We start from the raw sequence: 143,324 nt of genomic DNA, 5'->3' as shown, positions 1-143,324 counted from the left end.
ACTAAAATTGCCCAGAATATCATCTGGCTCCAGGTATCAACCCTGGATGACATCTTCACATCCTGCTGTCTGAAGTCGTCACACAGCATCCTGAGAGACTCTTCCCATCCTGCTTATAACTTTTTTGAACTGTTACCGTCTGGCAGAAGATATAAAACAATTAAGACTCAGCCCACATGTTTCCTGAATAGTTTTTATCCCAGAGCTATAACTGCACTTAATAATGAGCTTGAAGACCACCAGTAGTGAACATTCAGACAGTGTGACAGCCTGCGGTGTAGATATTTGTATTCTTAGTGGGGGATTTTTAGTGGGTGGGGAGTGTTTGGGGATTTTTTATGTGCGCATTGGTTCTGGTCTCTGGGTGTATGTGTGAATTCCGTTGTATGGGTATACTATGTATATACTTACAATGACAATACAGTGGTGCCCCGCAAGACGATGTTAATTCGTTCCATTGAAATTGCTGTCTTGTGAAAAGCTTGTCTTGCGAAAAGCGTTTCCCCATTGGAATGCACTGAAATCCATTTAATGAGTTCCAATGGGGAAAAATCGTCGTCGTTCTGTGAAAATCGCCCATAGGGAAGCCATTTTACGAAGCACCAATCAGCTGTTAAAATTGTTGTCTTGCGAAAAACAGTCTGCGAAGCACGGACCCAAACATTGTCCAGTGAAAATCGCTCATAGGAAACACTGTTTTGCGAAGTGCTATAGCGCTTGCAAAAACTCATCGTCATGCGGATTCACCGTTTTGCAGCGTCATTGTCTCGTGGGGCACCACTGTAAATTTGATTTGAGTTGTAAAAATAGAAGGGCCAGTCTTAGTGGTCTAATTTCAAACACATCCAACTGCAGGCCCCTTATTTCTCTTCAGTCCTCTGCCTCCCCAATCAACATCTTTGATCCCAACATCCAGCAGGAAGGTCTGAAAAGCCGCCCCCCCCCCCCCGGCACAAGCCACTCACACTCTTTCTTCACCGCCAACCGTCACAATACACTCCGAATATCCTCTGGGTTTGAAAGAAGCCAGCATTGCCTCCCCACCCTGTTGGGGCGAAGTGAGGGGGATATTGCTACACTCTCTGACAATCTCCCGTACCAAGGGCTCTCTCATCATTTGCTCGCGCAAGTAGGCAGGGTCGAGCCCAGACACCCAGACGGCCGACATCGCGTCCTTCATGTGGACCTGGTGGGAGGGAGGGAGACGGGAGAAAGAACAAGATCACAAAAAACATATCAGAACACAGCTTTGGAGGAAGGCTCACTTCCAAGAATCCGTGCTGCCCTGGCAATGGAAAGGGAGAAATAAGGGGAAGAAAAGATTGCAGTGGTACCTCGACTTAAGAACGTCCCTAGTTGCGAACATTTCGACTTACGAACGGCTCCATTTGCAAAAATTGGCATTGACTTGCGAATGGAGCCTCAACCTGTGAACGAAAAAAGGCAGGGGGAAAGGGCAGGAAATTCAAATTTCACACCCTTTTCCCCTGCCTTTTTGCCTCTGGAGGTCTCCAAGGGCTCCCTCCCCCCGACATCGAAGCCCTTGGAGACCTCCGAAGGCAAAAAAGCAGGGAGAAAGGGCGGGAAATTCAAATTTCCCACCCTTTCCCCCTGCCTTTTTGCCTTTTTTCTTCCCTTGGAACGCATTGATCGGTTTTCAATGCATTCCTATGGGAATTGGTACTTCGACTTAAGAACTTTTCGACTTAAGAACGCAGTCCCAATACGGATTAAGTTCTTAAGTCGATGTACCACTGTGCTAATTGAATCTCTTAAACAAATGAACGAATGTCTGTGTTGCGCCGGAAAGGGGAGCGGGGAAGACATTCGGTCGCTAAGACCCAGACACAGTTTGGAAAAATTCCTTCTGAGATGAAACCTCCCAGGATTCCCTCACACCAGCGCTGTCGTGCAGTTGTGGTCCAAAAAAAAAAAAAAAAAAAAAAAAAAAATCCACCACCCAGTAACAAATGTCTCAAGCTCCCACAAGGACACACTTGGTGGAAAATGCATAGGGATTTTAAAAACAAAGGAAAAAGTGGGAAGGCTGGAGTACGGTCAGCCTCCTACGGAGCCTTCCGTGGAGTGGCAAGTCCCACCAGTGTAGGAAATGGGAACTTCTGTAACTTGCGCACGCACCACCATTGCACACAAGGCTCTGTCAAAGGAGAAGACCTGGCTACTCCTTTTGCAACAGCAATAGTTGCACAAATAGATTACCATGTTTCCCTAAAAATAAGACAGGGTCTCATATTAATTTTTGCTCAAAAAAAAAACAAAAAACACTAGGACTTATTTTCAAGGAATGTTTTATTTGACAGTCATGTCATCTTCTTCTGGTGACTGCCCAAGGGTGGAGGGCGGGGTTTCCCTTAACTGGGGCTTATTTTCGAGGTAGGGCTTATTTTGGGGGAAACAGGGTAATTAATTTGGTGCTTCTATATACCGCTGGTTTAGTGCAAAGCATAACTTTAAGCGGTTTACAGCAACACAATGGAACAGTGACCCAACCACCCAACCTTAAATGTCTGAAAGAAAACAAGAGATGCAAGCCAAAAAATAATGGCGACACTGGGAACAGACACAGAATAACTTGAGAGGATGCTTTTGAATTCCTCTTGAAACAGGAATCTTTAGCATCCTCTTAAAGGATTGGGGGGGGGGGTACATGACTTTCCAAATACTGCAATTCAGTGTTAATGAACTGATGAAACTTTTTGCTCTGTATGGTACCCATCTGTATTTCTGGCCTGCAAGAGAGTTAAAAATAGCAGCTGAACCCTCAAAAGCCAGAGGAAAAATTAAATAGGAAGTCAGGACAGAGCTGGAGAATTTTCTCCACATTCTTCCCAGATTTACACAATTTTCTTTTATTAATTTATCCAAACCAGAATTGTGTAAATAAATAAGACATGCAATTATAGAAAAGCATGCCTATCTGCTAAACTTGATCAACTATTATATGCTGCTTAAGCAGTTTTTCTTAGTGTCAAACCTGGACAGTTTGGGCAAATATTAACCTTTTCAGTTTGGCATTGCTCACACCATGGCTCAACACTTATAAGCAACGCCTGCCCCAAATGCAGGTTGCTTCAAGTACCCAAAGATGATAAAAAGTCAATTCTTGATGAGATTGCCCGTACTGTATTTTCAAACTCCATACCTTTCTTAAATCAGGATCGTGGGAGATCCACCTAACCACGGCGTCAAACACGTGCTTTTCATTCCCGACATTCAGCTTCTCCAAAGAGAGCACTTCTTTCAGCTTCTGAAGACTCAGTTCCAGAAACTCCTCTGTGTTGCTGACGTCCCGGAAGTGCGTCTCCAGGTATTCAGAGGCAAGGTAGTGCACGTGGTGCAAGCGATAGAGCAGGGCAAAGTCCCGGATGCCGATACAGTTCTCGGCAGCAATGCAACCCTCCAGGAACTCGCAACACAGCGCCTTGAGGTCTGTCATCAGCAACAGATCAGCAGTTTGCACAACATCTTGGATTGTGTCTTCACTTAGTCTGATCTGAAAGAACAGGGTGTTTTGGGGGGGAGGGGAAGGACAAGAATAATTAGAGCAGTGGTAAAGGCTGCCAAAAGCAACATTCAAGACAGGGTCAAGCGTCCTCTTGAGCCACCTTTCTTGGCCATGCACGAACGTGCAGGGAACGGTGGTCCAGAATGGTCTCCTCCCCAAGCCCGTTAGCGGACTGTGCCATAGTTACACTCAAAGGCTCTCTTGTTCCTCCTCCCCAGGTGTGCCTTTGTTCCTAGTGGCATTACGTCGACATACACATCACTTCTGCTATGACGCAACGGGCAACATCAGGCAGGAAATGCCTTCAGTCCTCCAATGCCGGCAAAAATGTGGACCTTCCAAGATGGTCACACAGCGATTCCCAGCTGTCTTAACCAAGGATGTGGAATTGTGGGTGTTGGCAGTCCAACACCTGGAGAGCCACACGCCGTACCTCCCTGGATTATGGGTCTCGTCTCCCAGAATTTGCTGCCACAAATACGCTGATGGATATAAGGATTCAGGTTGGGGGGGGGGACGACAAACGAAACCAAACCCAAACCACGATCTGAGTTTTATTCCTATTCCAGTGAGAATTCCTAATGCTTTGGAGGCTAGGTTGATGATATGGATATAATGGACAATTAAGATCTTCTGGTGAAAGAAGAGTCCATTTCCTCCTAATGGGGCCAAACTGCTGACAAGCAGAGTAAGTAACTTCTGCTTGGCTGCATTACAATTGCTGAAAATGATTTTTTGGGGGGGTCCCAATACAATACAGTGTCGGAAACAAAAAAATCACTGAAGAACAAAAGGCAATAAAATTTTGAGGGGTGGGGGAAAGGAAGGTCCTGTTTTTTTTTAACTGTGAAAAAAACCTCATAAACTTCATATAAGAAATAACTGAAATAGGAGGAGATTTTTTATAAATGTTCCAATGAGAATGACACAGAACACCTCCATCACAGATTTAGCTCTATATGGCCTGATTCGGAGGGGAATGAAATGTCCGACCTGGTTATGTGAGGGTTAAGAGGGGATCATTGGGGAATATATCCATTTAGAGAATTTACTAAAGGGCCAGAGAGAAATTGACCAGGTTCCCTGGTGCATCAGAATCTCCCTTCTATCCATTCTTTTTGTAAGAGACATAGAGGGGCAAATGATGACTACAATTCTAAATATACACAGAGAGGGTAGGATGAACTTTATCAATACAAACCTGGCCACTGAAGATGTAGTTTACTATCTCTTTCATAGTGTCAACAGGTATGCCTTTAAGTTCAATTTTATATGTGGACCCATCACCCTTTGGAGGATTATAGTTAAGTTTTGTTCTGAAATCAGAAGAGAGGATTGACTTTTAAAAGCAACGAAAATAAGAATATACCAACTCTTTAGCTTTCTACATGATCTGTCACCTATATAACCATTACTCACATATCATTGGTTGTCTGAACATCCTCTGCCAATTTCCGCTGGCATCTGACCTGTCTTCAGGCCCAGTGGGGAATAAACTCCCAACCTCTGGCTCCACAGACAGATACCTAAACCACTGACCGATCCAGCAGTTTGTATCCTATGATGCGAAACTGTTATTTTGCCATCGGTCTTGTCTTCCTTATTTGTAAGGATCATTTGGTGCTTTCATAGTGGATTTCATAATATAGGTTTCTTTATATTTTTTGCTGTACATCACCCAGAGTAGCAACATTGCTAGATTGCTGCTATATAAATCGAATGAATGAATGAATGAATGAATGAATGAATGAATGAATGAATGAATGAATGAATGAATGAATGAATGAATGAATAAGCATCAACACATGAAGAGAAAACTGCTGGGGCTTTGTTTTTGTTATCATTCTGGACTGCATTTTAAATATTTCACAAACTCTGTTTACAAGCCAGAGTAACTGTTTGCAAGAAAAATCAATTGAAGTGGCTGTAATCCCAAAACAATACATCAAGAGGTATTTGTCAACAAAGATCCATGTCTGGAACAGGGTCTGATGTGTATTGTACTACGAAATAACAAGATAGCTAGAATCAGGATGAAATATACCTATCCAGCAAAGTCTGAATTGAACAGTTTTAATGTACACAATAACTGTTTCCAACATAATTTCATCCATCCATCAAATTTACATATAGGCTGAGGTCCTAGAGACAGTTTTGTCTTGCTAGCCGCTGTGGGAAAGGAATGTTGAACAAGGTGGACCTTGGTTTGACCCACCAAGCAGTTCTAATCACTACGTAACTTTTGAAATCAAGTTGCAGTGCCATCTGATCAGAACAAGGTATCTGCCAGAACCTGTAGCAAGCCTTTGTAGTTCTCGTATTCCAGCTAAGCCACTTCCTGTCTGAACAGGCTCGTGAACAGTACCCTGAATAAGTTTCCTGAGCCACATGGAAATAGCTTTGTCCAGAAAGGACACAGCAGGAATAGCTACAGGAGACAAGCTTATTATTAAGGATTTCTCTCTTATGAACAATCCATTTTTAAAATGGCTGCTTTTGAAAAAGGCTTCCCCAGGCTTCAAATATTAGTCTAGGGTGCAAATTGCTTGGCTGACAAGTAAGGAACTCACCAAACCTTCCTTGCAAAGAGGGAAGTATGTTATTGAGACTCTTCAACAACATGGCTCAGGAGAACACATTTATGCAGAGACAAAATAAAGAGTTAACTACAAGGAAAAGAAATGGATCATGACGCGTTAGTCAGACTCAACACCCATGCAACTTTGCAATGTTCCAGCTACGGCTGAATAGCACAAAACCGGGTGTGTGCTGGGGCATGCAGGAGATGTAAATAAGTCATATTGTTACGTACAAAACTTGCATTTCCCCGTCGGGGTTGGGTCCTTACCAAACAGGAAATGCAAAAATGATAATGAAGAGAAAGTGCTCATGTTGTCAGATGTGCAAATCTACATAAACCTCAAGGGAACATTACCTGAGTCAGCATAAAGTGTTCACTTAAGTATCTGTGAAGATTCTCAGTCCTCCAGGTGAGGTTATCTGGAAGCTAAATCATGGCAACCAGCCTCCTTTCTTATTAGGCTGAAACGTTTCGCTCCCCATCCGAGGACTGTTGGCAGACACCACGTTGGCTTCACCTCCCCTTGGTCTGAACTGGCTTGTTAGATGGACAAAGGACAGAGGGTGAGCGATACGTGGAGGCTCTATCATCCGGGCTCTCCTACCAACTCTCGTCAGACTAAAGAAGCTGCTTGGATGACTAGGGAAACATTTCAACCTAATAAGAAAGAGGTCCAGTGGCCATGACTCACCTTCCAGATGTTCTCTTAAGATTCTTGAAAAGAATAAGTGAGCTTTTAAAAGTAAACATATAATCAAATATAAAAAGACCTGGAATCAAAACCCAAGACTCTATGGGGCACAGACAGGACCTGTTTAGGTGGTACATTTTCTTCACTGTAGGGGAAGAATTGTTTAATAATCTTAGACGTTTACATGTTTACTGTGTTTTTTGTAAAGTTTACGACCGAACTACACAGCAGACTCATGTCCTTTAATGTGGTTTTGCACCTATTCTAAGTAACACAGAGGGTAGGTGTGCAACTGAAACCGCAAAATGAACATCCAGACGGAAAAAAATATATGCTAATACTATTCTCTTTTGCCAGACTCTCTACCTCTCAAAGTCTGATCCACCTCTCTCTCTCTCTCTCTCTCTGTGTGTTTGTGTGTGTGTAGTACTCTCCTCCAATGTTGATAACAAAAACTGGAATATATACAGCACTTACTTCCTTAGTTTCACACAACGAAAACTGTATGATTAAATTTATTTATTAAAAATATTTTACCTTGCCTTTCTCCTTAAAAAGGACCCAAGGCAGATTATATCATTGAAAGACAGTTATAAAGCTAAAAACAATAAGTATACAGATACTTAAAAAGAACAAACAGATACCATTCTGAGAATTTTTTTTTAAAAAAAGTAGTACTAAAAACCCAGTAAAGCACAACCATGTATCTAAAAATCACACTCAGATAGCCAGTCCTTGAGGGAAAGCTTGCCTGAAGAGAGAGGTCTTTGCCTGCTTGTGGAAGGATAGTAAAGATGGGGCCAGCTGGGCCTCCGGTGGGAGAGAGTTCCAAAGTCTGGAAGCTGCAACAAGCTGTAAATTACAACAACTTATATACACTGCAATCTGCCACCAGAAAGCCACAACTTTCTAAATATTACCCTCTCCACCACAATTTTACCATTCCCACCCATTCAGATTTTCTTATTTCTAGATCCATCACCTAGAAATGAGCCCAGACTGCAGACCCCCATGGAAGACATTCGATCTCATGGCAGAGAGCTTCCTGTACAAAACAGGCATTTATGTCCTGAATTTTATATAACACGACACTCAGGTTACCTAACCTTTTATCACCCTTTGAAATTTACTATAACTTTACTAATTTTAGATACCTTGCAATGGTAGGAGGACCCCAGCAGAACATTTAGATAAGGATACACATTTTGAAAGAATCCTGCACAGTATAATACTCCGTATTAATTCCCCCCATTTTTAGGAATGGATTTAGTAGACACATATTTAAAAACAAAAAAAATGTGAGACTATCACATACCCCTGGTTTCACTCAATGGGCAAGGCAACAATCTACACATTTCTTGGCTGCTAAAATGTTGATGCTGTCTTTGGTCCAAATCAACTTTGTGCCAGGCCACCACCACATAAGCTTATTTATACCCTAGTTAAATACTTCCTCAAAATTTGTGAGATGCCAGAGAATTTTTTCCCCTCACGTTAAGCCCAACGGAGTCTTCGGCACTAATTGTGCTGTATAAATGAACACATCGTTTTATTAAATAAATTGCTGCTAGCCGGTTTATAATGCCCCTTGTTTTTATAAGTCTAAAAACAGTCTTCGGTCACTTTGTTTTAGTGAAATGGTTCTAGAGGTCCTTACGTGTCGCATCATCACACAGAAACACAATGCAACAATCCCATCCCCCAGAAAGAAACAAGGCTTTGTTTTCCCTACCGTTCCATCTTCCAGATCACACCCTCACCCTTCGGCTATGTGCATGAAATATATGAGCGTTCACCGCACCCTGCTGCGGAGTGCCAATTTTCTGACTTTTTTGCTTACCTGTTCTTTTTTAGGCACTCCATGTAAAATGAGGAAATCAAAGGGACGGAACAAATACTTGCAACATCACTGAACTTAATCCCATCTCTCCACCCCAAAGAAGCGACAATGACTCTCCAGTTTGCCTACTACCCCATCTTCCTTCCCCAAAACGCACTGCAGAACTGTGACCGGCAAGTCTAAGCATCATGTTGCTTGGATCACACTGCAGAGATCTATGAATTGCCAATGGCTTGTTTCTGGGTTATGCATCCCAATTCGATTGGAAGAAATAAACCAGCATCCCAGGTCCAAACATCAAGAGGAACTGGGGAGAATCCTACAGTACTTTAAAATACTGCCCATGGGACAGACAGACACACACACAGAGGAAATGGAGCAAGCTGTTTCTGCAATTTTCTGGCTGTCTGCCTTACACTCAGGTGCACAACCAAATGTGTGACCTGTGTATGTTGAAATTAGTCAGCCAGAATGACCACAAATGGCAATTATGCAAATATGGACTTACACTGCACAAACCTCGCAATAAGCTGATCATCATCTATTTCTATTTAGCTTTATCCACAAAGTGAAAAGGATATATGTGCCTCATTGGGACCTGTGGTGTAAATACCAAGTTGCTTACATCACACTGCTTAGACCTCTGAATGTGCATCACTCTGCTCGTGGTACACGAGGATAAGCATGTGATCTTAGCTTCCTGTTGCGTACCAATGTGGCCATTCAAAGCTTTGACGTTTACACTCGCACAAGATGTTTTGCTATAATACAGCAAGACCAAAGTATCCTCAGGGGATCAATTCCAAGCCTGCTCCCCTGGCAGATGCAAAACAAAAAACAAAGCAACAACAACAAAATGGGTATAGAAATGCTATATAGAGCTCTGGGTTCCCTCTACTGACCATCTCTGGTAATACACCCTGGAAACACACATCTCTGTTTTTTTTTTTAATATTTTCAGGAAGCTGATAAGTGAAACCACGGGCACTAATCCTGCAGTCCTACTGTGTCTGCAAGCTGATGGACGGCTTGAAACATCCTAGCCAGGTTTATAGCCATAGAGTCATAATGTCAATTCTTCTCCACATGCACAGAAAATCTTGACTAAATAAGTATACATTCCACTTTGCACCTGTACATCAACTGGCCAAAATTTGTGACCTATCTGTGAACAGAGAGGTGGTAAAGCTTTAATATGCTCTAATATTAATCCTGTGATTTAACAGATAAAAGCCAAGCTAATGTTGACACAGCTGGCTATGTTTCAATGGGAAATCTAGTTCTCAATTACAGTCCTGTAAATCTTCCACCTATTCATGGTACTGTCCAGACTAGCAGTACAGGGAGTTGCGGTTGTTAGATCTTTTCTTAAGCAGCATCCAGTCTCTTAGAGGTATGTCTCTTTGGTTACGGTACATGTATGTATAATGATAATTCATGGTTATCTTACAGCATCTACTGAAGGGCCATTTCTCTTTAAAATTCTGTTTTTAAATGAAAACAACTCACATGCTTACTATAATGACCTGTTCTTGCTGTTGTGTTGCTTTGTGCCGTTATATGTCGCCTCTGACTTAATGGCACATAACAAACTCAAACCTGTGGCTTCTTTTGGGGAGTCCATCCATTTTGTATTTGGTTTTCCTCTTTTCCTGCTGCCTTTCATTTTTCCCAGCATTCATGTCTTTTCCAGAATTCTGCCTTCGCATGGTGTGTCCAAAGTAGGACAGCCTCAGTTTCAACATTTTTGCCTCGAGGGAAAGTTCAGGCTTCACTTGTTTGTCTTCCTGGCTGTTCAGGGCATCCACAAAGCTCTCCTCTGGCACCATATTTCAAACGAATCTATTTTTTCCCCCTGTCAGCTTTCTTAACAGGCCAGTTTTCACACCCATACATGGTGACTAGAAATACCAGTGTGGATGATCTTGACTTCCCATTACTTCAGAATGACTCAGTCTGCAAAGCCACGCTGACTGTGCATAGGTAGCAAAAACGAATTTTTTAAAAAAATCTGAAAAGAGCACCCAAGATTTTTAGCTATACAGCTTACCATGGTGTCTAACAGAATAACCACTGCCTCACATTCACTTTCAAAGAACTGTTCTTTGTCTTAGACAAAGGGATTTAAAGTTGGATTAAACTATTCCAGGCTCAGAAATGTCATCCAAAATATCAGCCACAACAAACTGTTCCAACAGCTCCACCACTTGTCTTTATCCTAATTTTCTTTACGGCTCAGCCAAATACATCCATAAAACTATACACAGCAGTGTTCTGGAATCCAACATGAAAGTGACGTTTCGCATTAAGTAGATGGAGCATGGGAAAGCCAAGGGAAACCTTTCGCGCAGAGAGTCCCCCCCGTTCACTCTTCTCCATACACTGGCAAGAGAAGGACTAACCAAGATTAATATTTGTTTCCCTTACTCTCTGGATTGCGCTTATGCACTGTTTGTAGTTATGGTTTATGATAAACAGCAGCCCACTGCTAACCAGCCCACTGCAAAAGAAAGAGATATTAGACTGAGAAAAAAACAGAAGAGGCCCTGACAGACATATTAAAGGTTAAGACACCTGTTAAATGTTGAGCAGAGAAATTTATTTTCCAAAGTCAGAACAGGGCAGATGTAAGAGGGCATTTACACCACATTAGGACCAGACTGATCTTTCCTCATTTAAATTATTGCTGAAAAAAGCAATTTGTGGCTGAAGAACGGCTGCAGAGTGTTTGTTCTGGCAGGGCTGGAGAAATCCCGTGAAGCTGCTTTCACATCACCATCATCTTTATCTTCTTCTGTATCTTAGATCTGAAGAGCTGGAAGGGACCCTTTTGGATCAACTGAGTCCTGCGTCTGCCAAGGAGGCCCAGTGGGGGAATCGAACTCCCAGCCTCTGACAGCCAGAGACCTAAACCACTGAAGAAGAAGCTGATTCAGCCTTTCAGGGGCCCAAAGCCAAGAGTCTGAAGCCATTTCTTCACTGAACACAGAGGGGCAGAAACAGGACGAGAGAAGGGCTTTGCAGGAGGTCATGGAGCATAGACTTTACACCAGTGGTCCCCAACCTTGGGCCTCCAGATATTCTTGGATTTCAACTCCCAGAAATCCTGGCCAGCAGAGGTGGCGGTGAAGGCTTCTGGGAGTGGTCCTCCAAGAACATCTGGAGGCCTAAGATTGGTAACCACTGCCTTACACCATCTCAACCATTACTGGCTACACTGATCACCCACCGTTTTCAGGCAGTGGTCTTTTCCAGCCATAACTGCATTGTCAATAGCAATTATCAGCCTTTGTCCAAAGGTACACTTTCCAGGGTTGTTTTTGGAAGAATTTAATATTATAGTACAGATATACTCTAGGCAAGGCTTTAGGAATTCCTGCAGTGTGCAGCTGCGACTTGTTATCAGGCAATTTCGTCTGGTTCCAGCCTCTCCCTTTCTTAATTAGACATGTGGGCTAAGAGTCATGTCGCATCCATCGGCGTCTCCATCTCCCCATACTATCCACGGCACATTACGCATACTAGCAAGCTGCTCTATATAGATTGTATCTTCGGGAAGACCAATGTCATTAAATACAATCCTGATGTTCCTGATGGGGTTGATACCTAGAATGACGACCATTCAAAAATGCCCTACTTAATGCCAGATTAGGCGCTGCTTCCTCGTGTCAGACCAGAATGCAATCCCCATTTAAATTTCCTTACAGCTTAGCAACATCCAGAAAATATGATCTTTTCTGATCCAGCTCAACTTAAGCTCTAGTTCATCGAGTGTGAAAACCAAATCCTCAACTTGAAAACCCAAGTTGAATCAGTAATTAGCATGACCCACAACTTCTTTTGATACCCAGTGTGGTTTAATGGGATACAGCGAGGGACAATGATGCAGAAGGCTTGAGTTCAAATCCAGGCTCAACTATGGGAGGGTGTGGAACTGGTAAAGCAACTCCTTAAATATCTCAATTGCCTTGAAAGCCTTATTAGGGTTGCTGTAAGTCAGTTTTGTCTTGAAAGCACATAAGATAACAAGCATCTTCTTTTAGACTAGGGATGATATCTTTTTTCTCTGCTACAGATAAGGTGAAAATGATAAAGGAATTCAAAGTGGAAAAAAGATATTCTCAACAATTTAGGTGATGACTTTGTAATAAATCATCAAAGGAGTTAAGTACCTGCTAGGGCAAAAGACTATCTGAATTTTTTTTAAAGCACTCTCCCCCACCCACCGGCAAATCAAACCTTTTTATTATCCTGATCCATCTGATGCTAAAAATATTTTTTAATGCTTAGAACATTAAAACCATAAACACACACATACTTTTATTCACTCAAAGTGACCTATGTGGTTGCCGATCCATCGAATTCTCAGCATGACTCCACATTATCCACAGAAAGTGATTCAATTACAGATTTCATCTTACTCATGACTAATGCTCTGGGCCAGATCTGTAAACAAATGGCCACACCTTGTTCCTTTTAGGGATGATAATAATGATAATGATAATAACAATGATACGCATTGTGTCAATGGAAAATTAAGAAATTCATTATTCCACCAAAACATGTTATTAACTAGCCAAAGCTAAAGGTGAATAAAGACCACTTGTCAACGCTGGTATATTGACCAAAAACAAGAAAACACTGTGATACCTTAAGGATTAACTGCTATATTATAATGTGAGCTTTCGTGGATCTGGCTCACAATTCATGTTTTCTGGATTTATACTGATTAAAGTAAACATGCTGAGATGCATGGATAGATCAACAAACAGATGGCTAGACAGACAGATTGATAGCCGGATGGATGAGGGATGGCTAGACAGAGAGAAAGAAACAGGTCATAAACAATGCCAATTCATTTCTTTGTTTCTGAACCTGTTATGTCTATTAAAGGTAGGAACACGAGCAATAAAAAAATTCCAGTATTTCTCAACATTGCAAGTCACAGGCTGCACAAGAGAAGACAGTGATGTTTGGGGCTACAGAAGACCTCTGAATTATGTTTAAGCCTGACATTAGCCCATTTCAAAGTCTGGGTATCCATGTGTGTAATCAGCATTGTAAAAACTGACATCAAAGGAGCTAGCAGCAAAGCTAAAACCATTTTAAAGATGGTGTTTTGGTGTTGAAAAAAATCTAAACCAATAAAAATGGATAATGACAAGCCTACAAATCCTGATGGGATCATAAAGCACTCAAACAACACCTGTCAGACAAAGATGCTACTACCTACCTGCTGTGCCGGCTTGGGCAGAGTCTAGGTTTTTTCCCCTGCCAGTGTATCATAATGGCTGGCTACAGGCTTTCTCCTGTTTGCAGTAAAATGAGATTAATGTGATTTTAAGGAACTCAACCAACTAAAGGACACGAAAAACAAGGGTGGAGGGTGTCTCAATCTGGCAATCCTTTGGGATCGGCCTGTTCTTCTTCAGCCTTGTTTTGTGTCCTGCGAAAACACACCTGGGGCTTTGTGTTCATCTGTCCCCTTTAAAAAAAAATCAACTGTCTTTGCATTGTTTGAGAAATCTGTGCCAAAGTGGAAAACAGAACAGTCAGGACAGGGCAGGACAGCAGAGAGGAAACAAAGGGAGAGAGCAGCAACTAATGGGGATGAACAAGAAACAGGCAAATTCACGAAAGCAGTGAACAGAAAGGAAACACTGGGATTCAACCAAAGGCTGCCAATAATTGTCTGTGCCCTTCATAGAGACCGTTCTAAATTACTGTTTTCCCAAAAATAAGACCTAACCTGAAAGTAAGCCCTAGTAGAATTTATCAGGATGCTCATAATATAAGCCCTACCCCCCAAAATAAGTCCCAGTGAAGTGAAACCTTGCCCTCCTCCCTTGTGCAGCAACCAGAAGATAACATGACTGTATTTGAATCAATGTAAATGGTTGTGCATGAACAAAATAAAACATCCCCTGAAAATAAGCCCTAATGTGTTTTTGGAGCAAAAATTAATATTAGACCTTGTCTTATTTGTATTAAACGACATGCTTGCATAAATGCTGGTACTGTGCCATACCAACAGGTAGCCAATCCAGTTCCAAAGAATGAATGAACAGATCTGCCAAAAAAATAAAAATAAAGTCTTGGCACACAAGACTTCTCCTACACAATGAGACCCAACTAGAAATCTCAAGTCTACTGTAAATTCACCTGTTAGCCCCAATGTGAGCAGACACAAGGGCTGGGTTAGAAAACTCCTACTGATTTTGTGGGTCTGCTTTGATTTGGACTAGCCACCAGATTGATGACAAAATCCCTCAATCTTAAAGATGGGGTCTGTGCGTTTGTGCAATTCACCCATGCTAAGCTGAAGGGGCTACGTACAGGAAAAATGCCTCACTGATCAGAGAAAAGACTTAATAAGCATAACGGAACAAAACCTTTGAGTTCACAGTTAGTATACAATCAGTTGCTAACAACAAGTCTCCATGATCTTATGCAAGTTGTGAATATCTGGCAGGTGACAGACAGAAAGTTCTGGGCGAAGTCTGACCTGCCCAAAGATTTAGTTACATCCCAGTTAGATTACTGTAACACGCTCTATGCGGGGTTGCCTTTGGAAAGTGCTCAGAAACTTTGATGGGTGCAAAACGTTGCAGCCAGATTGTTAACTGGGGCTGGTTATAGGGGTCACATAACTCCCTTCACAGCAGCTCTGTGGGCTGCCAATCCAGTAGAGCCAGGCATTAATTCTGGCCAGAATTCATAGTGCTGCTTTTAACCTAAATGGCTTGGGTCCAACCTGCCTTAAAAAACTGTGTCTCCCTCTATAAGCCTGTCCAGGTGTTAAGAATATCAGAGGAGGCCTTTTTCTCATCCCACCACCCACACAGGAGCATTTGGTGAGGACACGGGAGAGGGTCTCCTCGGTGGTTGCTCCCAGACTCTGGAACTCCCTCCCACAGGAAGCGAGGCTGGCCCCATCTTTGCTGTCCTGCAAACAGACCAAGACGTTTCTCTTTAGGCAGGCTTTTCCTTAGTGATTTTCTCCCCTCTAGGACAACTTTTTTGGGGGGCCACAGTGCTCTTAACAGCTCTTCCTAGGTTCCAGGGTCCCTGCCAGACAAGGATACAACATGAACAGATGAATACAAAAGCAGAATAGAAAAATCAGTAGTGCTGCTAGTGACAATAACGATGGTGGTGGTGGTGATAACACTTCCGGTTTTGCAAACAGGTCATCTCGCCCGCAACATTTTAAGGACTCAATCCCTAATTCTGAACCTTGACCTTTACGCCTGACCCAAAGCAGCCCAATGCTGAGAAACAACAACAACAGTACCAGCATTAACATTGACACTAGTGTATCAATACAACAATGCTTGGAAAGGTGGAAGGCAGCAGGAAAAGAGGAAGGACCCAACGTGAGATGGACTGATTCCCTAAAGGAAGCCATAGGCTTGAGTCTACAAGAGCTGAGCAGAGCGACTGAGGAGAGGACTGGCTGGAGATCCCTCGTTCATAGGGTTTCGCTGTGAGTTGGAGGCGACTCGACAACAGCACAACCGCCACCACCACCACAGATCACACTAGTAAGCCTATTTCCCTTTAAAGGGAATTTCAAAGAGAAATGCCCCTTCGGAAGATGCTAGAAGAGGACCGTCTACCTGTGACCTGGGCAAAATGCGGCCCTCCAGGTGTTGCTGAACTGCAAATCCCAACACTCCTCACTACTGGCTGCGTGGGCTAGGACTGCTGGGAGCTGTAGTTCAGCAACATCTGGAGGACCGCATTTTGCCCAAGAGATGTGCCTCTAAAGAGTTTGGCCGCTGCTATTTAGTTTTATAAGAAGAAAAAAAGGGGGAGCCTTGGTGACTTACTAGAGACTTCCAGTCCAGGCAGAAGATTTGCAGCCCCGTAATTGGAAGGGGAGGGGGAGAAAAAATCTCGCATCGAAACCCCGCTCGGCGGTGTCAACCTTAGCTTGGCTTTTGTCTATTAAACCACAAGGCTCATATCGAACACCGTCCGTGAATCATCCTTCTCTGCACCCATGGACTATAACCCAAACAAAAGAGATTATTTGGGAGACCACTCCTTCCTGGAGACGCCTCGGTGGCCTACGGGAATTTGTTCCTTTCAAAAATAAAAGTCTTTGCAAACCTATTGTTTTAGATTTCCTTGCCTCTTGAGACTTCCAGGAGGTCATTCACTGGAAACACAGGATTCCTCTTAATAGTAGTAGTAGTAGTAGTAGTAGTAGTAGTAGTAGTAGTAGTAGTAATAATAATAATAATAATAAAGGCAATTCCATCTTGTTTTTCCAAGGGCAGGGGCCGCCTCCTCTTCAGACTCTCGGTTCTTATTAGCTTTAGGTATTACTGCTTATTGCCCTTTTGAGGCGGCCAACCACCCCCACCCCCAATGCCTTGCAGCTGGAAAGGCAGCCTCTCAAGGAAGGGGGACCCGCCTGGGCTCCTTCAACAGGAGAAAGGAGGACTAAACCCCTCAGAAAAATCAAAGACAGAGGGAAGGAAGGCGCTGCCCAGACCCCCCCCCCTTACCAAGGGGTCCTGTTTGGCGCGCCCTCTGCACATGCTCAGGGGACCCCACGCCCACCAAAAGCCTCCCTCCCCCTTTCTTTTTTTACCTAATGTAAGGGCTGGCGGCGGCCAGGATGTTCGTCTGGACGGGGATCTCCTCGCCGTCGACCACCAGGTGGGCGTCGCAGAAGAAGCCCTCCTGGTGGAAGGAGCGGAGGGTCCGCAGGAGCCGCGCCGGGTGTTGCGGGTCCGACACGACGCTGCCCGACGCCCGGGTCGCCATGGCGCCGTCTCTGGGCCTCGCCGCGGCCCGGCTTCCTTGCCTTTCCCCCAACCCCGTGACGCGCATGCGCCGCCGCCGACGCCACTCCTCGCAAAAGCCCGCCCTCTTCGCCCAGCCGGGAGGGTAATAGGTCCCTCCTCAGCCACGCCTCCTCCCACTGGGTGACGTCATCTCTCGCTCCGCCTGGAGGAGGGAGGAGGAAGCGGAAGCCTGGGGAGTTAGGCCAAGCCGGAAGTGGGAGGAAGGCGTTTCCGGTCGGCCTTTCCGCCCTTAGCTCGGGAAAACGAGAGGGGAGCCTGAAGCCGGCTGGGGGAATTCTGGGACTTGTAGTTTAAAAAAAGAGTTGTAAAAGAGAGAGAGTTGTCATCTGACATCACGTTCTGGGAGTTGGAAGAATAATAAAGTAAAAATAAAGTAAAAAACCAACTGGGATTTTTAGCCCAAGAGAAGGGAGTTGTTGTCCAAAATATGTAAATAAATAATATTTTGGCAAGAACTGTAATTGAAAAAAGTAAATTTCCCAAGCCCTGTCTAATTGTCAAGCTGGTTCCTGGCTGCCCTAACGAACAGGAAATAACTAGGAGAAAGGAAGGAGATGAAAAGTAAATAGCACTGTGAAATGCACTCGGCAACACACCCTTAAGGCATAGGGAGTAAACATTAAGTCCATATTTATTAAAGTGAAATGAAAGTACTAAATTAGGAATTGTCTTTCCTGTTTTAAGAAAGATCTAAACAAACCGGAAGAGTCGCCTTTAGGACAAGCCTGAAGAAAACAGGCTACATGGCTTGGCTGGAGCAGGCTGGTGTGGGCACATAATCCACTGGGGCATCCAATTAAAATCCATCTGCCTGGAAGTCAGCAAGGCGTAAGGTAGAGGCAATTAGCCCCTAAGTCCCCACAAGACACAACATATGCTTTTGTTATCTGCAACAAACTGTTTGGATTTGAGCCTCATTCTCAGTGAAATGCCATCCTTACATTTAGGCAGCATCCATTTCAGACCGACGAAACGTTCCGGTTTTTGAGCGATAAGCCTCAAAAATCCCACAGCCTTCATGTTAAAAAGTAAATAGATACAGAGCTTCTCTGTCCAGCTGCAACATGGGTGGTGGTGATGAGATGCTTTGTGGTTTGATCCCCTCGGAGATAAGGAAGACTGTGGTTCACTGTTCCTGTGGCGAGGCACAGATCCAAGGACAAGCCTGCTAAGCCTTGTACGATCTATGGCCTGGGTTTAGGGAGCTTCCCTTCCACCCTTACTTCCTTTTCTCAGAACTGAAGGGACCCTATAGATCTTCAAGTCCAGACTTTGTCAAGAAGGCACAGTGGATTTGTTCTCTAACTATAGAGCCATAGGTTGGGAGTTTGATTCCCCACTGGGCCTCCTTGACAGAGGCTGAAATTCAAGATCCGTGGGGTCCCTTCCAGCTCTTTGTTGTTGTTTAGTCGTTTAGTCATGTCCGACTCTTCGCGACCCCATGGACCAGAGCACACCAGGCCCTCCTGTCTTCCACTGCCTCTCAGAGTTGGGTCAAATTCATGTTGGTCGCTTCAATGACACTGTCCAGCCATCTCGTCCTCTGTCATCCCCTTCTCCTCTTGCCCTCACACTTTCCTAACATCATGGTCTATTCCAGGGAGTCTTCTCTTCTCATGAGGTGGCCGAAGTATTGGAGCCTCAGCTTCAGGATCTGTCCTTCCAGCTCTTTAGTTCTGAGATATTACTATTTCCTTTTCCCACTTACCTTACCTCTTCATTCTACTTTTTTTTCTTTGGAGTAGTTAGGATCTCAGCAGTGACATTGCTTCGGTCAAGTCTGAGTTCTTTTTTTGCAACCATCTTCTACCTCGTGCAGGGTTCTGGAGGACTTCCTGAAAATGGCCTAGTTGGTTTTGGTCCCTACTCCCAGATTTTTCCTTCTTTTGTTTGATAACACTTCATGTTGCGTCCTCGTATCAACAAGACTCAGGTGAATCTCCTGCTCTCATGAATTCCAAGAGCTTTTGAACTTCCACCTCCCAGAATCCCCCAGACAGCATGGTGGTGGTTGGCTTTAGGGCAGCCGTGCCGTCTTGTGAGTTTCCATGTTTCTGAGAACAAGAAGGAAGGAAATCTAGTTTCTCCCTTTTTCTTTTGTAACGCATATGTTCGCTCCAACTTTCTCTCTTAAGAATGTGTTGAACTTTTCTGTCGTCTTCTTGACACATCCAAGGCTCTGCCATGGAAACCTGAGTTTGTGCCTGGGCTTCCAAATATTGTCCCACCATCATCCTCCCCAGCCAAGCTATAATTCCTCACCTCCATCTTCTTTGGCTCTCCTGCTATTCAACTCACCAAGGATCGTCCTGCTGCTTTAGACTTTATCCAATCTTTTCTTTCTGTTACTATGTGTGCTAAAATAAAATTAAAACGTGCATTCTCTGTGTATGTGTTGTTGGCTACCTTGACCTAATTTTGAACTTTGTTCAAGAAGATCCTAGGTTTTCTCTTTGTCATCTGACTATGCATTTACAGGTGGGGGGGTTCATTTCAGAAGTGAATAAAGAGTGGCTCAGCAACTTTTATGCTGGGTAGGTCAATCATCAACTGGAGGACCATAGGGTGCCCTTTGCACTGTGCAAGCCATGTTGGTTACATTACACTTGTTTTTGATACAGAAATACCCCCGTGTAAGGAAAACTTCATGCATGAAGTTACTCACAATTAAGGGCAATTATCTGTTTGGGTCAGAGGATAGAAGTAAGCCTTCCTTTCTTATTTATGTAAGTTAAGGGAAGGATCCTGCATCCTAATTTAACAGCTGGCTCCAGTGCTGTTATTGCAGTTAATAAAGTTGGAGTAAACCAGGTCATCCAACCAGGAGCATCAGCCGGCTTTGGCCTGCTCCACAAAAACACACACCCTTTTCTATTGTTTGCCTACATGGAGTCAAGACTAAATGCTCTAGGTGACTTTGGCCCAATTACTCTCCCCCCACCCGGATTTCTCTTAGGTTGACCTACCTTCCAGGGTTATTGGGTATACTACCTTGAGATTACTGGACAAAAGGTGGAATACCAATGTGAAAAATAAATACAGTATGTATGTTTGTATCAGGCCCATTATGAACTCACAGGATGCTCAGCTGCTACTTAGGTCTCCCGGGCGCTAGTATGGCAGATCATTCAGAGGTTCCCTATCCAAACTTCCTGCGTAGCGTGTCTAGATCTGAGAGCTGTCCTTCTGATGCATCGCACTAACTGTGAGCATTGTGGGAAATTCACAAGGTTGCACCAAGCTTCCTCGGATTTGCTTACGACATCGTTGCTTCGGTAAGAGAAATTAAGAAGACTCCCACTACGAAAGGCTCTTGCACCAGAGTGAATTATGGTGAACCATTTCCACCTCCTCAGCTCCATTTTAAGGCTACAGGTGGCATGTGAAGTTCCCACATCTTGGGGTGCCAATTGCAGTCTCAAGCATTTGCTCTTTTTCTCCATCTCTGCCGGTGGGAGACGAGTCTCTGGGCGAGAAACCAGGAGGAAGAGGTAGCTAGACATCTGGAGATTAGAGAGATGTCTTTGAAATCTGGGTGCTCCTTTGCACTCATTCCCAGCTGGTGCCAAAAGACACTGGCTTAACATGAAGGTGTGCTTGTGTTCTGGGGTTTTGTTGCTTCAAATGACACCAGGATCAAGCGCAGCCATGCACCATCTCACTCCCTGACTGCCTCTCCTTATACTTTTGGGTGATTTAGGGCAAAAAAAATATGTTTTTCAAGCCCTGCAGAATGCACACCTCACCTTCTGGAGTTTATCAACATAGCTGGAGAGATACCATCACGTGCATCATGGCGAGGTTCGAGTCACTTTTGCTTTGCAACATTTTTCAAATGGAAACACATTCATCCAAGTCTAGGTGGGTGCAAAGTCTCTCTCTAGGCTAAGCCATTCATGGTGTGGCATCTTAATTGCCATCTTGAAATTCACCAAGTTCCCTGCAAGGGCACAATTAGGTTGGGTTTCTCTCTGCGAGAGGGCCCAAAGAGTTTCCAAATTGCCGATTCATCTGTTACACAGACAGGGTGTGTTTTAGCTAAAGAACTAGATAACCTGGCTGTTCAGGTTGGCTTAAGCTGCACCAGTGTAAATGTGGCAGTTAGATCACATGGTTTTGTCAAGAGAACAGAAGAAGAAACTGCTACTCCTGAGCAACCCCATTCCCATTAAAGACATGTCACAGATTTCGTGTTTCTAGCTGAATGGGCTTCGCCCCAGAAGCATGTACAGATGCAGCAAAAAGAACAAACACAGTTATTGCGGTATGAAGATTTGCAGGGGCCTAATGGTATAATGAAGGGACGTGGTGGCGCTGCGGGCTAAACTGCAGAAGCCTGTGCTGCAGGGTCAGAAGACCAGCAGTCGTAAGATCGAATCCACGCGACGGAGTGAGCGCCCGTCGCTTGTCCCAGCTCCCACCAACCTAGCGGTTCGAAAGCGTGCAAATGCAAGTAGATAAATAGGGACCACCTCGGTGGGAAGGTAACAGCATTCCGTGTCTAAGTCGCACTGGCCAGGTGACCACGGAAGATCGTCTTCGGACAAAAAAGCTGGCTCTATGGCTTGGAAACGGGGATGAGCACTGCCCCCTAGAGTCGAACACGACTGGACAAAAATTGTCAAGGGGAACCTTTACCTTTTACCTTTAATGGTATAATGACTGACAGGAAAGTTACTTTTAGAGCTGCTGTTCCCAGAATCCTTAGCCAACAAAAGCTACAGACCATGATGGTTATGTTGCAGAGTTTTGAATTTTGGTAAAGTCCTCTAGCTGTGCAGCTGAAGTGCAGGGATTCCCAGAGCAGAATAGATTCAAGTTCCCACAGAGCAGTCCACCCCTTTTACTCGTCCTCCAGCACTTACCATCCCAATAACTCACAGAGACCTTGATAGTAGAAAGAACACCAACTAGCATGGCTGAAGATTGGAAAGAGAAAGTTTGTTTTAATCAAAAATATTATGTGAAATATGACACCATGCTTTGTTCGAAATGAAATTTAATTGTTCTTGTACACAGAGAGAACAACACCTGGCTTATTTTTCATTTTCTTTCTTTTTTTAAAGATTTGTGTTAGTGATACTTAAACATCAGGTCAAAAAAATTATTAGCACCATGATTTGGCATTTCACTTTGGTTACTGAAGGGTCAAACTAGATGTTAAGGGAAATGTGCATTCCCTGGGGAAAAAAAAATCCTGTTCTTTCTCCCACAATCAAATTTGCAACATATGTTTAGCTTCCCATGACCAAACACAAAACAAAGCTCACTGGAATGCAAGACACATAGGAGAGAAAAGATTGTGTGAAGAAACAGACCTCTTTTACCACTTCAGGGAGCACTGTTTATAAATATGAATTAAGTGCCTAGTCTAGTTTGACCCTGAACTGAGAAAATAAAGCACCCTGGTAATTAGTTGACATTGGAACTCAAGCTAATTACAGTTCTGACAAACCCTGATTATAGAGGGTTCGGCTTGTTTGTTTCTGCTTTGGATTATGAACAGTCTTGATGAACATAATGAAGATTATATAAAAAGTAGGCAAATGCAATTCATGTTACACATCACCTTGTAAACACACTTGCACAAGCAGGGAATAGTCACATGTTCTTTGCAGAGATGCAGATAACTAGCAAAACACTGGAGCAACTGCCCTTGGCTCACACCGCATGAAGAAAAGGAATTAAGATGCTAACCTCAGTTGCACGCAAATAAATTTTCTAAGTAGTGCTTTGAAACTATTAGGCAACACTTCATAAAAGTCAGGATAGAACATGGTAACACTGGAGGCTGTGTTGAACTCAAGCAAAATGAATGACATCTACAGTATCCCCCCAAAGCACAAACCATTCTATGTCCCTTGATGAAACCTTGCTTTGGGACGGTGTCTAGATAGATGCCAGCCACCAGGCCGCCCATAAACATTTGGAAAAGATTGCTGCTACACATTTACTGGAACTGTTTGGGAAGCCCAAAGGAGGTTTTATATCTCAACAGACAAGGGCATCAAGGTGAGGGCTTGATCACACGAGTCAAAAGAACACTGATTATACTGATTTGGCTCTTATTTAGATCATTTCCTATTTTTCCACTCACATGACGCGCAGTCAACATCAATCTATTTTCCCTGGCAAGCAGTTTATTTCCCCCCTTGCCAGGAGGGTTGCTTTAAATCGTACCAATCATGTCATTCCTCATTGTTTGAGCATGTGTGAACCTTGCTGTCAATTTATTTCCTTTGTGAAGTGATTGGGTTTCTGGTTGCTGTGGCCACTTCATGGCCACTGTGCTTGTACTCTTTAAAAAATTTAAAGAAATATCAGCAAATTGCTAGTAGCAGCCATTGCTACTCGTGTAAAACAATATGAATACATTGCTTGGAAGGAAACCGCTCGAATGAAACAGTCTTTCCCCTTTGCTTGTGAGTGAAAGAGGGTTTGAAAAAGAGACATTTCCTGCTTTGGATTGTAAGGAAATGAGTAAGCATGAATGCCTACTTTCTCTTTTTTAAAACCCTGCTCTTCATGATACACCTCCTCCTCCTGATACTGCGCAAAAGTGAAAAAAAAAAAGCCAAGAACTGAGAGGGAGAGATATGTAGGGAAATAAGGGAAAGGGGGTGAGTGAGTAAAGGAGGGAAGGGAAAATGGGAGGAGGACAGCAGGTTCGTCCTGCTCTATTGCACTATTGATATATCACTTTTGTTATTTTTAAAAAAAGGACAAGAGGGGGTAATTGCCCCAAGAAACAGTAGAGAAAATGAACTGATACAAAATAAAAGAGCAGTGCACCCTGCTGTAATGGTTCAAATAGAAAGAAATGAATCAATGCAACAAAAAACAATGTGACTACTTTTGCTGATCTATCTATCGATCGATCTGTCGATCTATCTATCAATCAATCTATCGATCTATCTGTCAGTCAGTCAGTCTGTCTGTCTGTCATGACCGCTGGAAAAAGTATTGGTCCAAGAGAGATATGAAAAGAATCAGTATAATTGGGGTTCCTTTCTCACATATGATTGAGCCCTGAGATGGCTTCCAAACAGATCAGCACAAGAAACATATTCATTGGCTTTAAAGGCACCAGCACTGAGAGCGGTCAGCTTCAGAACTATCTATATCCTTGTGGGCTAAATCCAAATCTAATTCCAAAGTAGACACATGGAACTGAACAGGTATTCTTACTCAACACAAACATTAAGTCCCATTTATTTCAATGAGTCTACTGTCGTTTGCACTACAACTAGATAAGGAGGGGATTTTTGTATTTCTTGGATGACAAAGCCCATAATTCCCCATTGTTGTTCTATCTGACTTGCAGACACCTATATGTGACTCACCTAGGGGGAAAAAGCCTAAACGGGAAGGCTTTTAAGGCCTAGCTCCATTTAAGCTTCTTCTTCCTGCCATGCTGCTAGCTGGGAGCTTTCTTTTTTGACAGGAAACTGAGCAGAGCTAGGCCTAGCTAAACCTCAAAGCTTGCTACTTCAGGCCTTTTCTCCCAGGTGAGCCACAATTAGGTGTTTGTTAAGTAGGACTCCCAAAATGAGGAATTATGGGTTTTGTAGCCCAAGAAATCCAACTCCCATCTGGAATACTTAGCGACTCAAGTGTGTGGCGTTGGTAATACATACAACATTCTCCTTAGTGCCATAGTGCAAAAATAGCTATGGACTCTGTCTACCCTTCATTTTGTAGCACCAAACAGTAAGTGCTAAGGTTTCACATATATAGAGATCACTGTGCCAGCACAGTGCCCAGAACTGGGCCATTTATATTGGTTGAAATACATAGGTATATCTGGCGAGGACTGGCGTATAAACAAATTCTTCGCAAGCAGCTTCATCCATGTCCTTTGTTTTACAAGACAGAACATTCCTTTAATCTTCGTCTTTGTCCAGGTCTACCTCATGCTCTAGTGGCAAGTCCTTCTCACGTATGAAGATCCCGTGTAAATCCAGGTGGAGTTCCACATTGACGGTCGCCCGTGCTATTTCCGTGAATGTTTTGGCATCCAAAATCAGCAGGAAAGGCAGCTTCTGAGGGTCCGACGTCACAATAGTTGACAAAATGATTCCTGAAATGACATTAAAAACAGTATTTTGTAAGTGCAGGGATAAACCTCTTCTGTCTGACAGCTGATCTGCAGTTTCTCTGAGGAAAGTTATCACAGATTGACATGAGACTTCCTAACAGACTTGTAGGAAGTCTCATGTCAGTCTATTCAGAACTGTAGTGTTCAATCAATTGTTTGGATTAATCATTTTTTAAAAATTCTGATTGACTAAAATAATGGATAGCAAAAGCCTATATCTCACAGCCATAAATACTCCACTCCCAAGCCAACTACACCAGAGCACAGAGTGCTGTCCTCTGAAGATGCCGGCCACAGAGACTGGGGGAACGTTAGGAAGAACAACCTTCAGAACACGGCCAAAAAACCCGAAAAACCCACAACAACCAAAAGAATGGATAGCTCAGTCGCTTAGGTAGCTGGCTATGGAGCCAGAGATTGGAAGTTTGATTCCTCACTGTGCCTCCTTGACAGGGGCTGGATTTGATAATCGATAGAGTTTTAAGATTACTGCTTTCTTTAAGATTATTGAATGCTTATCTTCAGTCAGATAGCAAATTAATTTTTCAATTCATTTTTTAAAAAAATTACGCATGCCTACAGAAACTGTAACATCTCAAAGCTGCTTATTTTCTTTTCCCGTTATTACAGGATGCTTGTAAGACAGCCTTTCCAAACCTGGCATCCTCCAGATGTGCTGATTGACAATGCCCATTGGCCCAACCAAGATTGCTGTTGATGAGGCTAATGGGAATTCACGTATTTAGCAAAAGGGGGCATCTGGACAGCACCAGGCTGGAGAAGGCAACTCTAAAACAAAGTCTGAATATGGTACCTCCTTGAACTGCGACTCTGAAGAATTCCCAAGCTAGCAGAGAAGTGGCAGTCCAAGAGCATGAATTTTCAATGATACGGTACATGTTACCTCGGAGCAGCCTTGTGCTCTAAGGTCACTTTTCCACTCTCCGATATGCCTCAAGTATGCATCCAAAACAATACACCGTTTCTGCTTCTAAATATTGCTTTGACCTAGATATTAATTGGTAGAACAATTACTTGTGTAAAAAAAATCATTATTGCATTAAAATGTCTGAGTGTAGATAGATGGCTAGATGCAGACCCATGTAATTCATTGGTTCAAAGTCCTTGGAGCCAGGAGTTTGAATCTCCACCTCTCTCTCCTGGGATTGGGGCCAGCCAAGATTGTCCAGAAATGGCAAAAACTTCACAGTCCCTGAGTGCTAGAAGAAAACGGAAGCAATAAACTGCTTCCGAGTACTGTTGTTGTTGTTTAGTCATTAAGTCATGTCCGACTCTTTGTGACCTCATGAAAAATGAGTACTGTACTGTATACCTAATCTGGTAGGTCATAATAATTATTGACAGACCGATCTGTTGATGAAAAAATTGTATGATCAAGGCATTGAAACATGTGACTGTGTGTACATGGATGGCACTACAAAAGCAATGGGCTGAATCCAATCGTTACTTCCAATTAAGAGCCCTCAGTCTTTGGAATCAAAGGGATTTATTCGCCATCCAGCAACTGATTCAGTGGTTCCGCTCTATGTGGGGCAAGCAACATCGTTCTAAAAATTTATGCACTTAGCAAGAGGAAAAAATAACAAAAGCACAGCTTTTGGCATATAAACCTAACACCTTCTCACTCGTCCTCTTTCCAACTTGCTTACATGACAAGAGATTCTGTTGCGAGGTGGGGACAAGATAAACCCACATCCACCGCCCGGATCTCTTTGGAAAAAAGGTGGGGACGCAGATGTGATAAGTAAGGGAAACTGGTCTGGGTGACAAAGGAAAGTGACATGTGTCAATAAGTGTAGGCGCCGATGATGGCAATCAAGTCAGCAACACTGGGAGGAACAAGTGTATGTGCATGTATGCTAATTGCATGCTTAAACAGGTATGCACCCAGATTGTGAACAAAGACATTTGGGAACATATTCTGAAGCAACACACCATGGCCTAAATGCATCATATGCAGACACCCAAGGTTTCAGGCTCATCTGTTTGTTTACATGCACCACCACCTGTATTTGTTTCCTATTGAGTAAACCCTGTAGACAAACTAGTAAAGAGGTGTTGGGTTGCACTGTAAATCTTTGGCAAATTAACCAATAAACCCATGAGTTTTTAAATTATCAGTAGCGGTAGTAATCATTCACCGTATCATGATGCCCCAACGGCAGCTTCCATTTTTGTTAATCAACAACAGAGAGAGTAGCCCAACAGATTAGATGCGTAGGCACAACCAACAGGGATATTATCATCCAGATGTTTTGACTCCAAATCCCAGAATTCTCCCAGCATTCCCAAAACAGACTTCAGGGAGTTCTACAGAGGCACACCTGCAGACCCTCTGAAACATCTGTATTTTGCCCGCTTGGAGCATGCTCTGTCTCAGAAGCTCCGCACCTCCCTCTTGACCAACAGGAAGTAGATCTTCATGTCTCAGGCTTAATTTTCCTGTTGTTAAGGAGCAAAAATGGAAGTGACTGTGGGGCTTTCTGGTCATCATCGTTCTTTGGGAGTTCTCCACTATAGAGCCTGAAACACAACTCCCAGAAAGGACCATGGCAGATTCCATTTTTGCTAATCAACAACAGGGAGAGTAGCCCAAGATCTGTAGGCTTATGTCCTGTTGTTAGAGGAGACAATGGCGCCTTCAGGTCAGGCCAGCTCTGGGTGATGTCATCAGCCTTAGGTGGTGTAAAGTGTCATAATAGGATTTCAGCCTCTCTCTCTTGTGTGAGCTGCCCTTTAACACTGGGGGAGACTTTAATAAGCTTCCAAGAGTCCAATTAATTCTGTCATGTAGTCTGAAAAGTATAGTTACTGTAAGAAGAGAAGTAAAATTTGAAGATGGCTTTTCCCCTCCTCCATTAAGGCTGTCTAGGAACATCTAAAATTAAACAGGAACTTATCTCACCATTCTGTCAACATACTAAATAGCATGCATACTGAGGTTCTGCTAATTTGCAAGCATTTATATTTACATGCAAATACTCAATTAATCAATGAATTTAAAACACCGATATTAAGGGATTTGGTGTGTGGTCGGTTGAGAGGCCTAACCAGACACATTTTGCGTCTTACTCCTACACACAATTCTTCCAGAGGCTGATGTAACTTCTCAGGATGGTGTTGATTGTGCTGACTCTGAGTCTTTATTTAGATAAAAAGAAGCTCCAATCTGCAGGCTTTTATCAAAGCATTTTAAGACGAGGTCTTTGATGATAAGCCCTCCAACAGGGACGCATTAAACATCCATTAAGTATGTAGGTGTGTGAAAGCTAAATATAGCTTTCTTTGGTTTTCTTGGCCACAAAATATGCACGGATCCTGCAAAGCAAGGTCAGAGCTCCTTCAGAGTGATGATTTCTGCTGAAGGAGCTCAATTTGAAATTTGAACCAAATATTATGCAAACTCTGCAGGACACCGGCTTTCACGCATTAGTTGTGTGTGTGTGTGTGCGCGCGCGTGTGCGTGCATGTATTGTACTTATATCCTCCCTGTCTCGTGGTGATGGCAAAGAACGCATAACAAAACATTCAACTTAAAATGGCAGATAAGAGTACTAGAACAGACATCATAGTCACAAAAATGATATAACGCACCAAAACCTCCACAGATAGGGACCGCACATCAATTAAAAACTTGCAAATACTCGGAACATCTCCCAGTTGGGGAAGATGGACCTAAAGGCCTGTTTGAAAAGCACGGTGGTAGCCATTTCGAATCAAGTCAGCAAAGCTTTAACCACCCCACATGCAAAGCCTGCTTCCTAACTCAAGCAGGTATGCACCCTAGATCATAAACAGAGATATTTGGGGTGTCTTCTCAAACAAGATGCTCTGGCCTAAATGCATCCTTAATAGATCTGCAAAGCTTGACACCTCCAGGCCAAATCCGATTGCCAATTCACACTTGCATCAAGGAAGTGGCATAAAATCATGTTAGCATATTGCTGCTCGGTAATAAGATATTGGATGTGCTCTGGGACCCAGCCAGCAGTTCATTAAGGAGCAGCAATTTGATACCATGAATTATGCAATTTCCTTTAAAGAACTGTGAACTGGCCATAGACTTCTAGCTGTAACCTCGTCAATTGGCAGGGTGGCCCTATGCCCACTTTCTGAAGGATCATAGAATAATTGAGCTGGGAGGGGACTATTTATTTATTTATTTGATTTATTTATTTGATTTATATCCTGCCCATCTGATAAATCTATAACACTCTAAGGCTATCAAGTCCAACCCCCCTGCTCAACGCTCAGAGTAACATTCTTCATTTGAGTAAACAGACCCTTAGAATGCAGTGTAAAACTTTTATGGGTTATTATGTGGACCAATGAGCTGAAATTGGAAATACCCCACCAGGTCCAGATGTCCTTCCTTCTGAGATCACTCTGCCATTTTTGAAGCCTGATGTAACTTGTGGCAGAATCTGGGGACACAGATTTGGCCTCCAAGCCTGTCAAGGTTGTGTTCCTTTGGATAAGGGCCAGCACGGAACACTCAGTCCAAAGATATAGATAACAAGGTGTTTTTAACATCTGAAAGGGCCGTCTTCAAGGTTCCTGGTCTGTTTCCCTACAATGCTTTGAGACATGGTCACGAAGCCAGGGGCTCATGACAGCAGTGGGACAACACCCCCAAATTTTTGCCTCTTCACCCTCAGTCCACAAGAGGCCCCAGCCACGAAATCATTAGAACAAGCAATGTTCCTGCACGTGATCGTTGGGAGGCAAGGAAAGCTGGAGAAAGTTGGAGCAAGTCTGAAGCTGGGTGACAGGGCTGGGGTAGAGCCAACAGTGAAGGAATGGGAAATGTAGTCACAATGACCTGGAGGACCATCACCGTCCACTCCTATTGCATAGAATACAGATATGGGAGATGAGACATTTTTACTCTTTGATATACAACTCCCAGAAAAACCCATACAACTGGCTTTTAGCTCAGAAGCAAAGCATCTAACGATTTTTCAGAATTTCTGATAGGTAGACTCCTCTCTCTTTTTAATTCATTTCTCTTCTCTGCCACTTCCCTTTTCATGTGACAGAAGGGAACCTGAAGAAAGCCTGCTAAGCTGAGAGAACAGAAGGATAAAAACAGCCTTCTTTCTCAGAGTCTAATTCCATGCGGACAATGTGTAGAATTCTTTTCTTTTCTTTTCTTTTTTTTTTTTGAATCTGATAAAACTTGAGTAACAAGACAAAATGCCCAGGATTTCAGGTTCCTATCAGTCAAAAGGATAAGGGGACGACAGAGGATGAGATGGCTGGACAGTGTCTGCGAAGCAACCAACATGAAATTGACACAACTACGGGAGGCAGTGGAAGACAGGAGGGCCTGGCGTGCTCTGGTCCATGGGGTCACGAAGAGTTGGACATGACTAAACGACTAAACGACGAACGACAATGATCATGCTTTAGAACAATGGCAGCCGGTTAATGGCAGTTTCAGGGGGGGGGTGAATCTGGATTTTGGTCTGCACTTGGCAAGAGTTACTGGACGTGCTGAACCTTTTTGGGAGAGGAGGGGAGGGTTCAGCATCTTGCATAGTTCACGTAGAGTGCAGACTAAAACCGACACCGCTTCACACCCTGTTTGCAGTCGGCGTTAGAAGCCTCCCAAACCTGTTTGGCCAGAGACAACGTCAGGATAATAAATGGCATCTCACATCTTAGTAAACACTGCCTCTATTATTCCTGATTTTGACTCTCTTAAAAACTGTTGTCTGCCTCCATCCTTGGTGGAAACTGAGCTTCTTACAGCTCTGCAGCTTTCTCTCCGTAATTTTAAATATGAGTTTTAGTTGTGACTAATGAAAACTCTTTTAATGGGGCTTCGGCATTACTGGTCGGATAGCGCACTGAGAGTGTTACTACATTGTCAAATGCCATGGGATTTACTCTGCTTATAAAATGGGCAAATTTGAAGTATTTTTCACTGACTGCATGGTGCAAAGAATTAAATTGGTCCAGCACCTTTTTTGAATGAACTTTTCCCTGTGTGGTTAGTTGTGATAAGTTTTTGTAATGAAAGGGTGTGTGTCTTTAGGTGATGTTTTCGAGATGTAGGCAGTTAGGGTGTGATGTTCGGGACTGGACGGGGGGCAACATGCAAAAGCAAAGCACTGTGTTTATGGTTTGCAGTCAGGCTACTACATTTCTGAAAAAACTTTTCTATAGAAAAACAACATGAAAATGTACTTACCATTCTAATAGCACAGAACATCAAAAGTTTGAACAGCAGTTTTGCAAAATACATCATGATTCACAACTCAGAATGACACCATAGTGGAATACCACTTCCTATCACTCATCAGTTACTCCTTTCTCTTGCTTTCTAATAATGCATGTAAAAATTCCTCATTTCTGTTGACAGTTAAAAAACCCTTCAGTTTCTTAATGTACATCCCAGGAGAAGAGCCAGCCTGTGCAACCTTGGACACGTGGTACAGTTCCAGGGCTCCCCAGAACAACAAAATAACAATAATATGGTAAACTGAGTACTTTATACTTTAGAACAAAACCTTCAAAAGTGTTGCTGTAAGTCAGAATGTTGATAGCACATTCCTATCCTTATCATTATTATCATGAGTACCACTAGCTTTAATGGAGTCCTAAATTTTTGCCCAACTCCCCAGGACCCTCGTATCTCTTACCATCATCCTCTTCCTTGGCATTCGGGCTAGGAACAAAGACAGGTTCAGCCGGCCAACAATGCTCTTCTTCCCAGTGAAGTCTCTGCTTCGTCACGATGTCAAATTTCACTACCTAGAGATGCAAAGATGGGGAAGATTAAACCCATTAAACAATAAACAAAGAAACCAACCAACTAAATAAACAACACCTTTTGATTAGGAAGGAAGGAAGGAAGGAAGGAAGGAAGGAAGGAAGGAAGGAAGGAAGGAAGGAAGGAAGGAAGGAAGGAAGGAGCTGATGATTGAAGGAAAGAAGGACCTGATGATTGAAGGAAGGAAGGAAGGAAGGAAGGAAGGAAGGAAGGAAGGAAGGAAGGAAGGAAGGAAGGAAGGAAGGAAGGAAGGAAGGAAGGAGCTGATGATTGAAGGAAAGAAGGACCTGATGATGGATGGAAGGAAGGAAGGAAGGAAGGAAGGAAGGAAGGAAGGAAGGAAGGAAGGAAGGAAGGAAGGAAGGAAGGAAGGAAGGAAGGATGGATGGATGGATGGATGGATGGATGGATGGATGGATGGATGGATGGATGGATGGATGGATGGATGGATGGATGGATGGCAATACAGTTGCATCCTGGACCACTTGTGGCATGATCCAGTTTGAGTCCTCTTCCAGCAACTACACAATGTACAGGAAATAGCAAAACAGCCCTAACCTGCTCCATGCCCAATCCAGACCTTTCTGGCCCAGCAGTGGGGGTGCTCTGTTTTTGTACCTGGGATGGAGCAATGGGGACCAAATTGTGTGTGCACAGAACTGTCACTTTAAAGAACCTCATACCCGGTGAAGCGACCCTTTCCAGTGTGATCCAAGACCAACCCCAGACCACGGTCTTATTGCACCCAAAATTCCTAAGCTCTGATTGAAAATATGTGGAACACTATTCGGCTAGTGTGAGAGAGCTGAACCGTATCACGCCAATTCTCTGGTTTGCTTGGACTGGTAAGCAATCCACTTCTGTGGCAGGCTTGAGGTCCTGGTTCTATTGTAGAAACCCCTAAATGGTTTGGGGCTTGCTACTTCCCCGAGCGACTTCTGCCAAGTTTGACTGCCCATCTGAACGGATCCGCACGGACCTCACGCCTGCAGGAGTTAACTCCCGGAGAAGCCCAGAAGTAACCAGAGACCGGGTCTTCTCTGCGATGCCACTGTTTCTATGGAATGCCCTCCGAAAGAAACGATGGCAAGCGCCCTCCCACTGCATATTGAGAAAGCTCCTTAAAACAGAATTATTCAGAGAAGCTTTTGGGGAGAATCTCCCCCAACAGCTGGGATATTGGAGGAAGGGAGGAATGAATACGGCAGTATTACAGTGTGTTTCGGAAATTGTTTCATCACCTGTTTTAGGTTATGATTTACATTTGGGATAGTTCATTGTTTACATTATTGTATCCTATAGATTTAATTTGTTGTGCACCACCCAGAGTGGCAATTTGTTAGAAGGGCGGTGGACAAATTGAATAAATAAATTAAACAAATAAATTGATGCAGGAGCACACAGAAGCATTCCCTGCTCACTAAGAGGCTGGCGGGAGATCTTCTCATGCAAACGGTGGGTCAGAGGAAAGACAGCACTCGATTTAAATGGATTTTCAGTGTCTTTCACTAAAATGCTGAGGTGGCATGCAATGGTGTAAATCAGCATCAGGCAAAGAGGGATTGCACCATAGCGGGAAGCGAGGGTGTACCTGTGTGGGAACAGGGCTCCATTTCACCTCTGCGGCAAAAATGTATCGGTATTTCTTCCCATTGTAGTCATAGTTGATGCGAGGCAGTTCCATCCCTGTGAGAGGAGGAGAACCAAGTTGTGCTCATAAATAACAAAGGCAGAAGAAACAGACGGGCAGAAAGAGTGCAGCGGGGAGGACTCGTACAGCGGCTGTGCCTGCTATGGAGTTCCTCTGACCTCGATGGGAGTTGGTCATGATTTTAGAGCTGTGCTCATATCTAAAGCCACGCTCCCATGCCACGGGGTGGGCATTTTCCCCGGGTCACTAAAGCACAAGGGATCCCCATGGAACTCACCAAGGGCTTCCCCATTAATGAAGCTCTTGCTACTGTTACACCTGTACCAATAGATAGGTTCTTATCATGTGCTATCAAGTCAGAACTGAGAGAGACCCTTAAGAGGGCCTTCATAGTAAGTGGGCTATTTCAATTGTTTTACCAGTTTCACTCCTTCAGTGAGTCTTCATGGCTGAGTGGGGATTCGAACCCTTGAGTCTGGAGTCCTAGTCTGTCACTCTGTCCAATGCAATGCACTAAAGGTAAAGGTTCCCCTTGACATTGAGTCCAGTCGTGTCTGACTCTAGGGCACGGTGCTCATCCCCGTCTCCAAGCCGTAGAGCCAGCGTTTGTCCGAAGACAGTTTCCGTGGTCACGTGGCCAGCGCGACTAGACACGGAACATCATTACCTTCCCACCAAGATGGTACCTATTTATCTACTCGCATTCTTACATGCTTTCGAACTGCTAGGTTGGCAGGAGCTGGGACAAAGCGACGGGAGCTCCCTCCGTTGTGTGGATTCAATCTTACGACGGCTGGTCTTCTGACCTTGCTTCACAGAAGCCTCTGCAGTTTAACCCGAAGTGCCAACACGTCCCCCCATGCAATGCACTGGGTCTCTCTGTAATAACTATCATGTGCCATTATGGTGACCCTTCCCAGGGTTTTCCAAGGAGAGAGTACCCAGAAGTAGTTCACCATGCCCTTCTTACTGGGGCATCTTGGGACTATTCAGTTTGCCCAAGGTCACACAGGCTGGCTCTTTCCCCAGGAGCCAAAGGCTGGGAGTTCAGTTTCCCACTCTGGGCCTCCTTGATAGAGGCTGGACTTGACGATCCACAGGGTCCAGCTCTGTAGCTCTAAGATGATGACGACGACACCATTTTGTTTGTAGAGCTATGACCTGAGATGGCCGATGCTCAAGAAAAGCCAACCGGCCTCTCCGCTCGATGCACCAGAGATGGTCTCTTACCTTCACATAAGATTTCAGGCTGACAGTAGATGCAGCCGTCTTTTTCCTTCACAGCGGTCGCCGTTGTTGATGGGAGTCGGACCAAATTCGAGCCCACTTCAGTGTCCTAGGAGACAAAACATCCCGGAAAATAAATAGGGTTCCAAGAGAACATATCCAAAGCTGAATGCAACATTGAAAAAGATGCTTTTAACAACATGACGCAGTTAACGACATCATGAGTTAATTTCAAAGGAGAAGGTCGATTGGCTGAAGCGACAGTAAATTCAAGCTATCTGGGTATTCAGTTGAACATTTTAGGGGAAAATGGGAAATGACTCTGTTTCCTAAGACCAGAAAGCAGGGACCAGCTGTGTGCGGCTTGTCAGAAATGGCTGGATTTTGACTGCCTGCACTCTTCACCATAGGCTGTGTTGGGGAGGATCTATTGGAAGCAGTGACATCTGGAGGGCTACGTTTTGCCCAAAAGGGTGTGGGGGAAAAATAATTTTAAAAACCATACTGATCAATAATGCCTTCTGGTGTTTTCCACTTGAAATTGCAGGTCTGATTGGCCAAAAATGGGTAGACGACAAGGGAAATTACTGATGAAGTCCCAGCCATTAATCTTGAGTTGATCATCATCATCATCATCATCATCATCATCATCATCATCATCACCACCACCAAGTCCCTTTCCAAAGTTTTGCAGGTCGGGAATATTCAGAAGTGGTTTTACCCTTCCCTTCCTCTAGGGGGCATCCTGGGGACTGTGCAGCTCGACCAAGGCCACCCAGGCTGGCTCTTCTCCCGAGAGGCACAGTAGTGGGGAATCAAACTCCCAACCTCTGGCTCTGCCGTTGGGTACCTAACGCACTGAGTATAAAGATATTTCTAAATTGTAGGGCAGAGTCATGTCTCAGCCATTCCAGAGGCTGCCACTTGCAGGATGGTATTGATGGGCAAAAAGAATTCTTCCTTGCAAAACAGACACAATAAATTTCCAACTGACCGAATCTTGGTTGAGAAAAGGTCTTCAAATCACGTGGGCATCACATGGCACCTGATGTATCTGTGAAGATCCTCAGCCCTCCAGGTGAAGCTATCTGGAAGTTGAGTCATGGCCACTGGACCTCTTTCTTATTAGGTTGAAACGTTTCCCTAGTCATCCAAGCAGCTTCTTCAGTCTGAGGAGAGTTGGTAGGAGAGCCCGGATGATGGAGCCTCCACGTTTCACTCTCCCCCTGTCCTTTGTCCATCTAACGAGCCAGTTCAGACCAAGGGGAAGTGAAGCCAACCTGGTGTCTACCAACAATCCTCGGATGGGGAGCGAAACGTTTCAGCCTAATAAGAAAGAAGTCCAGTGGCCATGATTCAGCTTCCAGATGACACCTGGTGGTTGATCCTGTAAACCAGAGAACCTCCGATTCAGGTCCGGAGGCCTTTGGGTGTGTACATTCATGCATGCCTGTTTGTGTGCGCTGTGTACACCTTTTTATCAGCCAAAACCTTCGCGTCTCACAGGAACATTTCCCCCCTAATCTCAAGAGTGCTTTCCCCTTCAGGGCGTGAGGGACGTCCTCCCATCTCACATGCCTTCCAAGGAGGCAGGAGCTCCCTCACTCGCCTTGGGTCCTTTTGAGGAGAAAGGCGGGGGTAGGCACCCTGTTTCCCTGAAAATAAGACTAACCTGGAAATAAGTCCTGGTAGGATTTTTCAGGATGCTCGTTATATAAGCCCTACCCCAAAAATAAGCCCCAGTGAAGTGAAATCCCGCCCTCCACCCTTGTGCAGCAACCAGAAGATGATGACATGATTGCATTTGAGTAGGTAGGTAGGTAGGTAGGTAGGTAGGTAGGTAGGTAGGTAGGTAGGTAGGTAGGTAGGTAGGTAGGTAGGTAGGTAGGTCGGTCGGTCGGTCGGTCGGTCGGTCGGTCGGTCGGTCGGTCGGTCGGTCGGTCGGTCGGTCGGTCGGTCAGTCGGTCAGTCGGTAGGTCGGTCGGTAGGTCGGTCGGTCGGTCGCCTGACTAGACTGACTTAGGTGCTGCCTGGCTTCCGGAACCCAATTTCTGTCTCTCCACACACCTCCAAGGTGTTAACTAAAATCCAGAACAGGAGCCATCCTGCAGTCTGAGCATCCTGCAGGGTGTTTAGAAAACCTTGCTTCACTCCTTTTCCACAACCCAACTCTCAGTGTGTGTGTGTGTGTGTGTGTGTCTGTCTGTCTGTCTGTCTGTAGTGTCCTGGAACGGATTATCGTCATTAAGCGAGGCACCACTGTACCGCTTCTGGACTCCCTAGACAAAACATGGCCTTCGATGTGCCTTCGTTTCTAGACAGCAACTGCTTCATATTGAGTTAGACCACTGGGTCCATCTAGCCTGATACTACCAACTCTGTCTGGCTTTTCATGGTTTTAGGGTAGGACCTTTTGACTTTGCTTCCCCGATGAAACCCTGGCGCTGCTTTGCTTCCAGAATAAAATGAGACAGGGTGCACATGCGACTGGGTGTAGGCAATGAGTACTTGGGTCCTAAATTAGTTACCTTGTCACACTGCAGAGGAAGCACAAACCTCTTGCAGGTTGGGATGGAAGTGAGCTTCATGTTGTCCTCAAAGTTACTATTCAAGTTCTTGAGATAGAACATTTGGTAGAGGCTGTTGTCGGTGTAGGAGATGATGTCTAAAACCACGTGGTTGTCCTCCTCGTAAGCATTCACGTGATGGAAGAGGACCAACGCGTCTGTGTAATACTTGGTAGGGAGGACTTTTTTGGTCCTTTTGTCAATGAGGTGGATCCAGGTCTGCAAAATGGGAAAGCAAGACTTGGTTAGGAGGAGTCCAGAAACAGGGGTGGCTCATTCTTTTATAAGACCGCCAAAACCTCATGAATAGGTGCTAGTTTTTGAGCCCCGCAGGGCTCTTCATCCTGCCAGGCTTGACAGAGCTGGAAAAGGAGCAGAAGAAACAGGACAGTTTCCAACCTGATAGTTAGATGGAGGGGCCAATCCCTCTTGTTTACGACCTGTCAGGATACCTCTGTCTTCACAGCAGGTGGCTTTTGTTAGTTAGGAGTACTAATTACTACAACAACAACAACAACAACAACAACAAAATCTCCGGTTGATCTGTCATTTGCATTTCCCCTCAGAATGACGTACTTTGCAAGGTTCTTGTCGTGAGGAAAAACTTAGGATGGAGAGATCAATGTGCACTGCCTTGAGTGCATAGAGGAAAGACATACATGAGAGAAATAGTTATAAAAAAAAATCCCAAAAATGTCCTAAGGGAATTTTTGTTTTACTTACAATGTCATCTATGAATGGGCCATGTACAGTGGTGCCTTGCAAGACAAATGCCTCGCAGGAAAAAAAACTCGCAAGACAAATGGTTTTGGCAATGGGGGTCGATGACTCACAAGATGAATGTTCCTATGGCCGTGCTTCGCAAGACGAATGTTTTCCATTTTTTGTTCCTGCCTCATGTTTGCTGATTTTTAAATGTTTTTCTATGATGTTTAAAAACTTAAAGTTTTTTGATTGAAATTTTAAAAATCTGCACAATATGTATGGCTTTAAAGAGCATTTAATAAAACCTTCGTAAACCAAATTTGACTTTGTTCTGACTTTTTTTTGCCCATAGGAACGCATTAATTAGATTTCAAGGCATTCCTATGGGAAAATGCGTTTTGCAAGATGAATTTTTCTCAAGACAACTTTAACCGTATCAAGGTAAATTTACAGGCCTGAGCAGAATAAAGTATATTAATGAGCAGCCCTAATGAACAGATGTGTAGAAACTGAGTCACGATGACTCAGCAGTGCTGACTCATGAATGATGCAACACATAATGTGATTGGACACAAGCAGATGTATATATGTATATATATGTGAAACTGTACAGTTGATGTATCTTCCTGCTTTGTGATGAATGCTACCTGTTATGCTGCCAGACTGAACTGCTGTAAATATCTTGTAAATACACGTTGGTGGTGGAGAAGCTGCTGGTGTATGCGTGAGTTATTCTGGACTAATCAATATGCTGCTAAATCTGCTGTTTTTCCACATTTTCGCGCTAACAAACCGTGGAATGAATTAAATTCGTCTTGTGAGGCACCACTGTATAGGCATATTACCACAGTAATAATAGATAGTATATCTGCATAGTTTAGGAGAGAAATGCCCATGCCCGATTTAATCAATGTGTGTTGGAGAAAATTCTCAGGAGAGAAGGAGTTGTATATACCTTGTCGTCTTTCTGGAAGACGAGGCAGGAGGCCCAGCTCACCCCTCGGATGTAGGCCGTCGCCATCTTGAGTATATCCAGTTTGAACGGCTGCTCTACGAAAAGGACGTAATTTTCCGACACACCAAAGCTGTGATAATAGCTTGGGTTCAAGAGGGAACGGGAGGGGATGGTACACATGACTTCCAGATATTTCAGGCAGGTCTTCTTCTTCTTCTTTTCACTTTCTAAATAAAAACAAAAACGAACCCCACAAAAATGTGCTGCCTTTTGGATTCCAGTTCCCTACACCATCCTTTCTGAATTTGATGCCCTCTAGATTATGAAGTGCAATTATCATTATCGCCTCTTCACCAGGGTGGACAGTTATCAAAAACAATGTTGTTGCAGCATAAAATACAACAGGACCCCTGGATCTACAAGATCAGTGTCTCCAGATTCACTTATCCACGGTCTGAACATATTAAAATAAAAAATGACAGAAAAGGCAGCAAGCAAAGGATGGATGGCTGTTAGCGAGGAATAGAGGTAGGCAACCCTTTCAATGCTTCTGGTTCTTAAAGATCCGTGCAACGAGGCCCCTGCTCAGCTATTGTTGTATCCAGGATCTTCGACACAGTCAAATCGCTGCCTGCCTGATTCCAGTTTTTCTAAATAAATAAATCAGCAAGTAAGTCAATTCTACTCATACATAGGCTCTATACATGAGCAAAAACTCAATTTCACAGAATTTTTTTCTTATGTGTAGAGCCTTCGTACGGGCAGAGACCAGTGGAGGTTGATGGTTCTAAATTTGTGGAAGCAGTTAATTGGCTTTAGGTTTTAACTGGAATCATGCAGGAGCTGTCCCAGGTCCTGATTCTACTTCAGGGGGCCAAGGTCAGCACCTTGGAAAGCTCCGTTAAAGTGAGACTAAGACCTGGAATGGATTCTCTCTTACTGGAAAAATGGAGTCCCCATTTTTGAGGCAGTCACCTGCCTCCACTTGCAGGAACACACTGCTGCTTGCGTGGGGAAACCAACAAGGGATGTAGGGTAGCTGTTCCGTTCTAGCCCTGGTTACAGTAACTGCGGAATCAGACTAAGGCAATTTTGTGCAAAACCATCCTACAATTTTGTGCAAAACCATCTTACAATTTTGTGCAAAACCATCTTACAATTTTGTGCAAAACCATCCTACAATTTTGTGCAAAACCATCTTACAATTTTGTGCAAAACCATATTACAATTTTGTGCAAAACCATCTTACAATTTTGTGCGAAATCATTCTCACCAACTTGAGAACTCCTGGCAACAGCACCCATGTCTCGCCTCCTTGCAGGCTGAGGAAGAGAACGTGGCAATCGCTCGTTCACTTGGGTCAAGAGCAAAAGAAGGAAACGACTTCTAATTCCCTAGTGCCTCTTCTTACCTGGTGCCGAAGGTGGAATTTTAAAGATCACATATTTTGTCTTCCCTTTGTCCACGATGGAAGTGCCCATGTTGAGAATATTCCCGGCACTGTCATAATGGGGATGGGATGTTGTCAAGTTGATGGCAAAGTATTTTGAGTAGTCGACCTAGCACATGACAACACAGAAGACAAAAAAAAAAGTGTTGTGAAGGAAAACAGGAAATGGGAAGGTGGGACCTTGAGGTTGATAGTCAAGAATTGAGGAGTGGAATGCAGACTGGCCAGTAGAAACATGAGACATCTTGGTTGCTGGATGCCCAACTACGGTGAGATGTACTAGGTTTCCCTCTAGGTTACAAGACTTATCCCTAAATATACATCCGCACACATGTCTTTGCATATGCAACCTTCATGCAAGTCTTTCCTTCTTGTGTAGTGACATGTTTCCACTTATTTGATCAAAAGAAAAGGAAAAGAAAAAAGACAAACACATGGTGGCACCTTAAAGACCATCTATTATATTTTAATGTGAGCTTTCGTGAATCAAATCCACTTCCTCAGATGTGAGAGTGTAATTACATGGCAAAATTTTCTACATTTACATTCTACATGGCATCAAAATATAGAGACTATGGTTGGTTGGTTAGTACAGTGGTACCTCGCAAGATGACGATCCCGCTAAACAACGAATCCGCATAACAATGACTTTTTGCAATCGCTATAGTGATTTGCAAAACAGTCATTCCAACGGGGGATTTTCGCTTATCGATGATTTGGTCCATGCTTTGCAAACCATTTGTTCGCAAGATGACGATTTTTACAGCTGATCGTCGGCTTCGCAAAATGGCTGCCCTGTGTTTTCCGGACCCATGCTTTGCAGGACAGCCATTTTTACAGCTGATCGGCGCTCGCAAAATGGCTTCCCTATGGGCGATCTTCACTGGAAGACGAGGTATTTCCCCATTGGAACACATTAAACGGGTTTCAATGCATTCCAATGGGGAAATGGATTTTGCATGACAATGATTTCGCTAAACAGCGATTTCAAAGGGACAGATTATCGTTGCCATGCGGGGCACCACTGTAGATGTAAGTTGCAAATTGTGTGGTACTTCCCACCAGATAATGATTTCTATTTGGTAATGAGATCTTTTCATTGAAGCTTTGTACTGAGAAAGGGTGTGTGAACCCCTGCCATAGAATAACAATAGCAGAAACATGATTGTTAATTATCCATGGCCAAAATTAAGAAGGCTGGCATTTTACACCTGGTAATGATTTTCAAGACCCCTGTTTGATATTCAGTTTTGTTCTAGGAGGTTTTGTACACAGTAACAATGGTCAGTGAATCACCTCAGACAATAAATGACAGCAAGAACACCCCTGCCTCACAGGAAAGCCATTTACCTGTTCAGGTATATTGTTTTACCCATTCCACCATTCCACCACCCACTTCTTAGCAGTTTCTCCTATGATGCGCACCAGCGGTTTTTAAAAAACCCTTCTACCCTCTAGATGTATTTGACCACCGTTCCCATCACACCCGCTAGGGTGGATAGCTGGGGATGATGAGAACTGTGCTTCAAGCAGCCTGAGGCGGACAGGCTGAGGAGAAGCGGATGTGTACGCCAGAGGCCACCAATTTACCTTCTCCAGCGTCTCCAGAGTCCGCGGATTGATCTTTCGAATGAAATTGACCTCACTGGTAGCATAGTAATCATCACCATTTTTCATGATATTGATGAGGCAGTTGTCTGTGAACTCAGGTATTGTGTGGGAGAGATAACAGAAAGCCCTGTGACGGGGAAGAGAGAGAAATCATCTTTTCTTTCAGCATTTCTAGTCCGAACTGTGACCAAGCCAGTTTGCTTGGTGACTAGATGTTGGGTCATACAGACGTATATGTTAGTTGACTAGGCAATACTAGACAATGCACAGCTGAATGTGTGAACAAAGCCGGTTGAATATACAGTACCATGTAACCTGCAGTGAGAAGTGGTCTCAATGGCATTTGCTCCGTGATATGTCCTTCACACATGCAACCAGGTTAAAATTCTCAAGTGATGAGACAACACGAGCCAAGCAGATCAACAAGCTATCTCTCCTGTGCTGTTAGTAGAATGAGTCAGTACCTGTTTGCTCTCAAGTTTTGAAATGTTGAACCTTCTAATGTTGGGTCGCTACCAAGATGACACCTGCAAGCCAGCGCTTCCAAAGCTAAATTTCCCAAGTCCTATCTTAAAAAGTTGTAGGGAAACAATGAGATAATGGATGAAAGCACTAAATCCAATGCTAGGCCTACCTAGAGCAGACCATGAAATGAACAGGGCTTGTTAACAATGGCTAACTTAAGTTCCAAGATTGGAGGAGTTAATTTTTGGACGAACACACCCAGAATCCAACACTAAGAACTGGAGATTTGGAAGGTTATAATTCCAAGCCTCTTTTCCAAATTCTGTTTTGCATCTCACTGATTTTGGTGTTTCTACTCTAAGTAGGACTAATGTCCACCTAATATGCAATGTACTCTTTGCCAATGCTGGATTTGGTTTCCGGTGCCCCCTTTGTAATGATGCAATTCCAGGGTCTTGACCAGAAGAGGTTCCCCCCCTCCACCCCACAACCTGATCCATTTTTAACCAGACGTGAACATTTCTGTGTCCAAAGCACTTGCTCTACGTGTAAGATGAAATTCTTCCCTGGGAGGCCACTTACCAAAGGAAAAGAAGGCATAGAGCGGGGTGAGGGATCTGTGGCCCACCAGAGGCTTGGGGACTATCATTCCCATCAGCTACAACCAGCATGGCCAATAGGTGGGACAATGGGACTTGTAGTTTAGTGCAGTGGTTCCCAACCTTGCGTCTCCAGATGTTTGGACTACAACTCCCAGAAGCCTTCACCACCACCTCTGCTGGCCGGGATTTCTGGGAGCTGAAGCCCAAGAACATCTGAAGGCCCAAGGTTGTGGACCACTGGTCTAATAGCATCTAGGAGGGGCACAGATTCTCACTTGAATAGGGCCTGGAAAATCGTTCAAGCTCACTTTCAGGTTCTCATTTTCATGCGCAATCTGAAAAACACAGAGTTTTCTGGAGCATTTTTGGAAGGCACTTTTGTCTGTACATTGGAAAGGCCCAGACTGTCCAGAGCATGTTTCCTCCCCACCCCCATTCTCCAAGCACTTTATGCTCCTTTTTGCATGCACAGATGCAGCAGCGTGCATTTTCCGCATGCATTATCTTGCAAACTGCACTGCAGGCTTCAAGGAAGTACTGATTTCAAGTTTCCTGTTCAGCTTGGTGTTGGTAAAAATTTTTTTGGGATGCATGCCTTGGATTGGGGGGGGGCACATCACTCTCTTTGCCTCTTCCCAGTACAGGGGAAGCCTCTTGTATAGGACAAGGCACTCACAGGGCAAGCAGAAAGCGTTCATGTTACTAGTAAGCAGGAATGGCAAGAGTCGCTTACTTGGCGAATATGTTCTTACACGGATCAGGGTAAGCCATCGTCCCAAATTCTGACACCACAATCCTGTTTGCTTCAATGTTACACTTGTAGGTGTCACTGCGGAGGTATTTGCTTCGATAGAAAACCTCACCTGATAAGATAAGACAAGAGTTAGTCATTAGCAAATCACAAGCACATACGGACGAACAGTGTACGTGTTCTGTAAGTGGAATAACATCATCATTTCAGGATAAACAAGAGGAGGACTTTGGCATCAGCAGGCATGTGGAAAGGAATTCCTTTGGGATGCCGATCTGAGACTGGGCTGGGAGGCAGAGGGGCAGAATCGGCCCTGCTGTAAGGTAGAGGGAGCCACCCGCTTCGGTCAGCAACGGCAGTCCTGTAAGTATTTCTCCTGAACTGGAATTCCCCTCCAGATGCCAAACTTCTTAACTTAGAACCGGTCTGTTCTTTCCCCCTAAACCGGCTCAGTGCTGCCATCCAACGATGCCAAACTCCTCTCACATTTCCCCATCTGCTTCATAAAAAAGGGGAAGGAATTGTGTGTAAAGCGGAAGCATGGGAGGAACACAAACACAGCTGTCACTTGGGCAGAAATGACATGTTCACAATAATCCAGAGAGGAGGTGTTTACAGTGGGTTAGGGGTAAACCAGCCTTAAATCAGCTGCTGTACATTTCCTCAAGTTTCAGCGCATTCTTCTTTGGCTCTAATTTTTTTTTTTAAAGACCATGTTTATCTGCAAATGAGGATGTGCCGTTTAACTACAAGGTTTTTTTTTTAAGGAATCACACATTGGCATGCATGAAGTGGGAAAGGGGGGGGGGAAATGAGGATACAATGGTGGCCAAGGAAGAGAAAGGGGGATGATGAATAGAAGGGTGGACAGATGGCTGAGAGTAAAAATAATAAAAACAGAGAGAGACAGACTGTTCTGTACTGCCCCAAACTATGGAGTATCTGTAAAATCCAACCAGAACAAAACTGGATTGGACATCATTTTAAACTGCAGTATGGTTCGACATCACATGACAATTTATTTATTTATTGCAACGTTACACCAATCTCCCTTGGAGAGTTTACCCCATGGGAGGCCTCTGAGAAGACTGACATAGGGATGTCCTTTTAAAGTTGGAAGCCTAAACAGAGTAGGTCCCACTGAATACAAGGGGACATACTTCTGAGTCAATGGGAACAGGATTGCACTTGATCAGAAACAAGCCAACTCCACTTCACTGGTTGCCTAGTAAATGGACAGTTAGTAGGGCAAGTCACTGAAAACTTTTAGAGGAAGAAAAGCAAGAGGCAGAATGACTAATAATGAGCAAGGAAATCCCGCATGAAAGAAAAAGGCCAGCTCTCCCAGAGACACAGACACTATCCAGACAGGAAAAAGAACCAGGTAGAAGCGCCCCTGAGGAATTTGAAACAAATCAAGAACTATTCTCCAGGCATTAAAAGCAGTGTGAAAGAATGGGCTGGAAATGTCTGGATAAGGAGGAAGAGAAAATATTACCCGGGCGATTTGCTAGAACTTGGAAACATTACCTTTTTTTTTAAGTACAGCTCCCAGAATTCCATAGCTAGCCCTGTGGGCTAGGGGATTCTGGGAGTGGTAGTCCACAATATAACATTGCTAAACTCTGGCACATAGCGCCTAGGGTCATCTCAGGTCATTTGCTTTCGGGATCATCTATTGGGGTCACTACGATGAATAGGCTGCAATGAAACTTGCTTCACATGCTACTATGCCACAGTGACCTAATTTCGGGCTCAGCTTCCAATGCAAATCTTGCAGAATGGCAGACTTTGTCAGTGAAGGAAACCTTGTGTTTCAGCTGCTGGTTGCCCCCAGACACCCTCCTTATCTGACGTTTTTGTGGATGTTTCCTTTCTCTTGCCAGTACAACAAAATCGAACTGTGGGGAAAAGGATCCACAGGGAGACCAGTCTGATATTTAAAAGGAAACCATCCCCCAAACTGGCGGGAAGAATTAACAGTTACTTTGGCATTTAAACAGTTGGATTCCTCTGATCAACTTTACAAACACTGCCCAATTTTTAGTAAGCCACCAAAGTTTAGAAGTGTGGCTTTTTCTTTTTTGGACGATCACTCCCAGAATTCCGCCAGCCAGTAGTTTTAGAAGCTGTTCTAAAACCGAGGAGAAAAGTGGCTAAAGTCACATTCAAAGGACAACTTAAAAAAAAACAAAAACCAAGAACACACACAATAATTTAGATGACAGTTCCCTCTTGATAAAGATGCTGGAAGAATTCAAGGGGTACCCCAATTAAAAAAATGGTAAAAAAGAAAATGAAAGGCAGTCTTTGAACCACTGAAGTATTTTCAAAAGCATTTTTTTAAAAAAAATGCAAAAATGATGGATTGTTTTTCATTTAGCAAAACAGGAATGATTTCACATCAGTCATGTCTGAAATTGTCATGGATTAAACTGAGGATCCTGCCTTATTCTTGTCTTCTTGTCTTGCATTCTGGGCTAAATCCAATTATTATTCCCCCTTAGCTAATTAAATCAGCAAGAACTCGAGGAACGCCTGACTTATCAAGTCAATGAGTTCAGTGTATCTCCTCGAGTGGTATTTAGACCAAAGCATCCAGTCCTGAGCATCCTAATATCTCTGGGGAAAATCTACACAGACAGGAGGACAGGAATCACCATCTTCTCTTGTCCACAAGTGCTTGTGGCAAAATAACACTATTCGCTTTTCAAGATGCCATGAAGACTCGCTTGTTGTGTGTTGTCGTGTTGCATTGACCCTACGGTGGCCCTATTGGGACTTTCAAGGAATGTGAGATATTTAAGCAGGGATCTGATCCCATGCCTTTCGAGTCTAAGCCCATCGCTCTGTCCACTACACCTCCCCGCCTCTCCACTACACAGACTGACCACCTCTTGTCAGAATGCACTGTTGTTCATTTCATGTTGTCTGTCTCCATCCGGTGGCAAGCAGAGGCATATCTGCCTTTGTTGAGCCCAAAGAAACTGCTTAACTGACATGGTTAATGGCAGAGCTCTGTGTTTTTAGGAATCTGGTGAAGGTTGGGAGTTCGATTCCTTGCAGTGCCTCCTGGGGAGTAGAGGTAGCCTGGGGCCAGCTGCACAGTTGTCCCAGGGCACCCCCAGAAGAAGAAGGGAATGGGAAATTATTTCTGAGTCTTCTCTACTTGCAAAACACTGAAAAAGGTTGCCCTAAGTCAGAACTGACTTGACAGCACACAGTCACTATGCTCAGAAATGTCACTTTTGGGGACTACAACTCCCAGAATCCCCCAGGTAGCCTGGAGAGGAGTCACCCCTTGTCTACCTAAGAGCAGATACATCCTTCCTTGAATTGCAATGATAGTTGCCATTAAAGAGACACATGGCTCACTTCTTCCGATAATAATGACAACGTGCCATCAAGTCAGCTCTGACGTTGACGACCAATATTCCCTCTAAGCTGTGCTGGTGCGCGACTGCACAGTGCTGTGCCCCTGTAGCCAGTGTAGCTGCCAGTGTGGTTCCAGTCACAGCTGGAAAACTGTGTGCACAATTCCAGCACTGGTGGAAAATTAGAGGGAATGTTGATCGCAATCCTTTCCAGGGTTGTCTAAGGAGACCATATCTAGAAGTGTTGACCTTTCCTTTCTCCTGGGTGCACCCTGGGACTATGCAGCTTGCCCAAGGCCACCCAGGCTGGCTCTTCTCCCAAGAAACACAGTGGGACTTTGAACTCCCAGTGTCTGGCCCCACAGCCAGATAATTCTTCCGTAACGTGTCTCTAATCTGATGGTTGATGAACTGCCGGTACGCCTTGGGCTGTTTCTAAAGTCTGGTTAGGCCTCCCTCCCAGCCGAGCCGGAGACTGATCTTGCAAAGGTCTTTGGCCATCGCTTGAGGTCGGAGACACAAGCCTACCGTTTTTGATCGTAAAGCTGTGCAGCAGAGCCAGGCCGTCGAACCAGTGGTTGTATTTGCTTTCCCCGACGGTGTGCATGCCCGGACCATTGCGCAGAAGGATGCCCTCCATCCAGCTGGGGATCTCGCCTGAGGAAAGGGACAGGAAAACACATCAGGAGGGAGATTTACTGTGGCATCAGTGAGCTCTGGAAAAGCTCCCCGGGGGAATCCTGGCATGGAGCCCTTCCTTCCTGTCTTGGCGAGGGGCTTAACTTTCGTCCCAGGGCAGCCATTTCTCAGAGGGAGGCAAAATATCTTTGAATCCCAGCTATATTTGGGGGCGCAGGGAGGAAAGGAACAGGGCTTAGGACAAATGTGGGAGCATCAGATGTCTAAACCTTTCATGGGAGCAGTTGCTTTTTTATAAATCCCTTGTCACTCATGTTCCAGTAACCATGCCAGACCGAGAGAGTTACACAACTCACTGAACCAGGGAGCAAAGCAGAATTTCCGAGAACAATATCCCCAGCCCGTCAGTCATAAAAGGTCAGAAGGAAAAGCCAGCATCCAAAGGCTGTGAAATTAACTCTTTGAGCCCAAGAGAGCATCTCCTCAAGTAGTACTGCTGTCACTCAAACCACGTTGTAAACTGCCTTTGAAATGGAGTGACAGGCGGCTGTTCTGCAGGGGGGGGGAACCACACACACACACACAAATCCCCATAGGGCTGACCTCTTCTTGGGATTTTGCTATTAGCAGGGCCGGGCGTAACATTAGGCAGAATGAGCCAACTGCCTTAGCTGGCTTCTGCTGGGAGACAAACGGGCCAGCCCTCAAGTGGTTCTTCTTGAGCTCATGAAGGGTGGCCCCGTTTTGGAAGTCAGACCAGAGTTTCTTCCACCTGGCCCCTAAACCAGCCTGCCCCCTGAGGTGCTGTGGACTGTCCGGTCACCTTCTGCTGAAAGAGATGAGGAAGGGGCCACCATCCTGTCCTTTACCTCAAGCAAGTATGGCTGATCGGAGAGATGGCCCTTCCTGCCGGAACGGCATGAGCTCACCAGGATCGTTCACAGATCTCTTAATAAAAGATGCTGGAGATTTCTGCTGCAACTAAAGGGGGTCCCACTTCTGGGTAGGGTTGGGTGGGCATGTTCCTGCTAAGCATCACGGGTCAAGTATCAGTTGCACTCAGACCACACAAGGGACAAGGGCTGGGTGGCCAACTCGATGCGGTTGGCGCCGTCTCTGGTGATCCTGCTCTCCACTTCCCCGGCCTCCGTAGGCATCCGCTGCTATCGCCACCTGCAGATTCCTGCATTTTCTGCCACTGCGCTCTTGTACTTTGAACTGATTTATAGACTTCGGCCAGGAACCTATTCATTACTTCCAGGTAGAGCTTTGTTGTTGTTCTTAAATGCTGTCAAGCTGCCTCCAACTTCAGTCACCTGTATGAATGAGTGTCCCATTCTCAACCAGCCCCGCTCAGCAACCTGCAAGTCTGAAGGGCTTCATTCACGGAGCCCATCTATCTTGTAGCTGATCTTCCTCTTTTCCTGCTGCCTTCAACTTTTCCAACCATTATTGAAGTTTCAAATGATCCTTGCTTCCTTAAGAGGTGCCCAAAGTAGGAAAGTCTTAGCCTTTTTCTTGCTTCCAGAAAAATAAAAATCAGGCTTGCTTTGATCTAGGACCCACTTGTCTGTCCTTCTGGCTGTCCAGGGTACCCACAAAGCTGTCACACAGGCAAGGAATCCATTGCTGAATGGCAAATCAATACCTAACATGCATCTCATTGAGTAAACAAGCCTACTCTAGTTAGGAGCTGTGGTGGAAGGCTGGCCTTAATTTACTCTTGTTCTGTCCACATTAATGTCACGATGGTGTTTTGTTTCTTCAGGTGAGTCCCCCCCCTCTTCTTTTGCTATCTATTTTTTTAATTGTATTTGCATTTGAGACAGAAAGATTAGATCCAGAGGTGCAAAAAGGAAACAACCCTCTATTTCAGGGATGGTGGGGCAAGGGGGGGGGGTCTGGACATTTCTCTTCCTCCCCTAGGCTTGGGGAGGGCAAAATGTGGCATGTGGGTCACGTATAGATCTCAAAGGATTGAGGGCAGCCCTTTCTCCTCCCCAGGACCTACAGCCACTGCTGGTTTTGAAAAAAAAAAAATTCTCCTAGGGATCAAGCCGCTGAAGCGTTGGGGGAAACATAGTGAAAGGGCCTTACTGACCCCAGAGGAGTGCAATGCAACTTTCTGAATAATTTTCCCCCCTAAATCAGGGGACAGCTTGGGGTCAGACATGGAAAGCAGGAATGGATGGCCCTCCAAGGTCTGGGGGTGGGTGGGCATCGGTGCCCCTAAATCCCACAACCACCCTTTCGAATCACTCACTGCCCCTGAAAAGTTAGGAGGCCTCTCTCACATGGGGAAGTTCTAGGGCTCACCATTCCGAATCCCACAGCAGCTACTGTGAGATCCTGCTTTTGCGCTTCCATTTCACCTATGGGAGTTGACACATGGCCTTTATTTGCAGCCGGCATCAATGTCTGCTCGATGTGTGTTCTGCGTATTTCCACTGGTATTTTTCCCCCTCTCTCTTCCTTCCATAACCAGAGGCAATATTTTTTTATTATCCAACGATTCTTTGAGCCAAGAAAACCATTGTCTTAATAGTTAATCCAAATCTACCTCCCCTCTTACAAGAGCAACAGGTTTTATTATAAAATGACTTGGCATAATCCAGTATAAATGTCTTATGAAACTCCACTATTCAACAAATCACGTTATGCAAAAACGTACGCTAGGTAAACCTAGATAAAGTCCCAATAAGCATTACATTGGATAATTGTCTTTCATAAGTCAAATGTCTTTCATAAGACATTTATCCAACATAATACTTATTGGGACTTTATCTAGCATGCATTTTTGCATAACATGATTTGATAAAGACTGGAGTGATTCTGGAAGTGTTTCTGTGTATGTGTGCAAGAGAAAGAGAGTGTCTTTTTTGTTTTCAAAGGAGTATCTGAGAAAACAAACACCGAAGTGGATTGTCAACCCATGAAATATCTCACTGAAATACATTTCAGCTGGTTTGGCATGGTATTTATGGCTTTTAAAAAAAGATCAACTTGCTCATGACATCGATGTTCCATGTTGGAATTGCAAACACCCATTCCTTTCCATGTAGACTCCTATGTTTAGGACATCATGTGCTTTAGCATGTGGTTTCCCCCATCCTGAGAAGGGCACCACGTGCTCTTCCTCAGAGCTGGGGGGAAATGGGTCTGTCCTGAAGATGATAATAATAATAATGGAACTGCAGAACTTGAAGGGATGCTAGGGACCACCAGCCCCTGTTTAGAGGCCCAGTGGGGGAATCAAACTCCCATCGTCTGGCTCCACGCCTAAGCCACTGAGCTATCCAGCACCGATACTGCAGTGACCTCTCACTGCTGGTTCTGCTGGCTAACACCGATAGGAGCTGCTGCCCATCTAGAGAGCAACTGGCTCCTCACGTCTGCCCCAGAGAGAAGGGCATGCTCAGGTCTGGATCCAGACATGCTGGAGCTCCAAGCTATGTCTGCACTGGGAGATCTGGTAGAGTTACTTGAGGAAAGTATATCATTCGAACAATGATGTAAAACTTGAGTCCTTTCCCTCTCCAGTTGCTTAGCCCTCATCCTCTGAGGCTTGGAGTTACAGTTTCCTTATACCTCAGCCTGGCACTGGACATACTCGTTTGTGCCTGGGGATCTGGGACCACAGAGGGCTAAACCAGCTGCCTGTCCTACAAGGCCATGGAGGGTTGGCCAACTTGACCTCATCCATAGCAGCCACTGGGCGTTTGCTCTCCTCGCCCTACCGAAAAGAAATCCCACAGCAAACACAGCTTTGCTCCGTCACCCAAAGGAACAAAAGTTACTGATCGATATTCGGGCAGGAGGAACAGGGAAGAGAGCTTGTCCTCCCGTTCTGGCTTTAGACAACCAATCTGGCTCCTTCGTCTTTCCACGGCCCTTCCCTTCCATCTCTAACCCTCTTCCGGTTCTACAGGGCTGGACTAGCTTCATTTTTTTTCTGAGCTGCTTTGATGGACAACACACAACCCTATTGAGAAGTAGAATAAAAACAATAAATAAACATGGAGAGCTGGCTGGGTAGCTCAGTGGTTCAGGTCTCTGGCTGTGGAGCCAGAAGTTGGGGGTTCGATTTCCCCCAACTGGGCCTCCTTGGAGAAGAACCGGCCTGGGTAGCCTTGGGCCAGCTGCAACGTCCTGGGATGCCCCCAGAAGGAGGGAGGAGTTTCTGCCAAAAGGGTCAATGTAAGCTAGATCAACTTGACACAATTATGATTAGAATGGTCACTTTGGGGAACTACAACTCCCAGAATTCTCCAGGCAGCCTGTCTAGCTAGTAGCTACCACTAATCCTTCTGGGAATTGCAACAATATTTTATTTATTTATTTATTTATTACTTCAATTGATACATTACTGCATTAGGGCGGAACCGCTATTCTAGGCGGTTTATCGAAGATTAAAAACAAAACATCACAGCAGAACACTAAACTAGGATACAAAATGACAATACTGTGGCAAGAGCATTAAGAAAAGAGAGAAAGGAACCAGTGGAACCAACAGACTATCACAGAAAAGCCTTTCCAGAGGTGAAATGCTCAGCTGGAGTCAGATTGGAAAGCCTTTCCAGGCAGAGAATACTCAGAAGTGGTTTACCCTTCCCTTCCTCTAGGGGCGCTGTGGGACTCTGCCGCTGGCCCAAGGCCACCCAGGCTGGCTCTTCTCCTCCCTGGAGGTCCGGTGGGGATTTGAACTCTGAGCCTCTGGCTAAATCACAGGAGTAGAATTCTATTTCGAATCAAATCATTTATCATGCGCTGAAGTTAAATTCTGTTTCAAAACTCTGGGAATGAATGAATGAATGAATGAATGAATGAATGAATGAATGAATGAATAAATAAATGAATAAATGAATGAATAAATAAATAAATAAATAAATAAATAAATAAATAAATAAATAAATAAATAAATAAATGTCACGGCCATTCCGCAGCGTGGAAGGCAAGCAGCTAACCCACTGAGCTATTAAATAAACTTAGAGATATAATTGGACTGGGCCCCTGGTATGATTTGCAAGGATGAGTCTAAATCTAAAAAAATAAAGCAGGGCGGGGGGGGGAGCTAACAAAGCAAGCAAGCAGCAACAACATTCAAGAGGGCCCCCTTTTCCTGTAGATCTGCTCCTCGTTTCGAGGGGGACAAAAAAAAGAGGAGAGAGAGAGAGAGAAAAAAGGGTAAATAAAAGGACAAGTGGCTGGCGTTGAACCTTGGGCTTGAAGGAGGTGAAAAAGAAAAAGAAATAACAGTCATAAAGAAGGAAGCGCTAAAGGGAACCCTAAATAGGAACGGCGATTAAAACTGAAAATATGATCGGGGAAAAGAGGGGGGGGGGAGAAGAGACGCACCAAATCGTTCTTCTTAACTTGCCTTGGGCCGTTACACTTTTAAAAAAACGGGAGGAAAAAAGTTACAAAACTCTTGACAGTGTCTTGGACTCTCTTGCAAACTGTTCCGAGGTGCGGGGGGGGGAGGAAAGGGGGAGATCGGGATCCCAGGCCGTTCCGGACGTTTCCCCCCCTACTACAACTCCTATCAGCCCCAGCCTGGTACGGTGAGCGGCACGGCTGATGGGACTTGTTGCTTCCCGTATCTGGGGCCGTGGAGCGGGGGTGAAAGACAAGGAGAGGAAAGAGCCCCTTCCGATCCAGACAGGGGCCCCCGCAGTGCCCGGGGTCTACTCGGAAGCCAGCGCCGCCGAGAAACCCCCCTCCCCAAAGGAGCCTCTGCGGGCGCCCTCCAGGGCTGGAAGAGCGCCCACCTTTGGGCAAGGGAGCCAACCTTCCCCCCCCCCCCGCGGGGGCTCGGCGGGACCTCCTCGCGAGTCAGCCACCGCTTCTTCGCCTCCCCCCTTTTTTCCCTCTCCAGATCGTGGCTTCTTCCAGCGAGGAGGAAGAAGAGGAAGTCTTCCTCTGTGTCTTTTTTTGGGGGGGGGAGAGAAGAGAAACCCCCCCCTCCCTTGAAATGCTGCGATCCCTCCGAGGCTCGCCTTACCCCGCACTTCTGCCTTGATGGGCTCCGGGTGCTCCTCCTTGTTGCGGCTGAAGAGCGACTCCACCGTCCCCACCGGCTCGGCCGCCATCCTTCCAGCCTGCCTGCCTGCCTGCCCGCCGCCGTTCCTCCGGCTTTATCTTCCTCCCGGGGGGAGGTCGAAGTCCGCCTCCGGTCAGCTGCGGGCGGTTGAAGGTTGGCGGGCGGGGATTAATCCTGCCTGTCGGCTCAGCATCTTTTCCCTCCGCTTTCAGCACTTTCTCCGGCTCCTTAATCCCTGGGGCATTTCCAGAAGGCTTGGTCCCTAGGCAGAGCTGGGAAGGAACTCCTTTACAAGCGCGTAACTACTTTCGGAGATCGAGTAACGCCACAGTAACTTTTACGATAGAGGTTAATTATCTCCGTTGTTTTTCAGGGTCTCCCTTGTCTGGTTCAATCAGAAGCAGCCACAATGGAGGTGGCAGCCAAGAAATCGTAAGGCTTGAGATTCAAAAGGGCAGCCCTGAAGGAACTAGAAAAGATCGTCAGGTGTCAGGATGTGTCCCTGGAGACCGAGATCATCCACACTCATGTATTTCCAATCACCGTGTATGGGTGTGAAAGCTGGAGAGTGAAGAAAGCTGGCAAGGGGGGAAATGATGGATTCGGTTGAAACGTGGTGCTGGAGAAGAGCTTGGGCTGGCAGAAGGATGGAAAAGTGTGTCCTGGAACTGATCAAACCTGGACCATCTCTGGAAGTGGAAATGAGGAAACCGAGGTTGTCCTACTTTTGGCACATCATGACAAGGCGGGATCTTCTGGAAAGGACAATAATGGTGGGGAAGGTGGAAAGCAGCAGGAAAAAAGGGAAAACACAATATGAGAGGGACAGACTCCCTATAAGGAAGCCACAGGCTTGACTCTGCAGGAGCTGAGGTGGGACAGGACAATTCGGAGATGGCTCCTTCCTGAGGGCCCCACAGGTCGGAAGCAACTGGATGGCACATGAACAACAACAATAACAATAACAATAATAGGAGCCTCGTGGCGCAGTGCTTAAAACGCTGTACTGCAGCTAAAACTGTGCTCACGACCTGGGGTTCAAATCCCAGGTAGCCGGCTCAAGGTTGACTCAGCCTTCCATCCTTCCGAGGTCGGTAAATTGAGTACCCAGCTTGCTGGGGGGGCAATGTGTAGCCTGTATAATTAAAAAATTGTAAACCGCCCGGAGAGTGCTTGGAGCGCTATGGGGCGGTATATAAGTCCAATAAATAAATAAATAAATAAATAAATAAATAAATAAATAAATAAATAAATAAATAAATAAATAAATAAATAAATAAATAACAACAAGAAGAAGCCTCTGCTCTTGGTCTGGCCTTATTTGGACAGGAGATGATGCTTGGTCCATGTGGTGAGGTTTGGCTCGGGGACAAGAATCTTTGAGGGATCCGGTTTGTGGCCTGCAAGCTCCCTTGCCTCAACGTTGGCTTTTTACAGAAAAAGAAAAAGGAAAGAAGGGTTAAAGAAAGTCAGGGAGAAAGAAGCAAGGAAGCAGGGAAGGATGGATCGGAGGGTCATTGAGTTGGAAGAGGCCTCTCAGGCTATCCAAGGAAGGAAAAAAGAAAAATGGTTGGTTGAAATACCAAATAGTGGAACGAAGGAGACCCTTCGCTCTCCTGACCAGACATAATCAACATGACAAATACAGTTTTCGTTTCTTAGGTGAGACTAATTCCCTTTGATCCTCCCATTCGTGGGTTAAGGAAACATTGCCACTTTTCCCATTATCTGTATCCTCTCCGGATCAGGATTCTCACCAACAGGAGGAAGTGGAGTTGTCCAAGAAAGCTCACATAAAACAACAACAATTAGTCTTTTAAGGCGCTGCAATGGTTTTGTCTTCTTTATTTTTCACCTTTTGTGTTTTGCCGAATATGCCTTATGTCCATAGACTGGGATAAAAGCATAGAAGCTAATAAATAAATAACTGAGGAGGATTGGCTTCCTCCATGGGGAGAGAAACTCCTGTTTGGGGGCAGACTCTGCATCCAAGCAAGAACTTGGATTGTCAAGTTTTCTGATCTCCCTGCCGCAGGAGGACTTATCCTGCACCCTCTAGACTCGACTGATGTCTTGCAGTTCCTCTGTAGCCTCCCAAGGTTCTCCGGAAGGTCATGGCGACTTCCTCATGGGCAACACCATCACTGGACACCTCCCTGGGTTCGGTGCAAACTCTTTATTCCGTTCAAAAAAAGGTTGAAGCCCATCTTCTGAGCTTTAGATATTAACTCTCAGAAATGGAAGCCTAACATTGGGGGGGGGGGGGGTTCCAACTTTTTTGCTTTTAAGGGCTCCTGCCCTGCCTCTCCTCCCCAAAAACTGGAATGTTTCCGAGGGGCTTCTCAGAAAATTAATTTGGCTCTCGAGCTGAAAGAGGTTCCTCCCCGCCCACCCAACATTGAGAGAGTCAAGCACCACCTTCTCTGTATCCAACAAGAACCGGCTGAGGCTGAGTCCACCCCCTTTCTCCAAATGCCAAATCCGTGGTCAGCAAGACCATCTGCTCTCATCCATCCCCATCGCCCCAGCCTTCGTCTGTCCTGGACGAAGGCATTCCCTCTTGGCCTGGACTTAATTTTTGGACTACAAGGCCCCATCATCCCCAAGCCAAGACAGCTGGAGGCACTGTTTCCCATGAAAGAAAAAAGGAGGGAGAAGATTTGTTGTTTCTTTCCAACGTTGGACTTGATCCCACTGCCCCCGAGCCCTCGCTGTTCTCCTTTAAGAAATGTGATTTCAATTTTAGCACATGCACGCCACGTGCATACAAGGACCTCTCTACCAGGGCAGTGAGATTTTCTGCTTCCCTGGCAGGGACCTGCTTCTTTTGGGGCAGATGTGGTTCATTGGATTCTACTCCATCCAGGTGAAAGTCTGTTCCTTGAAAAAACAACAAAAACAAAAAACCAAACCCAAAGTAACAGGGTTGCCAAAAGAAAAAGCCAGTGCAGGCCCAGTCATCCGATCCCCTGCCCCGTTGCCCGCCTCACTTGCATGCTGTCTTGCTCGCCCCCGCCTCCTCACTCGTCCTCTGGCCCCCATGCTCTTCCACTTTCACCCCTTTCCCTCTTATCCACCGTTCCCTCCCTCTCTGACATTCCCAGCTCCCCTTCCCGTCGGACCCACCAGTGAAACGGAGGTGGTGGCGGCTATCAAAGAGGAGGAGGGGGGGAAGCATGGGGAGGACATGAGGAGAAACACAGAAGTTCTGGATTCAGGATAAAGTCCATGTGTAGGGAAAAAATTCCTCCGCTTGTTTATTTTGCTAATTTCACGGCAGACACTTAATATATATACCTATTAAATAGCCAGCAGTTCCCCATTCTCACATCTTGGATATAACGAGTTACAGTGGTGCCTCGACTTACGAACGTCTCGACATACGAGCATTTCGAGTTACGACCAGAATTCAGGAACCAATTAAGTTAGTAATTCGACACACTACTGTAGTATTGAAATTGTAATTTTCAGATGTAAATAGTGGATGGAACACAACACCGAGAAGCTCCCGCCAGCAGGATAATAGGAGTTGTAGTCCAGGACCGTTGGAGGGCACAGGATTGATGCCTACTCTGCTCTGCATAGGGCACGTGGCCAGTCTCCTGTTTCATACACAGATCATTCAGATGTGGTCGCTTTGTTTCCAGGCTGTCTCCTGCTTTCAGTAGTTGATCAGTGGTATTGCTGGACTGGATGATGTGGCTAAAGAGTCACTCGGTGCGTGCTTTAGAGTCACAGCTCTACGCTTGGGGAGATTCGCCATGACCATAAAAAAAAGATCACAAGCTCCACACGTTAGCCTCGAAATAGGGGTTTCAAGAGGACAGGCCTCCTCGGGTGGTCGCCCTCCGGTTGTTCCCCGTTGCCGTTCCTATCTCTTGTGGCCGTTGCTGGGTGAGCTTGGAGATGTTCCTTTTCTTGGACTACAACACCCAGAAGCCCCAGCCAGCATGATAACAGGAGTTGTAGTCCTGTACCTTTGGAGGGCACTGGGTTGCTGTCTGCTATTCCAAGAGAAGACAGTATAAGGGTGGCTGTTTGGAATAGGGACAGAGAGAGGTAGTGAACTGCAAGAAAACTCCATTTAGGACTCATATCATTTGGGAAAGGATAAAAAACAGACAAACACAACAAAGATTTTTTTGCACAGTTAATTTTATTTTTGACCTATAGGATTGCCCTAATGGGTGGTCTCTGCCGGATGCCCAGAGGAAGGCGAAAAACCTCCAGGACCTCCGGCCAAATTGCCCTGGAGGAAAATTCCTTCCCGACCCCAAATGTGGCGATCAGTGTTACCCTGGGCATATCAGCAAAGACCATAAACCACCACCCGGCCGCTGGCACAACATCCAGAGACTCCCTCAGCAACAGCCCTGCTGGTTTGAGCGTCTGAGAGCTGGAACACAGGAAAAGCTCCGTATTACCTGAAAGATTAATAAACGTCTTCTGAAATGCCATCACATCCCATCATTCAAACCTAAAAAAAATGACAAAGAAGTTCAAAGATTGAATCTAGAAGTTGAGAAATTTACAACATCCTCCCAGAATCCAGCATCCACCTTAGAAGGAGGAGGTGGAGATTTGAGTTCCAGAATGTCATTATTCTGACTGGATGCCAAACCATCATGGTATTTTATAAAACCGTTGGAAAAAAAAAAGAATTAATAACCTGTTCCTTCCTTCAAGGTGATTGAAATGGTGCAGAAATTTCAGCCCAATTTTTAATTCGTATTCCAGATTCTCTGAAGGCGATGAGATAAAGGTCTTCTAGAAGTCTAACTTGAAAAGAAGTTCATCAATTGAAACTAGAACTTACAGTAGTACATAGGACTTAGTACTTTAGTATATCTGGGAATCGTGCATTAACCATGGAAGTAGAATTTCAAGATTTGAGACCCAAAATGTAAGAATTCTAGCTCCAACAGAATTACTTAAGATGATTAATTATTTGAGACACAGAGGAAATATATTGAATTATTTACCTGTTCATTCATTCAAAGTAACTGAAATGGTACAAAAATTTCAGCCCCGTTTTTATTTGGGGAACAAGCGGTATTTTTCTTACCTAATAAGAAGAGTGAGTGAATTACCCCAAGATGATGCAGAAACTCTAATAGATGGTGCTGAGAAGACATAGCAGGTCTCTTTCACTTTTAGAAATCATTCGATGCTTGCTGTCCATTTCAATCATCATGCTTCGAAGACGAAAATGATGGCTTGATGGTCTGCTGGATAATCTGGGGTACAAGAGGTATTTTTCTTACCTGATAAGAGTGAGTGACTTACCCCAAGATGATGCAGAAACTCTAATAGATTGTGCTCAGAAGACATAGCAGGTCGCTTTCACTTTCAGAAATCAATCGATCTTTGCTGTCAGCTTAAATCATGATGCTCCGAAGACGAAAACGATGGCTTAATGGTCTGCTGGATCATTTGGGGTACAAGAGGAATTTTTCTTACCTGATAAAAGTGAGTGATTTACCCCAAGATGATGCAGAAACTCTAATAGATTGTGCTCAGAAGACATAGCAGGTCCCTTTCACTTTCAGAAATCATTCAATGTTTGCTGTCAGCTTCAATCATCATGCTCCGAGGACGAAAATGATGGCTTGATGGTCTGCTGGATAATCTGGGGTACAAGAGGTATTTTTCTTACCTGATAAGAGTGACTTACCCCAAGATGATGCAGAAACTCTAATAGATTGTGCTCAGAAGACATAGCAGGTCCCTTTCACTTTCAGAAATCATTGGATGTTTGCTTTCAGCTTCAATCATCATGCTCCGAGGACGAAAATGATGGCTTGATGGTCTGCTGGATCATTTGGGGTACAAGAGGTATTTTTCTTACCTGATAAGAGTGACTTACCCCAAGATGATGCAGAAACTCTAATAGATTGTGCTCAGAAGACATAGCAGGTCCCTTTCACTTTCAGAAATCATTCAATGTTTGCTGTCAGCTTCAATCATCATGCTCCGAGGACGAAAATGATGGCTTGATGGTCTGCTGGATCATTTGGGGTACAAGAGGTATTTTTCTTACCTGGTAAGAGTGACTTACCCCAAGATGATGCAGAAACTCTAATAGATTGTGCTCAGAAGACATAGCAGGTCCCTTTCACTTTCAGAAATCATTGGATGTTTGCTTTCAGCTTCAATCATCATGCTCCGAAGACGAAAATGATGGCTTGATGGTCTGCTGGGTAATCTGGGGTACAAGAGGTATTTTTCTTACCTGATAAGAGTGACTTACCCCAAGATGATGCAGAAACTCTAACAGATGGTGCTGAGAAGACATAGCAGGTCCCTTTCACTTTCAGAAATCATTCAATGTTTGCTGTCAGCTTCAATCATCATGCTCCAAAGACGAAAATGATGGCTTGATGGTCTGCTGGATAATCTGGGGTACAAGAGGTATTTTTCTTACCTGATAAGAGTGACTTACCCCAAGATGATGCAGAAACTATAATAGATTGTGCTCAGAAGACATAGCAGGTCCCTTTCACTTTCAGAAATCATTGGATGTTTGCTTTCAGCTTCAATCATCATGCTCCGAAGACGAAAATGATGGCTTGATGGTCTGCTGGATAATCTGGGGTACAAGAGGTATTTTTCTTACCTGATAAGAGTGACTTACCCCAAGATGATGCAGAAACTCTAACAGATGGTGCTGAGAAGACATAGCAGGTCCCTTTCACTTTCAGAAATCATTCAATGTTTGCTGTCAGCTTCAATCATCATGCTCCCAAGACGAAAATGATGGCTTTATGGTCTGCTGGATAATCTAGGGTACAAGAGGTATTTTTCTTACCTGATAAGAGTGACTTACCCCAAGATGATGCAGAAACTCTAATAGATCGTGCTCAGAAGACATAGCAGGTCCCTTTCACTTTTAGAAATCATTCGATGTTTGCTGTCAGCTTCAATCATCATGCTCCGAGGACGAAAATGATGGCTTGATGGTCTGCTGGATAATCTGGGGTACAAGAGGTATTTTTCTTACCTGATAAGAGTGACTTACCCCAAGATGATGCAGAAACTCTAATAGATCGTGCTCAGAAGACATAGCAGATCCCTTTCACTTTCAGAAATCATTCAATGTTTATTGTCAGCTTCAATCATGATGCTCCAAAGACGAAAATGATGGCTTGATTTTCTGCTGGATAATTTGGGGTTCAAGAGGTAATTTTCTTACCTGATAAGAGTGAGTGACTTACCCCAAGATGATGCAGAAACTCTAATAGATTGTGCTCAGAAGACATAGCAGGTCCCTTTCGCTTTTAGAAATCATTCGATCTTTGCTGTCAGCTTCAATCATCATGCTCCGAAGACGAAAATGATGGCTTGATGGACTGCTGGATAATTTGGGGAACAAGAATTATTTTTCTTACCTGATAAGATTGAGTGACCTACCCCAAGATGATGCACAAACTTTAATACATCCCCCAAAAATGGACCAGTAAGCTTTGCTGCCCTGGCCCCACCCACAACAATGAGTGCATCATAACTGCTGACCTCAGGAGGCATCACGATCACTGCATTGTGATGATGGAGGGGGCATCGCTTAGGGGGACATTACTGGAAAAGGATAGTCCTTTCCCCAAAAGGACCATGAAAAAGACAAGGCTTGGTCCCTTGTTGATTTTGGAGGCAATGAGAAAGCCTCGGTTACTAAAAAATTTCGGGAGATGATATTTCATAACTCTTTCACTGTGACAAAATATTATCTTTTGACATCAGTACAAATTTGCATGAAAATCCCACATTATTTTGGTGACACTTTCTCCAACATTTTTGTGCCATTTTACAATGTTTTGGTCTGCCATCTCCCTTTCTCTCTGTCTCAAGAAATATTCATAGGAACATCTGTTAGGGAAATCAAATGTCAGCCACTAAGAACACACACATAAAAAAACACCATCAGTTGAAAGGATGTCGGCAAAATATATTTCCCCTTCTTTACCTAGTCTCTCCATGGTTTTCTGAAAGCATCTGAAAGATAAATAAACATATTATGGTACAGGTTTCCACTAGGTAAATCCTGCTGCCTCCCTTGCATGGCGGGTCCCTTTTAACTGAGCCAATATTTGTATCTATGATCTCAGCAAAGAATAAGGAGAACAAAATGGCAAATCCTGGTCCCGTTCTTTTCATAGGCTGCAATTCTGTTATTTTTCTGTTACTTATTGATCCAGAGACAATGTTCTCTTTTCAAATTACAAGTGAGGCCATAGTCCCTAGCTGGCTTGGTATCTCCAGCCAAGATGTGCTACTTAACCCTTGGAAATGGTGTTGTCAAACGTGTGTGTCTATGAAAAGAACGGGACCAAGATTTGCCATTTTTTCCCTTATTCTTTTGCTGAGGTCATAAGATACAAATATTGGCTCAGTTAAAAGGGACCCGCCATGCAAGGGAGGCAGCAGGATTTACCTAGTGGAAGCCTGTACCATAATATATTTATACATCTTTCAGGTGCTTTCAGAAAGCCATGGAGAGACTAGATAAAGAAGGGGAAATATATTCTGCTGACATTCTTTCAACTGATGGTGTTTTTTGTATATTTGTGTCCTTAGTGGCTGACATTTGGTTTCCCTAACAGATGTTCCTATGGATATTCCTTGAGACAGAGGGAAAGGGAGATGGCAGACCAAAAAAATTATAAAATGGCACAAAAATGTTGGAGAAAGTGTCACCAAAATAATGTGGGATTTTCATGCAAATTTGTACTGATGTCAAAAGATAATATTTTGTCACAGTGAAAGAGTTATGAAATATCATCTCCCGAAATTTTTTAGTAACCGAGGCTTTCTCATTGCCTCCAAAATCAACAAGGGACCAAGCCTTGTCTTTTTCATGGTCCTTTTGGGGAAAGGACTATCCTTTTCCAGTAATGTCCCCCTAAGTGATGCCCCCTCCATCATCACAATGCAGTGATCGTGATGCCTCCTGAGGTCAGCGGTTATGATGCACTCATTGTTGTGGGTGGGGGCAGGGCAGCAAAGCTTACTGGTCCATTTTTTTGGGATGTATTAAAGTTTGTGCATCATCTTGGGGTAGGTCACTCAATCTTATCAGGTAAGAAAAATAATTCTTGAATCCCATATGATCCAGCAGACCATCAAGCCATCATTTTCGTCTTCCGAGCATGATGATTGAAATGGACAGCAAGCATCAAATAATTTCTGAAAGTGAAAGGGACCTGCTATGTCTTTTGAGCACAATCTATTAGAGTTTCTGCATCATCTTGGGGTAAGTAACTCACTCTTATAAGGTAAGAAAAATTCCTCTTGTACCACAAATTATTCAGCAGACCATCAAGCCATCATTTTGTCTTCGGAGAATGATGATTGAAGCGGACTGCAAACATCAAATAATTTCTGAAAGTGAAAGGGACCTGCTGTGTCTTCTGAGCACGATCTATTAGAGTTTCTGCATCATCTTGGGGTAAGTCACTCACTCTTATCAGGTAAGAAAATTACCTCTTGAACCCCAAATTATCCAGCAGAAAATCAAGCCATCATTTTCGTCTTGGGAGCATGATGGTTGAAGCTGAAAGCAAACATCGAATGATTTCTGAAAGTGAAAGAGACCTGCTATGTCTTCTGAGCACGATCTATTAGAGTTTCTGCATCATCTTGGGGTAAGTCACTCTTATCAGGTAAGAAAAATACCTCTTGTACCCCAGATTATCCAGCAGACCATCAAGCCATCACTTTCTTCTTTGGAGCATGATGACTGAAGCTGACAGCAAATATTGAATGATTTCTGAAAGTGAAAGGGACCTGCTATGTCTTCTGAGCACGATCTATTAGAGTTTCTGCATCATCTTGGGGTAAGTCACTCTTATCAGGTAAGAAAAATACCTCTTGTACCCCAGATTATCCAGCAGACCATCAAGCCATCTTTTTCGTCTTGGGAGCATGATGACTGAAGCTGACAGCAAACATCGAATGATTTCTAAAAGTGAAAGGGACCTGCTATGTCTTCTGAGCACGATCTATTAGAGTTTCTGCATCATCTTGGGGTAAGTCACTCTTATCAGGTAAGAAAAATACCTCTTGTACCCCAGATTATCCAGCAGACCATCAAGCCATCATTTTCTTCTTTGGAGCATGATGATTGAAGCTGACAGCAAACATCGAATGATTTCTGAAAGTGAAAGGGACCTGCTATGTCTTTTGAGCACGATCTATTAGAGTTTCTGCATCATCTTGGGGTAAGTCACTCTTATCAGGTAAGAAAAATACCTCTTGTACCCCAGATTATCCAGCAGACCATCAAGCCATCATTTTTGTCTTGGGAGCATGATGATTGAAGCTGACAGCAAACATCGAATGATTTCTGAAAGTGAAAGGGACCTGCTATGTCTTCTGAGCACAATCTATTAGAGTTTCTGCATCATCTTGGGGTAAGTCACTCTTATCAGGTAAGAAAAATACCTCTTGTACCCCAAATGATCCAGCAGACCATCAAGCCATCATTTTCGTCTTGGGAGCATGATGATTGAAGCTGACAGCAAACATCAAATGATTTCTAAAAGTGAAAGGGACCTGCTATGTCTTCTGAGCACGATCCATTAGAGTTTCTGCATCATCTTGGGGTAAGTCACTCTTATCAGGTAAGAAAAATACCTCTTGTACCCCAAATGATCCAGCAGACCATCAAGCCATCATTTCCGTCTTTGGAGCATGATGATTGAAGCTGACAGCAAACATCGAATGATTTCTGAAAGTGAAAGGGACCTGCTATGTCTTTTGAACACAATCTATTAGAGTTTCTGCATCATCTTGGGGTAAGTCACTCTTATCAGGTAAGAAAAATACCTCTTGTACCCCAGATTATCCAGCAGACCATCAAGCCATCATTTTCTTCTTTGGAGCATGATGACTGAAGCTGACAGCAAACATCGAATGATTTCTGAAAGTGAAAGGGACCTGCTATGTCTTCTGAGCACAATCCATTAGAGTTTCTGCATCATCTTGGGGTAAGTCACTCTTATCAGGTAAGAAAAATACCTCTTGTACCCCAAATGATCCAGCAGACCATCAAGCCATCATTTCCGTCTTTGGAGCATGATGATTGAAGCTGACAGCAAACATCGAATGATTTCTGAAAGTGAAAGGGACCTGCTATGTCTTTTGAACACAATCTATTAGAGTTTCTGCATCATCTTGGGGTAAGTCACTCTTATCAGGTAAGAAAAATACCTCTTGTACCCCAGATTATCCAGCAGACCATCAAGCCATCATTTTCGTCTTGGGAGCATGATGATTGAAGCTGACAGCAAACATCGAATGATTTCTGAAAGTGAAAGGGACCTGCTATGTCTTTTGAGCACGATCTATTAGAGTTTCTGCATCATCTTGGGGTAAGTCACTCTTATCAGGTAAGAAAAATACCTCTTGTACCCCAGATTATCCAGCAGACCATCAAGCCATCATTTTCGTCCTCGGAGCATGATGATTGAAGCTGACAGCAAACATCGAATGATTTCTAAAAGTGAAAGGGACCTGCTATGTCTTCTGAGCACGATCTATTAGAGTTTCTGCATCATCTTGGGGTAAGTAACTCACTCTTATAAGGTAAGAAAAATTCCTCTTGTACCACAAATTATTCAGCAGACCATCAAGCCATCATTTTTGTCTTCGGAGAATGATGATTGAAGCGGACTGCAAACATCAAATAATTTCTGAAAGTGAAAGGGACCTGCTGTGTCTTCTGAGCACGATCTATTAGAGTTTCTGCATCATCTTGGGGTAAGTCACTCACTCTTATCAGGTAAGAAAATTACCTCTTGAACCCCAAATTATCCAGCAGAAAATCAAGCCATCATTTTCGTCTTGGGAGCATGATGGTTGAAGCTGAAAGCAAACATCGAATGATTTCTGAAAGTGAAAGAGACCTGCTATGTCTTCTGAGCACGATCTATTAGAGTTTCTGCATCATCTTGGGGTAAGTCACTCTTATCAGGTAAGAAAAATACCTCTTGTACCCCAGATTATCCAGCAGACCATCAAGCCATCACTTTCTTCTTTGGAGCATGATGACTGAAGCTGACAGCAAATATTGAATGATTTCTGAAAGTGAAAGGGACCTGCTATGTCTTCTGAGCACGATCTATTAGAGTTTCTGCATCATCTTGGGGTAAGTCACTCTTATCAGGTAAGAAAAATACCTCTTGTACCCCAGATTATCCAGCAGACCATCAAGCCATCTTTTTCGTCTTGGGAGCATGATGATTGAAGCTGACAGCAAACATCGAATGATTTCTAAAAGTGAAAGGGACCTGCTATGTCTTCTGAGCACGATCTATTAGAGTTTCTGCATCATCTTGGGGTAAGTCACTCTTATCAGGTAAGAAAAATACCTCTTGTACCCCAGATTATCCAGCAGACCATCAAGCCATCATTTTCTTCTTTGGAGCATGATGATTGAAGCTGACAGCAAACATCGAATGATTTCTGAAAGTGAAAGGGACCTGCTATGTCTTTTGAGCACGATCTATTAGAGTTTCTGCATCATCTTGGGGTAAGTCACTCTTATCAGGTAAGAAAAATACCTCTTGTACCCCAGATTATCCAGCAGACCATCAAGCCATCATTTTCGTCTTGGGAGCATGATGATTGAAGCTGACAGCAAACATCGAATGATTTCTGAAAGTGAAAGGGACCTGCTATGTCTTCTGAGCACAATCTATTAGAGTTTCTGCATCATCTTGGGGTAAGTCACTCTTATCAGGTAAGAAAAATACCTCTTGTACCCCAAATGATCCAGCAGACCATCAAGCCATCATTTTCGTCTTGGGAGCATGATGATTGAAGCTGACAGCAAACATCGAATGATTTCTAAAAGTGAAAGGGACCTGCTATGTCTTCTGAGCACGATCCATTAGAGTTTCTGCATCATCTTGGGGTAAGTCACTCTTATCAGGTAAGAAAAATACCTCTTGTACCCCAGATTATCCAGCAGACCATCAAGCCATCATTTTCTTCTTTGGAGCATGATGACTGAAGCTGACAGCAAACATCGAATGATTTCTGAAAGTGAAAGGGACCTGCTATGTCTTCTGAGCACAATCCATTAGAGTTTATGCATCATCTTGGGGTAAGTCACTCTTATCAGGTAAGAAAAATACCTCTTGTACCCCAAATGATCCAGCAGACCATCAAGCCATCATTTCCGTCTTTGGAGCATGATGATTGAAGCTGACAGCAAACATCGAATGATTTCTGAAAGTGAAAGGGACCTGCTATGTCTTTTGAGCACAATCTATTAGAGTTTCTGCATCATCTTGGGGTAAGTCACTCTTATCAGGTAAGAAAAATACCTCTTGTACCCCAGATTATCCAGCAGACCATCAAGCCATCATTTTCGTCTTGGGAGCATGATGATTGAAGCTGACAGCAAACATCGAATGATTTCTGAAAGTGAAAGGGACCTGCTATGTCTTTTGAGCACGATCTATTAGAGTTTCTGCATCATCTTGGGGTAAGTCACTCTTATCAGGTAAGAAAAATACCTCTTGTACCCCAGATTATCCAGCAGACCATCAAGCCATCATTTTCGTCTTGGGAGCATGATGATTGAAGCTGACAGCAAACATCGAATGATTTCTGAAAGTGAAAGGGACCTGCTATGTCTTTTGAGCACGATCTATTAGAGTTTCTGCATCATCTTGGGGTAAGTCACTCTTATCAGGTAAGAAAAATACCTCTTGTACCCCAGATTATCCAGCAGACCATCAAGCCATCATTTTCGTCTTGGGAGCATGATGATTGAAGCTGACAGCAAACATCGAATGATTTCTAAAAGTGAAAGGGACCTGCTATGTCTTCTGAGCACGATCTATTAGAGTTTCTGCATCATCTTGGGGTAAGTCACTCTTATCAGGTAAGAAAAATACCTCTTGTACCCCAGATTATCCAGCAGACCATCAAGCCATCATTTTCGTCTTTGGAGCATGATGACTGAAGCTGACAGCAAACATCGAATGATTTCTGAAAGTGAAAGGGACCTGCTATGTCTTCTGAGCACGATCTATTAGAGTTTCTGCATCATCTTGGGGTAAGTCACTCTTATCAGGTAAGAAAAATACCTCTTGTACCCCATATTATCCAGCAGACCATCAAGCCATCATTTTCGTCTTTGGAGCATGATGACTGAAGCTGACAGCAAACATCGAATGATTTCTGAAAGTGAAAGGGACCTGCTATGTCTTTTGAGCACGATCTATTAGAGTTTCTGCATCATCTTGGGGTAAGTCACTCTTATCAGGTAAGAAAAATACCTCTTGTACCCCAGATTATCCAGCAGACCATCAAGCCATCATTTTCGTCTTTGGAGCATGATGATTGAAGCTGACAGCAAACATCGAATGATTTCTAAAAGTGAAAGGGACCTGCTATGTCTTCTGAGCACGATCTATTAGAGTTTCTGCATCATCTTGGGGTAAGTCACTCTTATCAGGTAAGAAAAATACCTCTTGTACCCCAGATTATCCAGCAGACCATCAAGCCATCATTTTCGTCTTGGGAGCATGATGATTGAAGCTGACAGCAAACATCGAATGATTTCTAAAAGTGAAAGGGACCTGCTATGTCTTCTGAGCACGATCTATTAGAGTTTCTGCATCATCTTGGGGTAAGTCACTCACTCTTATCAGGTAAAAAAAATACCTCTTGAATCCCAAATTATCCAGCAGAAAATCAAGCCATCATTTTCGTCTTTGGAGCATGATGATTGAAGCTGACAGCAAACATCGAATGATTTCTGAAAGTGAAAGGGACCTGCTATGTCTTTTGAGCACAATCTATTAGAGTTTCTGCATCATCTTGGGGTAAGTCACTCTTATCAGGTAAGAAAAATACCTCTTGTACCCCAGATTATCCAGCAGACCATCAAGCCATCATTTTCGTCTTGGGAGCATGATGATTGAAGCTGACAGCAAACATCGAATGATTTCTGAAAGTGAAAGGGACCTGCTATGTCTTTTGAGCACGATCTATTAGAGTTTCTGCATCATCTTGGGGTAAGTCACTCTTATCAGGTAAGAAAAATACCTCTTGTACCCCAGATTATCCAGCAGACCATCAAGCCATCATTTTCGTCTTGGGAGCATGATGATTGAAGCTGACAGCAAACATCGAATGATTTCTGAAAGTGAAAGGGACCTGCTATGTCTTTTGAGCACGATCTATTAGAGTTTCTGCATCATCTTGGGGTAAGTCACTCTTATCAGGTAAGAAAAATACCTCTTGTACCCCAGATTATCCAGCAGACCATCAAGCCATCATTTTCGTCTTTGGAGCATGATGATTGAAGCTGACAGCAAACATCGAATGATTTCTAAAAGTGAAAGGGACCTGCTATGTCTTCTGAGCACGATCTATTAGAGTTTCTGCATCATCTTGGGGTAAGTCACTCTTATCAGGTAAGAAAAATACCTCTTGTACCCCAGATTATCCAGCAGACCATCAAGCCATCATTTTCGTCTTTGGAGCATGATGACTGAAGCTGACAGCAAACATCGAATGATTTCTGAAAGTGAAAGGGACCTGCTATGTCTTCTGAGCACGATCTATTAGAGTTTCTGCATCATCTTGGGGTAAGTCACTCTTATCAGGTAAGAAAAATACCTCTTGTACCCCAGATTATCCAGCAGACCATCAAGCCATCTTTTTCGTCTTCGGAGCATGATGACTGAAGCTGACAGCAAACATCGAATGATTTCTGAAAGTGAAAGGGACCTGCTATGTCTTTTGAGCACGATCTATTAGAGTTTCTGCATCATCTTGGGGTAAGTCACTCTTATCAGGTAAGAAAAATACCTCTTGTACCCCAGATTATCCAGCAGACCATCAAGCCATCATTTTCGTCTTTGGAGCATGATGATTGAAGCTGACAGCAAACATCGAATGATTTCTAAAAGTGAAAGGGACCTGCTATGTCTTCTGAGCACGATCTATTAGAGTTTCTGCATCATCTTGGGGTAAGTCACTCTTATCAGGTAAGAAAAATACCTCTTGTACCCCAGATTATCCAGCAGACCATCAAGCCATCATTTTCGTCTTGGGAGCATGATGATTGAAGCTGACAGCAAACATCGAATGATTTCTAAAAGTGAAAGGGACCTGCTATGTCTTCTGAGCACGATCTATTAGAGTTTCTGCATCATCTTGGGGTAAGTCACTCACTCTTATCAGGTAAAAAAAATACCTCTTGAATCCCAAATTATCCAGCAGAAAATCAAGCCATCATTTTCGTCTTTGGAGCATGATGATTGAAGCTGACAGCAAACATCGAATGATTTCTGAAAGTGAAAGGGACCTGCTATGTCTTTTGAGCACAATCTATTAGAGTTTCTGCATCATCTTGGGGTAAGTCACTCTTATCAGGTAAGAAAAATACCTCTTGTACCCCAGATTATCCAGCAGACCATCAAGCCATCATTTTCGTCTTGGGAGCATGATGATTGAAGCTGACAGCAAACATCGAATGATTTCTGAAAGTGAAAGGGACCTGCTATGTCTTTTGAGCACGATCTATTAGAGTTTCTGCATCATCTTGGGGTAAGTCACTCTTATCAGGTAAGAAAAATACCTCTTGTACCCCAGATTATCCAGCAGACCATCAAGCCATCATTTTCGTCTTGGGAGCATGATGATTGAAGCTGACAGCAAACATCGAATGATTTCTGAAAGTGAAAGGGACCTGCTATGTCTTTTGAGCACGATCTGTTAGAGTTTCTGCATCATCTTGGGGTAAGTCACTCTTATCAGGTAAGAAAAATACCTCTTGTACCCCAGATTATCCAGCAGACCATCAAGCCATCATTTTCGTCTTTGGAGCATGATGATTGAAGCTGACAGCAAACATCGAATGATTTCTAAAAGTGAAAGGGACCTGCTATGTCTTCTGAGCACGATCTATTAGAGTTTCTGCATCATCTTGGGGTAAGTCACTCTTATCAGGTAAGAAAAATACCTCTTGTACCCCAGATTATCCAGCAGACCATCAAGCCATCATTTTCGTCTTTGGAGCATGATGACTGAAGCTGACAGCAAACATCGAATGATTTCTGAAAGTGAAAGGGACCTGCTATGTCTTCTGAGCACGATCTATTAGAGTTTCTGCATCATCTTGGGGTAAGTCACTCTTATCAGGTAAGAAAAATACCTCTTGTACCCCATATTATCCAGCAGACCATCAAGCCATCATTTTCGTCTTTGGAGCATGATGACTGAAGCTGACAGCAAACATCGAATGATTTCTGAAAGTGAAAGGGACCTGCTATGTCTTTTGAGCACGATCTATTAGAGTTTCTGCATCATCTTGGGGTAAGTCACTCTTATCAGGTAAGAAAAATACCTCTTGTACCCCAGATTATCCAGCAGACCATCAAGCCATCATTTTCGTCTTTGGAGCATGATGATTGAAGCTGACAGCAAACATCGAATGATTTCTAAAAGTGAAAGGGACCTGCTATGTCTTTTGAGCACGATCTATTAGAGTTTCTGCATCATCTTGGGGTAAGTCACTCTTATCAGGTAAGAAAAATACCTCTTGTACCCCAGATTATCCAGCAGACCATCAAGCCATCATTTTCGTCTTGGGAGCATGATGATTGAAGCTGACAGCAAACATCGAATGATTTCTAAAAGTGAAAGGGACCTGCTATGTCTTCTGAGCACGATCTATTAGAGTTTCTGCATCATCTTGGGGTAAGTCACTCACTCTTATCAGGTAAAAAAAATACCTCTTGAATCCCAAATTATCCAGCAGAAAATCAAGCCATCATTTTCGTCTTCAGAGCATGATGATTGAAATGGACAGCAAGCATCGAATGATTTCTAAAATTGAAAGAGACCTGCTACGTCTTCTGAGTATGATCTATTAATGTTTCTGTATCATCTTGGGGTAAGTCACTCACTCTTCTTATCAGGTAAGAAAAATATCGCTTGTTTCCCAAATAAAAACCGGGCTGAAATTTTTGTACCATTTCAGTTACTTCGAAGGAATGAACAGGTAAATAATTCGATATATTTCCTGGGTTTCTCAAATAATTAATCATCTTAAGTAATTCTGTTGGAGGTAGAATTCTTACCTTTTGGGTCTCAAATCTTGAAATTCTACTTCCATGGTTAATGTACGATTGTCAGATATACTAAAGTACTAAGTCCTATGTACTAAGTTCTAGTTTCAATTGATGAACTTCTTTTCAGGTTGGACTTCTAGAAGACCTTTATCTCATCGCCTTCAGAGAATCTGGAATAGGAATTAAAAATCGGGCTGAAATTTCTGCAGCATTTCAATCACCTTGAAGGAAGGAACAGGTTATTAATTCTTTTTTTTTTTCAATGGTTTTATAAAAACCATGATGGTAGGGCATCCAGTCAGAATCATGAGATTCTGGAACTCAAATCTCCACCTCCTCCTTGTAAGGTGGATGCCGGATTCTGGAAGGATGTTGTAAATTTCTCAAATTCTAGATTCAATCTTTGAACTTCTTTCTCATTTTTTTAGGTTTGAATGACGGGATGTGATGGCATTTCAGAAGACATTTATTAATCTTTCAGGTAATACGGAGCTTTTCCTGTGTTCCAAACTCTCAGACGCTCAAACCAGCAGGGCTGTTGCTGAGGGAGTCTCTGGATGTTGTGCCAGCGGCCGCGTGGTTGTTTCTGGTCTTTGCTGATATGCCCAGGGTAACACTGATCGCCACATTTGGGGTCGGGAAGGAATTTTCCTCCAGGGCAAATTGGCCAGAGGTCCTGGAGGTTTTTCGCCTTCCTCTGGGCATCCGGCAGGGACCACCCATTAGGGCGATCCTAAAGGTCAAAAATAAAATACAATTATGTAAAAAAAAATCTCTGTTGTGTTTGTCTGTTTTTTATCCTTTCTCAAATGACATGAGTCCTAAATGGATTTTTCTTGCAGTTCACTACCTCTCTGTGTCCCTATTCCAAACACCCACTAGTATACTCTCTTCTCTTAGAAGAGCAGGCAGCAACCCAGTTCCCTCCCAAGGTACTGGACTACAACTCCTGTTATCATGCTGGCTGGGGCTTCTGGGCATTGTAGTCCAAAAAAAGGAACATCTCCAAGCTCAGCTAGCAAGGGCCACAAGAGATGGGATTGGCAATGGTGAACAACTGGAGGTCGACCAGGATGGCTGTCCAATTATAACCCATATTTCGAAGCTAACGTGTGGTCGGTGTGATCCTTTTTTATGATCACGGTGAATCTCCCCAAGCTAAGTGTTGTGATTCCAAAGCGCACATCAAATGACTTTTCACACACATCATCCAGTCCAGCAATACCACTGATCAGCTGGAGGGAGAGAACTTGCAAATATAGCGGCCACATTAATATTCTCTCTGTACGAAACAGTTAACAGGCAAGAGTAATGCATCCACATATAACATCTGAAAAGCAGAATTGTGGTACCAATTCTCAAGATCTTGGAACAAGGAATGGCTGGTTCTCTTAAAAGGTATAGATGTCCAGTGTTTGACATGAAATTAGGAAACTTATTTGCATAGTCACTTCTTCACAGAGGCAGCTAAAGCTGCAGATGTTTGATCCATTCCATCGGGGGGGGGGATCACATTTCCGATTCCAAAGTTCGGTGCCTGCTGTGTACATGCAGAGGGTCACCTTGCTGACATGAGGGCTAAGTGTAAAGAATGGCATCATGGACGGCCGCTCAGGGCTGTCTGAACTTCCAGCCTTCAATGTCTCTGATCTTTCATGTTGAGGGAGGAGATCTGAAGGTATTTTATATCTCCAATTGTGATGCAGTGATCACATTTCTGGACTGCATTGTGAGGTCCAACTTCACATCCCTATTGATTTATGAAACTCACTCTTTCACTTTGGATCAGCCTGACCTACCCTACAAGGGTGTAATGAGGATAAAGCCGGGGGGAGGGGGGAAGTCATGTATAATGCTTTGAGCACCAGTGCAATATAGAAATAAATAACCCTACAGGTGCCACACTGTTACTTGTTGATTTTGGTGCAATCTATTCATAGGACTCCTTCCCTGGAAGATTTTGTGGTCAATGCCTCTGGTTCATGTCTGCTGCTGTTAGAAACGAAGCGGCGTTTGCCAGCGACTCCTGATTCGTTCTTTTATCTGTGCCGCAAATCTTGTTTCCTCCTGTAATAAAGCGGACTGAATGGTTTTAAAAACATTGCTTCTTTATCAAAGCCATATAAAACTTTACCATTGTTCATTAGTAAAAGCAGTAAAAGTAGCTTGTAAATGATAATATTATCAATCTGAGGTAGGAATGAATCGCCTCCGGCTGATTGTTGCTTGCAAAGCAAGAGATGTTCAGAGCATAGAATTGCTTTTAATGACATGAGATTGGTCAATTCATGTTATCGCGCTGTGCCAGGAGATGCAAGTTCAAACTATCCGTGTCATTAGATACCGCCTTAGGAATATGATCACTGTTTGCAATAAATCCAAGGTACGTTTTTGGGTGTGTGTGTGTGCGGAACCTTTGGCCTTCCAGAGTTTTTGGACTACAACTCCCATAATCTCTTGTCAATGCCAGCCTTAGTGAGAAAGATGGATATTGCCATCCAAAATATTTAAAGGGTTATGACACATTCAAAAATGGGTAATTAACTGCAGTAACAGATTCAGTGTACCTGATCTTATTGAGAGATCCCTCTGTGAGTACCATGTTATATCTATAGAGTTTATTTAGACCAGTGATTCCCAATTTTAGGTCTCCAGATGTTCTTGGATTAAAACTCCCTAGTGCCTTAAGCACTAGTTATGGTGGCCAGTACTTCTGGGAGTTGTCTGTAGCTTGAGAACTTCTAGGGACTCAATGCTGGGAACCACGGCTTTAGATGTTTAAAAAACACATTTTGATAAAATGGCCAATCAATCAATCAATATTGGATTTAGCTGAGGTAAAGGTAAAGGTTCCCCTTGACATTTAGTCTAGTCGTGTCTGACTCTAGGGCCCGGTGATCATCCCCATCTCCAACCCACAGAGCCAGCGTTTGTCCGTATACAGTTTCCGTGGTCACATGGCCAGCACGACTAGACACGGAACGCCATGACCTTCCCACCGAGGTGGCTCCTATTTATCTACTTGGATTTTTACGCGCTTTTGAACAGCTAGGTTGGCAGGAGCTGGGACAAGCGATGGGAGCTCCCTCCATCCCGGTGGATTCGATCTTATGATTGCTGAATTTAGCTGAAGACCATCACAATTCAGTCTGCCAGAATAATACATAATAAAACTGAATTAGAAAACACTGTACTATCACAGCACTTTGAAATACACAGCTACTCACACACTCTAAAAATGAGAACCAACGAAATGTGTACAGTTGGAACAAATATTCATGAATCTCCTTTAATTAACAAAGGAAGTACACGGGTTCGCTAAAAGGGGTGAATTAAATTAGCCCATTAGGAAGAAAATGTGTAGATAAAACATTCATGAATTTTCATGTGGGGAAAAGAGGCATACTATAGAAAGCAAAGGTTGGAAAGAATCTGTTAACTGGTTTTGGCAAAATGGAGCATTGAAACTGAGGAGATTTTTCACGTCCCTGCTTGGATGGTTCCGTGAGTCAGAACACCAGGGTTTGAGAGTTTGAGAGTTCGATTCCCAACAGTGCCTCCAAGACAAAGAACCAGCCCGTGTTGTCTTGGACAAGCTGCATAGTCCCGGAGCGCCCCCCCAGAAGAAGGGACCAATAGCCAACTTTCTGAATACACAATAACTGGAAAACCCTGGAAAAGATCGCAATAGATAAGAATTTACTTGATGACGCACCCTTCATTTGGAGTACCCCGATATTGACTCCAGAACCCATCCCGCCTTGGGCTTCTCTGAACCCGGCCCCTCGGTCTGATTGCCTTTGCCTTCCAGTAAGTGTGAAAACATGAATTGCTGGTTGTTTTTTTGTACCCAGTCAAGATAGCTTATCAAGGGAGTTTTTATTACAGTCATATTGCCAATTAACATAAGCACCTCCATAACCTTGTGACAGGACTAGCGCAAGCAGCTGACTAAGCTTATACAATGCAGAGGGGTGTATATTGTGAAACGGTCTTTAAGGAATCAAGAAAAATCTGTTTCTGAGAGAAAAGGACAGCGCTCTGCTATTGCACCTTAGAGGTGACGATTGTGGATCTTCGATCAGACCCTCTTTTCTTCTGATCTTGGTGGCCTTAAAAAGCAGAGAGGGACATACATTGGGGGGGAGGGGAGACAATGAGACAGAACATCAGTTTGCATAAAACTGGCTATGTGGATACACATACAAAATCTGGAAATGTTCTTCATGATTTAAACAGCCTTCGGAGACATCTTGCCTGCGTGAGACAAACCAGGCACTTATATGTCTGTTGTACACAGAAGAATAGGATCACCATTGAGCATAACATATGAAAAAGACCCTATATAAATCCAATTTGAATTGAAAATGGTCCATGTCAATCCTTCTAGGGGTTGAAAGGTTTGAGGCTTGTGTGGCAGTCATAGTGCCGGCTTTTTTGAGATCGTCAAGAAAAAAACTGGTCAGATCTTCCACTCTGCCACTCAGCCAAATTATTAGCCCATATCTTCTTAACCTCTCCTTGCTGAGTTGTTTTGAAGGCAGGAAGAGTCCCAGAGCACCTTGAAGATTAATGAAACTTATTACAGCCCAGATAAGATATCTTGGTATAGGCTGTCTATCCAGAAGTCCTTTGAGGACATCTGAGATGGAAACCTGATACTCATAGCCACATCCTCGTCCCCTGAAACCAATATTTTTCCTTGTCGACTAAGCTACAGCCACATAAAACCTCCTCTTGAGTACCATTGTATTTTTCTCAGAAAATCTGGATTGTAGACAAGGGATCTGGAACAAGATCACTGCTGAAAAGAGAAAAGATATTGCCTAGGAGTTAACGACATGGTTGCATGCAACGTTGCATTATGTCTAGAGATGGGCTCGAACCAGAAAAATGACGAATTGGGGTATTTCATGATTCATGGATATCTCTGAACCACGAACTACCCCTTAACCCTGGGAAAAAATGAACCAGTTCATGATTCAGTTTTTTAGGTTTGTGCATGGGGGGGAGGGGACCTAATGCCCATGCCCCTGTGGCCTCCCTACCTGATAGGCTAGCACATGCGCAGAGAGAGTGGGCCCATCTCCTAGAAGGGAAGGTGAGAAATGATTCCCCATGTTGGAAATTCAATTGACTACCCCTTATTTGTTAGTTTACCTCAACTGGCACTTGTTTTGGTACAATTACTCAGAGACTCTGATAGATGAGAAAGAATAAAATGTTCCCGTTTACTTACAACTCTTCTTATATAAAAGCAAACATCACAATGTTTGGAGATGTGAACGTGTTACATTCCTGAGCTTACTTGGTTCATTAGATTTAATATGAACTAACTGACTGGTTACATCGCTGACAGAACACCTCACTCTAACTGTTCGCTTCTGACTCCATAACACACGTACACAGAACACTCATTGAATCTGGACGGGCAGAACCCTACTGACTGGCACAAGAATCTGTGGAGGAGAGGGAAGCCTTGGCTGCTACTGAGTCGACCGACAGCAACTCCGGTCCAGAAAATGTCCCCGCCAGCTAAAACCTCTTAAAGGCATTCTATGAGGGTGCAGTATAGCCCACAAAACCAGCATGGAAGCGACTGATGGGAGAAGTGGACAGAAGCTGAATTTTATAGACTTTTCCACCCACTGTGGGCTTCTTCGATTGCAAGAAAACACACACACACATGTTTTTAAAGCTGACCGGCCGCTCCTTGCCAAAGTCTCAGAGTTCTCCCCCGTGCTACGTGAGATGCTGAGGGAACGGTACCTGCCAGGTCTGTGCAGGCCAAGGGCACTCTGCCAGGGCCCCTCTGGGGCAAAGGCAACATAAGAAATGGAGATGTGGGTGGGCGGGTGGGGGGGAGAGAGCCAGGAATTTCACAAACAATGGCTGCCTGTGTCCCTGGATGTGACTTACAAAATCTAATGCTTTGCTTTAGACTGCCTTCGTCCTCCGATGCCCTCTTGAGCTGCCCTGCGGGAGGTGGAAGAGCTGGTCTTTTCCTGGGGGCAGAGGCTGCCGAGATTTGGGGGGGGGCAGCAATGGCTGAACTCCCTTGCAGAGGTTCCTCGCATCTCCACGACTCCTGGGATACAGAGAGATTTCTTGGGAAGGACTCCCCCCCCTTGCCCTGCCCTCCTCTTGGAAGGAAGGTCGCTCAGCCAGGCCTTTCCTAAACACATCGTGGGATTTACCTGAGAGGAGGGTTTACTCTCTTGCCCCACAAGCTGGAAAGGCAAAGGAAAGGGAGACGCCAAAAAATCCAGTCTCGGCAGAATGATGGGATGTACCCCTCTGACGCTCCTCTGCTTAGTCATTCGCCCACGGCTTGCCCACAACACGGCAAGACCGAGGATGGGGATGATGGGAACTGTAGTGGCATGACTGGACAGAAGACCGTGCGTCGGGAAGAAACCCATCTGTGTTGAATGGCAGTTTGCAAACGTTGTTGACCACTCACAGAATAAACCATCCTTTTGGGGAATGACTGGAGGCCGCACAACAAATGCAAGTTAACGCAACCCACACCAGTGCCAAATTCACCCACCTCCAACTGTGCCTACTGTCACATCTGCCATGCACCTAAATCCTATATGTCTTGGAGGTTTTGGGGTATTGTTTGTTGTACATGTGCAACAAAACATGTATGCCCTGGTTCACATGTTCTGTCATACACACGTGCTGGTGTTGTGTCAAAATTTTTATGATACACATAAGTCACCAATGTGTTGCCTTGATGCAGAGACTGGATTTCTGGCTTGGGGCTAGGGCGATCCAGCTTTCTTTGTTTCCAAGATTTTTTTATTTTATTTTTTCTTTTCCAGTCGCCTGCCCAGCGGCTGAAAGCACAATGGCTTCATTTATGGGGTCTTTTATCTCCAGTTTCCATATGCGCAACGAATGCATGCCTCACACTAATCTCTCTGTGCTCACATAAAAGGCTGTAAATTATAGCTTACTGGGTACACTGCCTCATTTTGGAGTCAGACAACTGCACAATGGCCTTACTCCTGTCCTTTGGTGCATCTTAATAGCAGGACATTTGCCTGTGTATTCACACATACAATAACCTTTGTTTTTTGGGAGCGAGATGTTACCCAGGTAATTGCTATCACTATGCAGGAAATGAAAGTGGGGGGTGCGGTGATCACAGTGGCCTTGATGCTAGGATAGAACCCCTTCCAAAATCTCGGCAGAACTGGTCAACCGGAGCAGAAAGTTGGTGGTGGTTTACTTCAGCCCCCAAAATGCAGGGCTTGGTGACCCATTGAACTGAGGATGTGGCATCTTGTTATAATCCTCACCCTTCTTGTCCCCCATTTGACTGCGGAGGATTTGCCCGTGGCGGAAGGGATCCCTTGTTCCAAGTATCAAGTGGCTTTCAACCATTCGTGCTTTGAGTTTGTGAGGCTCCAGCGTACGTTCACGAGTGCCCAGAGCTGGTGTGAGAAAGGAGGCGGGCATCTCGTCTTTATCGAGAATGAAGAAACCCAGACGTTCCTAGAGGAGCATATCTCCGTGGACAAGGAGTGGTGGATTGGGGTCACTTACAGTTCTTCCTCAAATGACACGACGGAAGGTAAGGGAAACGGTCTCCTGGTTCTGTGCATGATGGTGGGTGGGATCAGAGCCGTTGGCCTTCAGATACAGGGAAACTCCATTTCCCAACAATTCCATGGAACTCATTGGGGGACCTCACTCCAAAATTGCTGCATGGGATGAGCGAAACTGTCTTATGCCATTTGACATTTCTTAGAGCAGGAAGAGGGGATGATGGGCTATAAATGCAATGGGAAAGCCATTTTGTTGGTTTGTTTGACTGCTAAAATATTGGCTTGCTAAATCCAGCTCATGGCAGCATCCTCGCTCTTCTATGCCACAAGAGTATGCCTTTGCACATTTGATGGTCTAGTAGTGCAAAGTACAACACACTGGATAAATGCCAGTTTTCATGTTATTTTAATATCTTTCAGGCTTTAAAGATGAGTGGGAGAAGCCACAAGTGGACCCTCTAAGGCAATGGCTTCCAACCTTGGGTCTCCAAATGATCTTGGGCTGGAACTTCCAGAAGCCTTCACCACGAGCTGTGCTGGCTAGGATTTCTGGGAGTTGTAGTCCAAGAATATATGGGGACCCAAGGTTGAGAAGCAATGCATGAAGTGCTTTCACATCTCACTTTTAAAATACAGTAAGTACCACATTCTTATGACGCAAACCATCCCTATTAATTCTCCTGCAAGTGGACAGGTGGTCATTTATGAAAAAGCAACATAAAAGACCACCCAGAAGCACTATGTAAATCCTAGTGATATTCCATATTATTTGGAATCAAACTAACCAGAGTGTTGGGAAGTTGCTCTTTTTTTTTTTTTACCACAGCTCCCCTGCTGGCTGGAGGACTGTGGGTGTAGCTATTCCCAAAGAGTAACTTTTCTGAAGTCTGGTGTAACGCGGGGGGGGGGGGGGCTTAAACTGCAGGATAGTACCTTTCATCTGAAGGTTGGGAGAAACCTTTTTTAAAATAAGAAGAAAAGATCGACAAAGGAACTAGTGGGTGGACAGCTGTCTCTTGGATACAGCTTGAACGCTGGACTTCTGGAACTCCTTAATGTGGTAAAAGATATTTGATTAGTTCAGTCTGCATTTTGCAAAGGGGGTTGCTTTTTCGTGATGCATCCTCAGGAGAGAAACGTGGGCTTCATTTGAAGCCCTCATTGTCCTTCGAAAGAATGACATGTCCAGAGGGAAAATGCTGCAATGGCAGGAAATTCCTTATAATGTGTAATTTGACCCTGCATGGGGCTCTCTTCCTGTTCAATTGTAGAATGAACCATTGCTGGTGCACAGATTGATGCATTCATGATGTTGCTTCCTTCCAGGGTCCATGATTTGGCTGGATACCTCAAATATTACCTACAGCAAGTGGCACCAAGACCCACCCTCTGCTTTCACAACCTCGTGCGGTTATATCCTGAAGAACTCCGGCTATGAGTGGGGTGTAACAGAGAACTGTAGCCAGGAATTTGACTTCATTTGCCAGTTTGGTAAGATGCCATGAGCTCATTTCTGTGCATTTGAAAAAGGGAATCTATAAATCCCTCTTGGATTATATTTCAAAAATGAAGTAGTTGGGTGAAGTTACCAGACATACGTTAGACGAGCCACTGCATCCCAACATATGGGGGGGGGCAGATTATGTGAGATTGGCGCGTTTTGTTCTCCTACTAATGCCCCCCCTGCTTCTCCCAACCCCGTAGAATCGGGCCACAGCATTGCCTGCGACACTTTCAACGCTACCGTGCAGTGCGGGTCGGGAGAAGTCATTCAGATAGGAGAGAGCTTCTACGGGCGGAAGACCCCCCACTACTGCGTGCTGGAGACCCCCCTGGACTTTGATGTTGAAGAAGAGTGTAGCTGGGTCAGTGTGAAGGACGAAGTTGTGGGTAAGGTTTTAGGGAAGTGACGGGCTTTGAAGGGAGTGACCCAGCAGGGGAAAGGTCTGCTTGGGAGCGGGGATATTTGGTGTGAAATGGAAAAAGGAATCAAGAAGAGTTGCTTTGAAATACATAAGTTTAGCTTGGAGAGTTCTCTCAAGCCCTGTTAAGGCATTTCTGGTTCAGCAGAGTGAGCACGATAGGAGAAGGACATGGTAGGGCTGCCCGTTTAGCCATTTTCATCATCCACTTGTGAAGAGTGACTTCCTAGAGTAGAAAGAGTTCCTTATGCTCGTATCTTAATAAACTCAGTTTTCTGAATCACACCTTCCAGGACACCCAGTTGGCTTAGTCAAGGATCATGTCGCCTGGGGGATTCTGGGTAATATAATCCCAAAATGGAATGTTTCCAGGTTCTACCCACTTCTATCCAGCACACAGAACAGCTCTTTAGGCTACAGCTGCCCAAATGCCCTGCCGGGATCCCCACAAAGCCCAACAGGGTAACTTTTTCAAAATGGCGGCTCCTCTCCTCACCAGGAAGCTCTCCTGGTGTTGTGGATCCCTAAGTTAGTTCTGTGTAGAAATGCCTGGGATCACATCCTTTACACATTGACTTTCCCATTGTCCATCCTTAAAGTTGGGTTTTGCATATTAATATTTGTTGGTTCCCCTCATTCTTCTGATGCCAAGGTAGAATTGTAACACAATTCAAAATAACTTGTGGACGCCAACTGACTCCTTGCAGGTCAGTGTCATGGGCTTCAAGCCTGCCAGGTTGCAGCTGATGGGACCTTCTTTGGAGATCCGTGTCCAGCTTTGGGAAGCTACCTATCTATTCAATACCATTGCATGGAAGGTAAGTGGTACTGTTTTCTGTTCACACAATGGGGAGAGAGGATTTCTGGGGCTGTCTGGACTACAAACCCCATAATTCTCCATTCTGGGAGTGCCACCTGACAGACAGGCACCTTACAGATACACATGTGCGTATATGTGCATTACAATAGTATTGATGCTTTAAAGATCCTGCCTCCTGCTAATTATTATAATTAAGCCTTATAAGCATGTGGAAAACATCCCACATTCATAATGCTACTAGAATAAGACACACGGTGCAAGTGGACCTTCTGGGCCTCATCCAGCCTGTGGATGGCCTGACTCTGGCCCACCCAGGGGTCCAATAGCTTCCACCGTCTTTCAGCGGATGCAGAGGGGATAATGTTATTTTTTTTTATTTCGTTTTATAGGTTTACGGCTAGCTGTGACGGAGACAAGCTTTGTCTTTGAAAACGTCACCATCTCCTTGAACTGGCTCCTCTCGCCTTACTCGGGCAACCTCTCCTGTATAATTAGCACTGGGGATGGGAACACCATCGATCCTTATTACCCACCGTCGTAAGTTGAAACCTTTGCGGTCAAGCCGTTGGGGGCTTTTAGGGACTTGCTGCCATTTTCTGCTGTATTGAATTTAAAGATTTGTTGCCAGATCATCCCATTATTCACCTACGAAGAAGTGAATAATGGGGTAATGCCTCAGTGTGTGCAGTGAGGTTTTCATGGAGCCTGATCCTGTACATTTGGTTCCTTTTTTTCCTCATGAAGTTAAATTGTTGTATATTGATTGCCGTTCCAGCCCTCCCGTTAGGTAGAGTAAGTTGGCTGTCCTTAAGGGGGCAGCTTTTGAGTGCTAAAAACACCCTTATCATCATCATCATCATCATCATCATCATCATCATCATCATCATCATCATCATCATCATCATCAGCAGCAGCAGCAGCAGCAGCAGCAGCAGCAGCAGCAGCAGCAGCATCATCATTATTATTTACTCTGAGGAGTTGGGAGGGGAGATTCTGTGCTATTGTGCCTCAGGTAACTACGTTTGCTAGCATTGAGTACTCCACACCTTGTCATGGAGAAAGTGTCAAGGGCATCTCTGCCTTAGAAAAAAATGTCTTCAAATGGCTCGTGTTTGCATATAACTCTAAGCTGGAATTTAGCACAGCATGCATAAAGAGGAATGAGCTGAATCATGCTTCCAGATCCAACCCATCTCACCTGCCTGCAAAATTTATTTCCCTTGATGTGAATGTTGGCTTCTTGTTAGCTTCTGATCAGAACCTGTGTTAAGACGGCCATTAAGAAGAGTGCATCTTCTCTGTATGTTCTCTCTGTCTGATCCACTTCCCCTCCCACAACAAATTGCCTCAGAGAAATTTGCCTCGGCAATTGGACCTTCAGATGAAGGCCACTTTCAGTGCCCGTTCACAAAACAAAGCATACTAAATGCAAGATACGTAGGTGACGAAAAGCACGTGCTGTGACAAACGGGTCCTTTCCATCACTTCAGGGGAGCACCTAGAGCATCGGTTCCCAACCTTGGGTAACCCAGATCTTCTTGAATGGCAATTCCTAGAAGCCTTTGCCATTAGTGGTGTCAGCCGGGGTTTCTAGAAATTGCAGTCCAAGAACACCTGGGTTACCCAAGGCTGGGAACCACTGACCTAGCGTATCATATACGAGCAAAAGGGAAATACAAGCAAGCTCAGAACTCCATGGGTTTAGGAAGTTCAAAGAATGATTTGGGTGTGTGTGGAAAAAATCCCACTGGTTAAAAGAATTCGTAAGAGAACAATGAAGTCCAGACGTGCTGAATGCCAACGTTGTTTGTCGTAAATGGAAAACTGAGTGGTCGTGGTGAATGAGGAAGAGGTGAGAGTGGGGGGTGTTCTAGAACTCTGAAAATAGTTTTCCATGCTGCCGTGTGTGGCCACCTTCTAACAGTGAATTCCACAATGTGTTTGAAGCGTATCTAGCAGCGTCATCCATCAGTATCTGTCTCCGGGTGAATTCGCCATCTTTGTGGAGTGCACAACGAGCGAATGGCATGTCACGGCTCAGAAACCGGTGACTGTGCACGACAAAATGGACAAGCTGACGGTTACCGGGTGCTTCAGTGAGAAGGAAAGCGGGAACCGCTCTCACTGCCGGACCCTCTACGAGGAGCCCCTGTGGATTCAAGTGGAACTCAACGGAGGTTAGAATTGTTGCGGCTGTCGTCGTTATGCACCGTTCCGTTGCATGTTAGCATTGCAGAAGGAGAGCATGGCTCTCTCAGTACTCAAAGGTTATGTACCCAACTTCCCACAGTTCTGGGAGTCAAAAAAGTAACTTTTTTTGACCTCTGCATCTTGTGAGCCAATCCAGATCCTTTAAAAGCACACCTTGGGTTAAGTACTTTGGTTCTGAAACCTGGTATCGGAAAACACAAGAGTGACGAATCAAAAAGGTGTCGCAAGCATGCTGCAGAACAGATTGGGTGGAATTAATAAGGTGTCGCATCTCTAGGGTTGGGATATTTCCCAGAGTCCTAAAGGAGCCCCTGCCAATACACTGCCTTGCCCCCATGGCATGCAACGCTCAACAAGGAGCCCTGCTCAGGGATCCTTGCAGTAGGCGTAGTTCCAGTCCCTCTCTGGCTCCAGAACCTCCACCATACTGTAAGTGCCCTTGACCTCCAAGCAACTTTCTCCTCTGGATCCTAGGAGTCACCTACTGCATGCTCATGTCCTCCCTTCTAGTGACTCTCCCATCTCTAAGGCTTCTCCTGGAGGTCTCCTCCCTCACCTGAGTCAGGGGTTCCCATCCTATGCCTGTCTCCGATGCAGCAGCAGAAATTCCGAGGGGTTTCCCTGGCTGTTGGGGATGGGGGGCCAATGTCCTGCCGGGGGCACCAAAGGTGACCCCTTCACATTTGCCATCTCATGGTTTGACCAAAGAGGACAGCAATGGCAAAACACTGCTGAAAACCTGAGGATTTGGAACTTTTAAGATTCACGCCTTTATTTCTGGGCAAGTTTTCCATAGTGACAACCCACCTTTTTAGAAGGTAGAGTACAATTATTTCTTTTTAAGGGGCTGGGATCTTGGCGGATATTTACGTGGTCTACAAAAAGAATCCTGTAAATTAGTGAGGCTAATTAATTAAGGGCCCTTCCCACGTCAGTTGCTTGCCTACTGGCACCCTGTGAATTTGCTGCAATTAGCCGCAGCATTTTCCATAATTCATCTTGTATATGCATAAATGGTCAACAGGAATTAGTGTTTGTATTTTATGGGGGTTTTGTCAATGAATCTAAAGTGTTACGAGCACCTAAGGCACAAAACAAATAAACATGATATAAATATATTCGCGAAGGCTTTCACGGCCGGGATCTAATGGTTGTTGTGGGTTTTTCGGGCTCTTTGGCCATGTTGTGTAGGTTGTTCTTCCTAACGTTTCGCCAGTCTCTGTGGCCGGCATCTTCAGAGGACAGCACTCTGTGCTCTGGTGTAGTTGGCTTTGGGAGTGCAGTATTTATGGCTGTGGGATAGGCTTTTGTCTTTTTCTGTAGATGGGTGATTAGTGTGCATTGTTGTGGGTGTATAAATACTTTTTTTTTAAAAAAATGAGGTTTATAGTGAAGACATAGAGAAGAAAGGATAACTTTCATTACACGGAAGGCAATTTTGGAAATGTTTTGCTTCGCAGGAAGTGAGGTGACCTACAGTGTTCTAAGTGGTAACAAGACTCTGCTGGAATCCAGCATAAAAGCAGGAATTGTTCCTCATAATCTCACCCTGGATAGTGCATCCCAGCAGCTGATTGGTCCTGGGCTGCACAACCTTGAAATTGTTGCATCCAGCAACACCACAGAATCAGAGATCGCAGAAATCCTTACCATTCACTTGGTCCAACCAGTTTCGGGTCTGCAGGCTGAATTGATGTCTCGCTCTGTGGAGTTAGGAGAAGATCTGGAAATCACAGTGTCTGTCCGTCATGGTGCTCCTGAAAAACTGAAGTTTGAGGTGATTGGGCCAAATGACACGTTTTCCCACTTGAGAGACTGTCCCGAAGGCGAAGCTGAAACCTACAGGATACCAGTGGAAGTTGAAGGTACTGTGATATTGAAGCATCACCGTTGGGATAGCTGTGTCTTCTTCACAAGTTAAAGCAAACAACAAAAAAGAGAGAGAAGGGAAATGTTTGGTAGAGATTAGTAGTAGAGTTAAGTGACTTCGGGACTTCAGAAGTTGTTGCTCCCATAAGATGTGGTCAGTATGGCAGAGGACCATGGATTATAGGACATGTGGAGGTAGAGGTTGCTTATTCCTCTGGGCACCCTTGTCAAAATATTCTGCATTCAAATATATAGTTTATTATTACAGCCATACTGTTGTATAACCACTTCAGACCAATCTATTTACCAGGCATAGAATTTTCAGATATTTTTCACTACCACCACCAGAATTCATCAAGAATCCCCCAGGTAGAATTCTGGTAGCTTTAGTCAAAAACTTCAAAGTTTTAGATGAGTTTCAGGATCCTTACTAAGGCTCTATCCACAGCCATGGCCATTAAGCCTGGAGGAGGTTATGGGCGAAACTTTCTATGCTCCATGGGAACTGCAAGGCATTAGGGATGGTAGTCTCTCTGTTCCTTAGACTCTGTAGAGGGTGCTTCTTTAAAAACCACCAGTCCCTTAATGCTTTGCAGTTTCCTGTGAAGCTTATAAAGCTCCATCGATGTCCTTTTCCATGCCTAATCAATGTTGCTCTGTAGAGAACCTTGGCGAGAAACAGGTGAGGATCCTGAAAGTGCTCTGGTTAGTTTTTGTGCCTCCTCAGCAACCTGACAAATCAGTGCTACCATCGCCTGTCTCTGGGTTTGGCATGATGATTTGGGGAATCAGTTTCCTCCTTGGGGTATGAAGCCAAAAGAGTACAACCCCAAGGTGATGGCAGCAAAAGCAGAAGCTGTTGTGTCGCACCATTTCTGACCTCTCACACAATAAGGGTCTCATGTTGGGTTAGTGGCTACTGCTTGTCACCACCAAATTTTGCCACCAAACCTATCAGACTCCCTTCTTACTTTCCCAAGGCTTGCCCTTGGCCTCTGAGACTCTTCCCTGACCCCCTTTTCCTTTTTAAAGGATGATTCTCATTCATCTTTTGTGTCTTTTTAAGGTACCTTTCTGGTCAAGGTCATTGCAATGAATGCCTTCTCCAACATGAGCACTGATGTAGGAACTGTGATTGTGTCATCTAACAGTTCTCATCAAGAAGGTAAGGATGCAGAACGAAGATCCCATAAAATAGGAGTGTTTAACAGAGCAATAAGAATGCTTAATTGAAACTTAAATCGTTTGTTACAATTGAGACCTACTCATGTAGGCATCCTGGTTCAACTGGCCATCATAAACTGTTAGCAAGCAACCTTCTCTGCAAAAATTCCTCTATAACCAGTTGTAATAATAAATCCATGTTTATATGGCATGATTTAGTGAATAATGTTTGAATAGAAAGGTGTCTCAACAAATCTTAGATCTTCACCTTTCTTTGCTCCTCTTTCCTTCTGTGTGGCTGGGGACTTACTTGGGCCATGCTTACTTTCATTTGGATCAATTTCAGCACATTTTGTCAACCACAATCAAGGACAGTTGTTCACAGTGGCTGTCATTGATTGAAACAAGCCAGCTTCATATCCCATGGTTTGAAGCTGTTTTGAAAGTTAACCTTCTTAGGTCAGCCATAACTGAATCCACAATGACCCCCTCGTCCAGATCATATCATGCTAAGATCTGATAAAGTGGAAAGTTAGCACTACCTATGTTCTCCCTGTGACCACACTGAAGCAGTAGGGGAGGACGCCTAAGGCCCACAGGTGCATGTGACATGAAATATTCCTGTGTCATAGTAGCCAGTGAACCAAGAATCTGAGTCAGTTTACTGTAGCTTCTAATGCTCCTGGGTAACTCATTTTTGTACAGATGAAGCTAAAAGGACCCATGATATGCTATATGTGGGAACACAAGACTATGCGTACAGGTCCCATTTAAAGTCTCGTGCTTTATTATTTACATTAAACAGATCCTGCTGAAGATAAAGAGCTATTCGACAAGACAAGAGGAACTGTGAGTATTGATGAGACAAAAAAGGCCAGGAAAAATAGCTAGAAAAGGCACCTTGAAAATATTTCATCGCTATTAGCCAGCTGTTTTGGTGTTGCAGCGCTTAGAACTTGTGATCTGCTGCTTAAAACATTTGATGGGCTTGTTGTATTTCGTTATGTGAAAGGCGTTTAGGGTCCCCTTCCATAAGATTAATGAGGTGGTATATAAGAAAACACAATACAAAACAGTAAAATGTTTATTTCTGATGGAGTTCGAATTCCACTCTGTCCATGATGCCACTAGATTGACTTTGGAACATCCACATCTTCCTTCCTTATTTCCCCATCTATAGTATGGGACTAATGATATATGGTATGTCAGAACAAGACCAAAAAAACCCCCACATCTCATTAGTAGACATTCATGAGAAAAATATCCTTTAAAAATGGGAATATTTGAAAATGCCCTGCATCCAACAACAGACCTCCTCGTCTTGAATGGGTGCTGTTATGTTGATTACTTCCTTTTTTTCTGCCTTAGGATGACCAAGGACAAAATAAGATATATATTAAGCCCAGCCGACACGTTGGCCCCTTCACAACCGTTGTTCTTGGTTGGCCTGAAAACAGCAACCGCTCTCTCTACACATGGTCGTGTGGTATGCAGTTTTCCCTCTCTTTTTTCTTACTCTTCTCCCTTCTCCCTGCATTGTGGTTAGAATTCACCGTTCCAAATAACTTGCCTACTAGAGCAGTTGTTCTCGACCTCAGGTCCCCAGATGTTCTTGGAGTACATCTCCCAGAAAATCTGGCTAGCACAGATCGCGGTGAAGACTTCTGCCAGTTTTGGTCCAAGAACCTCTGGTGACCCAAGGTTGGGAACCACTGCCCCGGAAGCGAGGGTCAACCCTGGAGAGGAGGAGCAAACTCTGTATTTTAAAAGAGTGGATGACTCAGCAGAAAAGTTTGTTTTCAGGGTACTGCTGGCCTGAATGGGCTGAATGTGTGGAACAGAAATCCATCCGCACAGACCAAAGAGAAATCCAGATCCCGCACGCCTGCTTACCTCCTCCCAGCTCTGCCGTGACTGTGAAAGTTTTGGTCCAAAACCCAGAGAAAGAAGACAAAGGGGATGAGCAGTGCCTTTACGTCACAGCAAGAAAAGAACTGAGACCCCAAATCAGGTGTGCTTTTATTCTTTCGTTTCTTCAAACTTTGAGAATCTGGGAAATAACCAAATGGAGATCTCTCAAGGATATTAATGCACTTGACTGGTGATTAGGAAACCCCATGTATTCTTCTTAATGTTCACATATTATGTGTTTTGTGCTTATCTAGTGAGTTTCATGGTTCGATAGAAATGAGATCTTACATCTCTCAAGCCACCCTCCAGTGCTCTGACCACTACACCACACTAGCCCTCTGACTAGACTAGAGATCCTAAGTCTGTACAGTGTATCCTTCCCTAGAGATAGTTCTGGAAGCCAATTACAGTAGTTCTGTACTGTCTGCAGACTTTTTTGCTTCCCTAAGTTATATCAGATCCCAGAGTATGACTTTACCCTGCTTCTTCTCTCCCCATGCTGTGAAAAAACAGTATTCTTGGTCTCTAAGCCAATAATAGGAATGGGCTCATTTTATATATATCACTGCTAACCATGGTTAAGGAAAATTATCCATGGTTTCATGTGATGTCTGAATGGTCAAACCATGGTTTGTCATCAGTCAACCAACCAGAATCAGAAACCATGTTTGAAAGTATGCTAACTATGTTATCTGAATTGACCAACCATGGTAATAAAATACTCTAAAAAGACTGGTTTAGTTCTATATTTGCAAGCAGCTCTAAGCCATGCCTATTGCTTCACTTTTTAATGCTAAAACAGTGGCATCTAACATTAGATCTTGGAGTAATTAGAGACTTTTCCTCATTTGTATTATAGACTCTCAAGGCTGCCTGAAACATAATATAAAACCGTTGACCTTGTTAAAGCTGTGTCTTGACACTGTCTTTTTACATGTCCTGATTGTTGCAGATCATTTAAGGAACTGGGAGGGGGGAGCTTATATTGTATATCCCCATTTGGTATATAATGACTTTTATAACATCAACATAAATATTACATCGATATCTGGCCCTGGTCTCTAACAGAACTGAAAGTAAGATGCTTGGGGTTTGCTAGCAACCTCCAGTCCTGGAACTAGACATGAGTACCTCCAGCCAGGATGCTTTTAGGCTGTGCCCCAGGTATTAAGTAAGATTCCTACATGTTACAGAGAGACAAAACAAACCCAGCAAGCGAGGTGGCTTGGGGTCTCAGTCAAGCCGGCCGTGCATCATCAGAAAGGCGTTCCACTAAAGTAACATTTGAGAAAACCGTTTCTTTCAATCATGACACCTTGAAGGACTGGTGGGGAAATTGTCAGCCTTCTGGATGTTGTTGGACTCCAACTCCCATTAGCCTGTGACCACACACTCCCCACCACTGCCACATGGGCCAATTGAGCAGGTGAGCATCATTTCTCTTTGGGAGCATTTTTCCGAGTGTGTTAACCACCGTTCCTGCCTTCTTTTTAGCTGTGAGAGGAACTGCAAGCTCGTGAATGTCACAGAAGATGTTACGCTCAGCGTCTCTGCAGCAACAGGCTCAAAGCCTACACTCTACAAGTGGTACTTAGATCACACTTTCCAAAAACGGGTGAGCCTCTTGACTGTTTGGGGAATTCTGCCTCTGCATCCATGCCTATACCCACTCTGAAGAGGATATTTCCTAGACATGCCCTACAAGTGCTCCACTTGAAACAAGGCAAGAAACAAGAGACATGAGCAAACCTTGCAAGAACTTAATGGCCAGTCTTTTCCGAAGACAGGGTGGAAAACTCACTGAGCCCCCCCCCCCCCCGGTCACGTGAGGAAAATGATCTCTAGTTAGCCCATTGTCTTTCCCCCCCCCCCGGTCACGTGATGCACAATCAAGATGGAAGTATCTTCCCAGACAGCAGTGTGACTGTGGTCTATTTTCCACTCCCTGGGAGGCTTGTGTTATTTTGTACCTGTGTTGTATATCCATGCATTCGTTACCGGAATTGCCTGTGTGCATGACCTGTCTAACCTTGAATTGGTACCATGGTGTAAGCTGGTCATAATGATTCCAACAGGAGGAAATATTACCGCTAAAAGTTCTCCAGATGTTCGCCCTGGTCTATATACCACAGGACCACAATTCAGTACAACAGATGTATGGAAAGGATCAGAAGAACTAGAGAATAGTTCCCTCATATGACCAGGGCCTGAGTTACAGCTACTTTAAAATCCATATTTATTTGGTTTTTTCTCTTCTGGTCGGTTTCTTTCTCCAGACCAGTCTGCTCCCACCTGTCTGTGGCTTGATCGGTTTCCCACAGAGCTCCCTCACCTTGCTTCAGAGCGATACGGCAACGCTGGTGTTGAACAGTTCCTTCCTGCAGACACAAGGAGAAGCCTTCCGAATTAAAGTAACAGGTTGCGATCTGGATTTTGAATAATCTGTTTTAATTATTTCGTTTGCTTCTTTAGCAATCTTTAGACTAAAAATTGAGGGTCGTCTTATACATGGAAGTAAGCTGAGGAGAGAACAAAAACAAGTGAAGGGGAATGCAGCTTTGTTCTATTTCCCCCTGCACTTGCTAAGCCCCACTTAGATTTCTTAATTTTGGATTAGAAAAGTGGGGGGTGTCTTATACATGGGGGCATCTTATACATGGAAAAATATGGTAGTTTATGCACATATAACCCACTGTGCTTTCCTCCATCAGGACCATCTGAAATATTCCATTTTCCTTCCATTTATGAAGCCCCCTTCCCCTTCCAAAAAAAAACATTGACTCTTGTGGAGGTACACAACCTTTCCCCTTTGTTAATACAAAATCAATAAATTCTCCCATTATATGCTATTTTTTTCTGCTGGAATATCTCTTCTGAATCACCCCCTCTTTTTTTGTGGTGTGCTAATTCTGGAGTTGTGACTAGAGATGGTCATGAGCTGCCAATTCGGTGGTTTGTGCTGGTTTGCTTATTGCGTATTGGCTACACAGGTGTTCGGTGCGTTGTAGCCCCGCCTCCTCTTGCAGGTGCTCACTCAGGGGCAGCACTTCGACTTTCCTGCCCCGCCTCCCCTGGCAGTTGCCCACTGAGTGACCACTGACATATTTTATTTCTGAATTTTCCAGTGATGAGTGAGCACAAATATGGTGAAGAAACCTACGTGATCAGCACGGTGCCTCCGCCAGCGACCCCAGTATGCGGAATTTCTCCTACACAAGGGACTGTGCTCACCAGCTTCTCCATCTCCTGCCATTCGTCCTGCCTGGAGGACCAGTGCCCTCTGATTGACAGCTCCCCACTCACATACTGCTTCTATCTGGAATCAAGTAAGCATCATAGCTGTTTGGTTGTTTACGTCTCTAAAGAAGACTACAGGGAGATATGATCACACTTTTCAAATACTTGAAAAGTTGTCCAACAGAGGAGGAGCAGGATCTGTTCTCAATCATCCTAGAATGCAGGACATGAAAGAATGGGCTCCAGATAGCAGAAGCCAGATTTAGGATGAGTATCAGGAAAAACTTCCTAACTGTTCGAGCAGTATGACAACGGAACCAATGACCTCAGGAGATGCTGAGCACTCCAATGCTGGAGGTATTCAAGAGAAAATTGTACCATCATCTGTCAGATTTGCTTTGACTTGGATTCCTGCACCGAGCATGGGGTTGGACTTGATGGGCTTATAGCCCCCTTCAATTCTATGATTGATTGATTGATTGATTGATTGATTGATTGATTGATTGATTGACTGACTGATTGATTGATTGATTGATTGATTGATTGATTGATTTATGCTGCTTTTCTCCTGATAAAGAGACTCTTATTCTGTTCCAACAGCAGATTCTACTTGTCTGTACCTAATTTGTCCTGTGCCTAAACAGCTGTGACTGTATATATAAAGTTCCAGTCTTGGAATGCTGCAGCATAGCAAGTGGGTGTGCTTTTATGTGTGTGGCCAATTAAAGCAGTGATGGACGTGTCCTTTCATTCTGTTACCATCAAATCTTCTCTACCAAGAGTCATCCACAGATTTTTCACCTAACTCGTAGCTTGCCAATGGCCTGGACATGATATGGAAGGGACGTGCCCCTGATTTGGTAGACTACACCTCCCGGCATCCCCACCCAGTTTGGACATCTGCCCAGATATGGGGAGGCGTTGTCCAGCATTTCTGAACGGTCACTGAGTTCAGCTGTTCTGTCGGTTCCACCCGGGACATCCGTCTATCCATCGTACCTGTCTGGTTGGGTTCATCTTCTTCTGCTGTGCCCCTTGAAGTCTTGATACACAGATGTACTTTGAGCCAGAGGTGGGCCAAGTGTAGCCCCCCCCCAGAGGTTGTCAGCCTAGAACTCAAAGCCTTTCATCTTGTTGTTTACACTGGCCAGGACGGATGGGCAATGGACCTGGGCAATATTAGGATGGCTGCGTTTTTGGCCACCCCATTCCAACTCTTTTCTATAAGCTGCCTGGAGTATTTTGAGGTGGTAGGTGGGTGAATGCTAGAAATCTTCAGCCATTAAGGGTCCCTGTCTGTCATGGTGATCGATCTGTCTTCTGCCCCTTGCAGATTCTCTCCTACATTGTGGACCAGATCCTGCTCTTCCCTCGGTTTACCTTCCGCTTGGAGATGAGGACACTGATTTTTTTTTACTGATCCACATTACTGTGAGCAACAGTTATGGCGACACAGTTCATACGAACACCACTGTCAAAGTAGGTGCCACATCCCCCACATTCAAAACATTCTTTACATCCTGAATACAACACTGTTTTGTTTAGTTTTATGAAGTTCTTATCAAACTAGTTTTTTAAGACTATCCTTGGCCGTCATGAAATAAATAAATCTGGCTGATCTCTGAGCCTTCTTCTTGTCTCATTAGGTTCAGCCTGAGGATCTAAGCGGTAAGAATCAGAGCTTCCAGGCCATTATTTCAGAAAAATCCAACATGATCCTGAAAGGCGAGAACAACAGCATGTCTCTGTTCCAATTGTACAAGTCGGTTTCTTCTGTGCTTAATCAAGAGGCCAAGGAAGAGAGTGTGAATTCATCTCTGCGGACAGATACCAAGAAAGAGGTCAGCTCTGTATTGTGGCTCACATTCCCAATCCAAATTCTGAACTCAACTGGTCCTAAGTCATTTGAGGCTCAAAAGAGGAATGGTCAACTTCAGATCTTGAAACCTGTGATGGTCCCCCCAGTTTGGGTCCCTCACTATAGCCATTCAACCACACTACCCTTCTTGTCCTATTATACCAACATATAAACCATATATAAAATATAATAAAAATTGTAAACATTCTATAGACAAGTTATTCAAGATGAAAAAAAAAAGCGGGGGGGGGGAAGAAAAAATATAAGAAGAAAAAGATAAAGAAATCAAGCATTAGCTGGAGGGAAAGCCTGCATAAATGTCCAAGTCTTCAGTTGGTTTTTAAAGATGCCCAGCGAAGGGGCCACATGAATCTCTGGAGGTAGGTTATTCCAGAGGCGAGGAGCCACTGCTGAAAAGGCCCGGTTTCTTGTTTTTTCCTTCTGGGCCTCCCTCGGCGTCAAGTTCCTCAGCCTCACCTCCTGACTCGATCAGGTGATATGGGTAGATTTTGGTGGGAGTAGGCGTTCCGCCAAGTATCAAGACCCTGAACCATTTAGGGCTTTATACATAAGCATTAAAACTTTGAAGTCAATGCGGAACTGCATTGACTTCAAGCTCAAATTTGATGGTGTCCTATCCCTTTTGCCCTTCCACCCTTCCACCACAATAATATGGGCCTCCAAGACCCTCTCTGAAAATGAATCTGGCCCTCAGGCCTGAAAGGGCTTCCACGTCCTTTGCTTAAAGCCATTCTCCTCTCCTTCTTGGAAGCTGAGCTCAGAAGCAGAGTGCTCAATTGAGAAATGGAAGGAGCTAGCCTCCTAAACTCCGATCTTTGAGCACCAAAATACTGAACATCCTGACAGCAACACTTGGCATCCATTTAAGCTTCTAGTCTCCCTTTAACAGGCTACCCCATGTAGAGAACGTTGCAGTAATCCAATCTGAAAGAATGAAGATTGAACCCATCCTATTACTTGCTCCTTGGCTAATAAAAAGGATCTCCCACTGATACAGCCTCATTCCCTAGTTCCCGGAGCATTGCTTTGGCACGGAACACGTGGCGATGAATGGGGCTTATATTCTTTTCATTTTCTGAGAATGCAAATCCCAGCCAGCATTTTTCCAAAATGCCTCTAGATGTCTGGATCAAAGAAGCTGGAAAGGCATAAAGTATTGTTTAATTTGGCATGAATAATTAATCTTTTCAAAGGCAAGAGGGAGCCAGTACTTGGCACTAAAGGACTTAATCTGTTTGTCTCGCTAGAACTCTAATTACTGTTGGTGGAGATGCCCACATAGATTTTTTTACATTAGGGGAAAGAACTATTCTTCTAACTATCTCATTAATAGGTAGGTAAATCACCAATTTGCAATGAGAGTAAATGTCATCTTAAAATAAACCTGGTAAGTAAAACTTCTTCCCACCTCATGCCCTGCACAGAATGGGGTGGGGAACATTTTCAGCCTTCCAAATATTTTGGACTACAACTCCCATTCATACTATTGGCTATGACAGGTGGTTTTAAGGGGAACGGCAGGGTCAAAATATTTTAAATGTAAAAAATAAAGTAAATGTGATGGGTTGAATTCCAAAACATCAAGGGTTCTGAGAGCTGAATTCCAAAACATCAAGAGTTCTGAGAGCTGAATTCCAAAACATCAAGAGTTCTGAGAGCTGAATTCCAAAACATCAAGAGTTCTTCCCTCTTGCTCTATAGCAGTAATTCCCACCCTTGGGTCTCCAGGTATTCTTGGACTACAACTCCAGAAATCTGGGCCAGCACAGTTAGTGGTGAAGGCTTCTGGGAATTTTAGTCCAAGAACATCTGGAAACCCAAGACAGGGAACTATTGATTTATAGGAAACAAGTCTATTAGTAAGCAGCAGCACTTGCATCAACTTTATTGACACACTGACAGGTGCCTAGGATGATGATGAGCTGGGAACAGGTGAAAAAGCTGAGCCTGTCCAGACATGAGAACAAGGCTGTAATAAGGTCAGGGCAGCAAAATTTACAGGGTGCTAAAATCTGGAGGTGAGAATACAGATAAATGTTAGGATAACAATAAATGGAAACATATTCTGGACCTGTTCCCTTCCTTCTCATGAAAGCAGAAACTTACATTTTCTTTTTGAAAGATACCAAGAAGAAATTTCCCAGTGGTAAGATCTATTTGACATTGGGACAAATTTTCCAGGAGATGTTTAATTAGAGGCGGTGTAGCCATCTCTCAAGGACGTTACAGTGGCAGAGTTCTTCTGCTGATCTTGTCGGCGGCTGGACTAGAGAGTGGAAGAGTTACTCTTTTGGACCACAATTCCTTGCTGGTTGGGGGATTCTGGAAGATATAGTCCAAAAAAATAACTTCCATGAGGTTAGGTTCGAAACTAGATGAGCCTCAAGGTTTCTTCCATCTTGGTTGTTCTCTGTACCTATTCTCCCTTGTCTAAGCAATCTCTCCTTACCTCCCAAGCTGAGGGAGCTGATGTTGACAACCCTCTCCACTGTGAATGTAACATCGATGCAGACGGCTCTGAAGATGTCAGAAGTCCTCCAAGACATCACGTACAGAAGCGAAGAGCTTTCTTTTTCTGCACAGGTGAGCAGCTGGCTGAGATATGTTGCTTCCCACCTGTACAGGCTTGAGACAAGTATAAAGATACTGGAACCAAAGGCTGAAATCCAGTAGTACGTTGCAACTAGGGTAGGCCCATTGAATCAATGGAGGTAAGTCAACTCTACTGTAAGTCCCATTGATTCAACTAGTAATTAGTTGACCCTTCCAGCACCCTCTCCAGGTAGACCCTCGCGTGGAGTGTGGGTTTCGGCAGTCTAGGTGAAACTTGCTCAGCCCCTTTCATGTTGATGCCTGCAGAACATAAGAACTATTTCATGACTTTTAATTTTTTTGGAGGAATACAGTGGTTTTCAAAGAATAATCCCTCACCCTCGTTCTAGATGGTAGATAGAAATTTATGAAGTGCAGCAGAAAACAGAAGTTAGGGAAGTTAAAATTTGGGGTTGCAGCTCTCTAAACGCCTAGGAGAACAAGTTGTCTGGGATAATTTGGGAGTTTTATTCTGACATTTAAGCTTTCCAAGTTCTGGACAGAAAATACATAGAGAACAGTGGCCAGCCTAAGACAGGTGGAACCCCCTCGAAAACAGAGATGGGTGGAATGGCTCTCGTGGACTCACGTTGAGTTGCAGCATGGTCACAATTGGGTGATCTGTATTTGATTTGGGAAGACAAGACCTAAGAAGCGTCTGCCAAGTTATGCCCTGTTGTTTGGGTCAGTTTGGGCGGGCGGGATGTGTGTATGTTCACAGGCATCTCTTCCTGCTCAGGTGGAAGCTGGTCACACCCTCAAGAGTGTCAGTGAATCTTTGCTGATGGCACACAGTGAAGACGATCAACGCAAGCAGCATCGCAAGGAGGCAGCCGCCTATCTCTTCCACGCCGTGAGCAATGTTCTTGAGGCTACTGCACAGAACGGAACAGAGGATGCTTCAGCTTCAGACACGGCACAGGTGAGCTTTGTGCTGAAAAGCAGCCAGTAGAGCTTGAAGACATACAGATGAGACAGCCCTGCAACTGTTCCCGTTTTCTTTTCTGGCAAAGGAAGCAGCTTACACTTGAGGCAGGTCAAGCTTCCTACATCCTGGTGCAGGAAAATAACCATAGATACTGCAGATCACTACAGCGGCGTCTTCAATGTCCTTGTCTTATGTAGGCAGCAGAAATGGCTGGTGACTTACTTTCCCATGGACAGTGCATCTGCTCCAGGTTTTAATCTAAGGAAAGAATATTTAGAATGGATATTTATCCCATGGTTTACATAGTGTTTCTTACTGTTCCTTTTAGTATTCTTTTCTCCTGACCGCACAACATTAGTGCTAATTGTGAATGCCTCCAATTTTGTTTGGTTTATAGCATTTCCACTCAAGTTATTTTGTCTTTTGTTCTGACTCCTGTCCTCCAAAGATGCGAGCCACAGAGACTGGCGAAACGTTAGGAAGAAAAACCTTAAGAAAACAGCCAAACAGCCCGAAAAACCTACAACAACCATCAGATCCCGGCCGTGAAAGCCTTTGAGAATACATTATTTTGTCTTGCTTTTGGTTTGTGTGATTATTGGTCCTTTACGATTGTTGCTGGGCAAGTCCTCATGGCATTATTGGTGACGTTCATAGTGATGTGGGAATGAAAACAGAGAGAGAAAAAGGATTTGAACGCTGGCAAAAGGGAGAGAAGTAAGAGGGTGGTGGTAATAGCAGAGAAGGGTGATGTCTGGGCACTTGGACCTTCTCAGGATAATTAAAAATTTCTGTGTGAACAGTGACAGTGATTTAAATGCTGGAATGCTGTATAGACATGCACTTTGGCAGGCTTTCCCTTAATGAGTGGAAGTCTGAGAGGGGATTTGTAAATGGATCGTTGTGGTCTGTTGCTTTTAAATGTGTTTTCAGTATTGATTTTATTTACTTGTTCAGTTCTTTTAAGATATTTGTATACTGACTGTTTTTAGCTTTTAAATGTTTCCTTTTTAATGATGTAAATTGCCTCAGGGCCTTTTAAGGGATAAAGATATTTGAGAGAGAGAGAGAGAGAGAGAGAGAGAGAGAGAGAGAGAGAGAGAGGTTTGCATCAAACGAGGACAAAGTTTTCTGCAGTAGGTCTCAAGGAGGTGTCCCAGGTTCTGAATACTTTCAGGATAAAGTTCGGAACTTTGAATACCACCAGTGAGGTTCAGACTAAAACTCGGAGTGGCTTCACTCCTCAGTGTTTGTGACTGTTGGACATCAGGGAGCTGCTAGCCCCATATCTGACCAAGCAGAGGGACCTGTTTTCTCAGAATCCTGTCTTGCTCTTATACCTCAAAAGTGGGAGAGGAAAACTTGGATTTATACCGGCTAAGTCTAAGCGATCTGGAGTGAGTTAGGTAGCTGGCTGTGATGATATGGGAATATGGGAATGGCAAACCATTTCTGAGTATTCTCTGCCTAGAAAATGCTGAAAAGGATCTCCATAAGTCAGAACTGACTTGACAACACACAACTATTTTTAGTTAAGCCTAAGCTAAGTGGGAGACCAGGGAGTCAAAAGACTTGAATTCCAATCCTAGCTTGGCCAAGGGGGACAGGATCACAATGGTAAAACCACTCCTTGAACATCTCACCTGCCTTGCAAATGCTCTTGGGAGCAGCTTGACAGCGCTTAATAATAACAATTCTAATCAGAACCAGACTACAGCGCGTATTCTTTCCTGCCACCACTGAATGTCAGAGAATGTGTTTGATCTCTTTTTCCGTAGACGTTGGTGTCACAGCAGCTCTTAACCACTGTCGAAAACCTCCAAAGTGCTCTCCTGATAGGAAGGATGCCGGACAAGGAAGCCATGGTGCTCACCGCTCCCTCTGCAGCCATGTACATCAATAGGTAATATGTATGTTGTGTGCTGTTGACTTGGCTGTATTTCAGCGATGGGAAGACTCTGACTATTGAGTGGAACATGGTGCTCCTGGGTCTAAAACCTGGACTTCAGAAGATTCATACTCTCCCTTGCCTGTGACCCCATTGTTCCATGGCTTCCCAGATATGTACCGGATTCTCACTTCCCATTCTGGAAGGCTGAAATGCCTCTTTCCATGTCCCAGTAGTCCTAGAATGAGCTGGAATATTTAGCATGTATACATTACTGAAACAGCTACATCTACGTTGGCTTGGGCATGTCGTGAGAATGGCTGATGGTCGGATTCCAAAATAACTTCTGTATGGAGAATTAGTGCAGGGAAATCGCCCCAGAGGGAGACCTCAGCTGCAATACAAGGATATCTGCAAGTGGGATCTGAAGACCTTAGGAATGGACCTCAATAGATGGGAAACCTTGACATCTGAGCGTTCAGCCTGGAGGAAGGCGGTGCATCACGGTCTCTCCCAATTTGAAGAGAGCCTTGTCCAGCAGGCCGAGGCAAAGAGGAAGTCACAAAAGCAGCAAAACCAGGGAGCCAGACAGGGGACAGATTGGATTTGTCTTCAGTGTGGAAGAGATTGTCACTCTCGAATTGGCCTTCTCAGCCACACTAGGCGCTGTTCCAAGTCCTCCATACAGAGCACGTTACCCTAGTCTCTCGAGACTGAAGGATGCCTAACATGGGAATGTCCCAGTTACTGAGAGGAAGAGGATTAAACTAAAAGATGCGAATATTTTGTATTTCCTATTTGAGTGTGCCCCCTCATTGAAATACACCCCTGCCAATCTCTCCAAATCTCAGCTCAGCCCTTGGCCTAAAATACCTTTCCCTCCCTTGATGTATTCCCACTTGCTTTTGGTGTCATGCTAGGGAAAATATGAGGTGTGTTTTTTGAAGAAAAATAAACTTTGACTATAGATCGCATAATTCTCCAGCAGTCAGATGGGGCTGGTTACAGAGATCATATAACCCCCCTGTTACAGCATTTCCACCGGCTGCCAATCCAGATCCAGGCACATTTCATAGTGCTGGTTGTAAGCTATAAAGCCCTAAATGGAGAAGTAGGCTAAAGCAATATGGCTCCTGCCCCATTCAATAGGTGCCCAAATGAATGTGAGCAATGTTCACATTCATTTTCCATTTCCCTGGAGCCAAATCAGTGCATTCTGCCTCTATCGTGCCAATAGGTCTGAATCAAAGAGATCCCTTAGTCTTGCGGGTATTGATTGAAGCTGGTCCACAGATCTTGCATTTCTAAGGCATGAAGCCATGGCAGTTAAAGTGATGACAAATCGTTAAAACTGTATAGTGTAGATCCACTCAACAAATGGGGGAAAACAAGATGCTGACGAAGCAGGAATTGTGCAGAGAAACAGAACAGGTTAATGCAGAGGTTTATCTTTGTAATTTAATTTACTAGATGGATGATACCCCAACATTCTGTTTCCAAGTGAAATTAGCTTCTCCAATTTCTTCTTCTCTGTCTTCACCTGCTCTTGATTTTTTTTCCTGATCCTTCTCTGGAAAGATTACAGACCGATGACGTAAACAGGACCTCCATTAATATCTGTAACACCAGCTCTGCCAGTTTCACCTTGCCTTCTGCCTCCTCTCTTGGCATTTCAGAAGACCGTGACGAGACGGTGGACATCAGGGCAAGTGAATCATTGGTTTCCTCTGGGATTTTGTTCTATTATCTTTTTTTTCCTCTATCAAGATTTTAATTTGTGGTTTAATAGTATTAATGAAATGGCAATGATGATTCACACAGCCCTCACTCAGGCACCCTATCTCGTGCAATAACCTGGCTCACAGTTGGATTTGGGCTTTGAAATAAGGCCTGGTGTTTCCTTCTTCACATTGCTTTGCCCAATCTGGTGTCTTGGGGACTTGTGGAACTACAATTTCTATCATCCCCAGTTGGCTGATCTCTTGTGAGACCCAGTTACCATGGGATGTGTTGATTGGAAATGATGGGCATTACAGTTTCACACCCCTGAAGGCACCATGTTGAGGAAGGCTGGCATCGTACATTTCTGAGCCATAACTCCAAAGAATTTGCTGGCTGAGGAGACTCTGGCCATCGTAGTTGAAAAATTACCTTTCCTATACTCCAGATAGTATACGCCATTTTGTACTGAACCTTGGTTTTCAGACAAATCTGTCAAATTCATTTCGAAACACTCTTCCCTGAGTGAGTGGGAATGTTCCATCAATGCCCTCCATCAATACTGGACTCTGGAGTTTTGAATCAAATACAGTGGTGCCTCGCTTGATGAGGATAATCCGTCCCAGCAAAATCGCTGTAGAGCGAAATCCTCGTCAAGCAAAATAAAAAAGCCAGTTGAAATGCATTGAAAACTGGTTCAATGCATTCCAATGGGCTAAATACCTCAGCGTCCAGCGAAGATCCTCCATAGGGCAGCCATTTTCTGCTCCCTGTGCAGCGAAAAATCCATCCTAAAGCACTGTGGGGAGCCATTTTACACAGCGGGTGGCCATTTTGAAATCCGACGATCAGCTGTTTTGATCGTCGTAATGCGAAGAATCGGTTCCCGAAGCAGGGAACCGATCGTCGGGAAGCAAAAAAAACATCATTTTGCAATCGCAATAGCGATCGCAAAAATATCATAGTGGAGCAGATTTGTCGTTTAACGAGGTAATTGTTAAGCGAGGCACCACTGTACAGTACAGCTTTGAGCAAATGCCTTTGGTAATTCAAACACCCCTTCTTGCAGATGGTGAGCTTCTCTGTCAATCCCTTCTCTCCACGTGACAGCTTTGAGATCCACAGTGCTGTAGGAGGCCTCACCCTCACCAGCCTAGATGGCTTGGCCATTCCAGTTCATAACCTTGAGGAAGACATTGAGGTAATTTTCCTGACGGTGCACTTGCCTTTATACTTCACTGGGGTGTCCACCCTCTTTGATAAGGATTTACCAAGGTCTGGAAAAGTTACAGCAGTGGTCATGTCAGCTAGGGAATTCTGAGACATATAGTCCCCCAAAATTAATAATAATAGTAAGCAATGGTGTGATTAGACAGTGAGGAAGGATTACTCTGGAAAGGGTTGCATTCATGGGAAAAAAAATCTCTGCTAAAGAGACCTTTCCATCACTACAGAAATGGTTCCAGTGGAGAAGCCCTGCTGCTAGACCAAAATGGTTTCAGCTTGGGCATGGATCAAGGCTGGGCTAGTTTGCGATCTCCTCTCCATCATGTAGCCATGAGAAAATAGCTCGCACCAGATTGTGCCATAAGCAGTCCAAAATGTGAGCTATTTCTCCATCTGCATCCAATGTCCTTCAGGCCCTGGGACACACATTTCCATATTGTCTCCAGTGAGTGAAAGGGGAAAAAATAATTAAGGTTTAGTTGTTTTTCCAGAACTGAATTGTTGATTTTAAATGCAGATAATGCTGCCAAGGAGATTGGTAATTCCGGACAAGAGGAATGTGTTGATTCTGGGAAACTCCAGTGCCCTACAAGTCAATGTGACCTCAGTCAACACATCAGTAGTGATTCACTTGGAAATGGACCAAAACATCCCACTTACCTTATATTTGGGCTATGGCTATCATCCCAATGAGACTGACTATGAATTGATGACACACCTTCCTTACAACGGAGGTAAAATGAATCAGTTCTGTACCTGCTTTGATCACTTTTCAGATTGCTAGATTCCTCAGCAGTCTTGTCCTTTTGCCTTGAAACATGGAGAATGCTGCCAAGGAATTATGTGATCCAGAACAACAAGAACATGTTGTCTGGGAGATTTCAGTGTCATCCAAGTTTTGCACCTGATACATTTCTAGTAATTCATCTGCAGCTGGACCGTATATTTGAACTGTGACTGTCTTACCATATATTTGGACTGTGACTGTCCTCCTAATAAGACTGAGGAGTCAATGAGATGTGTTCCTTACAATAAAAACAGTGGAGGTAAAATTAATTGACTCTGTGTCAGATATCAGATGCTCATTCCCCTACCAATCAGAAGGATGGTGTAGATCTGTAACACAAGGGTAGACAAACTGGTGCTCTCCGTATGGTTTCAGTGGCAGCAGCTAAGGATGTTCATTTTGGATTTTGGGGGGTTAACAAACTCCATAATTCTCATTTCTGGGAGCCCCACTGGTAGCACCCAGATTTTACAGACCCTTAAATTGTCCTAACCTGGGGAGAAGGCCCAGCGGTCAGTGTTCATGTCTCGGATAGGTCTCACTTCCAGTTTGAAAACAAAGCTTCCCCTGGTGGTTCTGAACACACGTAGCAATCTGCTAGAACGTTCACATGTCCCCTGGTAAAGTTGCCAACGTAAAAACCAGCCTCTATTGCTGTTGCTCTAGCAGTGATGCTAGCTGGGATAATCTGAGTACTAAAGTGTTAGAAACTTGCTTTGCAAGAGTCTAAAAGTAACTTTGCAAAAATCTGTTCTGAACTAAAATTCTGTTCCAGATGAGATACATTCATGGATCCTTTACCCTGAAGACCTTGTTTTTGGAGAAGGGACTTACTACCTTGTAGTGAAACCAGAAACCGAACTGAGGGCTGTTGGTGTTGGCGATATAAATGTTTCCATCACTTGTTTTATATCCCAGTGCGTATTCTGGGATGAGATCCATGGGAACTGGAATAGCTATGGATGCCATGTGAGTAGACAGAAGCCAAAGAACGATGCAGCTGAGATGTTAAGGTGGCAGTATGTTGATGAGTATGTTGCTATATAAAGATCAAGGCTGGTTGACAAGATGGCGCTCACCCTTCCATCAACAGGTAACCCCTGTTTCTCCTGAAACCAAGCCTGACACTTTATCCATTGCTACCACACTAACTCTCAGAAAGGCCAGACTCCTGTTGGCATTTGTGTAAGATTTGTGCAACCTGCCATGGCTAATTGGAGCTGATGGTTGAGGCACTGGGCTGCGTCTTGGTTTCGCAGTCAGGCACGTGACCGGGTATGAAACCACGAGGCACCCTGACACCCAACTGGCTGCAGCAAGTTATACAAACCTGACATGATCCCCAGCAGGATTTTGGCCTCTGCCTATTATAACAACCACCACAACTACCACAACAACAATGTGTGTGTGTGTGTGTGTGTGTGTGTGTGTGTGTGTGTGAGAGAGAGAGAGAGAGAGAGAGAGAGAGAGTCTGACTCTTGCTGCAGTATTGGGAGATCTTTCACTGGAAAGATGGAAGGCAATAATCTAGGATGGGAAGGGGTGCAAGACAAGCTAAATGACATTCACAGCCCTGTCTCTATTACACCTATCCTTTGGGATCCGATACGTAAGGCCACTGCTTCACTCTTCCTCGCAACCCCTAATAAAAGTGCACAAATGTCTACATACGAAGCATGCAGGGTTATTTTTAGATTATTGGCCATAGTCATGTGGCGGCTCTTTCTTGGCTTGCAGGTGGGCTCCCGGACCACCCCCAGCAGCACTCAGTGTCTCTGCAACCACCTGACCTTCTTTGGAAGCTCCTTCTTTGTGATGCCAAACACCATTGACGTCAGCAAGACGGTGGAGCTGTTTGCCACCTTTGTGGACAATCCCGTGGTCGTGACGACGGTGGCCTGCCTTTTTCTGGCGTACCTCCTGGTCCTGGTCTGGGCCAGGAGGAAAGATATCCAAGATGATGCCAAAGTAGGTCACGTGCTAAATCTGTCCTTCCCCGGTATGGAGCGAAGCGTCCCCCCTCTCTGTTTGCTAAGATTGTTACGGGTGGATTGCTAACTGTGGTTTAGGACAAGAGAGTAAAGTAATCCTATTTGGAAAAGTGAAGCCGTGGTCAAATATACCAAGGGTTCTACTAGAGATCTCTGTTGAGAAGTGTCTCTTTCAGCCCAATACAGTGCACACTGACTTGGCAGGTCCAAAAATGGGATAAAGGGGAAACCCGCCTTCCTTTTGCAGACTATAAATGTACCATTTGAGGAGTGATATGGGCCAGAGGGTAGGTCAAAGGGAGCTCATTCTCCGGCAGCCAAAACACATCGCCGCTGGTATTTCCTGACGCATGTTAGGCTCAAGCAGAACCCACAAGATGGCGCTGTGCATTGCCTGCTGTTCCAGGACATGGGCTTAGATCCGATGCTTTGGTATCTCTGCCGTATGTGGCTTCCATTCAAACATCAATTGCCCGACATCTTTCGGTTCAACAACGTTTCAATCCTGGAACTCTTCTGAAAGACAGCAGTCAATTTCAGAAGAGTCAAGGGATACAAATACGTTTTACTAAATAATGTCATCGTAATCACCCAATAAGTGGTGGTGGGGGATTTATTTTGATTTTCTACAGGGGTTCCCAATCTTGATCCCCATAAGTTCTTGGACCAAAACTCCCAGAAGCCCTTGCCAGCACAGCTAGTGGCGAAGGCTTCTGGGAGTTGCAGTCCAAGAATGTAAGGGGGACCCAAAGTTGGCAACCACTGTACTAGACTATCAAGATCCACCCATCAGAATTTGCAGCAAAACACATGCCTTTAGCATTAAAGAGTTCTGAGACCAAAGATATAAGTTCTTTTTCACAGGATAAGCTCCATCCCCACTGGAATATAAGAAGGTCTCTGTAAAGTAAGAAAAACTGCATACAGTTTTTTTAAAACCAGGAAGCAAAAATCAAATTTACCTTCCCCTTCTTTTTACAGATTTTTTTTGCCTTTATCCTATACATCCTATTTTCCTTTCCCAGCTCTGTGGGTTTTTTTCTTCTAATGTTGTCCTATTTCTCTCTAGGTGAAGATAACAGTATTAGAGGACAATGACCCTTTTGCATTGTATCACTACCTGGTGACGGTTTATACTGGTCATCGCCGAGGAGCAGCGACAACTTCAAAGGTCCAGCTGAAATCCTGACTATCGCTACAGCCGCAGAAAGGGTTATAGTTTATATCAGAGCTTTGATACTTTTTAAAAATACTACAACTCCCAGAAAACCCCACGCTGGGAGACATAGTCCAAAAATATGTTTCCAAACTCTTTCGGCAGCTGACCCCAGACTATGGAATGCCCTCCTGACTGAGATTCGTCTGGCGCCGACGCTGATGACATTTCAGCGCCAGGTCAAAACCTTCCTGTTCCAGAAGGCTTTTAATTGAAATAATATCAACTGTGGGTCCTGATGGCAGGTTTTTAGAGTATCTATTTTAATTGTATTTTAATCGTTTTATATTTTTTTATTTTATTTTAATTGTTGCAAGCCACCCAGAGACCTTTGGGTAGTGTGGGCGGCATACAGGTTAAATAAATTAATACATAAATCTACTCCAGATGAGTATGCCAGGTCCATCACAAATGAATAAAGCTAGAAGCCTTTATGGATAAAGGATACAGCTTGGAAAAACCCACCTATTTTTGGACTATAGCTCTCACAGTATCTACTAGCCAGTTACGGTGTCTCTTCCCCCCCCCCCCCCAATAACTTTTCCAAGGTAATGAGTAGCTGCAACAGGACCACGGACAGCTCCGAGGGAGCTTTACTGGCTGAGCCATCACCTACTGGAGACATAGGAGGATGTTGTCTCAGCCATAAATGGAAGCCTGATGCAGGGAGGCACCAATCCATGATGAGCTTACCTCCACCGCTTCCAGGGGGAAAGGGTGGACCATCCAAGGGTCCTACACCTGAGCTTTGCAAGGCTGGAACCAGGAAGGTGTGCTCAACAATGATAGTCGGGCTGTGCCCTTCTGGCTGATCTTAGGGAAGGGGCTTGGGCTTGAGTTGGATATAAGAAAGATGGTCCTTTCCTTTGAAGAACAGTCTTTTCTTTTTTAAATATCTAGCTAGGCCTAGCTGCAGCTAGCTTCCTGTACAGAAAGAATGTTCCCAGCTAACACCAGGGCAGGAACAGGAAGCTTGGGTGGTGTTAGGCCTAGCTAGGCCTCAAAGTTTTGCAGTTTAGGCCTTTCCCCCAGGTGAGCCCCATTTAGGCGCCTGTGAGGTGTCTGTCTAGCTGGTAGGGCTCCCTGATAGAGAATGATGGGATTTTGAGTCCAAAAGGGCCATCTCTACATTTTTCCCCATACTCTTGAAAAATGTGATAGAATGAAACAGTCCAGGATCTGGCAGTGTATAAGTATGAACACGCAAAGGTAGTCCATACAGAAATGGAATCACTGCATATCCTTCCTATTTCAGGTGACGCTCACCTTGTACGGCCAGGAAGGAGAGAGCGAACCGCACCACCTGGTAGACCCCGATACCCCTGTCTTTGAACGAGGAGGAGCAGATGTCTTCATGTTGTGTACTCTCTTTCCTCTCGGAGAGCTGCAGAGCATCAGACTGTGGCATGACAATTCTGGAGAAAGCCCCTCCTGGTATGCAGGACAGGGCTATGCTTTAAACTTCTTTTATGAAAAATATGTTCATTTGTTCTCCCCCCCCCCCCCGGAGTTTGCCAGAAAGGATTTCCCAGCAGAACCTCTGGTGTTTATATATATTGGCCTGTCTCCTCTCTACTTACCAAATTCCAATTTATTTCTCTCTTTCTTCCTCCAATTTGTTTCATGTTATTTGCCCACAGGTATGTGAACCGTGTACTAGTCCACGATGTTGCCACGGATCAGAAGTGGCATTTCCTCTGCAATTCTTGGCTTGCCATTGATGTGGGAGACTGTGTCCTAGATAAAGTGTTCCCCATTGCTACAGAGCAGGATATGAAACAGTTCAGGTATGTTAAGAAGAAGATGAAAATAAGAGTTTTAAAAAAATCATTCAGGAATGTGATGTCACCTGTTTTCTCTCCGCGAAGTGGGGAAGATTCCATAGTGGTCCAATATATAATGCAGAAAAGCTTGTGATGGAGGTTAGCATATAAATAAGATTATTGGTAAATGGGAAGTTCAGCCCCACACCATCACTTTAGTATGTAATGTAAAGTATATCAATTGTTTTGAGAGTCCATTTAAGCAAGAGGATGGGAGACAGACAATAATGAAAGATTCCAGGATGTAGCATTAATAGCATTTAATGTACCTGAAGGATATAATCTATGTGCCCAGAAGGCAAATGCAATGGACTATGATTTTCAAAGAGGAAAAAGAAAATTATGGGTATTGAAATACAAAGCTGTCCAGTAATAGCTTTGTTAAATATGTTTGGAAATATTCAGTTGGAACCGGGGGAGGGGGAAAGAACTAATCACTCTTATGTTAACAGCAGCGCAACTGATATTTGCAAGGAACTGGAAAAATAATAATCAGTTTGATATGGAGGATTGGTACAAAGAAATATTACTATTCATGATGAATTAATTTGTGAATTGAAAGTTAGAAAGGGAATATTGGAAATGCCATGTTTTCTTAACAAAACATTTATTTTTAAAAATAACAACAAGAAAAAAAACCCAAACCAATCCCCTATATGTCCAGCACCATAATTTAATTTATACATCAACATCTTGCAGGAATTTTGCTGTGCAGGATCCCATCTGATCTTCTTTGTCTCTCCCCAGCAATCTGTTCTTTATGAAAACTTCCAAAGGTTTCCGTGACGGTCACATCTGGTATTCCATTTTCAACCGCTCTCCACGCAGCTCCTTCACACGAGCTCAGAGGGTCTCCTGTTGCTTCTCCCTGCTTCTCTGCACCATGCTGACCAGCATCATGTTCTGGGGGGTGCCCAAGGACCCAGCGGATCAGAAAATGGATTTGGGTAATTGCGTACCAGCTGCGCTGCTTGGGCTGTGAAATGGGGATCCGTAGAGTCCACATTGGCTTGCCGGACAAGAAAGCCCGGCCAGTGTCGGAAAGGGTTCCATAGAGCAGTGGTCCCCAACCTTGGGCCTCCAGATGTTCTTGGACTTCAACTCCCAGAAATTCTGGCCAGCAGAGGTGGTGGTGAAGGCTTCTGGGAGTTGTAGTCCAAGAACATCTGGAGGCCCAAGGTTGGGGACCATTGCCATAGAGGACACGTTCTCATGACTTTGCGAATCAGACTTTATTTGGGAGCTGACAAATGTTTAAAATGAATTATAACACACTGTGTATAAGAACACATTGTATTAAATGTTAGCAAACAGAGCAGAATTGCAATATCACTTGGCATGATTGTAAAATAAAATAGAAATCACGATGTGTACAGTACAATATGAATTGCAAACGCACCTGCCCATCCAACGAGGAAGTTTGCCATTAACGCAAACTAGAATGTGCAAACTGGAGCTGAACAGATGGCCTGAATGGCCTTCCAGAAAGAAAAAAAACAATTCCATGTGGAATGAAGGCCCTTGGGAAGAAACAATGTGGTATAATGGTTAGTGCTGGGCTGCAAGATGGGAGATCTGTGTTCAAGTCTCTGCTCAGGCATGAAACCCACTGGGGGACCATGGGGGAGTCACCCTCTCTCAGGCTGACCTCAATCACAGGGTTGTGTGGATAAAAGATGGAGGAAGATGAAGAGAAGCATATAACAGATTGATGGACAGACAGATAGATAGACAGAGAGTGGGGTGGGTGGATTCTGCGTATTCAAAAGCAGCAGCATCAGAAACTCATAGAAGAAGCCCACGGACCACCAACTTTTGTCCGATTCTGTGTCAACATGTTAAGGTTTTGATGCCCCCTTTTTGGCTTGATCTCACCAGGGAAGATAGAGTTCACGTGGCAAGAGGTGATGATCGGCTTTGAGAGCTCCCTTCTCATGTTCCCCATCAACTTGCTGATTGTTCAGATCTTCAGAAACACGCGGCCTCCGCCTAAGAAAGAGAAGAAAGCCGGGAGAAGTGGACGGGTGTCCCCAAACGTTGCTGCTCCTCCCAGTCAGGATACCCAGAGCGTGTCCCTCTCTCCAGAGGCAGTGATCAAGGCAAGTGGTGCGAATGCACGGAGCAGCCCTCTGGGAGAGCTTTGCATGCCGAAGGTCACAATTCTGCTGATCAGGGTGTAGCTGAGAGCCAACGAATTGTTCCCCCTGCCCCTTTTAGCGTGTGAAATGTCTTGAATGGTTCATTTATGAGTGCAACATCTATGAATGGGACATTGAACGTTTCCTGGAGCATCCTTAATCCTTCTGAGCTCTGTGGATGCGAAAGGTCGTTTTCTGCCATAATTCAGTAGTTCCCTATTTTCTGCTCTCCCTGTCCATCTGCCAAACAGAAGGGCTGGGTCTGCTTTCCATTTAGTGGCTTCACTGTCACTAAGAGGAGAAAAATGTCCTAACCGTTTTAAATAAAGCCTACTGAAATGACAGAGGCCAACCAAAATATGAACAACAACAACAACAAAAAAGACATACAGAAAAGTTTTTTGGGGAATATCTCAATTCTTCATCAGGTGAGATAGTAAATCCCTTCCATGTAAAATTTCCATAATAATCATATACCATCAGGTCAATGCTGGCTCATGGCAAACCCCCCCTTTTTTTGGCTGGGTTTCCCAAATACCCCAAACTACTTAGGAGTAGTTTCCCATCCCCTTTTCCTGAGGGCGCCCTCGGACTGTGGAGCTTGCCCAAGGCAACACAGACCGGCTCTACTGCAGGAGGCCCAGTAGGGGAATCAAACTTCCAACCTCTACCTCCACAACCAGAGACCTAAACCACCAAGCTATTCAACATTTCCACAGTATACTCCATACTGCAGTTGTATTGTTTAAAAGATAGGACCTAAAATGTCTTCCAGTTCTTAATGAGTTCATGAGCCATTGTGGGGGAAACCGAATCCGTCTGAACTAGAGATGGGCACGAACCGCTGGTTCATGCTGGTTCATCCTTCAGACTTTTAGTGGTTCCCAGCCTCTGAATACCTGTTTGATTGAAGGACGAAGCAACCTGAACTGGTGGTTCACGCCCATCTCTAACCTGCACTGCCTGATGAGACTCATTCTTTTGTCTACCATGGATCTTCTCAATTACACCCTCAAGTAAATGGCAGAATACAACGGCTTAAGGTCAATTCCTCTCCCAACTTGGAGCTCACCTCAGAAATTTCACCTGTTGAAGGGTATCTACCCCCCCCCCCAAAGCTTGGGCATTTTTATGTGCCTCTGCACATTGTTACATCGTTTTGGTTTGCCCCTAAAGGTATTGTCTCAATATTCCCTTTCCAGCTTTATGCCTTTGGTGTAGGTGAGGAAACTGTATATATATATATATATATATATTTTAAACAAACTGGCTGTTTCCTAATTTCCACAAATTGTTATTTTTTTTTTCATGGCCTAGGATATTAGGCGAATTGCAAGTTCCTTGTTCAAAACCCTCAAGGCCCCTCTCCCTTCCTCTGAACCTGATTTTACAAAATCGATGGATATCAACAAGCTGTTGGCCTTGGTGGAGGATATCATCTGCCAGCAGAACCGGATTGGACAGGAATTTTATGAGGAGAACAAGAAGAAAGATGACCCAATTATCATTTCTCTTGGCTTGGTGGATTTACAAGGTAGGCGATAAGCCGGTCAATTTACAGACGGCAGGGTTCCGGTAAGTGAAAGGGGGGGAGTTGCCGGGAAGGGCAAGACAGCTGACTGACATGCACCCGTTTCCTGATTATCTGACATCTTTATTTTTTGGGACAAGCCTTACAGTGCACTCAGAACAGGAATGTCTCATTTGTTGAACACAACAATTGGGGAAAGAAGGGGGTTGGGGGTCATTGGGCTGAGAGAAGGCCCCCACGCCATTGATTTAAAGGTGAGAGTCATCTTTTCTGAGGGCCTTACTAGAGGGACATTCTTTTAGATCCTTCCTGCCTCATACCAGACGATAGCAGGCTAGAAGTCCCGGGCTTTTCACAAGAATCAGAGATAAAAGAGAATCAAGACTCTCTATAAGGAAGCAGATTCACCAAACAGATCTGGCGAGTACTATAATGGAACTCTCGATTTTCAAAAGGAATATTCCGAGGTCTGGGTTGAGATTAGTGACTGATCAGTCTGGGTTTTAGCCTGAACTTTAAAGCAGCTTTCTAAGGAGCTCAACCAGTTTGAGGGATGGGGTTCCCCCCCAATGCAAAATCAGAGTCTCCCCAGTAATAGGATCACCATGAAATGAATTTAGAGGGGGTGGAGAAGGAGCCTTTAAGCAACCAAATCTATGTCCTTTCTCTACCCTTCCCCCTGGAGAAAAGACAAGAAGCCCAACTCCAGAGAAAGGAAGAGGCGGAAAACTGAAGGATCGGGATTATAACCGTTGCCTCTACAAGCAGCTACAACAGGTGGAGCTGGAACTGGAGCTGTTGGGGCCTCAGAAATTTCAGAACGCCCAAAGCTACACCCAGGCTGTTCGGCAGGTCCAGCACATGAAGGACTTCCTCGAGAATCAGCTTTGCCCGGCACCATCAACCAGCGAGGGGTAAAACACTGCATATTTAGGGAATGCAAGCTTTGAGAACTGTCTGTGCTTCATTATTTGCTGCATTATATCTCCCTGTTCCTCCGAGGTGCTCAGAGTGGTATCTCCTTTCCAATTTGCATCATCACAACGCCCTTGTAAGCTATGTTAACTTTGGAGATAACAAGTGACCCAAGCTTGCCCAGCAAGCTTAATGGTTGAGTCGGGAACCGAAGCTGGTTATTCCCAGTCCCAGGGCAGATACCGATGGGATACTTAGCTTTGCAATTAGAAGGGGACAAAACATCGTCCCTCCAAACGAGCACTGCTTCAAAGCTTCTGTGTCCGCCTTAGTCAACTTGCAAAAGGTTCCTATGCTTATCTCTTGGTGAGCAGTCGCCAAACTGAAGCTGCACGCAGTCCCAGAATGCCCCCCCCCCCCGAAGAATGGAAGGGCAAACCACTTCTGAGGATTCTCCATCAAGAAAACACCAAAAAGGGTCACTCTTAAGTTGGAATTGACTGGATGACGCACAATGATTTATTATGACGCATAATGATTTATTATTATTATACCTATTGTCTTCTCTGAGGTTGTTTTTAAATGAAACTAATTTCACAAGTAATGTTTAAAATGAAAAGATGTATTTCCTCTTCCCTTTTTGTCATTAAGTCCTAATTCACATGAGATGCTCCCTCCTTTTGCCTTTGTTTTTTCACCGGCGGCCACTGTGATGACTTTTGCTGCATAACATGGTCACTTTGCTGTCTCCATTTGCCAGAGGCTCCCCAACTCCCAGCCTTCTGGGAGAAGGCAAGAAGGAGCCAGCCGTCAAAGGCCTGCCCTGGTGGTTTGTGTTCATCGGCTGGTTCCTCGTGGCCGTCACCAGTGGCGTGTCTGGGTTCTTCACAATGTTGTATGGGCTGCATTACGGCAAGGAGAATTCTATCAAATGGCTGATCTCCATGGCTATTTCCTTCTTTGAAAGCCTCTTCATCACACAGCCCTTAAAGGTAGGCTTCTTTTCACGATGCAGTTGATCTAGGTAGGACTTAATAACAAAAATTCCATTCCATTCCATCTGTCTATCCGTCCGTCCGTCCGTCCATCCATCCATCCGTCCATCCGTCCATCCATCCATCCATCTCTGTCTCTCTTTCTCCATCCATCCATCCATCCATCCATCCATCCATCCATCCATCCATCCATCCATCCATCCATCCATCCATCCATCCATCCATCCATCCATCCCGTATAATCTATATACCACCCCATCAGTGCAACACACTATTCTGGTTGTTTTTTAACAAACTAAAAAAGCCGAACAATAACAGACCAGCAGTAAATCAAGACAATAAAAATAGAAATAAAAGTAATTTACTTTTGGAACATCAAGTTCCAAAGCCAAGGTAAAGCAGCGTTTCTTGATACAATAGCAGGGCAACGGCAAAAATCCAATGAGGTTGCAGTCAAATGCTTTTCTATGTCTTCCTCCAGGGGAATATTATTGAGTGGCCAGATCAGAGCACAGCTGTTTGTTCTAGACTGGAGAACCAAAAAAGGCATGTTCTGTATTATTCCCAAGATATTCGGCTTCTATGACTCACTTTAAAGAATGTACTTATTTGTTTTATTACCCCCCACATTTCCTCCAAGCTCAAGGTGAGATATACGGTCCAGTTTTATCCTCACAACAACTCCATTAAATAGGTCAGGATCAAGAGACAGGGACCAAAATCCTCTTGTGTAGATACACAAAAGGCGTAACTTTTGCAGGTCAATTGCCTCAAGTTAAGAAACCTCTATCGACATTATCGGTTGCACGCTGAGCTGTGCAACGAAGAATACAATGGGTAACGTCTGTAACGCTCTCTTAATATGAAGCCAATCACTTCCAAAAGTTACGCTGTTTGCATTATGCCAGCATAACTAGGCAAGAGGATTTTGGCCAGGGTCACCTAGAGAACGTCGTCACTGAGTGGATATCTTGAACCCAGGTTCTCCAAATTCTAGTCTAGCCCTCTATGCTAGACATGATATGATACAGATTCTCAGTTGCAGAACACATGCTAAAGGCTTTTGCTGGATGTACAGTTTTTCCCTACCCCATCCCACACCTCAGATTGCTTATTACTATGATATACTACAGCCAAATCAACACACCCTGGAATCATCTAAGTGCAGTATATATGGAAAGAATTTTGCTTTGTTTCACTTTCAGCTGACCCGTATATCACTCCAAATGCAAGCTGGTTTCCAACCTGTTTAAGAGTATGAGCATAAACACAGAAAGAGGTTTGTAATCTTTAAGCAAGAATTGCCAACACCGAGAGCAGCGGTTCTCAACCTTGGTTCCACAGATGTTCCTGGACTAAAAGTTCCAGCAGCCTTCACCAGGAGTTGTGCTGGCCAGGATTTCTGGGAGTTTTAGTTCAAGATCATCTGGGGACCCAAGGATGGGAACCAATGATCTAGAGCGTGGGAGGCTGGAGGATTCTGGGAGTTGTAGGCCACCAAAGCAACATCTTCAGCATCTTTCCAAAACAGCCATTTCTAGGATTCTCAGGAGTGGTCGTGGAAGGAAGAAAACAAAACTAGCTAAGGTTTTTGGCATAATTCTCTGACAGTTTGTGGGCTTTGTCTTAACTTAGAAAGCAACCTGGAGCCTATCATCCTCTGCCCGTGCAAAAGCAGCAGGAAGCTGATCATTTAGAACCGAGTCCAGTAATATGTTTCTCTCTCTAATGTGTTACAGGTTCTAGGATTTGCTGCTTTCTTTGCTTTGGTTCTGAAAAAAGTAGAGCAGGAGGATGAGGAGGAGACATCTATCGATGGCCCTTTATCCACCTCAGGTAGTGTATGTAGTCACCCTGATAACAATGGCCCTTGCTGTTGTTTCAGGCTGTCGTGTGCTTCTGACTTACAGCAACCCTAATTCCATTTTTGAGGTATGTGAGATGTTCAAGGATGTGGTTTACCATTAGTGTCCCCATTTTCTGTGGCCAAGTGGGGAATTTGAACCCAAGTCTTCTGAGTCCTAGTTCAACACTCTGTCTACTCCAAAACACTGGCTCTCAAATAATTTTAACATCCTGGAATATTTACCCTGTTTTTAGAAGAAGACACCTGTTTGGAGCCACAGGTTGTATTCTCTGGGGGAATTCTGAGAGATATAAATCAGAAAAATAACATTTCCAAACTCTGAATGGGAGCCATTTCTTAATTTCTTATGCTACACTATAATTTTCCATTCTAGGAGTATTGCCTAACAGACAGACACTTAAATATGGCTGACCTGGGAGAAAGACTTGAACTGGAAGGTTTTTTTAGTGATCTAGGCCTAGCACTATTGAACCTTCCTCTTCCTGCCCCAGTGCTAGCTGGGTGATTTCTTTCTAAACAGGAAGTGTGGGCAGAGCTAGGCCTAGCTCAGCCTGAAGACCTTCTAGTCCAGGCTTTTCTCACAGGTGAGCCACATTTAAGTGTCTGTCAGGTACAGCTCCCACAATGGAGAATTATGATGGGGTTTATAGTCCAAGAAATCTGAAAATCCAAGCCTTACACATTGTTCGAGGAATGTGAAAGTTGGCCAACCATTTCAAGTATCGTTCTCTGCTGGAGGAGTTTGGAATGCTTGCTGCAGGATTCTTTGGTTTCTCGTCTAAAAAAGTAACTTCCCCATGCTCTGTGTCTTGCATCAGTTATTTATGCATACACCAATATCTCATGGGTCTAGCACAAATGCATTACTTAGGATGGCCTGCAAGAATGAAAATCATCATTACATAAATGCAAACAAGCAGTAAAAGAGAGAAGGTGAGTCATTACATTGTTAAAAATTGATATGCCTTACAAAATGGAAGCCTGCTGGAATAAAAAGCCCCCAACAGCGAGCAGGGCAACGATATCTCATGGCCCAAGCAATGTGGACTCTGCTTCCATGGTGGCAGTACCATTCTGGGTGTTACAGGAGCTATCCAAGCTGCTAGTTCCATGCTCCAAATAGGTTCAGCACCTTGGACAGCTTCTGTAAAGTTCAAGCTAAAGCCCAGAATGGATTCTCCACTGTTGTAAATCCAGAGCTCACCCCTCCGGGTGCGGGCGCAAGGGGACCCACATTTTGGATGCAGCCGCTGTGAAAGCCCTTTCTTGTCCTACCCAACTGTGCCTCCATTGGAGGCAGAAGACAACGAAAGGTCTCTCTTTCAGATCCTGGGGTGGGGGAAAGTCAAATATTGGAACAATGAATTAAACCACCCATCCATCTAGGCCAATAGCGGCCAACTATGGCTGGCTCCTCTGGATTTGGGGGAAGGATCTTTTCTAGTCCTGCTTGGAGATCCTTGATGTTCTCATTTGGAATTACACCCAAGTACCAACCATGTTCGACAGTGTCACTGAAGCAACCAACATGAATTTGACCCAACTCCAGGAGGCCATGGAAGACAGGAGGGCCTGGCGCGCTCTGGTCCATGGGGTCACGAAGAGTCGGACAGGACTTAACGACTAAACAACAAAACTAACCAGGCCTACTTTATTTCCAAAATCAGATTAGCTCAGATGGGAAGCAGCCCTTCAAAAGACTCAGATCTAAGACAGTGGCAAAGAATCCTTGGCCCTGCTGATGTTCTAGATTTCAACACTTGGAGACCCGAGTTAAAATCCAGACTTTGGATTGTGCCCGAAAACGTAACAATAAACCAGGCATATGTTCTTAAGCTTGGTCTAACATGAACAGGTGGCTGAGGGCTCACCACAACATGAGGATTCCCGTGTGATGTTGCATCATGCCTCATTGGTTCCACCGACAAAATTAGCACTCAGCCGAGCCCCACCGGACACCTGCCAGCCTTCTTTAGCATCATTAAAAAGTGGTGGTTTTGCTGCCTGTAAGCAGAACTCTGCCATCCACTTAGAGTGTTCCTCCCTTGTATTGAAAACTATTTTTGTCTCCCTTTCTCTCCGTCTCTTCCTTTTGATAGCCGTGCTGAGTGAATCGTTTATGTTTCTTGATCGCCGCAGCCATTTACACCTCAGTTTTTCTACCCTTAAATTTTCCTGTGCTCTCTTCTTCCCATCCCTTTCCTCTGTTATCTTAAGTGCTAGGTAAGCCTCTGTAAATCCACTTTATAATAAAAATACCCAGCTTCTCTGGTGGGGTTTTAAAGTTTCCTTTAAAAAAAACCCATAATATCTTGCCTGCGTTTTGTGTGTGAGAAGTCAAGACATGTGAAGTATTCACATTTAAAACAGCAATAAACAACTCTAGCAAACAAATATCTCACCAAAGATAACAACAGAGTCGGCAGTAAAAATAATCAGAATTAGTTTGTGCCTGGTGATGGAGGCTAAATGTCCGTGGGATTACATTTGTAGCCCAAACAATAAAACGATTCTAGCTGGATGATTCAAGAGCTAGTTCCAGAGAAGATTTTTTTTATCTCTGCCAGAAATGGTGCCTCTCATAAAGCCAACAACAGGCAAAGTCTTTGTTTGAGATGCCTGGATCTCAGTCATCTTCTGGTTGGGATGCAGTCTTCAAATACATTTCCACTCGCCTGTCATTTCCAGCTGATAACCGCCCGCTTCCTCTTCTTCCTGCACAGGTGATTCGAACTCCATCTTCGGAGCCCGGAGGGACAGCGGTTGCAACATCTACCAGCCGCCTCCTGCTACCGACATCGAGAAAATGAGGAACGACCGCATTATGGAGCAGAAAGCGTTTGCCCTGATTAGAGAAATACTGGGTAATTTTCAGTGTTTGTGTTCTGTAAGGTCTGGGAAGGAAGGGTGTGCTTTAAGAAAAAACGTCTGAATGGGTAGGGCCCAATTCAGAGAATTAGATGCCCTTTGAAACTGCAAGGTGGGCCGTCTAATTCCCTTGTTGAAGGAATTAGTCATGACTTTGGTGGGCCAGGTGGGGGCGGCAGGAGCATGCACAGAGGCGGGTGATCAGCAGGGAGTCAGATGCCTACACAGAAGTAACTGCTGTACAACTGCGGTGAGGGTGTAACATGAGCACATTGCCCCCTCCTGGGCATGAACCAAAAAAATGATTGCAAACCTGTTTAGTTTTCCAGTTGGTTCATGGTGGTCCACGGTTCGTGGCTAACCGCATACCACAAACCACCACGAACGAACCTTTTTTCAGTTTCATGCCCATCTCTGCTTAGGAGTTCTGTAACATGTCATCCCATAGGATGATCTTTGCTTCCTTCCTAGGTCAGAGTTACCCCCATTGTTCCTCCCCCCCCTCCCGTTGCACAAAGGCTCCGGTTTTCCAAGACAAGAAAGCAGAGAGACTGAAGCAATGGGGGCTGAGAATATATGGCTTCCCTCCGTCCCCTTTCTTTGGCTCCTATAAATGCGTAGGCAGAATTTTCGGATTGCGCTCTGGTCGCTTTCTGAATCCCCGTCAAATCATCAGCATAAATAGGGGAGCTCAAGAGGATAGTTCTTTCTTGGTGTGATTGCTGATAATAGTAATAGTAATAGTAATAGTAATAGTAATAGTAATAGTAATAGTAATAGTAATAGTAATAGTAATAGTAATAGTGATGATGAAGAAGAAGAAGAAGAAGAAGAAGAAGAAGAAGAAGAAGAAGAAGAAGAAGACGCACACAGACATTTCAGGGGTGGAGCAAATTAAGGGAGGAGCTCACCCAAGAAAACGTGGTTGGTGGGCTCATCAATATGATAGAACTGCTGCCTTTGGCCTCCACAAAGCATTTGGAGCATCAATTTGAGCTTGAAAAAGCTAGTATGTTTCATTTTTCCTCTCCTTTTCCCAGCCTACCTGGGTTTCTTGTGGATGCTACTCTTGGTTGCCTATGGACAACGAGACCCTAACTCTTACTATCTCAACAAACATATTGAAGGCAGCTTCACCGATGGATTCCAGGACGTTTTAAGTTACCAGGATTTCTTTAAATGGGCAAGAACCACCTTGGTCAACAATTTATATGGCCCACATCCAGGTACAAAGATAGTTTTTGCTGATGCAGCATTTAAGCTCAAGACAGAGAGAGAATGTGTTATGATGAGCAAGGACATTGTTTGCAGCCTATTACACTTGGGGAGGGGAATAATGAAGGCATAACAATGTTATTTTGAAATGCAATATAGTGACAATTAACTTCATTACTTGGGGACCTAATGACTAATACTTTGTCCTACCTACATCATCACAATACTTACTCATTACTTTGAAATGTTATTTTGGTGATTCATGAATGCAGTTTTAGGTGGGGGGGGGTTATTGTTGTTTTTCAGAATTTTTTAAACAAATTAAAAAGCATGTGTTAGCAGTTCATCACCAACAAGCAATGTCAATCATTACTCATGACTAAAGAGTAGTGAACAATTATTTGCCTTTAAATAATCATAGCACTTTTGCAAAGACATTCTGAAAACTGGTTTAAGAGTTGAGGGACATCTATGTTTAATTGTTTCTATAATGTGGTGGCGCTGCGGGTTAAACCGCAGAAGCCTCCGGGCTGCAAGGTCAGAAGACCAGCCCTCGTAAGATCGAATCCACGTGGAGGGAGTTCCCGTCGCTTTGTCCCAGCTCCTGCCAACCTAGCAGTTCGAAAGCATGTAAAAAGGCGAGTAGATAAATAGGTACCACCTTGGTGGGAAGGTAAAGGCATTCTGTATCTAGTCACACTGGCCACATGACCATGGAAATGTATTCGGACAAATGCTGGCTCTACGGCTTGGAGACAGGGATGAGCACCGTGCCCTAGAGCTGGACATGACTGGACTAAAATGAATGAATGAATGAATGAATGAATGAATGAATGAATGAATGAATGAATGAATGAATGAATGAATGAATGTCAAGGGGAACCTACATTGGCTTAAAGGGCGCTGCAAATACTGCATGCTCCAAGAAGCTGTTTCCCCCTCCCTTGCATCCCAACCAGGCTTCATCACAGACGGCAACTCCAAGCTGGTGGGTGGTGCGCGGCTTCGACAAGTGCGGGTCAAAGGCAACACCTGCCCGATAGCGCCTAAGCTGCAGGCGACGGTGGGGGAGTGCCACGCAGCCTATTCTTTTGATGCCGAAGACACAGCGGACTATGGAGAGCAGTGGAACCGCTCTTCCCTCGACAACTCTTCGGATCTCGGTTCTGCCTGGCACTATCAGAGCCAGTCCAAACTCAGAGGGCATCCCGTGTGGGGCAAACTGGCTGTCTACCGAGGAGGAGGATATGTGGTTTACTTGGGCACAGATCCCCGGAATGCCTCCAGGTAGCTTCTTCCATTGATGTTTGCACAGTACAGTAGTTGCTTACCAAAATAACCCAAAGTCAAGTCCAACTCATAGGTGCAACTTAAGTCTGACTTGACAATGTGTCCTGTGACTTGAGTTCCCATCCCTGTTTATTAGCTGCGTTCAATATCGGTTGTTTCGGATGAATTGTTCATGTGTAGGATTGTATGTGTATCATACAATCAATATGTCACACACTTCTTCTGTTTGTTCTTTGGCAGAATTCTCCAGTACCTCTTTCAAAACACCTGGCTGGATACCTTTACAAGGGCCGTGTTTGTTGAGTTCACTGTCTACAACGCCAACGTCAACCTGTTCTGCATTGTGAACCTCATGTTTGAAACCAACTCCTTAGGTGAGAGCTGGACATTTTTCTCCAGCACTCGGACAAGGGGGCAACAGGCTGCACGTTACTCTGAGAAGCTGCATCCCACATTGTACCTCCTAAATCCTTGAGTAGTTGGAGATCAATTTAACAGATTATGAGGATATTACTAAGTCAGGGAATGGATCTGTCTTGGCTTAGTGGACATTAATGGAGCATAAAAAGGTTCCATCATTATTATTTTTCAAAACTGGAAGTGAATGTATAGTCAGTTCCAATACTGGGTGAAAAAAAAATGCAACATGTACACAAACATGTTGAGACCACAAAAATATACCTACGCCAATGACACAGAATAGACTCCATCTTGTTTAAATTTGTTTCCCATAAGCCCTGGCCTATATGTATATGGCATACACATGCCAGAATGGTTGCCTGGACCACGGCTGACGTGGCTGAGATGTTCTGGGAGTTGCATCTCAGACACGGAATTTTCCCATCTCTGATTCTGCGTGGGGCTACGGGCAAATGAGATAGCAGCTGCAAGCGATATTGATGAACAGATGCTTATGCACAGCTTGGCTTCTGGTGGGTGTTGTTTTCAGATCAGATCAGTGCCGGCCATTCTCATAGCAGAATCATGAACCGTTGCCTCTGCATCACTGGTTAATCAGCAAAAACAATGATGCAAATCTTTTTTTAAAAAAAAGCTAGGAAACCTGCAGGACCAAAGATGTGAAATGAAGCTACATCAATCCTGTGTTACGTTCCCCTTGTGCGTAGTTTAGACAGATGGCAGAGCTCGGCTCCCTCTGAATGTGGATTGCTGTGGCAACATGATATGTTCAGATAGCTTAGCTTGAACCGCACGTAGCGCTCCTTTTGTGATGTAGGCGCTGGACAGCTTTGGACAGCCATACACTGATCATTGCGTGAATTTTGCAGGAGCGTTCTTTCCACGAGCTGAGATGCAGAGCATTCGGCTTTATCCATACACCGATGGCCTGCATATTTTTGTGGTGGCAGCAGAAGTCATTTATTTCCTCTTCGTCATCTACTACATGGTGGGACAGGTAAGGCGATCAGACGAAGCAGAGCCTCACACAAAGACAGCCAAAGTGGGTGACTCTAAGTCCCCCCCCCCAATGCCAAGAGGGCTTCTGTCTCTCTTTATTTGTCCCTCATATTCAAAGACACTCTTGGCTGGAAATCTAAACAAAGTGGCATTATAGCAACCTGATCTGCTAATTGGCTGGCATTTGATGCACTCTTTGGAACCGAACTCTTTGTTTTAACAGGGAAAACTCATGAGGGCTCTGAAATGGAATTACTTCCATAGCAAGTGGAACCTGTTAGAGCTGGCCATCATCACCATCAGCTGGAGCGCCCTGTCGGTGTTTGTGAGACGGACCATCTTGGGCTTGCGGGACATCAGTTACTACCAGGAGCACAAGGACGAGTAAGTTCTCATTCTCGTAGAGCGTTCCAAATTTCCCTTGCTGGCGGAGGGAGACGGGGTAGAATTGGCATCTAGGATTTGAAATCAGGCCTCCTTCGCTTCTGTCTCACACCTTTATCCGTTTCCCCCAATGTGGCACTCTTACCCTTACCCCCAATGAGTGGGTAGTTGTTCTTTATACAGTGGTGCCTCGCTAGACGATGATAATCCATTCCACTGAAATCGCTGTTTAGCGAAATCATTGTCTAGCGAAAAGCATTTCCCCATTGGAATGCATTGAAACCTGTTTAATGCGTTCCAATGGGGAAGAATCATCGCTGTCTAGAGAAGACCGGCCATAGGAAAGCCGCTTTGCGAACCGCCGACCAACTGTTTAAATTGCTGTCTTCCAAAGCTTAGGTGCCGAAAACACCTGTTTTGCGAGCGCGGAGGGAGCTGTCAAAATCGTTGTCTAGCAAAAATTGATTTGTGAAGCAGGGACCAAACATTGTCCAGCGAAACTCCTCCATAGGAATCACTGTTTTGCGAATCCCTATAGCGATCGCAAAAAGCCAATGTCTAGCGAAAAAACTGTCATGTGGGGTAACTGTCTAGCGAGGCACCACTGTATTTGAACAACTACCCACTCATGTGGTGGGAGTTGTAGTTCAACTCTGCAAATATGCTGGACTACAACTCCCACCAGCTCCAGCTAGCAGAGTCAGGCAGGACGGTTGTGGCAGCCTCAAACCTCTTCAGGGTACCATGCTTTTTTTGGGTGGGTGGGTGGGTGGGACGGGTGGAACAGGGAGGATTCCGCCCCCACTGCCCCACAATAGCTCATGGTGGCGGTTTCCCTGTCGTCCCAGGTTTGCGAGTTTCCACCAGACAGCAACCGTGGACGCTGTCCTGGGCTACCTGATTGCCTTTCTGGTGCTTCTCGCCACCGTGAAGCTCTGGCATCTCCTGAGGCTGAACCCCAAGCTGAACATGATCACCTCCACCCTGAGGAGGGCCTGGGGAGACATATCTGGATTTGCCACCGTGATTATAATCATGTTCCTCGCCTATTCCGTTGCTGTGAGTAGTCACCTTCTGTTTCATCTCTTACCCAGGGAACGGTTTCCATCTGTTCATACTTTCTGTGGTTTTCCCCCTCCTTTGCATTATTTTGACAGCGATTGTCACAGCCGGCCCTAAGATTAGGCAGAAGGAAGCGACCACCCCAGGTAGCTGATGCTGAGAGGCCCCAAAACAGCATCTCCTTTCTGTTCCTCTCCGTTGAAGGATTGTCCCTCTTAGACTAACTTCCTTTCTCAGACTAGCCTGTCTCCGGAATAAAGATCAGATTAAACTCCCAGTCCAGCCAGCCACTGGATGCGGACTATCAAGAGGGCCCTCGATCACCCTATGCTTCAGACAGAAAAATGTCTCGAGGCCTGATCTTCTAACAATAATTAATGGAGGACAGACCACATGCTACTTTAAATAGGTGACTGCATTTTACAGGTCTTGGTTTTAAAACAAAAATGGTTGTGGTGGGTGATTTAGGGTTGGGGTTAGACATGGGCACGAACCTCCGGTTTGGCATGGTTTGTTTCCCGATCCGTGGTTCGGAATGGCAGCGCCCTGTGCCACCTTCTTCCAGACACTGCTACCGAATAGCTGCCTGCTGGAGGGGCACCGAATCACGGATCAGCTGTTCAGCCAGGAAATGATCTGCGCCAAACTATAATTCCCCCCTTCTGTTCTTTGCAATCTTGAAAAGGAAGGAAGGAAGGAAGGAAGGAAGGAAGGAAGGAAGGAAGGAAGGAAGGAAGGAAGGAAGGAAGGAAGGAAGGAAGGAAGGAAGGAAGGAAGGAAGGAAGGAAGGAAGGAAGGAAGGAAGGTGCCATAACATAAGCTGGCTCAGAATTTGGAGACCTCTTGCACAGGGGCTGGACTCGATCAGCCATACATAGGGCCTCTCCTAGCTCTGCGGTTCTCACATGATGATGATTTGTATGCAAGACTTTTTCAAAATTTATTTTCGAATTGCAGACAAACTTAATATATGGATGGAAGCTAAACTCGTACAAGACGCTTTTTGATTCAGCAGAGACGATGGTCAGCCTTCAGCTGGGAATCTTCAACTATGAAGAGGTATCGCATCCTGGTCGTTAGATGTTCCCCGGGATCAATTAAAGCCACAGGGCAGTTATTAATTTAATTGCATTGACCGTACATCTGCACTGGCAGGGGGTTGGACTTGATGGCCCCCTGTGGTCTCTTCGAACACTGTGGTTCTACGATCTAGCACTATCAGTGTGCATGATTCCCCCAGTTTTGGTGCGCTCCTCTTAGGTTAGACGACATAAATCCCCGTTAACATTCTGTGTTTTGTTTTTCCAGATCCAAAGTGTATTCAGGCCACAAATAGGCATACCTGAGTCTCCAGCTGAGTTTAAAATATCTTGCAAAAGGAGCTTTCTCTTCCTCTCCGTGGAACAGCAAAATGCCTTGGTGACATTTATCTCTGTTTTCCAGGTCTTGGACTACAATCCGATTTTGGGATCCTTCTTAATTGGCTCCTGCATAATTTTCATGACGTTCGTGGTGTTGAACCTCTTCATCTCTGTGATCCTTGTGGCTTTCAGTGAGGAGCAGAAACATTATCAGGTTTGTTCATAGATGTGCTTTGGCCATCCTAGCCATCAGCTGGCTAGATAGCTCGATGGGTTAGGCATCGGTCTGTGGATCCAGAGGTTGGGGGTTCAATTCCCCACTCTTCCTCCTGCAATTAGAGAAACCCTAGGTGGCCGTGGGCCAGCTGCATGCAGTCCCAGGGCACCCCCGGAAGAAGAAAGGAAATGGGAAACATGAGCACTTTCTAACGAGAATTGACTGGACAGCATACAGTTATTACTATTTATTAATCCCATAAATTGAAAGCCCAAATTGCTTTGCCATTACTCTCTTTTTATATTGGGAGGTTCCACTAAAAACCAGGTTTCCTAAGCTTGATGCCTCTAGTTGAATGGGACTACAGCACTCATCGTCCCCTTACATGCACGCTGGCTAAGGATGATAAGAAATGCAGTCCAAAATATTTGGAGGGTGCTGGGTTGGGACACGTGGCGCTGAACCAAAGGATTTCACTGATCTGCAACGTTAATAGAAACAGCTGGTGTCACAGTCCTCAGATGTAAGCCCCATTGGTTTTCCTAATAAGTATGTACTAAATTGCAATGAACGCAGGCCAGCACATTCACCAGCCCTGTCTGTCACAACCAGATTTATTACTGTGCAAAAAGGCATAGAAGTGCAACTTCCAATTTGCAAATTTTGGCATGCTTACACGGGAGCAACAAACTCCTATAATTCAACTCAATGGACTTCTGCTCCGAGTAATCATGGTTAGAATCCGTTTGCTTGAATACAATCCTCTTCTTACTTAAATTGACAGTTTACATAGTCAAGCTGTAAAAGTTATACTTGTTTTATTTATTTATTTATTTATTTATTTATTTATTGTAAGTATACCTACTCATTTATAACAACTTCTAGGGCTATGCTTTCAGAACGAAGACAATTTTCCAGCGCCTTTCATTTACTGTGCACTCGCCTTTAACATAAATTGCTTTGCTTAGCATCAGCTCCTCATCAGAAAAACCGAAGTAATTTATGAATCATGCCCACGGCAGCCTTTCTGAACCAGGAAAATCCAGTCCCTGGAGATTCTGTATTCAGCAGGGCCTGCCGAGATCTTTCCCACGCCTGTATTTCTCCATCCGTATTATTACATGGAATCGTACACAAGCGCAGCAATCGCTTATTAGAGGCAAATTGTAACTGTATGTGTACGTGTGTGTTTTAAGGCTTCAGAAGAGGAAGAGATAGTCGACCTAATGTTGAAGAAAATCTGCAGTTTCCTCGGCATTAAATGCAAAAATGAGAAACCTGACTGTAAGAAGCCACTGGAAGACCCTGCAGGCAACTAACAACGGGCGAGGCGGTCCCTTGTCATCACTTCCGTTTACAGATACTTCATTTAAATATTGTGTTTCCTGCGCTAGTGCATGCTATAGCTGTTTTCAGGAATTGAATCTTTAACCTGATGCTTAACAACTGCATTTCAGATCGTGGTCTTAATTGTTTATTGACAGACATGGAAGCAAGACCAAGACAATATGAAATTAATCCCGCTTAATTGTACACACTTTTATTCTGTGATTATTCCACCGTGTAATACAATAAACACTATCTAAAGAATTATTTGGTTAAGTTGTTTAAAACTGTAATGTAGTTGCCACTGGAGTGTACTAGGCACTCTTACGACATGCTTTACAGTAGGACCCCGGGATCCGCAGGGGATTGGTTCCAAGCCATCTCACAGATGCTGAAAAATGGGGATCCTAGTGAACCCCATTTTAATGGTAAATGCATACCCTGGCATGGTCTCTCACCCCCTCTAGAAGCCAGGTCTGGTAGCTTCACCTTTTTATATATAAATACACACACACACACATACACACACACACACACATATATGTGTGTGTGTGTGTGTGTGTATGTATATGTATATATGTAAATATGTATATGTATATATATTTTTTTCTAGGATTTTTTTTAACGTTTTCAAACATTCATAAGTGAATCCTGGCCATCACACACCTAGTGCTGAAAGCTTCTGGCAGTTTTTGCATCTGGGACCCCAAGGTTGGGAACCCCTCTCTTACAGCCTTGCAGGGACATTTAACTGCACAGAGCAATTCCCCTTCAAGGAGCCACCCCCGCCTCTCTTTTTTTTCCTGGTGGCAACGCCGAAAAGGCTCATTCCCCCCCCCACCACCACCACCACCACCACGGACCCAAACAGTGCAGGGCCTGCCGGGTGGTGGCTCCTCCAAAGCAGGCACTCGCTCCCTCCCTCCCAGGGCTGAGTGACGCTCGAGCCGCCAATGAGCCCCGCCCTCCCCAGCGGCGTCGAGAGGCCCCGCCCCTGTGGAGAGGGAAGCCCCGCCCCCCGGTCCCGCCCCCTCCTCCCCTCCTCTGGTCCCGCCTCCGCCTCCTCCCCTTCTCCGGCCGCCGGGTCTCGGTGGAGCGATGGCCGCGGCGGTGACGGCTTGCTGCCGAGGGCTGCTCCGGCGGCGGGGGTTCGGGCTGAGGGCCTCGGCCGGCTTCCGCCTCGCCTTCCCGGCCGGCTCCGGCGGGCTCGCTCGGGCGGAGCTTCCCGGCCAGGCCGCCTCGGCCAGGGGGCTCAGCGCCAGCCCCGCGTTGCTGCACGCCGGTGAGCCTCGGGAAGGGCAAGAGGGAGGGTAATGGTGGATCGGGCCCTCCCCCCCCCCAATGCACCGGGACTTTCTTCTTGCACCAGCCCGGGATCGCTCGGCGGGTCCTGGAGGGGCTCGTCCTTTGCAAGCAGGAGCCGAGGCGCTTCCAAAGCGAGGCGCGCCGGGTTTACTCGGGAGCAAGCCTCCTCCCAGATCCTAGGCGGTTTCTTCTCCCCCAGATGTTTTTTTCTCGGAAGGAGACCCCCCTCTGCAAGCCTGTGCGTTTGCACCTCTAGGCGGGCATCCCTTACGCCATAAGCCTCTTTATTTACCTCCAAGCAGGCAGGCATCCCCTCCAGCCTTGCACCGCAGCCCGGGAAGTGTGTGTATGTCTGTGCGCGCGTGTCTACTCTGGAGTAAATGGCCTGGCCTTGCAAGCGACTTGCTTGCTCCCAACTCTGGAGGGCTTCCGAGCACCGCAGCGGGGAGAGTCCTAAAGGCATTTACTCGAGAGGAAGCGCCCTCGAACGTGCAGCATTAGACAAGGGGGGAGGCAGACAAAAAATCTTTGCAAATTATCCCGCTATAGGGGCAATACAGTTAAGGCTTCCTTCCCTTTTTCCTTTTTGCAGAGTTCACCTTTTCAGAAGATAGGTAAGAAGGATACATTCAACAGCCAAACAACAACTAAAGGAAACAAAAAAAACAGAACAAAGGAATTGTTAACAGTAAATAGGGCCAGCTTGACTTTCTGCTCACTCTTGCCATGGAAGTGTGGGGTTGTTTTCTGAGTAAACATGCTGTGCCTCGCTTAGCCTGGACATTTGGGGACGGAAGAGGTCAGTGGCGTTGTCCCTCCACACAGGAACGGTGTCTGGGGGGGGGGGCTTCTCCCCTCCCCACTAATTTATCTGTAGGGTTATCGCAGATCTGCCACGAACTGCTCCTGGATGCAAGGGGCCGCTTGCATTCCAGTTGCAAACTTTTTAACGGCACACGCAATAAACGTAAATGGACTCAAAGGTCATTCTTGGAAGGTGTTTTTTCATTGTACTTTTATCTCTGGAAAAAGTAAAGGTTCCTCTTGACATTTAGTCCAGTCGTGTCCGACTCTAGGGCGCGGTGCTCATCCCCATCTCCAAGCCGTAGAGCCAGCATTTGTCCGAAGACAGTTTCTGTGGTCACGTGGCCAGCGCGACTAGACCCTTCCCACCATAGTGGTACCTATTCATCTACTTGCATTTTTTTTACAAGCTTTCGAACTGCTAGGTTGGCAGGAGCTGGGACAAGCGACGGGAGCTCACTCCGTTGCGTGGATGCGATCTCACGACGGCTGGTCTTCTGACCTCGCAGCACAGAGGCTTCTGCAGTTTAACCCACAGCGCCACCACTTCCCCATCTCTGTATGAGTAGCTAAATAAACATTAACCCCCCCCCCCCCCAGGTAAAGGTCAGGATTTCAACCCAATCCAGGAGAGATTTTCCAGATTGAAAGTTGCATTTAGAAAGTTTTAAATGGTCTGGTATAAGCTTTTTATGAAAACAACTGGCTGGTAGATTCATGGATTTCTCATTTTTTTTTAAAAAAAAGTTTTTTCCAGTGGGCAATCCAGGGTTTTACTCACACTCAAGGTGGGCCGATCTAGGTCTTTTGGACTACAATGCCCAGAATTCCTTAGAAGCACAGGATTCTGGAAGTAGTGGTTCAAAAAACACAATTCTACTTACGTACGTCTCATTCATAGTGAGCCCTGAAATGGATCTTTGGCTAATCACCTTCCCTGAATTTGACCTAACTCACAGAGGAAAATCATGCATGCAGCCTCGAGCTTATTGCAGGAAAAATGAGATATAAATTAAACTAGTAACTTAATTTGCATTCAGTGACAGTGTCAATTCCCGTAGCACACTTTACATGCCTGAGAGGAAGGATGGGAAGCCCATTAGATCACCCAGAATTTCTATCAGATTCTAACCTCACAGTTTTCAACCTTCTCTTGAATTAGGATGCTTTCCCCCCCCCAGTTTATTTCTTTTCTTTGATGGTAAAAATGGCTTCCATAAATACTCTTTGCCGGTTAGCAACAAAAACAATCACGAAAGTATTATGGCACTCTTCGGTGAGAGTTTTCATGAGTTATGATCCCCTTTTTGAGACATCAACAAAGACATCAGAAGTGGGTTGCAATCGCTGGAAACTCACACCGAAATCAATTAGCTAGTCCTGAAAATACGACAGCGCCTTTGTTTCTGTTGTTGCTGAAACTGACGTGGCTACTTCCCCAGAAACTGCTACAATGAAAAATTCTGCCTTAAAAAAATGTTTACAAAATTTAATATACATACCCTCTGTTCAATGTTTCATTTTAACTGTTTTTAAAATAAAACAGTTAAAATGACAAACACACCCTGGTAGGGCTGTCCTGCAGCAATAGTGTGGAATTTATTTATTTTTCCATCGGAGGCCTCCTTTTTTATTTTGTCTATACTTCTTTCCAGGCGTCACACGCAAAGGTGGAGAGTACCCAAATAAAAAGTAGGCCTCAGCTAAGTAGCTAAGCTTTCCCTCTGTGCACTCAGTCTTTAAAACCCCAGGATACCGCTTTTTCATAATTCATAACTTTTTCTTTTAAACAACCTATGCATGGTGACATGTTTTGCGTTAGGGAGTTTAAATTCTGTACCTTCACAGCGCATGCGCGTCTCTTGAAAGACAAGGAAATCTATTCTTCTGCTGCAGGTGATTGTTAGAATTCTGTTTTTCTAAAAATATATTGCAGGAGGAAAAAAATCATGTATCATTCTGGACAATAACTGAGTAGGACGTTAAATTTAACGACAATGCCGTAATGGCCAGAAATACAGATACAGCACGAACAATTTTTATTAGCCATGTTCTGTTGAGTCTTAGGAAGTGAGAAGCCTTAAATATAAATAATATTGTGTATCTATTAATTTTTTTGCAAAAAAAGGGGGAAATCGGGTTGTTCATTATTCAGGAGAGTTACTCGTGCGTTGAGAAAAATGTACGCGATGAGTATGACTTCCAGGTGTGATTTCTTTTTTTGTCATTGAAAGTTAGAATCGCTTATTAGTATAAAGCTTTGTGTAATATTTTGTAAAATGTTTGCCTCTTTAGTAATAGGTCTCAGATAATCAAATATTTCAGGCCTTCCGTTGTCAAGCTGGCACCCGTGAAATGAGCTGGGATGCAAATTTCCGCATCCCCAGCTCATGACGCTGGCCTAGTCACGGGAAATATAATCCACAGAGAAGACCAGGTTGGGGAGAGGCTGCAGAATGCAATGTTAAACGAAAGCCTACCTCCCTGCGTCCACCATAAGCTTGTCAAGAATGCGTCTGTGGAATGGGCATCATCCTCATCCTGAGCAGTTTCCATAATCTTGTGCTGCTTTTGAGTACAGTGGTGCCCCGCATGACAACGATAATCCGTCCCGTGAAAATAGCTGTTTAGCGAAATGTCGTCATGCAAAAACCCTTTCCCCATTGGAATGCATTGAAACCCGGGTTAATGCGTTCCAATGGGGAAAATACCTCATCATCCAGCAAAGATCGCCCATAGGGAAGCCATTTTGCGAGCGCCGATCAGCTGTAAAAATGGCTGCCTTGCAAAGCATGGGTCCGGAAAACACAGGGCAGCCATTTTGCAAAGCTGAAAAAAATGTCGTCTTGCAAACAAACGGTTCGTGAAGCACGGACCTAATCGACGTCCAGCGAAATCCCCTATTGGAATGACTGCTTTGCGAATCGCTACAGCTATCGCAAAAAGTCATCATGCAGATTTGTCGTTTAGCGGGGTCATCGTTTAGCGAGGTACCACTATAGTTTGGGCAACTTATCCAGATACTCTTCTTGTTCTCTCTCTTGCAACGAGCCTTTAAGCCAGGGTCTACATGGTGCCACTAGGCTCCGAGGCAGGTGTTCTTGCGGGCGTGCAGAGCTTGGGGTGCCCAAATGTTAACGGGCTACACAACACCCTTGATCTCTTCCCATTGTCATGGTGTCGAAAGCTGGAGTTGGAGTCCAGCCATACCTCAAGAGTGGCGGGTTCCGCCCTGCTGCGGCATCGTCTTGCAATCTTAAGCTTTTGCCATTTCAGGAGGTTCACTTATACGGAAGGGTATCTACGATTATATCTTCAATGGAGTGCATTACAGTGTTTGAAGAAGGATATAATTTCAAAAAAAGATACAGGGTGGTGGGGAGAAGACACACACACAGCCTAGGAGGGAATAAAACATGCATCCGATGTCAGTTGAAGAGTGGCTTGGATTTGAACACGAAACCTTTGCAACATAAACTCAGCAGACAAAACAGGCTGTTCAGGTTTGTATTCTAAGTGCTGTTTGAGGACTGGGAACTTGGAATGTTTTTCTGAAAGCGGATGCCAAATTTTAAAACGTTTTGAGATGGAACCGTTATGGGGGGGAAATGGGTTTAGAAAAGCCGGATGTATTGAAATTTCCTTTTGCTTTGTTTTCAGCGCGCCGATTCACAGACAAGCATGAATGGGTATCGGTTGAAAACTGTGTTGGGACTGTAGGAATCAGCAACTTCGCGCAGGTATTGCCCCTCCCCCATCCCAAGCCGTTATCTTGCAATATATGCTCTTGTGGACCTTGCTCTTTGCTACCTTTATTGCTCTAATATCATTATTCTAATCGTGTATTTTGAACACAGAACCAAACTGTGGACTTTGGAACCTATAACATCTTGGGGAATGCTATTGGCCGGTTGAGCCCTCCTCTCTCCTCCCTACCCCCAGTTTGGCTTCCATCGGGTCCAGCCACTCACTGTTCTTATTACTTTGCATTGTGGATGCAACCTTGGAAATCAGGCTGAAAACTGCTTGTAACCCAAGTTGTAAAATTCACAGGTGCCTGCTTTCTGCTTTGTGCAACTGAATGATACTTGATGAAAATGCAAATTTGCAAACCAAATGGCAGCCAGCGAACAATCTGATGAGGGTTTGGAAGATCATGAAATGGGAACAAATCTGTTCCCGGTTATCTATCCCTGCCTTGTTGGACCAGACAGCAGTGGAAGCTTGGGTCTCTCCACGGGGATTAAAATGTGCAATTTTCTAAATGGAATTGGGAACGCAGTTCCCACTTGGCCTGCATTCAGTTGGCAGAAGAGTGTGTGCTTCTGTCAGAAATGTAATACAATGTTGCCTCACATTACGACAATGGTGCCTCACATTACGACGTTAATTCGTTCCAGCGAAATCACAGTAGAACAAAAACGTCGTAATGCGAAAATAAAAAGCCCATTGAAACGCACTGAAACCCCTTCAATGCATTCCAATGGGCTGGAAACTCACCGTCCAGCGAAGATCCTCCATAGGGCGGCCATTTTCGGTGGCTGTCTTGCGAGGAATCCGTCCCAGAAAACAGCGGGGAGCCATTTTGAAACCACCGATCAGCTGTTGGAAAATCGTTTTGCGAAGAATCGGTTCCCGAAGCAGGGAACCGATCATCGTAAAACGAAAAAACCCTATTCAGACCATCGTTTTGCGATCGCAAAAGTGATCACAAAAACGTCATCGTAATGCTGTTTCATTGTAATGTGGGGCAATCGTAAAGCGGGGCACGACTGTATTGAGAACATACCTTCAGTTGGGTCGGTCCCACCCAACTCCTTTGTCCTTTTCTGTCTGTCGCTGCATTTGAGTGGTTCTCAAACTGGGGTCCCCAGATGTTCCTGAACTGCAACTCCCAGGAACTCCAGCCAACATCGCTAGTGGTGAAGGCTTCTGGGAGTTGCAGTCCAAGAACACTGGGGTTACTGAAGGTTGGGAACCTCTGTTTTAGGGCCTCAATTCATCGTTCACATGCAAGAATGATTGTACATGTTCAGTTGTGGCCACTTTGACTCCTCCCATAAGAGGAAGTGAGGGAATCAAGGATGACGGGCAACTATGGTTTGTACAGGGGCCGTGCCTGCTCCGTTGTTCACCCCGCTAAACGCCTGCACACACACCCAGTTTTTCAACATTGGAACTGATCGGAAAGTTACTTCAACTGTTCAGAAATCGCGTTTGGGTGTGAAGGAGTTACAGGGTAGGTCGGCAGGGGGAAAAGCAGAATTACAACAGCAAATCAGTATTCTGACAAATTCCGACAAATTAGTATTTTGAGTAAATGCAGCCAATAGCAGCTTACAGGAGCAGTCCTATGCAGTACCCTGGGGTGCTGTCTTTTGATTAAGGTGCTGGACCCCAACCATGCGTAACCCAGATGTTCTGAGACTGCAGCTCCCCAAAATCCCAGGTGGTAGTGAAGGCTTCTTGGGAGTTGCAGTCCAAGAACATTTGGGTTGCCCAAGGTTGGGAACCACTGCTCTAGGTGCTCCCCTCAAGTGATGGAAAGGATCTGTTTGTCACAGCACGTCGTTTTCCTCACCTACTTATCTTGCATTTAGCGTGCTTTGTTTCGTGAACAGGCACTGAAAGTGGCCTCTGAAGGTCCAGTTGCTGAGGCATATTTTTCTAAGACAATTTGTTGCAGTGGGGTGGGACAGAGAAACTATGTAGAGGAGATGCGTTGTTCTAGGGCAATGCAGACGTACAAAGAAAGACCAAGATTGTAGCCCCAGCAGCAGGTTGTCTAGGCAGAGGTAATGGCATGGTGACCTGGAGTTTGCATTGAAGATACTGCTAAGCAGGGGTGGTGGAGATTTCCCGGCTCCTTTTCATTCTTTTCATTGCTTTGCAGTTTGACCTTGCAGTGCATGAGAAGTGAAGCCTAGCTAAGGCTGGTTTATGAACTGGTTAACTGTCGATCAGAAAAAAAGGTTTATGGAAAGATGGGGGTGAGAAGAGAAAGCCTGCAATCTTTGGTGTTTGAAGTGAAGATTTGGAATTGCAAAAGGAGTCCTGCCCATCTGTTTGCATTCCACCGATGGGGAGGGGGAGCTCCCATGTGGTGCATCGGGCCCCTTGCTTCAGTTCTTAACCTTTTAATGGCCTTTCTTTCCAAGCCGCTGTTGCTGATGCCTGAACTTTCCTTTGACAGGAAGCGTTAGGAGATGTTGTTTATTGTAGTCTTCCAGACGTTGGAACAAAGTTGAACAAACAGGGTAAGCCTTTTCTCCCTTCCCTCTTTTAATTCTTAGCTGTTAATATCCTACAACATTGCCCAAAAAAACAAAAAACCCAGAGGAATTGTAAATTAAACAGTCACGCTGTTCTTGGACTGGAGTCGAGAAAGCTCCTGGAGGTGTTTTTCAAGGGCTTGGGCATGCCAGATAGGCTGCTAGCTCTGAAAGGCAAAGCTGTCCTCCACCTCCAACCCCCTCGGGGATCTGTGCCAAGTTGCAGCACAAACAGCTCTCGAAAGCCCCGTCGTCGTCACTCTTGAAAGCTTGTCATGTGGCAGGAGGGCCGCTGTTTGAGAAACGGATGTCAGAGTTGGCTCTAATCTGGAGCATGGGTTTTGTGCCTCTTAGGCTGTCGTGTGTTCTTTCCTTTGCTGTCGTTTAGCGGGAGAGAGAAGGAATGTGTTCTGCTCAGAACTGAAACGGGGCCTCAGCTGAATTCTGGATGAGCTAGCGTGGGTTTCCCAACCTCTAGAAGGACACAAGGTGGGGAAGAGATGTGCATTACTCTAACCCAACATGGGAACCCCCTAAAGTCTCTCTGAATTCTTACAGAGGGGGATAAAGGCGGTTCTTGGTGCTCTTGGGCTCTACAGGATTGATGACTGCAACGTTGTCTACGTGGGGCTCTAAAAATATTTGTATACCTACTGTTTTTAGCTTCGACATAATGTCTTTTTAATGATGTAAGATGGGTTCTCTTTAAGAAGAAAGGCAGGATAAAAATATTTTAAATAAATAAATGTGATTTTTTCCCCCCTACCATTGCTCAGCCATTTATTTATTGGATTATACAGCGCTGTTCTGTCTAGGCATTTGCACTTGAAATTTTGTCTTTGTTGTTTTATTATATGATCCGTTGACTGATTTTAGCATGTTAACCACCCAGAATAGTGCTTTGTAGTAATGCGGTGGTGTATGATGGATGATGGATGGATGGATGGATGGATGGATGGATGGATGGATGGATGGATGGATGGATGGATGGATGGATGGATGGATGGATGGATGGATGGATGGATGGATGGATGGATGGATGGATGGATGGATGGATGGAGAGAGAGATGGATGGATGGATGGATGGATGGATGGATGGATGGATGGATGGATGGAGAGAGAGATGGATGGATGGATGGATGGATGGATGGATGGATGGATGGATGGATGGATGGATGGATGGATGGATGGATGGATGGATGGATGGATGGATGGATGGATGGAGAGAGAGATGGATGGATGGATGGATGGATGGATGGATGGATGGAGAGAGAGATGGATGGATGGATGGATGGATGGATGGATGGATGGATGGATGGATGGATGGATGGATGGATGGATGGATGCAGAGAGAGAGATGGATGGATGGATGGATGTAGAGGGAGGGAGGGAGTGATTCATTCTTTAACATTGCCATTCAAATGCTTCCTTCTCTCCCATTCCGTCCTCCAGATGAGTTTGGTGCTTTGGAAAGTGTGAAGGCAGCTAGCGAACTCTACTCCCCAATCACAGGAGAAGTAACGGAAATTAATACGGCCCTGGCAGATAATCCAGGACTCGTCAACAAATCCTGTTACCAAGATGGTAAGAAAATGACATTTTGCTTCTCGAAATTCTTTCTGAGAACTGATCCGAGCATTGCGATGCTGGCCGCCCTGGAAGGCCTGCAATACGGACATTGTTCTCGGAGCGGTGAAACCTCTAAATGCTAGCGTGGAGGCAGGTGGCTGCTGAAAGAACCGAACGGTTTGCAGCCTCATTTCTTGGGGGCAAGGGACCGCTTCCACTTTAGCCGGCATTAAAGCCCCGGAGCGATGAGGGGAGGCTTTGGTGCCCTTTACCTTGTTTTAGCAGTGGAGCGGATCCATGTTTTTCTGTCACATATTCCAGAGTCATGCTGTGATATTTCAAGGCATGGCTGCATACAGATGGGAATGGGGCTGATCTTGGACATCCAATCTCAGCTTCTTCAGGCACTGTCTCCTTTTTCAAAACCGGAATCGCCTCCTTCCTCGGTGTTGGCCAGTGAGACATTATCCATCTTCTGTGGGGCTTTTCCCCTGTTCGCGTAAACAGGAAGCTACTAGAGTCAAGAGGTGGCGTTTGGTGGACCTAGGTAAAGGTAAAGGTTCCCCTTGACAATTTTTGTCCAGTCGTGTTCGACTCTAGGGGGCGGTGCTCATCCCCGTTCCAAGCCATAGAGCCAGCGTTTTGTCCGAAGACAATCTTCCGTGGTCACATGGCCAGTGCGACTTAGACACAGAATGCCGTTACCTTCCCACCGAGGTGGTCCCTATTTATCTACTCGCATTTGTATGCTTTTGAACCGCTAGGTTGGCGGGAGCTGGGACAAGCGACAGGAGCTCACTCTGTCGCGTGGATTCGATCTTACGACTGCTTGGTCTTCTGACCCTGCAGCACAGGCTTCTGCGGTTTAGCCCGCAGCGCCACTACGTCCCTTGCGCCACCACATCCCTTGGTGGACCTAGCTTTTCTTTAAAACATGCTTTTCTTCTTCTTCACAGGTTGGCTGATCAAAATGACGGTGGAGAACCCTTCAGAACTTGACGAACTCATGAGTGAAGATACATATGAGAAGTACATAAAGTCCATTGAGGAGTGACCGGAAGGTTAAAAACTAAACCAGTAAAAACCACTCACTTCTGTGTAGATTGCTCCACATTAGCAGTGGACAGAAGACCTGGCTGAGCAGCTCATCAAGGAAATGATCAAAGGAAACGCTCTGCCTTTTATTAAAAATGTGTTAGTCTCTGCCCATCGGTGACTGCAAATGGAAACGTCTGCCCCCCGCCCATGTTTTGCCTACCTTCTACTAGTCAGTATTTTCATGTGGGATTTGAAAGGTTTTTTTTTAGCCTAACAAAGGTAATTATATGATGCCTCCTAATGAAGGAGTAGAATAGCTTTTGTCCTTAAATAAAACCCAAACGTTGGTAAAATAGAACTGCGAAATGGTACAGCAGCCTTAAATCTTTAGTATCAACTGTGCTTGTCACCTCTCCCGGACTTTACCCGTGCCCCCCCTTCCCCTGTTCCTACGTCCGACCCCACCCACCCCAATACATTGGCCTGCTTTAAATCAGGTTTTAATAGTAAAGTTGTATTGCTGCCTTTGAGAAATTAACGAACGTTCACAGTGATTAGAGCGGAGATGGGAGTTCTCCTTTTGGAGCGAAGCTGCAGAGGTCTGGCCATTGTGGGCAGATAAAGCTCTCTCTGCTTTGCAGAAGATCAGATAAGTGAAGTTAATAAAAAATCCTGACATTTCCAAATGTGTTTGCTGTTCCTTTCGTCTCTGTGTGTTCTTGGGTAGCCACTTCATGGGATTAATGTTTAAATGATGAAAGCCAACGTGGTTTTGTAATGCCATTACCAGATTCCAGAGCCTGACCTGTTTTTTTAAGGATACCTTCAGCTGCGGGATGGACTGGTTTGGGGTTAGCAGGAAAAGTCAAAAGGTCCCTTGGTTTGTTTCATCCGGGCATATTTGAGTTAAATGGCTGGTAAGCAAAAGTCTATAATCATCTTTAGCAGGTAGATTTTTGAAATAACCCTCTTTGAAAGTACAGTGGTGCCTCGCTAGACAGTTATCCCGCATGACAGTTTTTTCGCTAGACATTGACTTTTTGCGATCGCTATAGCGATTCGCAAGATTCCTATGGGGGAATTTCACTGGATAATGCTTGGTCCCTGCTTCGCAAACCGATTTTCGCTAGACGACTATTTGGACAGCTCCCTCTGTGCTCGCAAAACGGGTGTTTTGGGGACCTAAGCTTCGCAAGACAGCGATTTAAACAGCTGATCGGCGGTTCACAAAGCGGCTTTCCTATGGCCGATCTTAGCTAGACAACGACGATTCTTCTCCATTGGAACGCATTAAACAGGTTTCAATGCATTCCAGTGGGGAAATGCCTTACGCTAGACAATGATTTTGCTAAACAGTGATTTCAGTGGAATGGATTATCATCTAGCGAGGCACCACTGTATTTCACTTTGCTGGATGTGAGCCGAAGGGAAATCCATTCCATTCCAGACATGGCAGTTGAGCGATAGGAACTGAAAGTCCATGAAAGGGTATGTTCTGGGGTCTCTGGATCATACCTCACCTGTGAGAGTGTAAGGTGGCCTTCACTAACTTGGACCGAACCTTATAGCCACTTCATGGACACCAACCAACGCCTAATATAAAGTTTTCTGCACACCTCTCTGCAAGCTATAAATATTAAGCCAGAAGAGGCTAGGCTAAGCCTATGGAGTTGGACAACAGCATCCAAAGGCTTCGATCTGCTGAACTTTAGCCCCTCTGGTGAACTGCAAGATCTTGCTTCAAAGCAAGGGGGAAAAGCTCCTGGACGGACTCCCTTTTTCCACCCAAGATTGCAAGCTGTCGATGCCTGCAGAATTCTTCCCAGTATGGAGGAAGAAGGCATCGGCAAGTGAGCAATGGAAATGCCAACTGAAACCCCTCCAGGAAGGAAAGTTGAGCTGGGGGGGGGGGGGGAGAAAGAAGTGTGGAACCTGCTTGGAGCCCTCCTTAAAATAAACCTGGCATTTCTGTTATCTAGAAACGGATCGTTTAGTGCAGCTTTGGATCTACCCAGAGAACAATTTCCTAGGCTGGATTCCTTTAAACTCCCTCAAACCAAAAGCACTAGGAAATGCAAAGTATGTTCTTCTCTGTAGGTTGTGGGGTTTGCAAGGTTCAAAGTAACAGGGCAGTGCATGGACTGTACATGGAAGGATGTCCTGGTGGGCTGCATGGTCAACAGTATAGGACTGCTGCCCCAAAAGTTCAGAGGTCTTTTTCTCTCCTTCCATCCCCTCTCCTATGCCAGACATTTCCCTGTCCTAAAGTTCGGAAATGTGGCAAGGGACAGTGAACTGCTGGAAGGAAAGGAAAGGAAATGAGCCAGAGGTGGGCTGCCCCTATATTTAGCACTGCCTCGTGGAAGGTCGTTTTGATTCATCACACAATAATCACACGGCTAATGGAAGTCTATGAATCTCCCCTCGCCTCCGCGAGAGCTACTGTTGCACACCTTCCAGTAGAGGGCGATGCTGCCTTATCAAGCAACTGGCCTGCGCCTAAGTTGAGAAAGGGTAAGAAGGTTTGATCTGCATTTGGGCTGTGATTACAAGTTTAAACACTGCAGGATTTGCTCCACTTACAAAACGGGTGGATTCAAGACTTCAGTCGGTGCCCACACCATGGCTGCAAATTGACTGAGGAGTTCACCATTACTACGGGATGCAATAGGATTCGCATTTTAGCCCCTAGTAGAAAACTCCGGCTCTTAAGACGCGGAGATTTGCGGAGTTGTCTGATTGGCAGAGACTTTTCCATGATGTCAAGACAGAAGAGGAAAATGTTATGTTCAAGGGGGTCACCCACAATACCCCCCACTGTTGTTGTTATACCTCTTAGTTATGGCGACCCATGCCTAAGATATCTCCAACATGCCCTGTCCTCAATAGCCCTGCTCACCTCTTGCAAACTCAAGCCCGTGTATTCCTTTAGAGGAATCAGTCCATCTCGTATTGGGTCTTCCTCTTTTCCTGCTGCCTTCTGCCTTTCCCAGCATTATTGTCTCTTCCAGAGAATCCTGCCTTCTCAGGATGTGCCCAAAGTAGGACAGCCTCGGTTTCGTCATTTTTGCCTCTGAAGAGAGTTCAGGCTTGATTTGATCCAGGACCCACTGGGTCATCTTTCTGGCAATCTAGAATCCAATATACACCCTTCTGATGATTAGCCAGGACCCACCGTGGAAACAGCCGTAAGGAACACAAAACGCTTGCTCTTTCTTAACCTTAATTTTCAATCGGCTGCAAACATTTGGTGCAGCCCGCTGGGAAAATGACAGGCGCAGCTGACAGAACCATTATTTCCGAGTGGCTTCCCAGAGAGCAGGCTGAGCCGTCATCTGTGTATGTATGTGTGGTTTTTGTGCTCCTTCCAGGTTAAAAAAAAAACCTACAGGCATCGAGATATATTCAATTTGGATCTCCAGAAGCTCACTTCAGCTAAAAGCATTGTTGCAAAATAAGCTTTTATGGGGCTGGAAGGATATAGCAGCACTTCCTTGTGCTGGATTTAAAATAAAAAATATGTAGCTGGACGGCAACCTAGAAATGCTCCTTAGGAGGGACAATAGTCTCTTATTACACAGCCGGAAATCTCTGTGTTTGTTCAACATGAGCCAATTGATTAAACATTCATGGAACAAGAAAATAATGCTTTGAAGAGAAGAGCCAGCCTGGGTAGCCTTGGGCAAGCTGCACAGTCCCAGGGTGCCCCCTAGAGGAAGGGAAGGGAAACACAATTCTGAGCATTCTCTACCCAGAAAACCCTGAAAACAGTTGCCATAAGTCATAATTGACATGTTGGTCCATGATTGTTTCATACAGGGGTAGGGCACAACATTCAAGGCTTTCTTGTCAACGCTCAAGGCTTCCTCTACCCTTAGGAAGAATGGGACCATCCTCTTTGGTAGCAGAAGCTCAGTGGCAGTAGTGATGGAGGCGAGACCTGGTAGCATCCCTTCACCTTCAGGTGAGGTGGAAGATGCTTCCTCAGTGCCAGTTTAGAAGCTGGAAGAAAAATATTTAGCTGCGTTCTCAACTGGATTTCCCCACTGGCCCGGATGGGACTCCACCTCATTTGACCGAAGTGGCAAAATATTATGGGCTCACCGTGTGTCTTTTAAGGTTCAGCTGTAGAACAAGTGCAGAATCAGTTTTGGTCAGCAAGCAACCCCTTGCGCCCAGGACGAGCAAGGTGAAGAAATGAGCCACTGAGGGACCCGGTGGGGCTGAACGCTCCTCTTGCTGCCTCCAATCTCTCTGAGGAGCCCAGCCGAGAAGATGCAGAGCAGTTGGTGCCCGGGGGAATCGTGTCCTTTTGCGCTCAACTTGCTCGTGGGGTCACCGAGAGTGTCAGCTCACCTCCCCTGGGTCAAATTAAATTAGCAGTAAGCCAATTACTGCAGCAGCTTTGTTGACGAAGCTGTGGAAGGCTGCCTATCTCACTGCTTTCCTCACGGCATGAGTGACAACTCCAGCTTCTTCCTTTACCCGGTGCCTCTAGGTCAGCTGAGGGGCAGAGGATACATGA

At 44.7% G+C, this 143,324-nt stretch overlaps 4 protein-coding genes and 2 long non-coding RNA genes across 7 annotated transcripts in view; 3 read left to right on the top strand and 3 right to left on the bottom strand.

Moving 5' to 3' along the window:
* The window catches only part of GAN (gigaxonin), a 33,265-nt gene extending 15,745 nt beyond the window's left edge, over positions 1–17,520 (bottom strand). The window contains exons 1-4 of one of the 2 annotated variants that reach the window (XM_072980836.2): positions 17,241–17,520; positions 4,728–4,842; positions 3,164–3,514; positions 966–1,186 (exon numbers count right to left, since the gene is read on the bottom strand). In XM_072980836.2, coding sequence (XP_072836937.2) covers positions 966–1,186; positions 3,164–3,514; positions 4,728–4,842; positions 17,241–17,482 — 929 coding nt within the window. In that variant the 5' untranslated portion in view covers positions 17,483–17,520. The remainder of the gene's footprint in view (positions 1–965; positions 1,187–3,163; positions 3,515–4,727; positions 4,843–17,240) is intronic. The other variant, XM_072980835.2, reaches the window with a different exon arrangement.
* Positions 17,521–22,383: 4,863 nt separating this feature from the next.
* Positions 22,384–54,488, bottom strand: BCO1 (beta-carotene oxygenase 1). Its single transcript, XM_020805714.3, has 11 exons — positions 54,353–54,488; positions 48,241–48,369; positions 44,321–44,450; positions 42,500–42,647; positions 40,871–41,018; positions 39,460–39,686; positions 37,761–38,018; positions 35,236–35,341; positions 33,946–34,040; positions 32,224–32,335; positions 22,384–25,537 (listed from the first exon to the last, which is right to left on the bottom strand). Exons 1-11 carry the CDS (start codon positions 54,438–54,440, stop codon positions 25,341–25,343), a joined length of 1,638 nt encoding a protein of 545 aa, XP_020661373.3. The 5' UTR covers positions 54,441–54,488; the 3' UTR covers positions 22,384–25,340.
* Positions 54,489–58,545: 4,057 nt separating this feature from the next.
* Positions 58,546–59,194, bottom strand: LOC140702188 (uncharacterized). The gene is made up of 2 exons (XR_012081265.2): positions 59,061–59,194; positions 58,546–58,868 (listed from the first exon to the last, which is right to left on the bottom strand). It is a non-coding gene; the product is annotated as an uncharacterized LOC140702188 (long non-coding RNA).
* Positions 59,195–72,502: 13,308 nt separating this feature from the next.
* Positions 72,503–73,255, top strand: LOC144584386 (uncharacterized). The gene is made up of 2 exons (XR_013538595.1): positions 72,503–72,721; positions 72,912–73,255. It is a non-coding gene; the product is annotated as an uncharacterized LOC144584386 (long non-coding RNA).
* A 5,981-nt stretch (positions 73,256–79,236) lies between these two features.
* LOC110085483 (polycystin-1-like protein 2) lies at positions 79,237–128,075 on the top strand. The gene is made up of 43 exons (XM_072980805.2): positions 79,237–80,065; positions 81,366–81,530; positions 81,744–81,929; positions 82,669–82,779; positions 83,171–83,318; positions 84,729–84,958; positions 86,453–86,857; positions 87,928–88,026; positions 88,831–88,874; positions 89,394–89,511; positions 89,829–90,036; positions 91,431–91,551; positions 92,213–92,354; positions 93,062–93,262; positions 94,507–94,691; positions 94,820–95,014; positions 97,510–97,635; positions 98,384–98,566; positions 100,351–100,475; positions 102,039–102,165; positions 103,249–103,380; positions 103,924–104,140; positions 104,969–105,162; positions 105,931–106,161; positions 107,254–107,355; positions 108,656–108,834; positions 109,041–109,187; positions 109,971–110,170; positions 111,102–111,322; positions 112,679–112,895; positions 113,578–113,806; positions 114,568–114,799; positions 116,542–116,638; positions 119,393–119,533; positions 120,578–120,763; positions 121,712–122,039; positions 122,283–122,416; positions 123,332–123,459; positions 123,685–123,845; positions 124,694–124,904; positions 125,865–125,966; positions 126,351–126,482; positions 127,682–128,075. The coding sequence occupies exons 1-43, from the start codon at positions 79,765–79,767 to the stop codon at positions 127,802–127,804; spliced, it is 7,464 nt and encodes a 2,487-aa protein (XP_072836906.2). The 5' UTR covers positions 79,237–79,764; the 3' UTR covers positions 127,805–128,075.
* A 792-nt stretch (positions 128,076–128,867) lies between these two features.
* Positions 128,868–139,485, top strand: GCSH (glycine cleavage system protein H). Its single transcript, XM_020805735.3, has 5 exons — positions 128,868–129,093; positions 133,581–133,660; positions 136,114–136,177; positions 137,645–137,776; positions 138,718–139,485. Exons 1-5 carry the CDS (start codon positions 128,910–128,912, stop codon positions 138,813–138,815), a joined length of 558 nt encoding a protein of 185 aa, XP_020661394.3. The 5' UTR covers positions 128,868–128,909; the 3' UTR covers positions 138,816–139,485.
* The last annotated feature ends 3,839 nt before the right edge of the window (positions 139,486–143,324 follow it).

This window comes from Pogona vitticeps, chromosome 10 (assembly GCF_051106095.1).
Source record: "Pogona vitticeps strain Pit_001003342236 chromosome 10, PviZW2.1, whole genome shotgun sequence".
NCBI lineage: Eukaryota > Metazoa > Chordata > Lepidosauria > Squamata > Agamidae > Pogona > Pogona vitticeps.
The sequence above is the reverse complement of the archived record's forward strand: the minus strand, read 5'-3'. Positions and strand labels throughout refer to the sequence as shown.

What these genes read in the sequence shown, in the direction of transcription:
- BCO1 (XM_020805714.3), bottom strand. Translation starts at nt 54,440, where the DNA reads ATGGCGGCCGAGCCGGTGGGGACGGTGGAGTCGCTCTTCAGCCGCAAC. An exon ending in TGTAAGAACATATTCGCCAA is followed by an intron (nt 42,648 to 44,320) that starts GTAAGCGACTCT and finishes TCCCCGTCACAG; the next exon opens with GGCTTTCTGTTATCTCTCCC. An exon ending in GCCTGAAATCTTATGTGAAG is followed by an intron (nt 34,041 to 35,235) that starts GTAAGAGACCAT and finishes CTCCTCTCACAG; the next exon opens with GGATGGAACTGCCTCGCATC.
- GCSH (XM_020805735.3), top strand. Translation starts at nt 128,910, where the DNA reads ATGGCCGCGGCGGTGACGGCTTGCTGCCGAGGGCTGCTCCGGCGGCGG. An exon ending in GAATCAGCAACTTCGCGCAG is followed by an intron (nt 133,661 to 136,113) that starts GTATTGCCCCTC and finishes TTCCTTTGACAG; the next exon opens with GAAGCGTTAGGAGATGTTGT. An exon ending in CAAATCCTGTTACCAAGATG is followed by an intron (nt 137,777 to 138,717) that starts GTAAGAAAATGA and finishes TCTTCTTCACAG; the next exon opens with GTTGGCTGATCAAAATGACG.
- LOC110085483 (XM_072980805.2), top strand. Translation starts at nt 79,765, where the DNA reads ATGTGGCATCTTGTTATAATCCTCACCCTTCTTGTCCCCCATTTGACT. An exon ending in GAACTGAGACCCCAAATCAG is followed by an intron (nt 90,037 to 91,430) that starts GTGTGCTTTTAT and finishes CCTTCTTTTTAG; the next exon opens with CTGTGAGAGGAACTGCAAGC. An exon ending in GGATCAGAAAATGGATTTGG is followed by an intron (nt 110,171 to 111,101) that starts GTAATTGCGTAC and finishes TGATCTCACCAG; the next exon opens with GGAAGATAGAGTTCACGTGG.